Source organism: Lissotriton vulgaris, chromosome 4_1 (genome assembly GCF_964263255.1).
Source record: "Lissotriton vulgaris chromosome 4_1, aLisVul1.2, whole genome shotgun sequence".
Classification (NCBI taxonomy): domain Eukaryota; kingdom Metazoa; phylum Chordata; class Amphibia; order Caudata; family Salamandridae; genus Lissotriton; species Lissotriton vulgaris.
Genome location: NC_141691.1, coordinates 337,673,118 through 337,817,296, shown reverse-complemented (window position 1 = coordinate 337,817,296; position 144,179 = coordinate 337,673,118). Strand labels below are relative to the sequence as shown.

General features: G+C 45.9%; 1 protein-coding gene across 1 annotated transcript; it reads right to left on the bottom strand.

Moving 5' to 3' along the window:
* Nucleotides 1–23,032: 23,032 nt before the first annotated feature.
* On the bottom strand, nt 23,033–91,476 carry RAP2C (RAP2C, member of RAS oncogene family). The gene is made up of 3 exons (XM_086918709.1): nt 90,223–91,476; nt 54,232–54,551; nt 23,033–25,501 (listed from the first exon to the last, which is right to left on the bottom strand). The coding sequence occupies exons 1-2, from the start codon at nt 90,493–90,495 to the stop codon at nt 54,273–54,275; spliced, it is 552 nt and encodes a 183-aa protein (XP_086774835.1). The 5' UTR covers nt 90,496–91,476; the 3' UTR covers nt 23,033–25,501; nt 54,232–54,272.
* Between the last annotated feature and the right edge of the window lie 52,703 nt (nt 91,477–144,179).

The following is a 144,179-nucleotide window of genomic DNA, read 5'->3' as shown; positions in this document are numbered from 1 at the left end:
AGGTTTTTTAAATGCTAATTCCTAACTATAACTGGTGTGAAACCTATGGTTTTTTCAGTGAATTTCATAGGTTTTTTAAATGCTAATTCCTAACTATATAAGGCCTGAAACCTATGTTTTTTTCAGTGAATTTCAAAGGTTTTTTTTAATGCTAATTCCTAACTATATAAGACCTGAAAGCCCACCAGGAATCTCCAGTATGCGCCAGGGGACTGCATTGCAGAGAGGTGTAATGAAGCCACGCCCCTTTTTACACCTCTCTGCAACGCAGCCCCCGTGCATGTTTGAAGAGGGGGAACTAATTCCCCTTGCATACTGGGGGCCAACTAGCCCACCTGGAACCTCCAGTATGCGCCAGGGGGCTGCATTGCAGAGGTGTAATGAGGCTATGCCCCTTGTTACACCTCTCTGCAACGCAGCCCCCTGCCGCATTGGCAGAGGGAAAACTAATTCCCCTTGCATACTGGGGGTCCCTGGGGGCCAACTAGCCCACCAGGAGCCTCCAGTATGCACCAGGGTGCTGCATTGCAGAGAGGTGTATTGAGGCCACACCCTTTTTTACACCTCTCTGCAACGCAGCCCCCGTGCATGTTTGAAGAGGGGGAACTAATTCCCCTTGCATACTAGGGGTCCCTGGGGGCCAACTAGCCCACCTGGAACCTCCAGTATGCGCCAGGGGGCTGCATTGCACAGAGGTGTAATGAGGCTATGCCCCTTTTTACACTTCTCTGCAACGCAGGCCACTGGCGCGTTTGCAGAGGGGGGACTAATTTCCCTTGCATACTGGGGGTCCCTGGGTCATATCTGCCCAAACACCGATATTCCAAACGATTGAAAATGACTTTTCTTGAGAAACATTTGGATTTGGATTATCATGTCCTATACTTTGGAATTTTTGAAAGACTGACTTTGAGGATGCTATAAATTACTCAAGTCTGCCCAAATTGTATGGGTAAAATTGATACCTAGTCACTTTGAATAAGAATGTACTTACGTCTCGTCTAATATTTGAAAGAAATATGTAGTTATATGACAACAGGATACCGACATAACTTGAAGGAAATAAGAACGCCCTGAAGAAGTTCTGTTGTACAGAACGAATTGTTTCGGCTGGCTGTGGTACATAAGCTTAAGGAAAATAAAAGCATTTGAATATACACCAAGATTCAGCGCTTCAATAAGGACTCTAAGTGATATGATTTGATTGGACTTATTGTGCAAGTGGTGCTGTGCCAAACTTTGGAATATTCTCCACTACTCTCTACTACTTACTCTCTCCTACTCCACTACTCTCAAATACTCACTCTATACTACTCATTCTCTACTACTCTCTACTACTCCTCACTCTCTACTACTCTCTACTACTCACTCTACTACTCACTCTCTACTACTCTCTACTACTCTCTCTACTAGTCTCAACTACTCACTCTCTACTACTTTACTATTCTCTCTGCTACTCATTCTCTACTACTCACTCTTTTCTACTCTACTACTCACTCTACTGCTCTCTACTACTCACTCTACTACTTACTCTCTACTAGGCTCTACTACTCACTCTCTACTACTCACTCTACTATTCACTCTACTACTCACTCTCTGCTACTCTCTACTACTCACTCTCTACCTCTCTACCTCTCTCTACTTCTCTCTCTACTAGTCTCTACCTCTCTACTGCTACCTCTCTACCTCTACACCTCTACCTCTCTACCTCTCCCTACACGCACACATAGACACATATATATATATATATGCATATATATGCATATATATATGCATATGAATTTATATATATGTATGTGTATGTATATATATATATATATATATATATAAACACATACATATACAATCTGTATATCTATATAAATACAAATATAAATGCATGCATACATATATGCATACAGATGCATGTTATTTACATGAAAGTTTAAAAAACACTAATAAAAGCAAAGCTAAAAAGCCACCTCATTACAAACAGAATGGCTTTAACTTAAACGAGGGCGAGATCTATTGCATTTTCAATGCTTCTTTACTTTGGTTCCATCAAGAAGGCATTCAGATGTGTCACACATTTGCCATAAATTCTGAATGTTAGCACTCTAGTTGCTCATTAGATCACTGTAGTAAAGCTACTGCTCACCAGGGAAGTCTGCTGCTAGTATTCAAAGTGCATGTTTCAGTCTGCATGTCAGATTTTTTTTAATTAAATAGAAGAGTATTTGAGAAGTCACTCAAAATGATCCCTAATTTTTCTTTCTGAAGCACTAATCATACTTTCTATGGCAAAATGAACCTCCTCATTTTGTTACTTTTTAAATTAAATGTTTTCAGACTTACCACTTCATTCCAATCATTATGGCTTCTGGTGTGCCATACTTTTGTCATAAGTAAGACTGTTAGCGCTCTAGTTGTTCTTTAGAACACTCTGGGACATTCTGTCATTGGGCTATACTTGGGCTACATCTGGGTGATATTTGGGCTACATTTAGGCTCTTGTCTCTGGTGGCCATCTTGGGAGACTGTATAACAATGTTTTAATTAAATTAAAGAGGATTTGAGAAGTCACTCAAAATGTGCCCTAATTTTTCTTTCTACAGCACTAATCATACTTATGGCAAAATATACCCCCTCATTTTGTTCCTTTTTAAATTGAATGTTTTAAGAGTTACCACTTTATTCCAATCAAGATGGCTTCAGGTGTGCCATACCTTTGTAATAAGTAGGACTGTTAGCGCTCTAGTTGTTCTTTAGAACACTCTGGGACATTCTGTCATTGGGCTATACTTGGGCTACATCTGGGTGATATTTGGGCTACATTTGGGCTCTTTTGTCTCTGGTGGCCATCTTGAGAGACTGCATGTCAGAATTTTTTAGTGAAATAGAAGAGGATTTGAAAAGTCACTCAAAATGTGCCCTAATTTTTCTTTCTGCAGCACTAATAATACTTTCTATGGCATAATATACCCCCTCATTTTGTTCCTTTTTAAATTAAATGTTTTAAGAGTTACCACTTTATTCCCATCACGATGGCTTCAGGTGTGCTATACCTTTGTAATATGTAGGACTGTTAGCACTGTAGTTGTTCTTTAGAACACTCTAGGAGGCTGCAGTAGAACACAAAGGAATCTCTCTGTCCTTGTTGGATGTACATGTTTCACTGAGAATGTCAGACTTCATTCTCACATAACTGAGAAAAATAATGTGAATTTACAGAAAATATGCTTTCAGTTTAGCTTATAGATCCCCTTCCAAACCACTGTGGGAAAATCATGAGATATTAGTTTTCTTTCAAACATGATTCATGATATCACAGCAGAAGCCTTTTTCACCTGGTAAAATCATCTTAGAACACACCAGAATTCCTAAAATGAGTATGGTACCAGCAACAAATGATTTATAATGTAACTAAAGTCCTAAAACCCTCTATTAACTACAATGCTTTTTAATGAGGTGCTATCATGTATATTGGTCCCAAGATGGCTGCCAACACTTCTTGGATGAAGTGCTGACAGCCAATCAGATCAGATGTGTGGTTAGGCTCCGCCCAGATATATATATTTTTTTTAACCTAATTACTCGAAAACCACTGGAGCACATATCTTGAGACATAGCAAAGGCACATCGGGCTACCAGTCCCTACAATTTTGCCAAGTTTTGTGGAAATCCATTCAGCCGTTCGGGCTAAAAGGGAGTCCAACCGCCCTATGGAAATTAACATGGGGAAAACACGATTAGGGACCCCCTTTTATCTCGAATCCCGCTTGACGAATCCCCCCCAAACTTTCAGGGAAGGAGCGGAGCGCAGCGAGGCAAATTTAAGGAAAATTACAGGCAGATTCCTCAACCGGCGCCAAAGTTATTCCCAATAGAATGTTGCGGATTTCCTATAGAAAACAATCCTAACTATAACTACCTACTGGCGACCGCCAGTAGGTAATAAATATATATATATAAATATATATATATATATATATATATATATATATATATTTTTTTTTTTTATCCAAATGCTCTGCTTTTCAGTGACGCACTCCGCAACAGGCAAATCAATTATTTATTGCTTTTTAAAAAGGTCGCATTGTCATCCTCATTTATCACCTTTTCGCCAACGCGTTTCAAAGCTGTCCGCTTCTTCCTCTGGGCGTGATGACTGGTGTGGAAAGGTGCTCCCCACGTGTGTTTAATCCCAATTTACGCTCTGTAGCAGTCCCAGTGTCTCTTGGGATTAGTAGTTGCTTTAGTAGCACAAATGCACAACGTGAAGATGTCTTTACCCACAGTGGGTTCCACAGTCAATCATGTAATTAACAGGGGGATACAGTGATTTATCTCGCCTTCACTGTGCCTTGAAGAGCTCTCCAGTGAGCTCCGGATTGCAATGTTACCTTTGATTTCGAAGCTGCCTGCTGCGCCATGAAACAGGAATGTTCCAGTCCATATTGCCCTGGTGTTTAGGTGGTGCGCCAGCTACGACCGAACCGCCGTTTGAAATGTTTTTATCCAAATGCTCTGCTTTTCAGTGACGCACTCCGCAACAGGCAAATCAATTATTTATTGCTTTTTAAAAAGGTCGCATTGTCATCCTCATTTATCACCTTTTCGCCAACGCGTTTCAAAGCTGTCCGCTTCTTCCTCTGGGCGTGATGACTGGTGTGGAAAGGTGCTCCCCACGTGTGTTTAATCCCAAATTAAAGGTAACATTGCAATCCGGAGCTCACTTAAAAAGCAATAAATAAGCAGATCCATTTCCCACTTGGGACTCATTTAGCCCGGTTCTTTTAGTGTCACCCATATGCACCTGATTATTATGTGCCTACCTCGTATATGAATGTACTTTATCTTTTCATGATTGATGATGACAGCATGGAGATTTTCACTATGAGAAATAATTTTCCCCACTTGGGTTTATTGTTTGACTTATTAAGGTGTGGATATTCGACACACTGTTAAAATGGTGATACTCGCGAGAGATGTCAGATAATTGCAAGAATCAGTCAGGCGAATGGATATGTCTGTCTATTGGGCACATTACCATTAGTAATTGACCATGCCAAGATGGCCGCTGTGTTTTATTTTATGCACTGAGTCCTTTGTTTATGTTTATACATGAAGTTTTGAAAACTTTATTTAATGTTTACTTTTCTGAACACTACTCACCCGTGACCAAGGCGAGTTGTAGCTGAAACGCGTTGGGGGTTTAGTTCCATGAACTGTGTTCCATGCTGGAATAAAGAATATACTCACGAACCTTGCTGGATGGTTTAATTTGATGGTGAACATTGAATGGATTTCGAGTGCATTTTCACGCTTGTCAGCGTGTGGTGAAACGTAATACATACAGGGTGCCTTTGACCCTGGTATGCACCGCAGTCCGAGGGTCCCGGTTTTTCAAAGGATGTGAATTGTGTGTATATGTGTATATATATATATATATATATATATATATATATATATTCCACAAGTTCCGGTTTAGAGATTCCAAGCTGTCATGGGCGGTCCAGAGTTAGGATACCGGCAATCCTCAATCTTCTCTCCAACAGAACCTTCAATCCAAGGAAATACTCGGACAGCCAGGATTTCTTGCAAACCATTTATTCGGCAATTGAAAAAGCAACGCGTTTTGCCATTACGGCTTGTTCACGCATGACCACAGGGAGACGAAATGATTTGCCCAGAATCGCAGGATGTTCAGTGTCATTGTCGAAGCTCGAACCCAGTTCCCAAGATTCGAGGTCGATCGCCCTAGCAGTTAGGCCAACTAGTCTTCCCAATTGAATTTAACTTGATGCCAGGTCCACTGCTGACTAATTGTCAACTATTTCCCTGCCCTATCTGACTTGGTGCTTTGCTTTACAAACCTATGTAGTGTCAGTTTAAAGGAATTATGTGACCTCAAAATGTATGAGGATTTGCCACACTGTCTAGGGTCACCGAAATAGCATGTAATGGTTTGTGCTAATCTCCCTTTTTGTGTGCCCAAAAAACTTCGCTCCCCCCACATCATCTTGTGGAATCTGGCCCCTTGATCTTCTTTTAGTCAACTAGGTTGTTTGATCAGTATCGTAATTAATATCATTTGGAAAAATTAACCTCTGAAGATTGACATTTTATTCACTAACTCCACTAACTCAATCTTTGTATTTCAGGGTGGAGATGTTAAAAGCAATATTTTCCGCAGATTCTAGGCGTTTTCACAAGCAATGCTTGAATTAAATGAAGGTTGGTGCTCAAAATGCATTTCAGCACAGGGACTACAGATGAATGGTTGTTAAATAAAGAAAACATGGAATATTGCATCGATTGGGTTAAAAAAAGTTTTCAATTTAAACATTACTTTAATAGACCACTTTTCCAGGGACGTCTGAAATTTGCGAAGCTAAAAGGTATGGAAACAAATAAGTACTGAAGTAATACAAATATAGTGCCCAAGAGGGGGAGCTAACCCAAGTCAGAGGGCAGTACAGGTGATTTATTGAGTTCCTGTACTAGAGCAACTCGCACACTCATGCACCCAGTTATTAATAACTGATAGGAAAAAAATAAACTGAAGCAACAGGAGTGGTTCCCAAGGGATCATTAAAGGGAAAACATTACAGTAGTAGCCTCTGACACCAACCTGAGACAATTCAACCAACAGTTCTCCAAGGAAATTGAATAACTTCAAACAAGGCTCCAATCCCAGTTCGGATGCTGAACACCTTACCTAATCCCATTCTAGGGAGCCTCTTTACACTACCTTTACACCTTCTTTAAATACCACCATCAGCACCTCCATCACTTACCCAAATACATCTGCATTCACCTCACACACAGAACGTCTTTTAGCAAGGGGAGTCAAACATCTTACCATTTGGATACACATTGGGGGGTGGGGAGGAAGTGGCGGAGAGTGACTCTCCTCTCGTCCTAAATTTCCTAGCCCAAGAAACTAACTTTCACCTCTAAAGCACAGAAGACTATCTTTATCCCTATCTCACTCTATTGCTGACCTGCCCTTGAGCTTACATACACCTACAATGATCTGCCTCTTCAAGGCTAAGAGCCTCCAACAGTGATAATAGAATGCTCACCCCAACCAACATCACTCTCATTCATGCCAGAAAACTTTAGAAAAAAATAATATAACCAACAAGATCACATTTCTCCAATACAGGGAGCACCGAGCCCTATCAACATTTCTCTACCACCCCATCAACACTAAGGGTAACAAGTCCTCCACCTCATGACCTGTCAAACATACACTCTTCTCTTTGTAACACTTGGGGCAAACTAGAAAGAAGAAAAAGGTAAAAACTAGCTATGTGTAAACCTAAAATACACAAACCTCACAACTAGATAGAAAAATTCCTTACCTTTTGCACCTCCGCGCTCATCTTGGAGAAAGCATACCCATACATCTATGGTCATCCATCCCCTGTAACGAAGGCCTTCACCTAAAAAGAGCTCACATCCATCTTTCATAGAAGAATATGGATTTGCAACTAGTAATGTACAAATTAACCTGATTCCCCTGTTCCAGAACACACATACAATCTAACTCATGGAAGCTAACAGGAAGTGTGTAAACCACCATTCTGAGGACACACTACATTCAAACCTCACACTAAACACCAAAAACCTAATTTCTTTCCAGATTACACAGCCTCAAAGCAGCATATCTGTTAATACCAACCTGAAGTACATTCTGCATAGCTACAGACTGGCAGCAAAACACTGGTAAAGTAACCATTTTGTTATGTAGTAAAACTCCTCTGGATTCACATAGCGTGCATTTATTTTATAGTGTTATCCGCCTCCTTGGGGAGGTTGGGCTGAAATGTGCTTGCAAACCGGTGCTTTAGTACTCTCTGTCCAACCCAGCTTCTCTGTGTATCTGAATGTCCACATGGTAATACTTTGTAAAGGTGTGTATGGAGGACCATGTAGCTACCAACGTATGTTGCTGATGGATACATTTGCTAACAAGGCATGGTTGGCTCATTTATTCTCATGGAGTGTGCCCCTGTTTTAGTTTCTAGTTATTCTCCCACTTTTTGCAGCAGGTTTGAATTGCCTGCACTGTGTATCATGCAATGGTTCCCTTGGTTACTTGTGTCCCCTCGCTTGTCCGCGCAAAGGACACAAAAAGTTGACACCCCTTTCTTAGCTTTTTTGTTTCTTGGAGAAGGTACATGAAAACCATCTGCATTTCCAGTGTTAAGGATTTCCGACCATGTCTTTGGCTCTTAGAAGACAACTGGTAGCAGTTTAGTTCGATTAACATGAAAATGTGACATCCCCTTTGGGAGAAATTGAGGTTAGTCCTTGATGGACTCCACCTTTTCTGCAGGGTCATCCCCGAACTCATGGCCTCGAACCTCTAGATTTCTTAACGTTTTTGTAGGCTTTTAGGACACTGCAAAGTTTGCCACTGCTAAGTAGTTGCGCTCTCTCCTTAAAACATGGTAGAATTCAGTTACAGTCGACACGGCTCGCAGGCGCATGCGTGGGAGGGGGTGTGCAGGTCGCAATGAAAAAAATTAAAAACAAACACATACCTTGCTGCTGGGTCCTGCGTCTCTGCTCTCCTGCGTCAGACTCCAGGCTCTCCAGCGTTGATTGGTCTGAGCGCCGTGACACGTGTAACAGTGCTCAGCCAGGGGTTGCATGAGTGGGCATGTTCTCCATGCAGGCTGTAATGCAGCCTGCATGGAGGACAGGGAAAGTCTGCATGACTGTTTTGAGCGGCCCGAGAGGACTACCCAAAGAGTCATATTGCACTTAAGAGGAGTGGCGGAGGAACTGCCACTAGTTGAATTGGCTTATCCCCATTAGGCATATTAAATGTACTTGTAAGTCCCTGGTAAAGTGGTATTACATGTATCCAGGGCCTGTAAATTAAATGCTACTAGTGGGCATGCAGAACTGATTTGTCCACTCCCTTGATAAGTCCTTTAAAACTGCACACACAGGCTGCAATGACAGGCCTGACATTGTTTTAAACTGCCATTTTGGCCTTGTAAACAAAGCTTTTTACCAGGTCTAAACCTTCCTTTTTAGGTCTCAGCCTGCGATGGCTGCGCTTGCGCAGTCTTGCTGGCGAGATTTAATGAGATAGAGAGAATATCACTAGCGAGGTTAAGCTCCGCCCCTCTTCTCCATTGGCTGGCCTCCTAAACGGAAGTAAAAGGTTTCTGATCTTCTTTATGGGTCCAGATAGCCCCATATAGAAGATAAGGAACCTTTTACCACAGCAGGAAGTCCGGCGCCCAGTCTGAAAAGGACGGGGCTTAGACACAAAAGGCTGCGTCATGGCGAGCGCTTGTTATCATATTAAAAGCAAAACCAAATTTTCATGGCAGAAATCGTCAAAGCAATACATTTCACCCGACAAGGTTCCACCTGGCATTACCTATTTGAATCCACACTTCTATTGTATCCAGACACAACTGTAGAGCTGCTGATCTCACTGGCAACACCTACTCACTCCTTGCTATTGCGATGGGAGCACAAAACCACACAGAATGCAAAACCCGCTGATCTCACTGAACACCGGCACCAAGCTCGGTTTGCTAACGTGAAGAGTAAACAAATACAATGACAGGAATCTGTCCAGGATCACACTGCCATTCAAATATAAACTGTATCTACTTTTTTAAATTCCATCACTCACCCCTGCCTCACGTCGTTGCCTGTCTTTCGAAGGCATGCATATTAACATGAACGCTACCAAAAACTCATAGTGCTGCAGGCCATTACAGCGGGGGCTCATGGAGGGGCTGCTGCTGAAAGGCAGAGTCCAGTGACGTCGTTGACGCCACGTCCATCCTGCCAGCCTTGGCCTTATTCCCGCTTCTCATTACGTTTCCTATGAACCCTCCCTCCTTGCTTTCTAAACCCTTAAAGCGGGTGTCCTGGTACCACTCCTTTCATTTTACCCTACTCAGCGCTTTGTTATCGTGTCAATGAAGCGCTATACTATATACTAATAGCTATATATTGGTGGCAGGGGCATGTTCAGGAGGAAGGAGAGCAGAAATGTCGCCCCTCCCACCACAGCCAGAGTATTTCCTTTTATCCTTACAGTAAAAAGATATTAACTTTTTTTTTACTAAGTATTTGCTACATTGCCTTAAATTTTATTTCACGTTTGCTGCTATGTTCCCTGGTGAGATTTAATACTTATACCGTTCCCCTTCTGTTGGTTTCTAAATGGCGGGTCCTAAAATTGTGCTATGTGGTGAACATAAGACTGGATTGAATATAGTGCTTCCCAGTAATCCGGTCCCCTCCTGGCGCTGACACGGTTTTCACGGCATCACTTGGGCCATTTTCTTACTGCAGGTCTCGCCTCTCGCCGTCAGACTGGTAGGGAGTAGCGGTGGTGAAGATTGAGGGGCGAGGGAGGAGGGTATTGAGCGAGAAAGGAGAGGAGAGAAACACTCGCAGAACTCGTGCGCCAGAGGCAGCGGTTCAAAGAGAGAGATGAAAGAGAACACGCGGGCAATGGTGGTGCCATGAAAAGAGAGACAGGGTAAAAAGGAGAGAAAGGCACATACCCTTCTCAGAGGGTTGAGCAAATTAAGGAGGGAGGAGAAGAGACTGGAGGCAGCCACTAACAGCAAGCAGAGATTTCCTCTCTCCGTCTTGTTTGCCAGTTGCCTCAAGTACGGTTTTGCATTTCTGAACATTAAAGCAGCAGTTTTCCTTCGGGCTACTTTGTCGTTTGCCTACTGTTTGTTTACTCTGCTTCCTTTGTGGCAGGGTGTTATGGTGGCAGCTTCTTGTATTGCAGGTTTATACAAATAGCTTTTCACTTGCCTGACACCTAAACAGAAGGGTAGCATGCTGTGCCATAGAGTGTTTTGCTAGTTGCTAACAAGCATCTGATGCAATTCAAGAGCTGCCAGACTCTGCCAGGCTGGAAGGACGACGTGCCTTCTTTATGATGCGCTGCAGTGGCAAACCTTCAAGTCTTGGCACCTACCCCAGTGCCCTTGTGTGATGGGCAAGGCGCTATAGGTCACCCTGCTAAACACAGCTCAGTGTGTTGGGACCCTACCGCAAAGAGTACCGTTAAACTCAGGCTGTCACGAATGGGCAGATATACGCCGCAATCCTTACGAGGTCAATATATTTACAGCCATATGTGAAACACTTAAGTTTTCCTCCTTTCATAACACGGCAGTGGTTTCAAACAGGAGGGTTCAAAACATCACCCTCATCACACCGACAGACTGCCTGTGAAGTGCCACCTCATTGCAACTTAGGTGTGCCCTCGCTGTTGGGAACACAGGGGACCCTCACACGCAAAGGGGCGGCCCTTTTGTGATCCTGCATTTTATTACAGGACAGCATTTCCTCAGCAGTGCCAAGCATGCTACAAGGCTTCTGGAAAATCAACTAAGCTTTCACGGAGGGCAATGCAGGCATGCGTGAACGTCAATAGCTCACTACACGTCGTTTCCGGATAGGACATAGCACCCCATCGTTATTTTTGCTAACAAGCGTCTGATGCAATTTAAGAGCTGCCACACTGCCAGGCCGGAAGGACATGCCTTCTTCATGATGGGCTGCAGTGGCGAACCTTCAAGTCTTGGCACCTACCCCAGTGCCCTTGTGTGAAGGGCAAGGCGCTATAGGTCACCCTGCCAAAGACAGCTAAGTGTGCTGGGACCCTACCGCAAAGAGTACCGTTAAACTCAGGCTGTCACGAATGGGCAGATATAGGCCGCAATCCTTACAAGGTCGATATATTTACAGCCATATGTGAAACACCTACGTTTTCCTTCCTTCATTACACGGTAGTGGCTTATAACAGGAGGGTTCAAAACATCGCCCTCATCACACCGACTGACTGCCCGGGAAGCGCCACCTCATTGCAACTTGTGTGCCCACGCTTTTGGGAACAAATGGGACCCTCAAACGCAAAGGGGCGGCACTTTTGTGATCCTGCATTTTATTACAGGACAGCATTCCCTCAACACTGCCAAGCATGCTATGAGGCTTCTGGAAAATCAACTAAGAGCTTTCACGGAGGGCACTGCAGGCATGTGTGAACCTCACTAGCTCACTACACATGTCGCTTCCGGATAGGACATTACATGTAATGGGGTGACCCTGTAACCCTCAGAACCTGGGTGGGTAATAAAGTGAATAATAATGGTTCTGTCGGACAGAAATACACAGTGATATAGTATTCCAATCATATTATTTGTATACTTCGTCCCTCATCAGGATACAAAGACAATGGTACAGATACCAATACAATTAACCACACTGACCACAAAGTAAAAAATGAAAGTACATTTTTACTTATATACTTTCATATTTCGAGTTTGAAACAGAAAAATTCCAGTTGCTGTCCCAAGAACAAACTTAAAACATACACATCACATAGATTTTGTGCAAAACTGATACACAATTAAAACAAGTAAAATTGTCAATTCATATACTTATTGGCAACAACAACAATATATACACAATAATCTAGTAGGTACATCAATTAAATCTTGGGTCTTAAAAGATTTTGGATAGTTGGTTCGTGCAAGAAGGGATTGCGTCGACGTTTCAACCCTGGGGAGCGATGCGGTAATTTGACGCATCAAAGACGGGTCTTCATCAGGACTGTATATATGTAGGACTGCCTATTAGACATAATGGACATGTGTCAGGTATTGGTCAGTGGTATACTGTATGAACAAGTGAGGGCATGGTCATTGCTCACCTTTTGTGGACCTTGCTCCACTCGGAGTCCTGGTCTCTTTCTGAAATGTACTGCTGGTCAGCCGACTCAGACAGTATAGACGTTCCTTAGACCTATAATTAAGGATGTGATAAGTATTGAAATCCTTAAATCAATCATGTCTTTAAAACTAAGTAGACGTGCAAGATTCCTTGCTACAATACATACCTCTGTAATGATTAATTATACAGGAGGTGGGATGAGGCGTTGTTTCTGTGATCTGAAATGAAGGGAGTGATTTATTCCATTAATACCAGATTTACTGTGGACGATGGCTGCATTCTGTTAAACGTGACCCAACATCCCTTATGTGGATAACCATACTGATGGCCTTGATTATGGCGTGGCTGGACTATGGGTACATTAACGCGACTAGTGTCAATCTGTGGGTACATTGGTGTCTGCCCCCACTCTTTTTCGTGAATCATGCCAATTAAATTAACTTAGCAGTGAATGGCGTAATATCCTAAGTGTTTTCCAACACCAGTGTCTCCTATTAGATATCGTGATTGCTTGGTGACAAAGAATCACGCATAAGGTTGAACTATAAACATGAATCTAAATGGTTGGTGGATACCAATGATCGATGTATAGAATTGTTCTTGGTCAATTAGGTAAGAAGTGCATTAATTGATAATATAATCATGTGTCAAGAATAAATTGAGTAGCACCTTATCAAAAAAACATGTATACTGGAAGGATCTTAAAACGTTGCTAGCCTATGTATAAATTTGCGTTTACATTGGGTACTAATGCAGGATTAATATTTTTTAAATATGGATACACTTGTGAAAATGAGGGTAGAATTGATTAAATCATTTGTGAAATATATTGGTGTATTAATTGTCAGAGAAGTAACACAGTTTGCAATTGTGAACTACAGTGACATATTTGGTGAAATAGTTCTTCTGAATACATTATGTACTAATTGCCATAAAGTAAGGTTAATTGTCATGTGTAAAGGATAAATTCCACAAATGAACTATGTAGTACGTGGAAATGAGTATAGAATTCATGAAATTATCTGTGAAGTATATTGATGTACTAATTGCCAGAGAAGTAACACAGTTTGTAATTGTCAACTATAATAACATGTTTGGTGAAATCGTTTTTTTGAATACATTATGAATCAATGCCATACAGTAAGGTTAATCGCTATGTCAAAAATGATTAAATCCACAAAAGAATGATGCAGTACGTGACAAAGATTAGAACAGAGATATTAAGGCCATAATATCAACTTTCGTCCATCCCAAAAAAATAACGGTTTTCGCCACTAGATGGCGATAGGTATCTATCAGTACCAGCAGTAGAGTGCAGACTGTTGGATACGTACTCACGGGATATACATTACATACGTAGGCTGAGCTGTAGACGGAGGAAATCGGTATACCCCATGAGAGCAAGAAGTTTAGGGACACGGATAACGGCTGCGAAAAGTAAGTGGAAACGGAGCTCTAGGTTCTCCTCGTTTTGGGTGTGTTTTAAAACGAACTCCCAGTTTTGGAAATAGTAGTAGGGGATAAGAAAATGCATGAGAACGCGGTAAACCGCTATTCTTCACGTAATTAAGGGGTTTGATCTAAAAGACTCCCGGGAGGGACGAGTGATCACGCCAAACTGAATACATGAATTATAAGTTTGTGATATAGGACCAAGACTATTCCGGTGGGGTTACAAACACACCTCTAGCTGTATGCAACAAGATATAGTGATAAGAAATCTGCGGTTAAACCGCTTTGTCACCAAGCAATCACGATATCTAATAGGAGACACTGGTGTTGGAAAACACTTAGGATATTACGCCATTCACGGCGAAGTTAATTTAATTGGCATGATTCACTAAAAAGGGTGGGGGCAGACACCATCAATGTACCCACAGATTGACGCTAGTAGCGTTAATGTACCCATAGTCCAGCCACGCCATAATCAAGGCCATCAGTATGGTTATCCACATAGGGGATGTTGGGTCACGTTTAACAGAATGCAGCCATCGTCCACAGTAAATCTGGTATTAATGGAATACATCACTCCCTTCATTTCAGATCACAGAAACAACGCCTCATCCCACCTCCTGTATAATTAATCATTACAGAGGTATGTATTGTAGCAAGGAATCTTGCACGTCTACTTAGTTTTAAAGACATGAATGATTTAAGGATTTGAAGACTTATCACATCCTTAATTATAGGTCTAAGGAACGTCTATACTGTCTGAGTCGGCTGACCAGCAGTACATTTCAGAAAGAGACCTGGACTCCGAGTGGAGCAAGGTCTACAAAAGGTGAGCAATGACAATGCCCTCACTTGTTCATACAGTATACCACTGACCAATACCTGACACATGTCCATTATGTCTAATAGGCTGTCCTACATATATACAGTCCTGATGAAGACCCGTCTTTGATGCGTCAAATTACCGCATCGCTCCCCAGGGTTGAAACGTCGACGCAATCCCTTCTTGCACGAACCAACTATCCAAAATCTTTTAGGACCCAAGATTTAATTGATGTACCTACTAGATTATTGTATCTATAGTTGTCGTTGCCAATAAGTATATGAATTGACAATTTTACTTGTTGTTTTCATCGTGTATCAGTTTTGCACAAAATCTATGTGATGTGTATGTTTTAAGTTTGTTCTAGGGACAGCAACTGGAATTTTTGTGTTTCAAACTCGAAATATGAAAGTATATGAGTAAAAATGTACTTTCATTTTTTACTTTGTGGTCAGTGTGGTTAATTGTATTGGTATCTGTACCATTGTCTTTGTATTCGGATGAGGGACGAAGTATACAAATAATATCATTTGAATACAAAGTCACTGTAGTTCCGTCCGACATAACTTATTATTCACTCTCCGGTTAGGACATAGCACCCCTTCGGTATTTTTGCTAACACGCCTAAATAGTCTTCTAATGTTGGGTGTGTGTATGTGGCTCTGTGTGTGTGTGGCTCTGTGCGTGTGTGTGGCTCTGTGCGTGTGTGTGGCTCTGTGCGTGTGTCTGGCTCTGTGTGTGGCTCTGTGCGTGTGTGTGGCTCTGTGCGTGTGTGTGGCTCTGTGCGTGTGTGTGTGGCTCTGTGCGTGTGTGTGTGGCTCTGTGCGTGTGGATCTGTGCGTGTGGGGGCTCTGTGTGTGTGGGGGCTCTGTGTGTGTGGGGGGCTCTGTGTGCGTGCAAATGCAATAGGTCTTGCATTTGCGAAAGATTAAGCTATTGGCATTGTAAATGACAATGCCATTTATTTAGGTTTTCAAAACCAACACAAATAAAAATTGTCATTTACAATGCCAATAGCTCTAACTTTTGCAAAGGCGAGACCTTTGCATTGTAAATGCTTATTAATATATATGTCACCCCAAGGATAGGTCCTAGACAACCCAAAGGGCGGGTGCAGTCTATTCAGTTAAGCATGTACTTTTAAGTTTCACATGTTCTGGTAATGAAAAACTCTTCAATTTGTTTTTCTCTACTGCAAGGCCTACTTCTCCCATAGGCTTAGACTGAAGGTACCATTTTACATTAATAAGCTGTAACTTCCAAATGGAAACAGGTAATGAGTTCATGTTTGGGGTCTTTGAAATTGTTTTGAAAGAGCCTCTCTTATGGTGAACTTGGATTTTCAATTTCAATTTCAAAAGGTCACTTTTAGAAAGTTGGCATTTTCCTGCCTTATCCATTTAGGGCCTGCAGGCTGTATCCGAGTCACAGGACTGAGTGTAGCCACCAGTTGGGCTTTGTGTATTCCTCCTACAATATCAAGCTTAGGTGCACCTGGATGAGTCAACACTGGCAAGATGGTAGGGCAGAGGTAGGCACAGCCCTACTTACACTTGAATAGGCTGTCCTGCCACCACACAAAGTGCTCTTGTTAGTCTGAAGCCATGGTTGGGGAGGCAGGACATCTGTGCACTTCAAAGGGAAACCTCTAGAAGCTCTTCCCAAAGGAGGCATGTGGTATAGATATTGGACGTCAGACACCAACTCTTCAGTACACTTGCAGACCTGTGGAAACTCCGCCAGGAAGGAGGACTGCTGTGCTGCTGAAAGGTATGCCACTCTGCTGGACTGCTACCCTGCTGGACTACTGTCTTGCTGGATTGCTGCCCTGATGCTTGCGTCGGAGGGACTGGACCTGCACCTGGACCCAGGATTCCCAGTCTGCGGGCCTTCGGTTTAGAGTCACAGGACAAGACAGGCTCACACCAATCTGAACCAACAGCCGGCTCAAGCAGGAGCGAGCACCTGCCGCCCAAGTAGTGACCCTCAGGTCCTGGACCCCACCAAGTAGTGACCCTCAGGTCCTGGACCCCCCTTAGTGTGTCCTCAGAGAGGCTGAGTTGACGTTTATGGGCTCTCCGCAAATGGGACCTCTTGGTGCCAAAACCTTGCCGCTCGCAGAGCCCTCCAACACGAAGTTCCATCAACCAGACTCTCCATGCAACAGCACTGACCACTCACTGGGAGCGCCACTGTGAAGCATTGGCCGCCCGCTTATAACAGGATGTTTACCCTACAGTGCTGAAAATTTGCGACACCAAGCCTGCTCTTTGCACTACAACGACGACTGTCTGTGATGCTTCTCTGCTACTCGCAGCCCCCTCCACTGCGAACAAGACTATTTGCCCTGTTACAAACACAATGAGGGTGCGAACACACCACCTCATGTCTTTTCACTCAATCTGCCCCAATGCCTCATGGTAAATGCAGTGAATTATAACACAGTGAGTCTTTAGTGTTTCACTCTTGTTGGTGTAGTCAGTGCTGTGCATCTCTAAGCACGTCTTTCACAGTAGTGGTCCTTTAGTTGAGAGCACCACATTTGTTTGGTGGTGCTGGAAATGCTGCCCAAAGTCTTCTCAGATCTCAGTAACAGTCAATGGGCGCAGGTGCATCAGCGCTGGACTGAGACGGTAACTTCGCAGGGCTCACGTGGTCCCTGTATCCAACCCACGCTGAGCCTGAACTTATGACTTTTTGCCAGTCTCACATGACCAGGTTGCTGCAAATGGAACTTTGTGGTTTTTGGTGACATTTGCACTTCAAATGTTAAGATTGCATATCTACGGTTCTACTGATTGGAGTTTAGACATTTTGATCTTGATTTATTTATTAAATTGTGCTTTATTTTTCTAAATTGATGTTGGATTATTCTTATATTGTTTTAATTTAATTCCTGCTTGAAGTGCTGCCTAAATACTTTACACATTGCCTCAAAGTTGAGCCAAACTGATCCGTGCAAAGCTAAAAGAGGGTTAGGCATAGGTTATTTGGGGTTTGCTTGTGCCTCAGCCTGACAAGGATTTTGGTTGCTGCTTGAGTAAGGTTTCACCCCCCCCCCCCTTTCAACCAATAACCAATTTCTCACTGTCATGACCACTCTGTCCTTGAATATTTGTTTAAGTGCAGTTCTAGAATGGGGAGTGCTTGGCAGTTGCTGACCCTATGTATTGTAAGTGATGGCTTCTAGACATGCTGTCATTAATGTTGGGAATCGGATTCATAAGTGAACTGGCTCAAATGTCTTCATTAGTTGTGAGAGTACTGCATTTAAGTTCCACATGGTTGCGGGTGCTGGCCTTAGAAGGCTACCCATTGTAATCCTTCTGGGAACCTCATTATAACTTATAGGGTACAGAGAATGGTTGGGGTCAGTCCTCTACTAAAGGCCAAAAGGGCATCCAAGTGGACTTTGAGTGATGCGCGCATTAAGCGGTTAACTAGCAGGTGGGATAGGTATGTTAGCCCAGTGGGGCTCTCACTTCTATTACAGATAAGACCTTGTTTTTTACACCAGTAGATACATCTGCAATGTAACATTTAAGTGTACTTGGTATTCTAGCCTACTTGAGGATCTCCATGTTTCTGAGCAAGAAATGTCTCAGGTGACTGAACTATAAGCAGTCGTGCGCTAAGATGAGACTGGCTGCTGCCCCTTACATTCTAAGTAGGTCCTGTGCTGCTGGGAGGCTTATAGTTGGTCCAAACAAAATATGTACTAGGTCTATGAACCAATGTCTATCTGGTACACTGTGAGTCCATCAGTATGAGGGTCATGTCAAGAGTGTCTGAATTTGTCTTATTACCATTGGGATCAGTGGAATAGTCGGAGAAGTGTACGAAGATGTCCCTGACAAGGTTATCAATGGGGCATTCTCCTTGGATCAGAGGTTTGGGTGCCTGGACGCATAGTCTCTGCAAATTGCATTCTCTGGGCTTGCAAACAGAGCTATGTCTGGGTTGTCCTCATCTCTGAAAAGTTTCATCCAGCATTTTGTTGTTTTAGCTCCCACTCATGGAATGAGTTAGCTTGTCTACCTCTACCTTTTGAATGCCTGGTAGGTTTACAACTACCGGTGTTTTATTCCTCTAAAACAGCACTGGTATTCCCTTTTCTTGTGCTTGGAAGGCTTCAGTACAAGGTACACAGCCTTGAGTTCGAACAGATTTGTTTTTGACTGCCTCCTATGGGCTCCATAAGCCCCTGACTTTAGGGTTCCCTACGTACAACCCCCACCCCCCCTAACCTGTGTGAGAGTCACTGTTGGAGTGGGTAGCTTGAAAGGCCTTCCACCGTTACGCAATCTGTGCTACACCACTTTTATCTCCTTCTCGTTTCCTTCTCTGACAACCACTAGATCTTCCCAACTCCCCATGTCCTTTGACCATTTACTAAGCAACCATTCCTGGTTAGGGATAATGTGCAATCTGACATATAGTACGAGTGTAATGCGGTATTCCATCATACCCATTACTTCATAACTGTTCTCACTGTCTGAAATTTGCCCCTTCAGGTAAAGATGAGTTTGCCTGCCTTGTCTTGATCCTTTTGGCCTTTCTTGAATTTAGTGCCACTCCCAAGAACACATTATCTTGTTCTGGAAGAAGATTCCTTTAAGTTTAACGTGAACCATAGTATGTGCAGTGTTTTTACCCGTGTTTGTTCTCCTGACATTGGCGTTTTGAACTCGCTTTATTTTGTTCCATTACTGATGGGCATACCGGTTGAGGGTGTTGTGTCACTGAGTAGCCACAGCTCGTTCCATCTTCATGCCCATCATGTCCCTTCCCTTATTAGAGGGCGTGTTCATGCGAGGGCATCACCTCACTTCCTGGCTGTTACGAGGATGATTGAGTCATCAGTTGCATTTTCCCTGATGTAGATGGTGGTCTTAGGAAGAGGGCTTTTATTTCTTCATAACTCACAGAGTAACATCCTTCAAGGAGGTTGGTTCACGAAAAGCTTCCCTCCTTTGGTTGAGGATTCTTGGAAGCATGGGCAAGAACAGGTTCCTCTTTTGCAAAGAAAGCAGTGTCTCAAGCAAAAGCCTGATTCTGCCATGCTTTCCTGAAGGTGTACTCCATCTTTGTAAGAAATTCATAGACTGCCAGGTCATCCGGTGGTTAACACCTCAAGGGATTTGTGTCGACACCCTCCTAATGGAATCAGTGTCGTGGTCATGCCAGGCCTCCTCCAGAGGCTAAAGCTACAACATAGAGGGAGTATGCAAATTCAAGTTCAAATTTCAGCAATTTCTATTTTTAGTCTTAATAAGCCAACAGTTCACTGAAGTTCACATAAGTACTCTTCCAAACAAGTGAAAGTTGAAGTTGGTTTTCTTTATTCCGAAGCATATATCAGTTTCAGTCAGCTTCCAGAAGAAACCTCAATCTTTTCATGTACACCAATTAACAGATTAACAGCCAACGCGTTTCGTCCCCATCCGAGACATCATCAGGGCTGTGAAGAAGGAAAACAAAAATAACGTCACTAAACAATTAAAACGTAGTCTATTGTACATTAGTTAGCCAACATTCGAAACGTCTTTGGATATGTATGTGCCTCTTTGCAACCATGTTTTTGATTGGCTGGGACAGAGTAGAAAAAAGGAGGGTCGAACGAAGGGCCTGTGCAGTCCAGATTTATCGTGCTGGGAGCCAGGATGAATGCGAGATGACAGGAGTTTTGAGCACTGGTAGGTGGAATAACCGAGGCGATTGGGGGACTATGGAGAAAACTTTGAGGGGTGAACAGAATTACTGGCACTATTCTTCGTATTTATTGACACAGTTTTATTTTTGGTACATTTATCAGGCTACTTTATGGGTGTGGGAACTAAAGAATAGGACGATTTGAGCTTGGGAACTGCACACGCATCGGTTTGTCGCAGACAGTTGGGGATCAGTTATTGCCTTAATCATTAAAGGTTGTGCATCGACTAATTTTTGGGTAAGATGTCTATCGAATTATAACATCAGGGGGATGATGTTTTTGGCGGTTATGTATAGTGGGCAGATGTACAATGTTTTACTTAGCATGTGTATTGTATATTTTCCCATTATAGTTGCGTTTGTTGACCGAATCAAAGAGTATTGAGGTAGATATCTAAAGAAACAGAGCGGAATACGTGGGGATTAATATTGGTAAGACCAACAATAGGATGCGAGGTGGAAATGTGAAATCGGTTTTTCAACATGGATTGAGAGAGGTCTTGCAGTATTGAATGCACCAGGATTGTGAGGAACTCGTGGAGCACAATCTATTGTAACTGGATACGGAGACAATTAATCATGAGGATAGTGACGTCGATATCTAGTAAGGTGTGCTTGGGTACAGAGGGTGGCTAGTATACAGGACAGAGTGTAAGAGTAGAGCTACCTGGGTTGAGTTTCTAATGCTCAGATCTAACAGGATATGCAGGGGGCAGCTTAATGTTGGTACTGGTACACTGATATAGGTTAATGTAACTTATTGCACATTGTGAATTCAGGCAATAAAGTTCTCCATGTCGGAATTAAGGGATTGTGTGTTCGTAATGATATTGTTCCAAGGTTAAATAACCATGGTGGGTGACAAGCAACATGGCGAATAGAATGTTCAATAGGCAGGGTGGTATCACTTCAGAGATCTGATTATGCAATGGTCTGAGAACAGCCCATGTTAATTTGAATAATGACATTGGCTAACTAATGTACAATTGACTATGTTTGAATTGTTTAGTGATGTTATTTTTGTTTTCCTTATTCACAGCCCTGATGATGTCCCGGATGAGGACGAAACGCGTTGGCTGGTAATCCGTTATTTGGTGTACATGAAAAGATTGATCTTTCTTCTGGAAGCTGACAAACTGATATAGGCTTCAGAATAAAGAAAACCAACTTCAACTTTCAATTGTTTGGAAGAGTACTTATGTGAACTTCAGTGAACTGTTGGCTTATTAAGACTAATAATAGAAATTGCTGAAATTTGAACTTCAATTTGCATACTCCCTTTATGTTGTAGCTTTCACCTAGTGTTTCATAGGTTTTGACGGTGTATCTTGAGGAGGTTGAGTGTGTGCATAGATTCTAACTAGTTGAAATTATTACTTTTGAGGGAATAACCCTTTTGTGCACATTAGGAGAAACTACATTGTGTATTGTAGGTAGAACTCCTCCAGAGGCTCCTGTTCCTGGATCACTGTGGTGTCTTTGTACTTGAATAACCCATGCTCTCCCTTGTGAGGCTCTAGCATTGAGGATGACTCAATATATGCCTGCTCCTCAAATGGCTTGGCCTCCAAATGTTTAGCTGAGATCCGATTGAGAGTCATCAAAGTCTTTCCTCCTTTGGAGAAGTGCAGCCACTTTGGCCAAAAGACCACACTTCTTGCACTATCTTGAGCGCCCGTTGCTTGGTCTTGGTTGCCAGCAGGGACTTGTTTTTCCAGAGTCTGTCTCTCCTTGGCCTCAATCTCTCTCCTGCACACTCTCTCAAGCTCTTCCCAGTGTTCAAAGGTGTCCCGAAAGTTTGCCCCCCATCAGAGTCCTTGTGTTTGGATTAGTGCGGCTACTTTTGTTTTTTGCAATTGGTCTAGCGTTTCACCATCAAGGAGGCTTTCCAGAACATAGAGTCTTTCTGCTAATTACTTTCTGCCAATTCTTCTGGTTGGATTCCTTTTATTTAACTTGCGGCTTCCATTCTTTCAATGTTGATCTCCCCTTATTCGTCCTCAGACTCTCCTCCCTGTACCAGCTCAGATTCGATTGTTTCTATGTCGTTGTTGAATAGGCTAACTCCTTGAGGGAGGGCTGCTCCTCTTGTGTGTTTAATATGGCATAGTGCTGCCAAAGTTGTCTCACTCACCTGCAGCGTCTTGGGCTGAAACTCTGTCCAGCGCAGAGGTTGCAAACTTTGTATGGGTCTTTCTGCAAACACTTGTGAAGGCATTTCAGGAAGAATTTAAAGTGAGAGCTCTCCATTTCCCCTACTTGACTCACCTCTGTTACTCTAAAAAAAAAAAAAAAACCCTGACAAAAACAACAAGGCACCACTTCAATAATAGAGATGTTTATTTTATTAAAAACGTTACAAACGAGTGGACTGGAGGTTGTTTTACAAAATGGAAAGAATGAAATCTACTGAAAACCTGATTTACAAAGCCTTACAGGTAATTAATCTGTTTTGCACTGGTATTCCAGATTCCAACAAGCACTGATATGGGTTACAGTACATGATAAAGATGGTAAAATAGGTTGCTGTCAAAGTCCTATCGCAGTGATTTGAACTCCTCCTAATTCAGGTTCATATTATATATATATATATATATATATATATATATATATATATATATACATATACACATATATATACATATATACATATATAATGTTATAGCCACTCAATTCTAAAATGCAACATCACATGCAATCTAATAAGGAAGACTTTGCCTACATTACATTTGGTCCCTCTAGTTTTTAAAATGTGCTGAAGAAACCATTGACCAGCTCATGTACAAAATACTTGCTTTAGGTTACTCTGAGCTGGTTTCTTAGGTGAAATACTCTGTTAATGTCAGTAACAATTAATACTACCTTTAGAAACTACCCCTTCAGAGAGAGACCTTATAAAGTCTCTGGCTTTGCAATAATGATTTAAATAATCCATCAATCCTACTAATGAAGAATGGTGCATCTTCTAAAAGTGATTAATAACATACTCTAACTCCCAATACAGTGTTTGGTTCGTCTGGCTTTAAAGTGCAACCCTTAGTGTTAATTTCTGCCCTTTCATAGTCTGCAGTACCAAGAAATAAATTAGTTTCATTTACCCCTATCCCAAAATGATGTATTCTTTGATATAATGAGCTGACAGAGGTGATTAAAAGATGGGTAAAAAAATTACTGATAATGATTATAATTTGATAGTGACTATAAGCAGTATCACTTTCTACCCTGTTTTAAATCGGAAGGTCCGCAGACAACAGTTTTGCCGTTACAAATGGACTGCAAAGTACTATCATTTATTAATTTTTAAATAACTTTTCTAGGTGTTTGAAAAAGATGAAAGTTTTCAATATCAGTACTTAGGCTTAGCCAATCACATGAGAAGCCATACAGCTAAAACAAGTGTTTATTTTTCAATTTTATAAAATTATGCTCAAAATGAATAAAAATGGGTCCTAAAATTTAGAACGTTTGTGCACTGTGTGAGTTGTACTTTAAGTTCTGCATACATATGAAAAAAGTTATTTCTTTTAATTTTATTCTTGAAAAAAAGGTTTCATGTAGGCCACAATTACGGTAAATGAAGTGAACAGTAAGGTTTTAAACTAGCCTTTATATTTGTATTCAGATTTAATACCAGTGTTACAGTTAAAGGTTTCAAGTATTTAAACAAAATTGAATGATCAGGTACACATGAAAGGCAATGGCCCTGTAAAGCACACCTCAAGTTGATGTCCCTGAAGCCTAGTGTTTGTCCTAAATCCTCCCACTGTTCACCAACTTTGCCTACACTCCTAACTGCTTCACTGAGCGATAACGAAAACACTGAAATTTGCGACAAACACATTAAAATAATTGGAAATAGTCAAAGAAAATCAGACTATAAAAAGATGAATCTATTTGATTTGTATCGCCATGTGCAGAGGTGACTATAAGCACAGAAACTTGTGAGAAATAGTGTCTTGTTCAGTTAACATTAAGAAAAAAAATAAAAAATAAAAAAAACGAACCAGTGATGCATTATCCCATTTCAAGGAGATTATCCAACTATACTGTTATCCACAATAAGAAAAGTTGTAAAAGAAATTAATTGCATGAAAAGCATTAAATAAGCAACTTCGTTAAACAAAAAATTTGCATGGTAACCTTGTAAGGAAATTAGAATCGGTTAGAGATTTTAACTAATTGAATGAACATATTTTCATTTAGTTTAATTTATGTCTGTTCCAAATGGTTGCATAACATACTTCAAGTCATAACAATAGGATACTGCATCACAAAGTTTTGTAGTTAGGGGAAAGGGGGGGGGGGGGCTTTTCCATCTCAATTTAGTAAAGTCCAAGTACGGATCAGCTGGGTTAAAAAGAATCTGCAAATATAACATGTGCCGTGATGAGGTAATGAACAGAAATAACCATGTGTTTAAGGCTAAATTCTTCTTTTGAAAACTTTCTTTTAAAAGGCATAGAGTAGGTAATACTGAGTTTAAGTATTTAATAAATACAAGTTCAAACATTGATTAAAGAAATCAATTAAAATATTACAAATTAACTCTTGCATATTAGCCGCGTTGAACATATAATGCTAGAAAGGGTTGACTTATAAGAGAACATATTTGTAATCTATGGTAAACGTGCAAAGCGTCCCCACTAGGTCTGTGGATATTAAACAATTCTGCACTTAAATTAGATGTATGGCAATGTGCTGTAGTAGAGACAGGTTCACCAAGGCTCATCTGCAACCTAGGCTGTAAAGATCTACAAAGCTGCATCTGTGCAAAATTCCTCTGAGTTTCATCTGTGAGGGAGACAAAAAATAAAATTAGAAAAAGTTGAAAATAACAAATTGAACAACCGAAGAAGAGAATCAAAACACATGACCAGTTTACTCATTTCAAAAGTACTGTGATAGTTAGGTCACAATGATACACAATACATTACATATTTTTTGTTTGAGACCAAATAACCAAATATTACATAACAAATTCTCTTAAGAAATAAAACTGAATCGGCATGAAATCATTGTTTGTATGGTTAAAATCATGCTTTTTTCTGATCCCTTCAATTTGCCAAATTCTAAGTTAATCGAGGCCAAAAATGAAGTGCAGACGAAAGTTTGACAATGTTAAAGAAGGATAAGTTACTTACCTGTAATCCTAGTTCTCTTCCAGGGGTATCCTCATCAAAGTCATAAGCACTGAATATTCCCGCACATGGGCGGGAATATTCAGTGCTTATGACTATTGATGAGGATCCCCTGGAAGAGAACAAACCCTTCCCCTCTGTAAGAAGCGGATGAGATAATCTCACTTCACGAGATTCACCACTTTACAATTCAAAATCAACATGCAGTTTGGAAAAAATAAAATCTTGAACAGTACCCATAAGGTCCCAGAGCATTGAAAGTGTATCTATACCACTATTTCAACTGAAGGGAGGTGTGAGAACAATGATGAAGCTACACATCATTTCTATTCATTAGAAAGACTTGCCAACAGTACTTTATTTTACAAAATAGTACATTCCTAGTGCTGGATCAACATCTATGAAAGTATCCCAAAACAGTTAAAAGTAAACTGGAGGTGGGTCAGAAAAGAGATTAAAAACTTTAAACTAGGCTAGACCATATCACAGCACTACCAGAATAAACCTGTCCTCCTAACCTATCAATGCATTGATACAGTACACCATGACAAAGCTTTGCAAAATAGTCAGAGTGATACTTGGGCAGATGTCTAATAGCGGAACACATCAGCGTAAAGCTGAATTGATCGATTTAACTTTTGAGCAATGGGTCACACCTCACTCAGATCATCTCCTGCGCTTGTTCATAGTAGGTGCTATCCACGTTATGGAAAGAAAAGTGGACTAATTTCCAGGTACAGTTTTAAGAAACTGGAGTACAAATTCTGGCTTCAGTCCACAACTCATACACATTGTGGGAAATCTTCCAAATCCTTTGATAGCCCAATATGCAATTAACTTTCAAGATCTTCTGCCTAAAATAAAGCCATACTGTAAGAAAAATTATTTTGAAGTGGTTTAACCTGCCTGCCCTTCGCTAAGGATTTGTGAAACCATGAAGAGCAAACTGCCTGCCCTAAAGTCATTAGTGCAGGATATATTAACCTCAGAAAAACACTGACTGGTTTTCAGAGCCAGAGAAACAATCTTAACCATAAAAGACAACAACTTTACCCACAGAGTAGTAGCCCTGTTTTCTGAAAATGTGCCTCTTACACTCTTAACATGCCAAGAAAGACAAACTAGGTGAGCAAACACCAAAGACAATGAGGAACTGCTAACAAGACATTTATAATCAATCTGACATCTCAAATAAGTGAAAAACTGAACAACATTTTTCTAATAAAATATTTTTTTTATTGAGTTTCATGTACAGAAAAGGAAAGAAGACCAACAATTATTGTCACATCACCACAGGCATATATCAGAAAAACGTACTTTAGTCCCAAAACACATGGCTCATATGGCAGCATCTGGAAACAAATGCAGATGCTTTTCAACCTGGTCTGTAGTTCGTCCATCCCCAGCAGTGTCTCCATCTCATTCACTCTTCCACTCCCTGTGTCCTCCAAGCGGACCATACCTTGTCCCACATCTTGGGGATCCCCTGCTTTTGTATTTTGTCTCTTCTAGGTGATCATGCACCAGTCCACATCATTTCGCCAATCCTGTGGCCTCGGCGGGTCCGGATCCCCCTCCACGTTTGAGCAATATTTTTCTTTGCCACTCCCAGCCCAAATGAAAGCCATATAGGACTGTATTGAGGAGGCAGAGCGTCCCCCAAACATTTTATATACAACATCTGATTGTGTCCAGCAATTGGTATCCTGTAGCCGTGTGCATCCTGTTCCTAATGGTGGACCAGTAAGGTCAATCATAGGCAGTTCCAAATAATGTGTGAAAGTTCCTTCCTCTCCACAGCCCCGCAAGCAGTTCGCCATTGGGGTCCTACCTATAATGTAAAGTGTAGTGCGGGAATAATATGATCGATGCAATATACCCAGCTAGACCAGTTGGAAACCAGACTTGATCGCAATCTCTCGAGGGGCACCCACTCACCCTCGATTTGTCCGACCTCCGCTTTACATTTCACCTTAAGGGCCAGCACAGGATCAGGAGAGCTGTTAAGTATCTTTTTGATAATCGTTCCATCAAGACACGGTCTTCAAGTGGGGAGAACTCTTCTATGGGCTTGTTGGTGGGTAAATGCACTTCAATTTCATGTTAAGTGTGATCTATTTATAACTTTGTGTCGCCGCTACTTGATATTGAGCAGTTAATTCAGTCAGGGTCAGCAAAACATTTCCCTGCCATATGTCGCCCAGTGTATGAATTACTATTAATTTCCAAAGTATTGTAATTTACCCACCTCAGATAAGTGATCACTGGACCAGAGAGGGGTCATCTCAGTTAGTCGTCCCTTCCATCCCAAGTACATGGTGGCCTCCCTCCAGATTTGGGTGACTGCTCTCCTGTGTGTCGGCAGTGTGCGCATGAATTTGACCCTGTAGAGTGTCCAGTCATAACCCCTCCCTACCCCACGCATAGCTATCCAAAATGTCACTGGGGTTATCCCATGGCAAAAAAAAAAAACACAGTTATTGACTACCATCAATTGTGCCGCCCAATACTACTTACAGATGTACGGTTGTCCAATCCCCCATCGTACACTGCCCTGGTAAGTTTGTAGGGCGAAATACTGGTAAAAAGGCTTTACCGTAACCTTTCATCTACTGCCACTGATCGATCTGTCCACTGCAAAACATTTGTATGACATCTTTGCCACTGTCATCCATACCAAGGATCCAGTATGTAGGCCTTGGAGTCTGAGACCTCTCTGAGAGAGTCCACTGCGTAAAGGGAGCCTCTCGCAATAGAGATAGGGAAGGGATACCACTTCCCCTGGGATCACAGCTGACTGGACTTTGGACATTGCCTTGACTCGTCTACCGGTTTGTGTCCCCGTCACCCTTCCCCTCTTCTCCCCTTGCTGTGACTCTCACTCTCCCCTCTACCACCTTCATTATCTGTCTATTTCCCCTACTCCAACCCCCCTGAATCTCTTACCTTGCCTTCTTTTCCCCTTACGTATTTGTGCTTATTGTTTATCTCGACCTTACAAGTAACTATGTTGCCATGCTCTAAGAACTGTGTAACCTTTGTAACGATGTAACCTGGAACTATGATCTGATGCTCATGTAAAGCGCTCTGATACCTCCGGGTCTAGCCAGCGCCATATAAAACTTTTAAAATAAAATAAATATACTCCATGTGCAGCAAGTGTCCATTATACATTTTCAAGCAACATCCTCAACTCTACTAATGAGTGATGGGCATGTTGCAGACAAGAAGTATGTAATAAGTCTTCAAAACTATCTGGTTTGTTAAAGGCTCATTCTTCATCTGTGTGTCTCCATCGTACTGTTTTATTACAGCATGCTTGGATTAGCATATTACTACCATAAGCCATAGGAACCAGTTCTTACAACCTCTAATGCAAGCAAGATGCAATCTGAGCTTCAAGCACTGGATGTTTAAATGTAATACAAAATGTAGCAATTTGGGTTCACACATTTAATTCCCCTCACTTTGGACTACAAGTTTTTTGGCCTTTTATTGTGAGCTATTCTTACTAACCTAGTGTCACTCATGGTAAATGGTCTGAGTGTGCTAACCGCCAGTGTCCGCCTTTTAAGATAAAGCTGCTGCTGCGCAGCAAAGGTAAGAGGCTCTGGGCTGCTTAAAAATGCATGTGAGCATGTGCCTGGGCTGCGCATGCTAGATTACTGTCTTGTGCAGCCTGGTATCTGCGCACACATAGCCTGCTGTAGAGAGGACTTTTCAGGGATTGCTACTGACCTGGGGTAGGCCTCATGATGTGATTGGGCATTTATAAGTTTAGGTTTGTAGCACTTCAAGACATTTGGTGCTTAAATGGTATAACACAGTTAAAATCTCGAGTACAGCTTCGCTTCAATTAGGCCTACAGTGTCGAGCGATGTACCAATCCTGGGGTAAACCTGCACACTAGGGTAGATTTACATCTCTATCTTCATAATTACACTAATAATGGCACTTTAGATTGGTCATATCCCTGACTCGGCCCAGAAACAGATTACAGGTCTTTTCTACCCCTACTGTGCACACTAGAGGGATCAAAGTCCTATCCACACAACAGAGCAATTAACAGAGTTCGACACCATTCCTGGCAAAGAAGGAGTGTGGAGGAAATCTGCATGTGTTAATTAGTTTGTCACACTGCACCTGGGCTAACAGCCCAAAGCCCCTGGAATAACGGATGACAAAACCACTGCAACTAGCACCGTGTGTGTGTGTGTGTGTTTGGGGGCGGGGGGGGGGGGGTATGGTGGTTGTCACCTTTGACATTTTGGTGGGAAAGGGTCAAGTAGCTGTGCCAGCTGAAGGCACAGCTGAGGCTCTCTGCAGGAGCTCTTTCCACAAACCACTTCAAGTCGCCATATTGGATTGTCTTCGAATGCTGTGCAGTAGGGTTGAAACAGGAGTGGAGTGTTGATGTATAATCCTGGCATTGGCTAAGGGGCATTGGACAACTTCCTACCCCACCTACAAACTACTGCGAGAGAGAGAGAGATAGATGAGAAGGCGCTGAATCTGGGAGCGACAATGCAAAAGAATGCCCAGCAAGATGTAAAAGCAACATGGAGCTCTGCAAGGATGGACTTTGGCTCTAGCTGATCCGCCAGGACTAGGATGCGTCACTCCAGGGCCAGTGGTATTAGGCTTCTTATGCCACCTGAGGTACAGTTGGGGGAAAGCACCTGCGGGAGGAGGGTGAGGGTGGGGGAATTGATGGGAGGCCCTGATACTCCGCTCCTAATACACAGGTGCCCTGCAAGACGGTAAGGTGGCCATGGGACCTGGGAAGCATGGCAGGGAGGGTGTTCAGCTGGCTATTGATGAGCTGTGAAAGACTTCCCAAGTAGAAGAGCGCCTCAGATGACCGGTCTGGCGCAGGGAGACCGAAAATTCAACTCCCCACAAAAAAGCACCCTTAACAAACAGAAACAGCTTCTGGTGGCTACAGTCGGCCAACACGGGAAAATAAGCCCAAGATAATGAAAAACGGTCCTACGGTGCCAGAGAAACATGCCTATGTAGTCTGGAGAAAAATGGGGAAATTAAGCATTGGTGGCACTTCGCTGCAAATTCTTCCAATACCCCTGGGTGGGCCATGACCCATGGGGGACACATATCACATTTTCTTTATATTCATTGGAGAGCGGCTAAGGTAGAGGCTCACTTCTCATTCAGTACGCCCCTGGTCCCCCATTCACCCTGGAGCAGGGGCATCTCATTAAGGTCCTGCGGATCCATCTCCCAGGAACTGCTGGCTAGGTGCATTGCTCACTCCAGTGTCTGGTGGCTGGGCACTGCAGCCTCTTGTCCCCCTGACCGAGTTCACCACAGGCATGGGGAAGTGCACAGCTCCCCTCAGCAAGACTGCTCCAGCTGTGGTCCCATATAAAGAAAGATACTGGTGCCTACTGCAGCATAGAAGGTTGGAGCAGCACAAGAAATGAGAGCATGGGATGCTAGCTGGAGCCATGGCCGCCTTGGGGGTTCTCCCTGCTAGCTTCTGACAGCACACACGACAGTTGGTGCTCCAGGTGGGACCTGGACGCCTAGAAGATGGGGAAAAAAGGCTTTTGCAAGGCCTCCAAATAAAAGCATAGAGCAGAAAAGCCAGTCATATAATATGAATGTAACAGGCAAGTAAACACCTAATGAGAACCCACAGGGTTGAAAATCGCATGGTTCCTTTGTCCTGGCCCCAAGATGGTCAGGGGCACCACCAAGAGTGTGAAAGAGTTCTTTAGGGGAGGAAGAGCTGCAACAACCACAGTCGCCCATCCACAGAAGGGCCCACACCTCTCACAGGAGATAGAGTCCCTGATGTAGAGTAGTACCTTGTTTTTTACTATAATGTTGGTACAATGTTAAATATGGCATGTGGTTACTCTTTTTTTAATGTGGTGACACCCTGACAAAGTCAGTAGGACTCCTTATTTAAGACACCTTCTCTATTGCGATATATAGATTTGGGGGTGGGGGTAATTATGGTTAGCGGTATGAGGATGAGGGGTGTACAGTGACATGATGGTATCACCAAAAGTGCTTCGATCTATCAGACTTTATTCATAATTTGATGCACATTATTTGGTAGTGTCTGTGTGTGTGGTATTCAAGCAGTGTTCCTTTTTAAAAGAAATAGTCTCTTACTGAACAATCATTTATTGAGTTGTGTACCAGTGAGCTGGGGTCAATAGCCCACACTACCACCCTCGAGTAGGCCTAGACTGCTCTGCTTCGCTACCCTGGGAGCCATGTGCAAAAATGGGATACTTGGTTCCTGGAAAAAAGATAATTGCAGACTTATTACTTGTGAAGGATTTGCATCCTTTGCAAATTATGCCCCTATTTCTCATACAATGCACCTGGCCAACCACCAATTTATAAATAGTATTCCACTCCTATGGTTTTGCACTGAATGTACGAGTTATTCACCTTCGTTAACTATGTATCTGGTAGAGATGATTCTAGCCGCAGATTCCTTACCGTAGAATTATCCCCAGGCGTGAGACTGTATCCAGAAAACGTTTTGGCACAGCATCCCTGCGCGCCGGGGGGGACGGCATCACAAGACTCCGCACAGGTATCGCCCGTGTACGTGATGTCAGCAAGGTCACATAAGTCCCACCCCAGCACACCTATGTCAGTTTTCTTCTGAGAACTTTTCCGCACCACATCACGGAGCCAACAGAGAAACTGTGGAAGCACGGGAACAGTGTGCGAAACAGCAGAAAAATGGAAAAGAAAAAGGAAAGGTGACGAAGAACACCATATGGAGCAGTGCCAACACTGCAGTACCTAAAAGCAGGGAAAGAAGAAACAGAGCACAGCCCTGAGCAGCCGCCCTGCCAGTTATGAAAACAGTACAACCTTGAAGACAAGGAACATATGCAAAATGTCATGACAACATGTAGCAGGAGTACAACCCCGACCAAGACACATGAAGGGGAGCCAGTTCCAAGACAAACAGGGAACGACAGACCTCCAAGGCAACCCCAGCACAGAGTGCAACAATACCCATAAGGGAGCCAGAGTAGGGCACGGCCAAATGACCCAACCCCAGAGGGTAGCAGAAGGGCCAGGACCTTCAGAAACAAGAGGGGCCGAAGGAAGGCTAGACTCAAACCAAGAGCACACAGAACAAAGGAGCACAGGAGTACCAATAGATCCAACCTCTACAGTGCCAGGAAGAGGAGGAAACAAAAAGCAAGACGAAGTCTTGTCAAGAGAGCGAAAGAATGCACGCACTCATAGCCATCCACCGGGAGGCGAGTGCAGAAGGGCAAGCCAAAGGGTCCTCACAGAACGGGAAGGAAGGGCAGGCCGTGAAGGAATCTGCAGCTAGTATCTTCTCTACCAGATACATCGTTACCGAAGGTAAGTAACTCGTACATCTGATAGACTACTAGCCGCATATTCCTTAACATAGAATCGATACCCTAGCCATACCCACTGGGAAGGAGGGCCTGCGGAAGGACCCCACCAGCCTGGACCTAACAGGGCACTAGCCCCATGGACAGGGCAAAGAGATCCCTCCCCAGGTAATGGGAACCCCACAAGCAGAACACCCCCGACCCCAAGAGGGATGTGGGAAGAAGTTAGAAGAATTGAGAAGAAGCCTGTTCACTCTCCACAGAGGAATCCAGGTCAAGTTCAGGGAGGCCGAAGCACCCCACGACTCTACAAGGCAACACAGCTTCCATCCAATGCAAGGAAGAGGAAGAAGAAAGCCTAGAGGGCCCAAGAAGGCGAGCCCACCATAGACGGAAGGCAACAGACCAGAGAGAGCGGCGCCTGTAGCAATAGGCCGCCGAAAGAACAGCCCGGGCCCCAGGAAAACCAGGCATGCTACGCCTGACAAAGGGAGAAACACAGAACCATCCCATCCTCCAGGACAGGAGCATGAAGGTGAGGAAATGCCCGGACCCACTACTACGAGGGGTCCGCGCACACGACCTAAAGTAGCATCAGCAACATGCATGGAGAGCAGAGGCCCGAAGGCGACCAGAACTCCTTAGCAGAGCGTAAGCTATATAACGGACATGGGCACCCTCTTTGGAAGGAACTTCCACAGCAGAGGAAAAAACGAAAGCCACGGGAAAAAAAAACCTTGCGAAAGGCTTACCAAGCAGTCCAAGAGAAAAATAGAAGGTCTAATCTCAGGCCCAAGCCTGTGCAGACAACTCCAGCAAAAAAACAGTCAATAAAGGGGCTGTCCAGCAGCCAACAACGCCACAGTCCCAGCTAGGACTCCTCGAATGGCCATAAAACACACCCCACAGTAAGGACGACTGGCCCAAAAGAAGGTCCAGAACCAGCTCAACTCAACAGTCACTGAGGAGGGGGGAGGAGGAGGAGGATAAGGTGAGGAGGATAAGGCGGAGGAGATGGAGCTCTGCCAAGAACCTTTGAATAGCGGAGTCAGTTGGGGCATGAAATAACAGGGTGCCATCAAATGATAGATCAATCAGCCGCTCCCGAACATTTTCAGAGAACAAGCATGGCGACGGAGGGCGACAAAGGAAGCCATGGCCCGGCCCTGCACCTCCGAGATGCCGGAGTGGAGAATAAACGCCGCTAGCTCCCGGCCATCCAACGCATGATGCCGTAAGTTCACCTGACAGACTCAGCAGAGTCATACAAACAAATAGAGGCCGTAGCCAACACATGACGTGTTAAGGGCCCGCAGGTCAGCGCTGGTCGAGGCGAACATGCTGCATCCCCAAGAGTCCAGCCATCAGGCCTCCCGGAACGGCGGAGTTAACAGTGGCGGCAGGGAGGGAAAAGCAGTCCACCAAAGTGGACTTGAGGCAGAAGGATGGAGGGAAAGACACGCCGGGTCAAGCGGTGCCGGAAGTTGCCGGTGCAGAAGGTGTTGAGGCACCGGATCCCCTGAGGCGAGGCGCCTCCAAGCTCCCACCAGGGAAGAAAGGAGCAAATCCTCAAAGAGAAGCATTAGCTCCCTCCCATCAGAGCCCTGGTGGAGAACCTCCAAGAGATGGTCTGCCGGGAAATGAGCAACAGGGTCACCCATGCACAGAATAACCACAGCCGTGGACACTGCTTGAGCGAAGGCCACACCCGCCTCCGTAGGGTCCTGCGGCCGAGAAAGCAGCTCCTCCGTGGGAGATGGCTGTAAAAGAAGGCAGCCGTCCCTGTAGCCAAGCGGGGCAGGCAAAGGCCAGACCTGGACGTCAGAAGGAACCGAAGAGTGGAGTACCTGTTGCTCCTCTGGCGAACACCTTGGCCTCGGGAATGGCGGAGAGCCGCCCTTCGATAGCGCCAGTGAAAAAGCCACCACGCAGCGGCCCGTCTCCAGGGAGGATGACACCAGTAGAAACCCAACCTCCGGAGAAGAGAAAGCGTCCGAAGACGAATCCGCGACTCTACGTCTATTCGGCGCCGTAGAGTCCGCCGTCTGAGGCAGGACGTCATCACCATCTGGCGCTGAAGGAGACGTCGGACAGGGCTCCTCCAAGTCACACAGCGCCGGGCCGGAGCCGAAGTGGCCAAGGGATGGCGCTGGAACTGCGCCGACTTGACCTCCAATTAGGCAGCCGCCTGCGTGGAGGAACGAGGGAGACCAGGAAAGTGACACGAAGCCCTCTGCCAGCCTCGGCCCAGAATGTGAATAAGAAAGAGGTGGCCAGCCAGGGCCGATTCAACCTCCGACTCACCCTCTGACGATGCAGCCGCCTGCTTGGAGGGACGAGCGGGGCCCAGAGGAGGACGAGTGCTTCCAATCAAGGCTCGACCCAGAGCGGGACGAGGAGGGTCCACCAACCCCTGTGGCACTGCCCGGTCCAGCAGGCGCCAGCGCCGTGGCAGCGTCAGCTCAGCCGTGGACAAGGCTGCCGCCTGTCCAGAGGGCTGAGTGGGGCTCGGGGATGCGACCCGAGCCCCGGTGACACCACATGGACTCCTGCGGGAGTTTGCGGCAAGGCAGAGGCGCTGTGGTCTGAAGGAGGGAACCCCGGAGGGCCGCACCACATCCTCCAAGCCTGGAACCGAACCAGTCGGCCAGGGGCCGGAGCCGCCAGTGACGTGTGAAGGCCAGCGCAATGCAAGGGATCCGCCCTAGGAGCGGCAGGAGGAGATGCCAACGAGGCCTGCAAAGCCACTGCATACGTCTCCATCTGGACTCTCGACGCCTCCTCACCGGGAAACGGTGGATAGGAAGACGAAACGCGGGCCGCATCACCCGCCGAGAGCCCACGCTCCCGGCAAGCCGAACACCAGACCCCTGGGACAAGCTGCGACACTTACCCACCTGGGAGCGACGCTCTCGAGAGATCTGAGAGGGATAAGGACGCTGACGACAGCCGTTTCTGAAACAGTCTGCCGAGGCTGATTGAGGGGATGGAGCCAACCTTGAGAGACTCGCCGAGAGTAGTTTCATCCAGCGCTCCCGCCGCGACTTTGGCTTCAACTGTTGGTACACCTCACAATCAGTGGTGCTGTGATCTTCCCCCAAACACCACATGCAAATGAGGTGAGGGTCCGTCGCCGACAGACGCCCACACAACGTGCAAGTCTTGAAGCCCGAAGGCATTTGCACACTGTTCCACCAAAATATATCACAATGAGGGGAAAAAAGGGGGCCAAAACAGGCCCGAACAGACTGGATCCGCGTTGTATGCGGAAAAGGAAAAAACTGACTTAAGCGCGCCGGGGTGGGACTTATTTGACCTTGCTGACGTCACATATGCGGACGATGCCTGGGCAGAGTCTCGTGATGCCGTCCCCCCCGACGCGCAGGGATGCGGTGACAAACGTTTTCCGGATGCAGTCTCACGCTGGGGATAATTCTATGTTAAGGAATCTGCGGCTAGTAGTCTCTATCAGATTCATGTATCATAACAAGTGGTGAAGTGTAATGTGTGCATATTTTCCTTAGAGCACATCTCGTTACTCTTCATTCAAGATTGTCATTAGCACTGGCAGAAAATTCGGGTTATCTAAGCAGTACCATTTCCTTTGCGTCCGCAAGGTAGTGTGTGGCTGGTATTTGGATGTTCTTTGTGAAGGCTCAATGCCAATACTCTCATTTTATACTGCCCCTCTTGGTTTCTATAATAATGCACAGCAGATGTACGGAATGAAGAAATTAGGTTTACTTTGCCTGTCAGGTTCCAGTTAAAAAGCTCAGAGGTTTACCCCAACTGCTTCCAGCTCCTATCTGTTGATGTACAGATGTTTTGGAGTTGCTAGAAATTTCTTCACCTGCATCCTGGGCCCCAAAGACTCTACTGATCTTTAGATTGCATGTGTTCCAAGACAGTAGTCTGTTCTGGAGCTTTGCTGTTAGCACCAATAGATCCTCACAGGACTCATTTGTGATCATGGGGTGCTAGTCATCTCTGTGGTGGTCATGTGTGGTGCATATCATACCGATTAGGAAAATGCAAACAGCATTATACACAAATGGAAATCTGATCACAGTCTGAAACAGACATCTGCTGAAGAGCAATTCTCATGAGAAATACCTAATTTTGCCATGGATATGAGAGACACGATCTATGAATCTAAGAACTCCCACAAGTTGGTTTGTGGATTGTCTGGGCAGAGGTTCAACGTCACTAAACAGATAAAGAAGCCTAATTTAAGCAAAGGTGTGAAATTCCTATTGCCCAACGCTCATGACATTCGGTGTAATATGTGTAACCAAGTTGTTCAAACATTTATACATGGCTCATTACTGTAAATACTTTGAATGAGGTGAGCACTTTAAGGACATGTAGTGAGCTGTGAGCTCAGTTTGCATTACTGATAGTGGTTCTAGTATAAAAACATGTTCAATTTCAAAATGCAACGATCGAAGGCTACTTATAATGCTCTCCAAATGCTCCCTTTGCTTTCAAAACAAAATGTATACAAAATATGTTTTGCTAATCTATTGTATAACTTTTAGTAACATTTCTCTGTTGCGTCATTCAGTGAAAATCATGATGATATTTAAAAAAAAGATGAATGACTGAGAATCAAGGTAAAGCCTATTTAGGCAACACAAAAATAAATCTGGGGCCCAATTCCCAATAATTGGCACATATAGGTCTGAAAACAGTACTTCTAAGACATTTTTATAACTCCATTTTGCATGAGCAAATATACACATGTATATTTGCTCGGAAAAACTTTGCTCATCATTTGAAACTAATTCCCTGCATCCTGATTCTCCCTAAATAATTCGAGAGTAGTTGACAAATACCCTTAAACATGCACGTTTGTAGGCGTGCCCTGGCATAATCAAGAGTTGCAAGCGCCAGAGATCTGATATAATAAGAATGCTCCCACAACTGGTGAGCCGGATCAGCATCGAGGCTACAGCTGGCACTGCCGAAATTGATGGTTTCTTCTGTGCTGAGCTGAGATCACCCAGTGCATCCTACAGGGAGACACTGCCAACAATGGCTCGAAGGCATGTGGTGACGGTCTAGAGTTCGCATGTGGGCGGAGACCGGAACCGGACGGGCGGCCATTTTTGATAGCGGCCGAGCCCGAGAATAGCAAGAGCGTTTCCCCGGCGCTCCGAGAGAATAAAGAGTTAAAATACACATCTGGCTTAAGTGTAATCATTATGATGTGTGGGGCCAACCTCCACAATGGCGACGAGGCGGGATTGAGATGAATCGAAGACTCACAGGAAAAAAAAAAAAAGGAAGAAAGAAGGATCACACATGCTATTACCGGAGGTACAAGCCCACATCGAAGAGAACTCTGAGCGTGGCAGAGGGTGAGCATTGAACAAGGCCGCAATAGCGAGCACGTGCCACGCTAGCAACACGCCAGGTTGGCGCAGACAAGGCTCGGACACGAACGCCAATCAAGGAGGCAAGGTAGCTGCGGAGCACGCCAGAAAGGACAAGCCCAGCTGCGAGCAGAGGCAGGAAGCCTCGGGCAGCGTACTTGGAAGGGGAACACGGCGCTAGGCGACGCTCCACACTCAGTCACGAGGGTGCCAAAGCGCAGCCGCTACCTAAACCACAAGCGAGAGGCAAAGAGCGCCATACGAGCAGACTAGCCTAGGGGAGAGCCAACAACCCTACCAGGGAGGAAAGGAGGGAAGCAAACCTGGACACCCGAGGAGCATCAGACAACGACGACGGCAGCCGGACCCAGGAGGGAGCAAGAGAAGAAGGGCAAGCACCAGGAAGCCCGCCCAGTAACAACGGGCAAGCCAGAGCTCAGCGATGGGGCAACGAAAGGGTGGCTACACCCTCCACATCACTTACCAGCATGGTGCCTTTCCTACCCAAAAGAGGAGAACTCACAATGACGTGGGAGGACTGGAGGAGGTACTTTCTCAACTACTTGTCGGCGCTAGAGGAAGAAGGCGATGCGGAATACTCCAGCCCAAGGAGGAAGAAGGTACTCCTGCACAATTTAGGGCCGGAAGGAATAAGGGTGTACGACAACATAGTAAAGAAAACAAGGCAAGCTAGGGAGACAGATGTCTTCCAACACGCGATAGAAGATCTAGATGCGCACTACAGACCAGTCGTGTGTGTGGCCATAGACAAGTGCAATTTCTTCCAGAGGAAGCAGGAGAGCGGCAAGACTATCTATGAATATGTTGCAGCGCTACTCGAAAAGAAACCAGCAGAATGCAGGAGCGCAGCAGAAGACGAGTGGGGAGAAGAGAACGAGTTGTTACAGGTGTGGTAGCACATCACATGTGGGCAATGACAAAGTGTGCCCAGCATTCAGAGCGAAATGTGCGTACTGCGGAATATTTGGCCACTACGAGAAAGTCTGCAGACGAAAGCCCAGAGGAGCAGCGGTCAGGTACGTCGACCAGGTCAGCACCGACGAAGAAGAGGTGCAAGGAGGCGAAGAGTATCTGGAAGAAGTTCTCTACATAGCGGACCAAGTGTTGGATGTGGACTGCAAGGGGTCCAACAAACCGGTACAAAAAATGAACATAGGAGGAGGGATAATCGACATAGTGGCAGACTCGGGATCTCCTATCACGATCGTGCAAAGAAAGGTATGGGAAGAAGAATTCCTGCAGGTCATAAGGAAGGAGCTACATCCCATGGATTTGAGACCAGTCACCTATACAGGACAAAGGATAGCCATGCTGGGGTATTGTCCTTTATTGTTTGAATTCAGAGGACGTCAAGCCGACTGCAAGCTGTATGTGTCGGAAAAGGGGCCTTCGGTGCTCGGATGGAAAGACCAAGGTGTCCTAGGCATTCAACTCAATCCAGGAGGAGTGCAGAAGGTGATTCTAACAGCCACGGAACAAGGATACGAGGGAGAGGCATGGAAGAGAATATCCGGAAGTGTTCAGTGGGGAAATAGGAAAATTAACAAAATTCATGCACATGATACACTTTAAGGAAGGAGCCAAACCAGTGAGCCACAAGGCCAGAAACATACCGTTACGATGCCGAGAAGCAGTTCAAGAAGAACTAGAAAGGTTGGAGAGAGGCGGCATAATAGCAGCCATTGAAAGCGCTGAATGGCTATCACCCTTGGTGGTAGCACAAAAACCCAATGGGAAAGTGAGGTTGTGCGTGGACCTCAGAGAGCTCAACAGGAACATACTAGTTGACAAATTCCCCCTGCCACGCATAAACGGGATGCTCACGAAAACCAAACGTATAAAGTGGTTTTCCACGGTGGACCTATCCTTGGCATACCATCAAGTAGCATTGCACCCTACATGCAGCCACCTCACATCCTTCATAACACCGTTTGGGTGTTACAAATTCGTGAGGATGCCATTCGGACTAGCGTCAGCAACAGCAGTCTTTCAAAAGCTGATGCATAAGATGTTCAAAAAGGTTAGAAGGAGTACAGTACTTCCAGGACGATATACCTGTAATGAGGAGGTCAAAACTTGAGCACAATGGCAAGCTACATGCAGTACTGGCGATACTAAAGAACAAAGGACTCACAGCTGAGTGGGGAAAATGCAAGTTTGGAGTACCATCCGTGACATACCTAGGACATGAAATCAGCGAAAAAGGGATTGAGCCTAAGAAGGCCAACTTGGTGGCGATAAAGGACGCACCGGCCCCCTCCAGAAAGGAAGATGTCAGGTCATTCCTAGGGATGGCTGAATTTTACAGCAAGTTCATCCCACACTTTGCTACAAAAACCCACCATCTACGACAACTAGTGAAGGAGAGGAACGGGTTCAAATCGGGCAAAGAAGAACAAGAAGAGTTTGAGGCATTAAAAAAGGAAATGAGTGAGTCCATACCACTCAAGGGTTTTGATCAATCAGCAGCATCAATACTAACCACAGACGCCAGCGACAGGGGGCTGGGGGCAGTGCTGATGCAGAAATCAAATACGGGTGAGGTCTCAACTGTTTGCTTCGCGTCTAGATCCTTGGCGTCCAATGAAGAAAAGTTCAGTATAATTGAAAAGGAGATGTTGGTCGTCGTGTGGGCGATGGAACATTTCAGACAATTTCTATTGGGAACCAAGTTCTTGGTGGGCACGGACCACAAACCTCTGATAAAAGTGTTCACCTCAACCTGACACGCACATGCAACACCGCGAATAGCGAAGATGGCGCTAAGGCTGTTGGATTATGTATACGAGGTGGAGTACATACCAGGTCCCAGGAACAGGGTCGCTGACTTCTTAAGCAGGGCGGCAGCAAAGTAAAGAGCAGACAAACAGGAACCCCATGGATGGGAAGGGTACATGGTGGCGACCATGCAGGACATGGAACAAGTCATCAGTGAACAGGAATGGGCGGAAGCATACAGCCAAGATGAAACCCTGGAAGCGATCAAAGGATATGTGACTCATGGATGGCCGGACAAGAGACACCTAGACAGCCAGATGAGGAAATACTGGGAGGTGAGAGAAGAACTGTCTATTGGAGAGAATCCCAGGTTCTTGTTGAGGGGGGACAAAGTCATTCCTCCACAGAAGTTGGTGGAACACTTATTGGCTATTCTGCATGAAGGACATCAAGGAATCACGAAGACCAAGGCGTTGGCTAAGCAGGCATACTGGTGGCCTGCGATTGACGCTTAAACAGAGAAGTATGTGAGGATGTGTGAATCATGCTCCAGAGCGGACAAATCTCAAACCTTGATAAGACCGCCCTTGGGAAAATTTCCAATGCCCAGCAGCCCCTGGGAAAAGGTATCCATCGACATCATAGGACCAATCCTCAACATCGAAGGAGTGCCGAAATACGCCATCGTGATGGTAGACAGGTACTCAAAGTGGCCGGAGATGGAAGTTGCAGAAACGGTGGGCACGGACGCAGTGTTGTCATTCCCGAATGAGATATTCGTGAAGGAAGGGATCCCCAAAGTGATAACCTGTAATAATGGACCGCAGTTTGTGTCAGCCAAATGGGAGGCGTTCATGGCCCGGAATGGGATAGAAGAAAAACATACCCCTATCTACCACCCAGCAGGAAATGGGTTGGTCAAACGGTTCAACAGAGTGATCGTGGGAACCATCCAAGCAGCAATCAGCGCAGGTCAAGATTGGGAGAAGGAATTACCCAAAATGCTATCGGCATACCGCATCACTCCAGGAAGCACTGGATACAGTCCACTCAAAGTGTTGAAAGGAAGAGAACCGTTCACCAAGGACAACTTGGCTTGGAGACACTTAGTCATACAAAGCAAATGGTCCCCAGCAGTGGTGAAAAGAAACCGGGAGAGAGCACAGGAAGTGTACACAGAACATTACAACAAAAGGCGCAACGTGCAAGGAGTGACCTTGGAGAAAGGAGACTGGGTGAGGGTGAAAATAGCGACGTTGAAAAGGAAGGGAGAAAGTAAGTTCACGCCGCCCCTCAAAGTTATTGAACCATACGCCCGATCAGCACTGCTAAGTGATGGCAATGTATGGTCACAAGACAGGATAGCTAAGTGTAACAAGATCCTAAAATGGGAGACGGCAAAGGAAGGAGGACTACACCCTGAAGAAGGTGCACAAGGGAATGGAAGTGAAAGAAGGAAAGAAGAGCAAAGAGAGGAAAGTGTGAACTGCAACACCGGGGAAGAAGAAGACAAAAGTACAGGAGTAGAGACCACTTGGATGGAAAATGGGAAGGAAATGGATAAGAGTAACGAATATGCTGCTTACCAGTATGCATCTGTTCTTGGCATGTAGGGCTGCTGATATTCATATCTGTGCATAGATCGCCGCCTAGTGTTGGGTCCGGATGATCGCACATTGTTGTCCTGGAAGAGTCTTCGAAGTATCACGAGATAGGTGGCTCCTCCCCTGGACTACAGTGCGCATGGGCATCGACTCCATCCTCAGATTGTTTTTAGCCATTGTGGCAAAGATGGAGTGAAACTATGAATGATGACCATGCTAGAAGTATTTCTGAGTGCTGCAGCCGCTACAGGCGCCGGGGAGGAGGGCGGGCGATATGAATGTCAGCAGCCCTACATGCCAAGAACAGATGCATACTGGTAAGTAGCATATTCGGTTCGAGGCATGTGGGCTGCTGAATTCATATCTGTGCATAGAATACAAAGCAGTCCCTCCATTACGGCGGCCGCCTGTGCCAGCTGCAGCAGTTTGGAAAAGTGTTTTTAGAACAGCCTGCCCTACAGCTGCCTGCTGTTTGGAGTGCACATCTACACAGTAGTGTTTTGTAAATGTGTGTGTGGTAGACCATGTGGCTGCTCTACATATGTCTTCTAAAGGAATATTTCCAAGGAAAGTCATGGAGGCCCCCAACTTCCGAGTGGAGTGGGCCCGCGGGGGAATCGTTAGAGTGCGCTTGGCTTTCTGATAGCAGATCTGAATACACTTAACGATCCACCTGGCTATACCAGCCTTGGAAATGGGGTTGCCTTTGTGTTGTGGCGAAAAGGCAACAAATAGTTGTTTCGTCTTCCGAAAATCTTTAGTCCTATCAATGTAGTACATCAAGGCTCTCTTGACGTCAAGCGTGTGGAGCATTCTCTCCGCAACTGACTCAGGATTTTGGAAGAGCACAGGCAGGTCTATAGTCTTGTTGATCTGGAACTGTGAAACCACCTTAGGAAGGAACTTAAGGTTAGTGCGAAGCACCACCCTGTTGGAATGAATGTGTATGAATGGCTCTTGGATAGTTAGTGCCTGGAGTTCACCAACGCGTCGTAGCAACGTAATCGCTACCAGGAAAACCACTTTCCATGTTAAGAACTGAATCTTTCATGAATGCAGTGGCTGAAAAGGTGGACCCATTAGTCTCGTGAGGACTACATTTAGGTTCCATTCAGGAGCTGGTGGGGTCCCTGGAGGAATGACTCGTTTGAGTCCTTCCAGAAATGCTTTGATGGCAGGCACTCTGAAAAGGGAGAGATGCTGCCTGTTTTGGAGATAAGCCGCCATTGCGGATAAATGTATACGAATGGAAGCATAGGCCAGATTACATTTGTATAGATGTAACAGATAACAAATGATGTTTTGAATAGATGCGTCTAGCCGGTTGATGTTGTGGTCTGCACAATAAATGACAAACCGCTTCCTTTTCGCCGCATAGCATGCTCTGGTGGTGGGCTTCTTGCTTCCCTGATGATGTCCATACAGTCAGGAGGCAAGTTGAGGTAGCCAAACTCTAAGACCTCAGGAGCCAGATCGCCAGGTTGAGCTGTTGCGGATCTGGATGCTGAATGTCGCCATGGCTCTGAGTCAAAAGCCTGGGTGTGAGGCGCAGCCTTTGATGCGGTACCACGGATAGTTCTAGAAACGTGGTATACCATGGTTGGCGTGCCCACGTCGGAGCAACCAGGATGAGAGTCATCGAGTGTTGCTTCAGCTTGCGTGTCACCAGCGAGATTAGCGGTGCTGGGGGGAAAGCGTACGCAAATTTGCCTGACCAGTTCATCCATATCGCATTGCCCAGCGACTGTGGGTGTGGAAACCTGGCAGCAAAGCTTCGGCATTTGGCTTTTCCTTTGTGGCGAACAGGTCTATCTCTGGATGACCCCACCTTTGGAAGTACGGGTGGAGTACCGATGGATGTATCTCCCACTCGTGCATTTGGTGGCTGTACCTGCTGAGCAGGTCCGCCATCTGATTGTCCTTGCCCGGGAGGTGTTCCGCCATGAGGAAGATGTTCCTCTGAATGGCCCACTTCCACATGCTCTGAGCCAGATGAGACAACTGTGGAGTGTGTGTACCTCTCTGCTTCTGAATGTAGTACATGGCCGTCATGTTGTCCGTCCGGATCAACACTACCTTGTTGCACAGATGTACTTTGAATGCTTTCATCGCCATGAAGATAGCCATCAGTTCTAGAACGTTGATGTGCATCTTTTTCTGCTGCGTTGTCCATAGTCCCTGCACCGTGTAGTGGAGAGCATGAGCTCCCCAACCTTGGAGAGATGCGTCCATCGTCAGAAAGATCTGTGGCACAGGTTCCTGGAACGGTCGTCCCTTGCAAAGGTTTTGTGGATTCCACCAATGCAGAGAGTTGTATGTACGACCGGTTACCAACACTAGGTCTTTCAATTGTCCGTGAGCCTGATTCCACTGACGTGCTAAGCACTCCTGAAGTGGACGCATATGTAGCCTCGCGTGCAGGACTATGAAGATGCAGGAGGCCATCATGACTATCAACGGCATGAACACTCGTGCCTGAAGTGAGTGTTGAGGTCTGAATTTCTGTATCAGCGATTGAATGCTGCTGATCCTCACTGAATTTGGCTGTGCTTTGGCCGCCAGAGTGTCTATCGTCGCACCCAGATACTGCCGTATGTGGGCGGGTTGCAGGTGGGACTTTGGGTAATTCAGTGAGAATCCCAGATCATGAAGGTGAATGGTGTGGGACATGTGGGTGGCACACTGCTGGGCCGACTTTGCCTGGATAAGCCAGTCGTCCAGATAAGGGTAGACGTGAATGTGTTGTCTCCGTAGGTGTGCCGCCACTGTCGCTAGGCACTTTGTAAACACCCTGGGTGCCGTGGTGACTCCGAAAGGTAGGACCTTGAACTGGTAATGTTGATTTTGGATGGTGAACCGGAGGTATTTTCTGTGACGGGTGCAGTGGGATATGAAAATACGCATCTTTCAGATCTAATGTTGCGAGAAAATCTCCCTGACTGAGGACTTGCTACAGTGTTAGCATGTGAAAGTGCTCTGACATCATGTAGTGATGGAGGGGGTCTGAGGTCCAGTATGGGTCTGAGGGACCCGTCCTTTTTTGGTATCAAGAAGTACAGTGAGTAAACTCCTGTGCCTCTTTCTTCCACAGGCACAAGCTTGATTGCCCCTTTTTGCAGCATGACTAGTACCTCCTGCTGCAATACGTGCAAATGCTCTGTGGACATAGGACAGTTTCTTGGGAGTATGTTGGGTGGCGTGGAAGTTAACTCCAGACAATAACCGTACTGGAAAAGTTTTGTGACCCCACCTGTCTGTGGTGATGGACTTCCAGACTGGCAGGAATTGTTGAAGTCTCCCCCCGACAGGTGTTGTATGGTCAGGGGGCAGTGACAAGGCGTCACGGTTTGTTAGTGGCGGAGGACCTGGAGCTGTTTCCACGACCTCTGCCCTTGGCGCTGTTTCCTCGATAACCACCTCTACTTTGGTGTATGTGGTTTGCGCGCCACCTTTATTGTACTGCGTTTGCTGGGACAGCTGGCCTCTGGAAACACCTCTATTGCTTGAGCGACGAAAAGAACCACCCCTGAACTGCTGCGACTGTAGAGCCCCCATAGACTTTGCAGTCTGTGTCCTTCTTGATTTTCTCCAAGGTGGTGTCCACCTCTGGGCCAAATAGATGATCAGGGTTTACTGGCTGATTTAGGATGGTGGTCTGTATCTCTGGCTTGAACCCGGAGATCCTGAGCCAGGCATGTCGTCTCAACATGACACTAGTGTTAACGGCTCTGGCCGCGGTGTCTGCTGCGTCCAGTGCACATTTTATAGAAGCATTTGATATGAGCTTCCCTACCTGTATGAGCATCTCAGCTGCCTCCTTATATTCATCTGGTAGGTGCTGTAACAGGGTCTCCAGTGTGTCGTAATGGGCCCTGTCATACCTGGCTAAGAGTGCCTGAGTGTTTGAAATGCGCCAGATATTGGCCGCTTGAGCTGCCACCCTTTTCCCTGATGCCTCTAACACCTTAGATTCCTTATCTGGGGGAGAAGCATCACCCGTTGTTTGTGAATTAGCCCTCTTCCGGGCATTAGAAACAACAAGAGAGTCCAACGGCAACTGTCCCTTAATGTAAGTAGGGTCCCCAGGCGCCGGTTTGTACTTCTTTTCAAACCTGGTGTTTATCACCCTGGCTCTTGTAGGCTCTTTAAATAGTTCCCCAGCATGTTTCAAGACACCCTTCAACATAGGCAGAGTCATGACAGTCCTCTCTGAGGTGGAAAAGGTGTCGAAAAGAAAGTCTACTTCAATAGGGTCAGCATGGAGCTGGACGTCATGATTCTTGGCTGCCCTTTCAATGAGTGCATTAAACGCTGCTGAATCCTCAGTAGGCGACGTTTTTACAGCATACACATTAGTATCCGGAGCAGTGTGTGGATCTCCAGGGTCAGCAGCATCTGCCCAAGGCTCATTAGTATCATCTGGATCAGTGTCCACAGGATAGCTGTATTAGTCATTATCACCTTCCCCAGTTTCCACATCTGAATAAGTGGGCGACACATCATGGCCACGTGGAGATACTGGTTCTACAAGAACAGGTGTTGTAGTAGAATCTTTCTTTTTTAGTGGGATTTTATGGGACTCCATTGGCTGTTCCGGGGCGATCTTTCGTTTATAAAGAGAAAGTCTGCCTGTCTCGGCATCGATAAACTGTTCCTTTGCTCTTCCAACGAGGACTGTCGATGCTTTGCGGCTGGGACCACAATTGTCGGCTTCGGCACCGTGGACACCTTCTTGGGCACGTCGACGGCCATTTTAGGAACGAAAGCCTTCGGCACCACTTTCGGTGGCAGCGTGAAGTGGATGGGCGCCGACGTCTTTTGAGGCTTATCGGCAGGCTTCGGCGGTGGAGGATCCTTAGGCCCGACAGCCTTGTCCTTGATGCGCTTTAGGGAGTCGGCCACCTGCTTCGAGAAGGAGGCGGACTGCTGCGTCGGCTCGACTGAATCCTTCGAGGTACCACCAGGCGTGGACTCGGGGGTTGTACCGCTCTTGGCCTTGTCCGGCCGACGCGGAGGCTCGAGAACCTTCTGATCACAGAGTCCTTTGTCGGTGTCGACTGTCTTCGGCGCCGATTTGTTCGGGTCGACTGCTTTGACCTTTGCCTTCAGCGTGCCAGACTTTGTCTCGACGCCCTTTAGCGGTCTCTACGGGTCGATAACGCTCTTCTGCTTCGTAGGTGCCGACAGGTCCGAGGACTTCGAGCCGACCAAAGCAATACGCACGTTCGGTTTCGATGTAGTCTCAAGTGCTTTTGTTTGCGTCGACACCGGAGCTTTCACTTTCGGTTTGGCTATTTGCGGCTCCTTAGACTTGTCCGAAGCCGAGCCCGAAGGCGGGGCCGTAGAACTTATTGGAAGATCTTGGGTAAGGCCTTTGTGGTGATCCCTCGACCTGAGCCTTATGAAGTGTTTTGGCCCCAGTGTCAGTTTGTGGGCATAGCTCCTCGCTCGAGCTATCTTCCATGGCCCTAAAGGCCCCATCGTCGTCTCCTACCTCGTCGGCGAAGTCTTCCGCATCGAGCATCTCAACATCAGCGTCGTAGCTGGAGTCTATCTCCGATGCGGGATCCGACAGGTTTTCTCGAACCTCCCGCTCTGCTCCATCATCCCCGGCATCGAAGATGTCCACTTGCTCGGGTGCAGTCTGCTGGGCTTCCTTGCGCGCAGCGCGCCGATGCAGAAGTGTCTTCTTGAATCGAAAACGGGAACACGCCATACAGCTGGCTTCATCATGATCCGGCGACAGACACTTGTTGCACACCGGGTGGACGTCGATGTGGGGATATTTGGAGTTGCACACAGGACATCTCTTGAACGGGCTCCGTTCCATGATGGGTCGTCGATAAGGCCTCTGGCGTCGACCGGGCCTGCAGCGGCGAAAAGCACGCAGCTCTTCTGGATATCTGGCTCGGGAACTGAGCTGGAACAGAACTGGGCACCGATCGCAAGACAATACCGACGAAAACACTAAAGGCCTTTTGGCCTAAAGAAACTTTTATATCGATTCCGACCTGAGTGAACCAATATGCATCCGAACCCAATGGCGGAAAAAAACAATCTGAGGATGGAGTCGATGCCCATGAGCACTGTAGTCCAGGGGAGGAGCCACCTATCTCGTGATACTTCGAAGACTCTTCCAGGACAACAATGTGCGATCATCCGGACCCAACACTAGGCGGCGATCTATGCACAGATATGAATTCAGCAGCCCACATGCCTCGAACCTGTGTATCGGGGCAAGGAAGCCACAGTGAGAGGAATGGACAAAACACCACACAGAGAGTAAGCGGAGGAGCGAGTGAGAAGGAAGTGGTGAGAACGAGAGCAGGCAGAGTCGTAAGAGTTCCTAAGAAGTTCGAAGACATTACAATGAGCATCAAGTCAGACTGTTCCATTGAACTTTTCACATATTGTTGTGGGTGCTAAAGGGGGGAGATCTGTGGTGACGGTCTAGCGTTCGCATGGGGCAGAGACCGGAACCGGACGGGCGGCCATTTTAAATAGCGGCCGAGCCCGAGAATAGCAAGAGCGTTTCCCCGGCGCTCCGAGAGAATAAAGACTTAAAATACACATCTGGCTTAAGTGTAATCATTATGATGTGTGGGGCCAACCTCCACAAGGCAGTGGTGGCCCAGGAGTGGAGCTCTGTTGGTCCAGAGCAGCTGGACGTACCTTTGTGGAGGGCTGTTCGTCAAGCGGGCAGTGTCAAGGGAGGTGTGGAGAGGGACCGTACTCACAACCACTTATGACAGCAGAATATCCTTATTCTCCTGGTCAGAGCTTGAGTAGGGTGAAAAAAAAAACTCCTCGTCAGCAGCCAACGGCTTACTGTGTTCTTCCCCCTTGAGCTCCTGGGAGCTGATAAGGTCTGAGGTGTCATCCCCGCTTCTATGAGACATTTCAAGGTAATGGGCCCTGTGATCGTGAAGAGTCATCTCGGAGCAGACGTAGCAGCAGCATCCTCATGATTCTCTGGCAATAGGCAGAGGTTACAGACCTGAAGGAGATCAGTCGAGGGGTTACTCCAGCGGCAGCAAGGACAGTATCTTAAGGGTGTCTGTTCCATCATCGTCAAGGCATTCTCGAGAAGACGGAGGAGATGAGAGTAGGGGCCCGAAAGGTGAGACTCAGCGTGGGGCTGAGAACGACTGAAGAGACGCTTGGATTATGGGACGCAGACATCAATCAGGAGAAACACGAGTGAAACTAATACCGATGGAGGTAGAGGAAACCGTTAAGGCGAAGAAGAACACAGAGATGGTGTAGATCCGGAGCACTCGACCGAACTTGAAAACAAAGAAAACAAACCAACAATGGAGTCTGATCATGTGCATTACCAACAAGTGGAGGAGTCACAGTACCTCATGACTCAAAAGACTTAGTTTAAGAAAAACAGCTTGCAGACATCCGGACCCCACACCAGGCAGGAGTAGGCACAGCATGTGCATATACAGTCACACAAGCATCAAACAATACATGCTTACAGTCTGTAGATCGCAATATTCCATTCAATTTTATTCTTTGGTACTTACTTTCTTTGTTTTATTTTATTATATGTTGTTCGTCTAGGTAATTGGAGAAGTGTGGCTCAATGGTTAGAGGAGGCATACCCGGAAGCTGAGGTCAGACCCGGTACCAGGGTTCAATTCCCGACGCGGCAGGGTCTGAGCCCAAGTGTCCACGGACTCGATAATTCTCACTTCGGTGCCTACTTGAATCACGGGTTCACACTCTGCAACTCTGGGCAATAGCTTGCTTAATCTCCACTACGGCCCCCCGCACCGGGATGCCTGGCGTTCACCTTGGGGATGCCCAGTACGGGTTATCTCACAGGGAAAAGCCAGGACGGGTTCCCAATGCAAGCGCCGGGACACCCCGTTGGGGTAGCCGTGCGCTATATAAGATACACTAAAAATAAAAAATAAATTTCTATATACTAGTTTTAATTTTTCATTACCACTAGTGATAAATCAATGGCCACAGCTGGTAATCAAAAGTATTTTTAGAAAGCCTGCATCCCTCTTAAAGCTGTGTGGACTAGTGAGATATTTTTTTTTTTAAGGAGGAGGCATTTAAATAAATGTACTGGTTTTAAAAATGGTATTCCTTGATTAGATCAAAAATGTATCTTGTGTCATCTGTCATAATGTAGCTTTTCTTCTGCCAAAACCAAGTCAGTAGTACATAGTAACCTCCTGGTTAAACAAAACTTCAATCTTGGCCCACTCTCTGACAATTCCTTTTAGAGTTAGCTTCAGGGTCTAAGCTGGATAGTCTGTCATGGTTAATAGGATGACCTAGTCTCTTGACACGCTCATCCCTCAAAAAATCTGTTACACCTTCAGCATCATATCGATTTTGCTTCCTTGGTATGCTGAGGCACTTACAGTAGCCAAATTGATGTGTAAAAACATTTGAAAGAAGGGCTACAATGCATCCCCTCACATGGCCTATAATCAAAATAAAAAAAGATGCACCACTATAACAGCCAGGGCTGCATACTACCAGTGAAGTATTCATTCTTTAAAAAAAAAAAAAAGCATGGCCTCCTCACCAGCTGAAGCCTCTCATATTGAGCCTTTTTTCAAGAACTCTCTCTCACACACACACACACTTTTGTCCATCCAAGGGCGAGTTTATTTATGTCCCTCCACACTATTTCTCACTTGGACACCGTTACGCTCTCCAGGTCAGCTTTTGAGCCTATTACCACTGTTCAAATGTAAAAGAAACTGGCTTCACTTCTGCTTATCCTCTTGATCCCTGCCCATCAACTGAAGAAAGTTATTATTAACACCATTACTCCCACACTGACCATTTTATGAAATTCATCGCTTCTATCCGTAAGCATTCCAGTAGCTTGGAACGCAGCTTTAACCAACCCTCTACTGTAAGAAAATGTATTACTGTACCCACCATCCCGTCAAATTTTTGGTCTATCTCCCTACTTACCAACCCCGCCCCCACCACCACCACTTGTTAAACTAACAGAACATAATCTTTTTGCCCGCACAATCTGGGATTCATAACAATCTTAGCACTGAAATGGTCTTGGCAAAAGCTTCTGATGACTATTTATTTATCGATTCTGTCTGTCTGCCTGGCTCCGCGTGTCTGTGTCCGTCTCCGCGTGTCTGTGTCTGTCTGGCTCAGCCGCGCTCCTCCCTGGCTCAGCCGCCCGCCTCCCTGGCCAGACAGACGCGCACCTCCGGAGCCAGACAGACGCACGGAGCCAGACAGACGCACGGAGCCAGACAGACGCACGGAGCCAGACAGAGAGCCAGACAGACGCACGGAGCCAGACAGACTCGCAGAGTCAGACAGACACTTTTGGCATTTTCACCAACGCAATTATCACCAGCAAAAATCAGGGGCAGTGCTTGTCGAGCCAATTGGCTCACAGTGACAGACAGTGAAGATGTTGATACTTTTCAAAGCCATAAAGTTGTAGCCATTTTCTCTACGTTGGATTCCTCTCCTTCCGTGCCACTCACACCCCTTTGCTTTCATTATTCCTTCCCTCCCCCTCACCTTCCCTCCTGCTTCTACTGATCTTGTCTTTTTTCTTTGTTTACAACCTGAAAATGATACAGGCCTTGTAGTGGCTGGTCAAAAGGGTGCAGAAAGCGGGCAGAGAACTGGATAACCTGATTTTTATATAGTGCTTGAAGGCGCTCTTAGGCTCTAGGCGCTGCAAATAGCAAGATTTTACAGTTTCCAAAGTGTAATACTACTGCACATTTTGACCGCAGAAAGACGGAGGGCTTTGCCCCTATCAGGATCAGAACTTGTGCCATGCATATTTCAGCAGATGTCAGCGGCGAGCTTGTAAATCACTGATACTCCACCTCGCATTATGCTACTTTTTTTAAAATTAATGCTGAGTGAGTGGCTTTTACGTGGAGAAGGTGATCGGAGAGAGGAAAGTAGGCCAGGGCAACTGCAGGACCTCGCATAAGAAGTGGCGGAAACCGGTCTGGGGAGCAGTGGGAAGGGAAGAGGAGAGAGTCTGGAGTGGAAATGAGATCGAGAGACAGGTGGGACAGAAAGGGGTGGGGAAAGGACTAATAACATCTGCTCCCACCAGAGAGAAGAGGAGCGCAGTTTATTTCGGTAAAGTTTCAAGCGCTTCTACAAGGCACTACGTGGGACGAGTGTTTCGAGGGGCCCTGGATGGGATTTTAAGTGTCCAGCATGAGTCATGAGGGGGAAATAGGAGTCTGCTATCCAGGCCGGACATTCATGCAATGTAAAAGGAACACCGTAATTCCCCTCTCCTCCCCGTGCGCCTCTCAGCTCCATGCCTACTTCACGGCTGTACTGAAGACTTTTCTTATCTGCTTGTTAAAATAAACAAGCAGATAAGAAAAGTCTTCACGACAGTCGCAAAGCAGGCTATCGTGTCCGGAGGGGCAGTCCGAAAAACAGACAGGGTGTCAACCAAAAATCCTCTTTTTCAATGGGAAGCCAGCGTTTACCATAAACGCGGATGCTACCCAATGGAAAAGAGGGGCGAGGCTTAGAGTCTCCTTTAGACTTTTTTTTTTTAACTATCTCTGGCAGAGTGAGGAGAAATTTGAGCTCCAACGCCCAGGCAAAACCTAAAAATGTACACATCTATGGAATACTGTGGCATGATACCAAACTAAACAAAGAATCTTATCTCACAATTAGAAAAATGCAGAAAACAAGCCATTGGCTGAAGTGAGATCACACCCAAAGCTCCTTTATCTAGGTTTCTTTCTACATTTATGGCTGTATTTTGTTGGTTTTGTTTTCTATGCAGTATGTATAATGGTGACTAAGTAGTAGACAGCTAAAGCGGTCTATTGCTGGACCTGAAACACACACAAAAAAAGAACACTAAAAAGTAAAACCTAAGATGCCCAAAAAATGTAGAAGAAAATTCCACAGAAAAAGGTCATAGCTAATGGTTGATCTAGGACCAAAAAAGACAAAGGCAACCCCTTGGTAAACTTTCGAAAATATTAACAAAAGTTTCTGCAGATTTGTAAATATTTTCAGGGCTCCCCCTACACCCGACAGAGAAAGGAGACATAGCTTTGCATCAGGCACCAGACACATCACGGCCCTTGTGGTTACAGTGCTATGAACAAATAGTCAAAAAAGTTACACTTCCCACTTTATGCCTTATTACAAATACAGGAAAAATCTCCATGAAGGAAAAAATAATAATATCAGTGCCAACAAAGAAACGCCATTGGGTGAGAGCTACGCACTGCACCCGTTCCATCTATTAACTATACAATAATACGTATTTAGCAGTAATGATAAACCAACCTGCTCTGTATGGCCATGATTGAGGTACTTCCTGAACCTTCTCATTGAATGATGCAAGTTGTACAACACTGATCTTGTTTTTCAGGCAGTGATGCATAGTTCATTTGCCTTACTATTTCAGCAAAAAGTTCATCCACCATGGTTTTACTCTTGGCTGATGTTTCAATGAATGGACATCCCCACTCTTGAGCCAAAGATCGACCTTCTGCAGCTAAAACTTCACGCTCCGATTCCAGATCCACCTTATTGCCCACTAAGATTAAGGGTACTCTTTCATATCGTTTCACCCGGACAATTTGGTCCCTCATTGGCTTGATGTCCTGGAGGGGGAAAAAATTGTACATTTTAACAGATGCAGCTAAGCAAATATGGTTTCCACAATTCAAAGTAAGTCAACAGAAAATATTATCCTGCATAAGTATTCAATGGACATACACACATGAATGTAATACGTTTCTCTTGAAGGACAAGTATTAACTTAATGGAAAGAGTTTTGAGTGATAAAAAACAAAAAACCTAAGTGCTACAATGTTCATTTGCATACAGTGGAGAGGTTATTGGAGACCATCAACAATGGTAGGTTTGACACCTGTGAAGAATGGAGGCCACAACTAAATCTTCTAGGTAAATGTGCACATATAGAAAGTTCACTACTGTATGAACACACACCGCATGTCAAAAAGAAAGGTTTGCACGACTGAAATAAAAACCACCATTACCTGCATGTAACAATGGCTGCATAATATAGGTATCTTTACCAGTTGTTTCAGACTTCGCAAAAACGCATATATCATGCAGAACTCATTAACGTATGATGAGCTAGAGAAAGGGCTCTAAACACTGCATTTGTTTAGTCATGCCTGCAATGCCTCCATGGGTACAAGCAAAAGCACTTCGTTAAACAACTGCCACTATCCGCATTTGGCCCATTTGCCCTACATTATTGGCTGATACATGAGGTCTGCTCTTCAAAATCCAAAGTGACTCTAAAGGGGAGCCACTGAGTTCAGTCTACGAAATGTAGCGTTATAAGTGTATGAAGTAGGTCAAGATGTGTGCGTTGGCCCGTGTGTGTGTTAAAGACCTCCATTCCTCACTAACAAACCTCTCTAGAATACAGTAAAACCATTCTGACAAATGACAGAGAATGAAAATTACTTTAAAAAAGGACATGCAAACACGGATTAGAAACCAAAAAGATATGCAGCCTGGCTTGTCTTACGTGGGGTTTGCATTTTTATGACAGGTTTGACTCTGACATGTTTACAAAGTTTTCAGTCATTTTTGCGTTGAAGGAAATATGAATTTTCCTAATAATAAGTAGTCCTGGGTGGTAAATTCAGTTTGCGGACTTTGGGTAATTTGCGTTACGCGGATAACGCAAATTGCCAAAAGTTCCACGATCCGCTGCTTCGCGTAATTTTTGTTTGTTTGCGCTTTCAAAATGCGTGTTCGCTAGATATTTCACCCCGAGCACGCAAATAGCCTTCGCCAACAGGAACAAAGCATTGCGAACGGGTGGAACAAGCAATTCCGCTTATTCGCAGAACTTTTGCATACTCGCTGAGAATTTTTACTGTTTTGCAGAGCATTGCGTAGAGCGACCAAGCAAATTCCGCCCACCCCTAATAATAAGTTGACCATTCATTTGAAAACTGTACCATCCTCTGTATTATGCAAAAGGCAGGTGATGTAAATGTGTGTATCGCCTTCCTTTATTGCTCATCTCTTCCTCACCGGACGTCTCCAGCTCTCCTTTCACCCAAGAACTTGACTCGTCTCCTGTAGTTTACATGACGAGATGAAAGAAACAGTGTGGATAATATTATTTTTAGCTTTTTCTGTGGATTGTCTGTTTATCCATCCATCCACCCCTCTATCAACCACACCTACCAGTCTATCCACTAACCCACACACCATATCCATTCGCCAAGCTCCATTCCATCTATCCATACCTTTCCATCTGTTCACCAATTCAGTAATGCACTTTTCATTCATCAATTCACCCACCCCTTTATCCATCCAGTACATTAGCGTATTCTTTTTTTCTTACTGAACGTACTATGTTCACATCATTTTCCCTTTTACTTATTTTTATTTAATTTCCAGACAAGCCTTTTAAGATTCTCGTTTCGATTTTATTTCTCCTTACTTTTTCTTCTGGCAGTTTAAAGATGCCTAGTGCCTAAATCTTGCCTATCCCCCATTTCATCTCGATGCACGAGAAGACAGCTCCTCGAGGTAGGTCAGGACTGCTTCTCAATCACAGGTAGTGGGTGCAAGGATGAACCACAAGATCATTAATGTAGCGTGCCCAGACACAAAAAGGATAGCTCACTTTCACTTGCCATGTTTTAAGGATTGTTTTTCCACACAGCTGCAGTAGGCATCTGTTAGTAATGGGGGGTCTTTGGTTGGCAGGTTTGTACCCCGTCCAAGTAGGGACCCTTCCTTCTAGTCAGGTTAAGAGAGATTACACTTCAAAAATAACCCCTGCTCACTCCCTTGGTAGCTTGGCAAGAGCACTCAGGCATATCTCGAGGCAATGTGTAAAGCATTTGAACAGAACACAATAATACAGTGAAAACACTACAAAAGGACACTACACCAGTTCTAGAAAAATTGCCAACATTTATCTGTGTAAATCAAGATCAAAATGATACAAATCCAACATACAGTAATCTCAAAATGAATATTTAAGGAATCTGGGGGTATCTCAGTGTCGTGAACAAAGATATCCAAATGTTCAGGCCGAGTGTGGCATCATGGGCCAGCTATGGTGTCAGGAAGACAGCAAACAGTACCTTAGAAATGCGGGGCATCGTGAACCTTGTGATGAGCTTCGGAGAGGTGGTGTAGGTCCCGGAGGTTAGAACATGAGTCGCTGCACCGTTAAAGTGCCACATGTTGCATATCGAACTCTGTGAGGTTGAAGTCAGGAGCACCGGCCTCAGGGCTGCAGTGCGGCGTGCGGTACCCTCAGGTCACGGTGCATGCTGCAGCTCGTTGAGGGCGCCCAACAGCATTTGTAAGATCAGCGCTGCGGTGCAAAGTGGAGAGGTGTGGTGCTGGCAGGTCACGGTGCAAGCAGTGGCGTTGTCGCTGCTAAAGTGCTGTTGTTGGTAGACTGTTTGGAGTCTATGGCGGGCCAAGGCTGCGGTGTGGGGCGGTGCAGTGCATCGAGTAACTTACAAGCGGTGCCCCCAGGCTACAGTTCAGTCAGCTGCATCAATGTTGGTGTGGAGAGTCATTAGGGATACCAGGGCGGCAATGTGAAGCGAGGTGAAGTGGGGTTCCCTCAGGTCACTGTGCAAGCAAAGGCTCAGTGGCGGCAAGACCAGGGTTGTAGTGAGGTGCTCTCTGTGGTGCGAATAGGTCCAAGAGCAGTCAGCTGCGTGGTTGACAGGGTCAGGTTGCTTTCCCCTATGAGAACAGAAACTCAGTTCCAGATGCGGGTACCCAGATGGTGGTGAAGTCTTTGGTATGGCTGAGGCTTCCAACAGGAGGTAAACTTTAATTCAACCCCTTGGAGAAACTTTCACAGCAAGAGTCAAGAAAGTTCAGTCCAGTCCTTTCACTGCCCAAGACAAAAGCAGCAACTGCAGGCCAACAAAACAAAGCAACAAACAGCAAAGGGGCAGAAATCCTCCTGGCAGCTCTTCTTGGAAGGGTCCTTATTCCAAATGAGTTCTAATGTTTTGCCGTTCTAGGCAACAAGTCCTTCTTGCTCAGTAGAAACCAGTTCTGTCCTCCCTAGCCCATCTTTTCTGCAGGAGGTGGATACAGTATTGTGCAGAGCAGACACAGCCTAATTGGGTGCTAGTGAAAACTCCCTTCACCACTCTAAATGCAGAAAGGTCTATTTAGCCTGGCTATGGGTCACCCAGGAAAGGCAGGAAACACCTCAACCCCCCTTTCTGGCTGTGTAGAGTGAATACACATCCACAACTCCTGTCACTCCAAAACCAGATGGTGAATACACAAAAATAGGCAGAGGCACACAGGATGGGTAAATAAGGCAATGCTCACTTTCAAAAAGTGGCATTTTCAAACACACAATTAAAAAAACACCTTTAATGAAAGATGTTATAAAATTCTGAGCTCAGGGAGCCTAAACTCTATTTCCCGATCTTTTCCCAATTGAAAGTTATACTTGTGAAATGTAACAAGGCAGCTCCAATGATCGCCAATGGGAAAGAGCCTTTCAATAGTGAAAAACTAAATTCGCTGTATTTCACCATCAGGACATGCAAAACACATCAGCACACATCCCACCCTTCACATACACAGCTCCCTGCCGACAGGGGAACTTTGGGCCTTCCATTAGAAGTGCCCTACATTTAGTAAGAGGGAAGATTGGGCCCTGGCAAGTGAGTGCACTTGCCAAGTTGACATGGCAGTTAAAACTCCGCGCAGACACTGCAGTGGCAGGTCTGAGATATCTTTGAAAGGCTAGTTGTGTTGGTGGCACAACCAGTGCTGCATGCCCACTATTAGCATTTGATTTACAGGCCCTGTGCATACACAGTTTACTGTACTAGGGACTTACTAGTAAATAAAATACACCAATCATGGAAAACCAATCATAACACAATTTACAGGGAGACCACATGCACTTTAGCACTGGTTAGCAGTGGTAATGTGCCCAGAGTACTGAAGCCAACAAAAAGAGGTCAAAAACAGGAGGTCAAAAAGCAAAACGTTTGGGGATAAACTTGCCAAAAATGCCAGGTCTAACAGCATCCTAGTGTTCTGGGAGGAAGAATAAGAAATACACATTACCAAAACAGCTCCTGTACTTCTTATTAAAAGATTACTGCTCTTAAATAGTGAATTCTGACCTTGAGTTGTCCGAGGATGAAAGGGAAGCAGAAGGTCTCCTTCACTGTGAAGTGAAAGAAAGGAAAGATCGCTAAAAAAAAACAAAAAAACACATTTTTTTATAGGGATCCTGCAACCTTTAAGAAATGTTAATGTGTCCACTTGGTTAATACATTTTATTAAACTACAACAGTCTCATATAGAGTGTGCAATACGTTTTTAGGTCTCGCTAGAGCCAGCGCATGTGCTGTCCTTGCAAGAAATTTAGTAGGTGGTTTAAAAGTGCTACCCAGGCCGGCCACCAGCTTGCTATTAAGCGCTCGTGACGTGCGCAGCACTTTTTCCCCATCGCGCGCGAATACCACTCGCGTTTTAAAATTGTTTTATTTCATTTTGCGGCCGCGCGGCCAATGCTTGTTGTTTAATAAAGGCTGTACTCGTGCTAGAGTATCCAACAACTTAGGCCCATATGGTAGGCTGGGTTCCTGACCACCTCCGCTGCCGTTAGTCTGCTTTTACTGCTGGCTGGTTCACTTGAGACATTTAGAGGGATTTTAATTTCTGCTCTTTCTGTGCCAGGCTTCTTGTGCTGGGTGTCATGTCAGGCGATTCCTCCAGGTCGCACTCTACTCCAGCGATAGTCGATTGAATCAACAGTCACGCAGCTCCTGTGCTGGTGGGTTCTTCTGATTACCCCCGGGGGCGGGGGACAGCATTATACTGCATATCAACGTTGAAGCTCACTGTTTAACAATCCCTCAAAGCATTTTGTTTTATTGCAATAGAATGATAACCACAGGAACAGGACAGCGGCAATTGTAACGCCAATGAGTTCAAATACAACCCTGTGTCCTTCTCTTTCTCTCCGACAGGCCCGCTCATGCCTCCATGCAGCGCTAGCTTCAAGGAGTGCTTCAAATGATGACATACCCCGCAGAGGATGGTGGGAAAGGGTCCGTGATTCATGCGAGTAATGGCTTTACCTCTCTCCAAGGTATCTATTTGGCTGCCCCCACGTTGGAAGTTTGCCTATACTGTCGCCACGTGCCTCGGCTGGGGGGTGAGTCACGGTGCGCGGCCCGCAGGCAGCCATTGGTTCCTCTTAGGCGGACAAAGCACATTTTTATTTACAAAGACCGGAGTACTGTTACCATTGAATGTCAGTGAAGTGCTCGAAGGGTATCGTGCCCACGAGGCGCAGATCAAGGTTACATTTAACCATCACTAGTTAGCGCCTAATGTCAGCCTGATTCAACAGAATGAGCACATATCTGCAGTGCCTCTCACGGGTTGCCATTTTGTAAAGCAACGGGAAATGAAGGTATTATTGACTGGGGTGCGGTGGAGAGTGACACGTTCAAGATAGATCAATAGTTTTACATGATGAATAAAAACTTTACAAGAGAGAGGCAAATAGGATAAAAGCGAGACAGGTTTGTTCACTCATTCAAGACTCAAATTTGTTATCCAATTTGTTCTAGAAAATGCTAATTTGTTGTTGTGCAAATAAAAAAAAAACTCTGTACAGCCCTGCCAAGTACCACACATCAGGCATTGGACTAACGCATTTCTGTTTTACTGGCCTCCGATAATTCAGACTTCCTTCTTCCTCTGGATAACAGTGGGATGTGACCCCGTGTCGAAGGCCGTGCTAAGTCCTTAGTCCAGGATTGAACAGAGTTCCTCAGTGGCTATAAGCAGTGCGGTCTCTGTGCCACAGTCCGTCCGATCTAAAACCAGTCTGGGTGGGTGAAGAAGGTCATGAGTTTCCAGAAAACTGGATAGATTTTTATTGACATGTTTTTCCAGAAATTTGCTTACTATCAGAGCAGGGAAATGGGTCTTTAGCTTTCTGCCAGAAGAGGATTAGCCGTAGGTTTTTCAGTAATTGTTTTACTATGGCATGTTTCCATGTAGTGGGCCTATTGCCACTTGCCAGGGAATGGTTTGGAATATTCATAAGAATAGGCAATAGATCCTTGCCGCCCGTAACTAAAATATCGGGAGAGGACGGATCCACTGGTTATCCTGATTTTATAGATTTATGGGTGGATTCCACAGTTTTGTGGCTTAATGCAGGAAACGCTGACAACGTGGGTCCTGAACACTGCTTTGCCAGAGAAGTATCATTAGATGTGACGATATAAGCAGGAGGTTTCACATTTTATTAACTTTATTGAGGAAAAAATTAGCAAGCATATTACAACGTTCATCTGAGGGTGGATGACCTGTGGAACAGGAGAGTAAATTATTGAGACTGGTTACCACTTTAATCTGTTCCTTGGAAGGATTACGGGCATTCTCTATTTTTTCTTTAAAGTGGGCAATCCTGGCCTGCCTTATGGTCCATTTAGAGTTTTGTATGGCTATTGTGCAGCTATTTTTATTGTTGTCATTGTATGATTTTTCTCCATACTCTTTCACTTTTTTGCTTCTCTTTTTAACAGGGTCAGCTCTGTAGTGTACCATTGGGCCCTCCCTTTTGTCTGAATTTTTGTACAGGAGACACGGAGCTCAAGTGTATTGTTTAGCCATCTCTCAAATATATTATATCTTTTCGTCGTGTCCCCACTTAAAGCGGGAACTGATTCAATTAGAGCGACCATCCATTACTTAACCTTAATATTGGACGATGATCACCTAGGTTTTTGTTTTGAGAGGGGGGCTGCTTGACTGCTGTTTCAAGGAATTCAAGCCATAGGGGGTACTCTCTAGTGGGCAGACCATAATATAAGCATTTTATTATTTGTTGCTAAATTATTCAGATTCGTAAAGACAGGTTCTACAATATGACAGGGTCTAGAATATGACCTCAATTGTGTGTCGGTGTCTTAATAATTTGCCGTAGTTGTAGTGCATTTAAATTATGGACTAGAGACTTAGCACTTTTACTGCTTCAAAATGCAGGTTATAGTCTCCTAGTAAGGTGAAATGTGCTTTTTGAAGGCTGCATTCAGCAGCTAGGTCAGGTAAAGCTGAATCAATCTAGCAAGCCGTCCCAGGTGAAGGTTACATTAGGATGCCAGAGAAGGTAAAGTTGGGGGCAAACTCCAGTGAGAATTGGAGACTCTCACATCCCAATATGTCAATGGGATGGAGGATGCCACCAAATTCCCCCTTCAAAATTATGGCTACCCTACCACCTCTTCGGTCCGCTCTGTTTCGGCTCGCTTTCAAATAGACCGGTGGAAGCGCCATAGTTATGTCTGGAGAGGACTCATCATTAAGCCCTGTTTCAGTTAGAAACATGGAATCAAGTCTCTCCTCCTATAAAAAGAATAATAGATTGGCCCTATGATTAGGGAGGGATCTGCAATTTAACAGATACATCTGTATCTTATGAGACTGCCATGAGTTTTTTTTAAAGTTTTGTGTCAACAGTCAGTGATATACGATTCCCTACCTTGAGGTTGCACCTCTTGCAAACTGTAGGTACATCTAGCACTGGTTGCATTCTTGCAGTTGTTTACTTTATATTTATTAATTTGGACCAGCTTTTCTGATCTAGAAGTTAGTCTCATGTTGTAAAACTTGTAGGATCTCTCACCCCTGGCTCCGGCCTGACGTTGACGGGCGCATACGGGGTTGGCTTTGGTGTGCCTTTGGCGGGCCCCCTTGTTGCGTCCGGTGCAATTCCATACCGCAATGTGCGTTAAATAGTGGGGCAGACTGAGGCTGAGCAACTAGACCACTGCTCCCAAAATGGCGGCTCTAGTCTAATAATATTGGCAATCAGGAAGTGACTGAATGCGACCAGTGTTCTAATCTAATAAAACGGCCCCTGCCCACCACCCACCATAAAATTATAACACAGCACTTTAAAAGAAACTTTCCCCTGAAGCGATGATTAGCTGAAACTTAGTTTTTTTAGCAGCACTAAAATTCAAATAGGTACCAGCGTGAGTGGCAGGACTCACCTAAAAAATTATCGAATTATTATGTACATGTTTAACTGGTAAATACTAAACTCAGGGCCTCATTTATGAGGCCCCTTGTGCCATCGGAACGTTACATTTTGTGACTTTATGTGGCGCAGAAGCCTGCATGATATTTATCAGGCAGCACTAAGCAACTTTTTTGGGCTTAATGCTGCCTGATAAATATCAGTCCCTTTAACGCAGTGCTCTGCGTTAAAGGAGCGTGCAATGGGTGTTGCTGGGGGCCTTCCCCGCAACATCCATGGCCTTTTGACACGGACCCAGATTTACGAGAAATTATAAATCTGAGGCAGTGCCAAAAGCTTACGCCTCCCGATGGGAGGCGTAAGGGAGGCGCAACAGGGAGAAATATCTTTATTTCTCCTCATTTTTCCTTTTTAGGTCTCGCCTCCGCAACGCGCACGCATTGCAGAGGAAAGAGACCTTCAGCCACTGGTAGAGCATTCCAGTAAAAAACGTGCATGTGTTGCCATTGCTTCCAATGACAACTCACTCGCGGGAGCGAGCAGCTGGCGCCAAATGTTATCAATTATCGGGGCACCAGCCCCTCGCTCCTGCGAGGGAATCGTGCCGGGCCCCTACTCTCTCTCCTCCCCCTGCTGCTATCGAAGGCAGTGTGCGCTTGTTTCGGCCTGTGACAGCAAGTGGAGCACTTACATTATGTTCTTGGCATCTTGTCTCCGAAAGTGTGTACACTTTATTGGTGCTTGGACAAACACTCCATGCACTTTTAGATAGTGGGGCTGAATGAAAATGTGATTTTTTTCCACAAAGTCAAATTGTGAACTGATGTATTAAGAACTTTTATTTTCATCAATTTTTACTTCCGATGTTTTTTTTCTGGCAGACTCTGGCACGGAGTCTGCAAATTGGGATCACTGAACGATTAGTCACTTTGTAATTACACGTTGTTTGCATTTCTCTTGGTCAAATTGTGTGTCTTCATTGCCAAATCCACTTGCTGGTGTGTCCGGACAATGAGGATTAATTCTATTCTGCTTGGATATTTCAAAACATGCATTACAGAAATGACCTTTGAAAATTGCAGCAACAAGGAATTGTGGACAAACAGCAAATATGTCAGTGGCAAACAGTAACTGAATAATTTCATTACTGATTTTCCCACAGAAGTGACCAAAGAAACAAGAAATGGCGCAGTCAACAGATGTTGCACATGGCATAGAATTGTGCTGTGCAGTCACATAGTTCGACTGCGCTAAGGATAACGGTAAACTGATGAAAACCACAAACACAATAACATAAAATAACAGAGCTCACCCGCGAGCCTACTAGCAAGGGAATATTTATGTTACAGAGTGTATCAAGTGGGAGACACCGGAAACAGAGGAAATTATGAACTTCAAAAACGAAATGTTATTAATTTAAGTAATCGTTTGCCTTATATATTGCATTGCAATACCATTAGCATTTATGTAGAGCTTTCTCTCCATGATAAGGCAAGGAAGCACTTTGTTGATGAATAAATAAAGTCTTCATTTGAGTTCCTTTTTAGGTCTCGTCTAGGCAGTGCGCATGCGCTGTGCTAGGAGGGCCTTTAGCCATCGGTCTTCGCTTTTCAAGCACTGCACTCGTGCTTGAGCGGCATTCACCTAGCGGGAGCGAGCAGCGGTGCACCCCAAGCACGAGTGCAGTGCTTGAAAAGTAAAGACTGCTCTCCCAAGTGTGCACACACTCACCACTCTCGGGGTCACCTCCATCTCTTTACGTCATCTCTCTCTCCTCACCCACTAGTCCCGGCCACTCACTCTCTCAGACCTCTCCGTCTCCTTTTTGCTAGGCCACTCACAGAGCAACAGCTTGGTTCTTTGGGTTGGTTGTTGGCCCTGGCCCCAACGCGCCAGCCCTTTCTCTATTTTTTGCTTCCACTGTAACATGCCCATAAAAGCATTGTTATGAAGTTCACATTGCTCTCCTATTAAGAAAGCAACCTAATCAAATCATCATCATGGGCAGCAGTTAAGACTTACATACACTCGACCGGTACAGCCCATTTCCGGTCATTGTCTGCCCCAAGCATCAGTTTGATCAGTGTGCACTAAAAACTTTTCTTTAACTGTCCTCCTGAGGCGGAAGCCGGGAATTGAGCTACGTTTTGTTAACAATCACCTTCACTATTTTAAATCACTCTCGCAGCGCTCAGCACATTTAACGTAAGTCTAGTTTGCCAAATTAGCTTTGATCAGTCGCGCATTTCCTGATCAAAAACTGTTCTAGTGCTCTTATAATTACTGTTACTTAAAGTTGTTCCACATTGCGGTGCCCTGCAATTAAAGGTTATACTTGCTTGGTAAAAATTGCTGTTTCACAGTGCAAGCCTGACTAAAGCCGATTCCATGCCCCCAGGGGACCGACCACGTGACCCGGGAGGGAATCGCACAGGTTAAGCAGCACAATCATCTCGAGCCAGGGTACATACTTAAACACACCATGTGTTGTGCGCGCAACGGACGCGCGCCGCTTGTGCGCCAAAGGTAAGCCCATCTGCGCCCGTCTGTGCACCGACCACACACAGCGCCAGCCCCCCTGCCCCCTTCAAGTCGCCTTCATGGCCTCACCCTATTTCTTATTCCCGTGACCTGCTCCTGAATCTTAATCCAGTAAAACACCACTGACTGCCTCCACCTTACCCCTGGTCAGGACCCCCCACCCTGAAGGAATGTAAGGGTTGCAAATGCTCACTCTCCTTCACAGTCCCCTACAAACTTACCAAAGCCGCCCAACCTGCACAGGGCTGTAAACTCCCACCCAACCAAGACAACCTGAACTGACTTCTGCTGAATGCAAGATCTCTAGTCAAACACTGTCGAATGCTCACTACTGTAGCAGGGTTTCCGTTCTCCCACAGAACTGTGCATAGAGATCTAGAACCTGGGTGAGTTAGGGTGACCCAAAACTCACCTTAGTTTCAGAAATCCCCTTACCAAGCTAGCTACAGTGTCTCATCGGTAGTAATAACTCCCCAATGACTTAGACAATCCAGAACATGAACTTAGGGTACCTCAGGTATCGTGGAACACATGAACACTTTCGGTATATAATCATTACAAACCGAAACTGGGAGGCAAAGAACACATGTGCAAGTTTGAAATTTTTATTTTTCAATGCAAAGTTCTCAAACGCAGTATCTTATATAATATCAACATACATATTATAAAAATCAGAGTTAGCAGCATAGTCACTAATCCATAGTAAGCAAAAGGTGATAGCATGTTATGATGCAAAAATCTATAGAATTCTGTATCACCTATATTTCGCGCACCCTATTTAGCATATTATATTATATCTAAGAAAGTCTCATTTGGGTTCTAGCAGGGCGGGCCCATACCTCTAATGGTCAGTAGGAGCAGATCACATCAACAGCTATCAGCTCTCTGCATGCGAAGCATCAAGTGTGTTGATTCATTCCCTGTAACTATCTTAAACCCGAGTAGAGCCCAAATGTTGGCAACAACATTATTTGTGTTATGTCTAATGTGGTGCGAGGATCAGGCCTTCAGCAACCTTGTGTTAGGTTATTCTTAGAGGGTGCAGTTCTCAGTGTGCAGACATTTGTACCAAGTGTACCAAGCACGACTGATATCAGAGCAATAACATATTATTCTCAAATAAATCACATCTTTCGTCTAGGTTGAAAGCTACAATAACAATTAGGTGTCGTGTGCAAACTGAAGCCGAAGGAAAATATGGTGTTTAAACATTTAATAAACTCATGCTAACTTAACACAATATATAGAAACGCAGTAACCATATGACACTACTTATAGACCAATACAACATCGACATAGCCTTCACAACAGAATCTTCACAAGAGAATCTTGGACGGATGCGGCATCTGGCCCAGACCTTGCTAGAGCGACGCAGACGGGTTACATTTCTTACACCCTGAACCGCCCTCTCAAAAGGGGAGGAGGCCTAGCGGTGATCTATCGAGACTCTTTGAAAATTACTTTCACTGATGCCTCTACGATAGAATATGAAGCACTCGATTTCCCAGTTCTCATTACACACAAATTCTCGTTCAAAGGGCCATTACTTTTCTGACCCCCAGGGCCGAGGACAAAGTTCCTCGCCCACTTAAGTAACATACTTGAACATGACATTATCACTGACATAGTTACCTACCTGGGAGACTAACTTCCATTTAGAGTCTACTACGGACCCGGACACTGCCCATCTCGTAAGCACTCATGGGTTAGGCAGAATTCGCCCAATTAATCAGTGGACCAACGCATATCGCGGGCCACACATTGGATGGCATCTTCTCCAACAATACCAATCTTACTTTCTCACAACTCCTGCCAGTGATATGGTCAGATCACCAGGCGGTCTGCTATAAACTTCTAATCCCCACTTCCTCTTCACCTAAGAATGTCCCGAAACACTCCACCATCAGAAGATAGAATAAAATCAATAAATCAGAAGCCTCTTCACTCCTCTCCTACACAACTCCTCCTATACCCGTGGATCCTAATCTTGCTACTGACACCTATAACTCATGGATCATTAGGACTGGTGAAAAACTTGCCCCTCCAACTAGGGTTCGATGCAACAGAAGGACCCCTTTGGCCCCCTGGTACAATAATGAACTCAAAAACAAAAAACTCAAATGTAAAAACTTTGAACGTACATGGAGGAAACATTACAGAGCAGAGGATAAGACTAGTTACGAACGTACATGGAGGAAACATTACAGAGCAGAGGATAAGACTAGTTACAAACTTATCATTGCTCAATACAAACTGCTGCTGATATCTACTTAACAACAATATTTTGCTAACAAAATCATGCTTGCCAGTAATTCATCCAAGGAACTCTTCAAAATAAGTCACATCACTTTCCGCCCCGTCCCCTGCTCCCATTGCTCACTGTCAGGACCTATATGATAAGATTGCAGATTTCTTTTTTTAAATGGTTGATAATATCTTTGCATACTTTACACACCCCAACAGAATATCTCCTCCCTTAGACACCTTCCTTCCGACCTCGGACTTTAACCCCCCAGTTGCCAAATCTCAGGAGTTCTCGCACTTTGCTTCCCTTACAACTGCAGAAACTATTAAATTAATCTCTACTTTGAGATCTGGCTCTCCCCTAGACCCCTGTCCCATTGCCTTCATTAAACTGGCCCCGGAACCCATTGCCCACGTTCTTACCACCATCTTTAACATCATCCTGCAGACGGGTGTCTTTCCTATGTCCTGGAAGAAGGAGTCTAGCGTCCCTCTTCTTAAGAAACCCTCACTTGATCAGAATGACCCTAACAACTTCCGTCCAATATCGAGACTTGCGCTTCCAGCCAAGATCCTAGAGAAGGTTTTAAACACTCAGCTGAGCTCATTCCTGGTCAATAACAACCTGCTAGATCCCACTCAAAGTGGCTTCCGGAGCTCTCACAGCACAGAAACAGCCCTCATTAAGTCCACGGAAGAAATAAAAATCACCTTGGATCAAGGAGGGCAGGCGGCCTTGATCATGCTTGATCTCTCCGCCGCCTTCAACACCGTCCACCACTCCCTTCTTATCAAAAAATTGCATTAAATGGGTGTCGAAGGCACAGCCCTTAAGCTGTTAGCGTTTTTCCTCTCTGAGAGAGTCAGCTCTCTCGCTCTAGGGAACTTTGATTCAAAGCCTTTTCGCCTTCCCTGTGGAGTTCCTCAGAGCTCCTCTATCAGTCCAACCCTATTCAACGTTTATGTTTCTAGCCTGGCCCCCCCTCATTGAATCCTTTGGGTTTAACCGGACATCTTATGCGGACGACATGCAAATCGTTGTCTTGTTGGCCCCTCAAGACTCAAAAACTGCACCTACCCGTTTCAGGGACTGTATCACGCCCGTTGGCTCCTGGATGGGGCAAAACAGTCTAAAACTTAACACAAACAAGACTGAAGTCATCCTGTATGGCAATAATCCTGTGTTTTGGAACCCCGCATGGTGGCCAGATATCATGGATTCTCTCCAGATTCCTACCACCAAGGTTAAAAACCTGGGAGTACTGATAGACTGCAAACTGACGTTCAAGGACCAGGTGAACACAGTTGTTTCTTCGGTCTCCTACACCTTAAGATCCTGTAAAAAACTGCTTGCATATCTCCCCAAACCTTGCCAGCTAACTGTGATTATCTCCCTTGTCATGGCCAAGTTGGACTATTGCAATGGGTTGTACCTCAATATGTAGGAAGGACCCCTCAGGAAGCTACAGCTGCTTCAGAACGCAGCAGCTAGACTGCTCACGGGCACACCAAAATTCTCTCCCATGTTGGAGAAAATCAGAGAGCTACATTGGCTTCCCATAAGAAAGAGGATCCACTTCAAAGCTTTATGCTTGGTGCATAAATCATTACACAAATCGGGTCCTTTCTTTCTTCAAAACATTAGCTGGTATATTCCATCCAGATTGCTACGATCCTCGGATGTCAAACTGGCTTTCGTCCCCTTTACCAGGAAGGCTACATGGGGTGACAAACGTTTTACTATCTTGGCCACCAGACTCTGGAATAATCTCCCCATTGGGCTCAGATCTACTCCGGACCACCTCAAATTAAGGAAAGCTCTGAAAACCTTGCTTTTCAGTCAATAATCCATCAACCAACATGCTAACTGCTCAACTCAGGTTCCACACATCGATAGCGCCAGGACACCTTCCGGTAACAGTAGCGCTCTATAAATCTATATAACATAACATAACTAATGGCATGTTTTATTTTTCTTTAAGGATACATTCTGATAAAGTAAATGACTGATCACTAGATTACATGTAAGTTTAGCTTAATAAGCTACCCAGAAAATTTGCCGTGAAACCAGCCCTTCTGTACCCTCTTTGCAAAGCTTGGCATAAGAAGCAACAAAGCCAGCAGTGATATGAGAGGGACACAGCTAACCGTTAGAATGTGCTGCACAGTGATCTTATATTGTCCAATGAGATGAGCTCACCAATGCTTCATCTTTGGTTTTATTTTTGTAAATTAAGTCCTGGATTTAGCTTTTTTAAATGTAAACTACCTTTGATATTTTCGCCCCAAAAAACACCTAAGTGATTACATTGGCTATAATTGGGATTGTGTTCTGAATTAAATGAATAATACTGCACGGTTTATTCAATTTAGCAGCTCTCAGGTTCACGGGCAAACGGGAAGAGAGGGCGTTACACTACATTAACTAAACAGGAAGTGGTAGAAAGCCAACACAACAAGCATTGGCATAGCCAATAGGTCCCACCTTTGCGACCTTATAAGTATTTAATTATGCCGCACAACATCATTGGTGCTACATCAACTGTTGAATGGCTAAACACTTATAATGTCCCAAAGGCGAGGCCTATAGGCTATGCCAATGCTTGTTAAGTCGAGCCCTAGCTCGACTTTTAGTAAGGGGGTTTTAAAAGTGCTACCCACAAGCTTTTGCTGGCCTCAAGCTTGCGTGCACAAGCGCAGCCGCCATCTGCCTTTCTTATCCCTTCCTCCACATCGCTGGCCATTACTTTCACGGCCGTGCACGCAGCCGCCACTTGTCTTGTTGCCTCTATGTAATGAATCTTTCGAATGAGCTGGTCACGTAAGCAAATCTGCAATGACGAGCACTGGCTGTCAGTTACAACCAATGAAATAGGCGTTTTTTATTGAGCAAATGTTGTGATACCTCTGATTCACCTAGCTGAGGGACAGTGGCAAGGCCTCATATCATTGGTCCGTTTAAGAGACCCTAAAATTGCTGGTGCCGACGCTGATCAAGCTCATGCAATGCAATTTGATTTGTTGAGCACAAAGCGAAGGTTGAACAATATTTATATTGCCAGATTTTTTTTTTTTAGCACTCTAGTCGCGCAAGTTGCCGTCTCGGTACAAATGTACCTTTCTATTTTCTCCTTCTGCTGCAAACTTACAGCACAAATGAAGCTCCCAAATTGGCCCTTCTCTACTAAGCTGTGTGTGTTCTCCTGGCAGCCGGCAGGCGTGTGTGGACAGATGGCGATATTTACTTTCCTGTCATATTTGGTGACTCCAGACAGAGACAACAGATAGGATAGTTTGCTTTTAGCGAGCCTCTCTCACTGGCCCTTAAAACAAGTGAAATTCTCACTTGAATCATTTCACCCTGCAGTTGTGTTTTCAGTGTGCTTCAAGTTCCAAACCACAAAGCAAAAGCATTTCCCAATACCCAAGAATTATTATAACAGGCTTTTACATTTGTGACCCGTACACGACAATATGTGAATTACCGTGGAAATATTAATATTTCCTTGTATTGTAATTGAATATATGGAATGCGTTACTTACCTGTAACTGCAGTTATCCAGTATTTGTATCTTTCATAGATTCACATGCCTGAATCATTCCCAATCGTCGGGATGGGAGTCCCCGGTACATACATAAAGTAATGTCTCAGACATATATACATGGTAATAGGCCAAGGGTCTCTCATTAGTAACATCCATGTCCTTTTGTAAAAAGGACCAAACTTCGGAGAAGAGCCAATCAGCTATCACCACCCTCTGGAACCTTCCTGGAAGGAGCTCTAGTCCCTCAGATTTTCTTAAGCACAGTGCTAAGTAGTTGTATTACTGAGAGAACTAAAGTGAGCCCTTCCAGGGGAGGTGGGCGGGTTGTATGTGAATCTATGAAAGATACCAATACTGGACAACTGCAGTTACAGGTAAGAAGCGCATTCCTTATCCAGTTTTAGGGTATCTTTTCTAGATTCACATGCCCGAATCAGAGTAGTAAGCAATGATAAGCACATTTCGGATGGTACAGTATGAAAATCACTAGATAATAACATATCAACGTGAACCATAAAAGGTACCAAAATGCAATACAGATAATAGAAATGAATGTCAGAGATAAATGTGCTTGTATACAAGAGGATGGCGGGATGAAGAGAAAAACTCACCTCTAATGAAATAGATGACGGAGCACTGCTTGTCCCACTGATGCATCCTTCATGAGTTCTGTATCCAAGCAGTAATATTTGGTAAAATGTATGGGGCGACTTCCATGTTGCCGCTCTGCAGAGGTCTGTAATGGGCACTCCCGCAAAGAGCGCCATGGAGGTAGAGATCGCCCTAGTGGAATGGGCTCGAACCTTGGAATGCAGGGGTTGTCCTGCTTGCTGGTGACTGAAGGTAATAGCTGCAGAGAACCATCGAGAAATACTCTGTTTAGTTAGTGGAAGACCTTTCCTAGGTCGACTGAAACCCACGAAGAGTTGGTTTGTTTTGCGAAAATGTCTTTGTTTTGTCAATGTAGAATTTAAGGGAGGGTTTAAGATCGAGGGAATGGAGAGTCCTCTGAGCTTCCGTTTGAGGATTTGGAAAGGAGCACAAGACTATGGGCTCCTTGAGGTGAAATTCCGACGGGACCTGGGGTACAAACTTAGGATTTGTCCTCAGTATCACCCTGTCATGTTAGAATTGAAGGAAAGGGTCTTGAATTGAGAATGCCTGAAGCTCACTTACTCGCCGAGGTAAGAGGCAGTAGGAGTGCAGTTTTCCAGGAAAGATACTTAAGATCAGTTCAGTGTATCGGCTCAAAGGGGTGTTTCATAAGCTGAGCAAGAACTGTGTTAAGTTGCCAAGTAGGAGGTAAAGTCTTCACAGGAGGGAACGTCCTGAATAAGTCTTTAAGAAACTGTTTAATTAACCTACTAGACCAAAGAGAAGGGCCTGCAGAGGATCTTCTGAAACGGGATATTGCTGCCAGGTGAACCTTAATGGAAGCATGTGCAAGACCTGAATTCGCCAGATGGAGAAGGTAAAGCAATAAGTGTTCTGAAGAAGATGAAAGAGGGTGTATCTTTTTTGACTTGCACCAGATGCCGAACCTCTTCCATTTTAGGGAATGTGTTTAGTTGGTACGGTCAGCTCGAGCCTGAGATAGAACTTCCCTAAAGTCCGGAGGAATGTCTAGGCCATGGAAGTCTCTGAACTCAGGAGCCAAGCCGATAATTTGAGTGATGCTGGATCCGGATGTTGGACTTGTTGCTAGTTCATTATGAAAAGAGAGGGAAACTGCTTCAATGGGATTGGCGGTTCCAGTGACAGGAGATGAAGCTCTGTGAACCAGTGCTGGTGCGGCCATGCTGGAGCTATCAAGATGAGAGTGCAATGTTCTGCTTTCAACTTCCTGAGAATCCTGGGAATCACGGGAAATGGAGGAAAGGCGTACGCAAAGACATTGAACCATGCGAACGAAAAGGCATTCCCTAGAGATCTCTTTTGGGGACACCAGCTTGCGTAGTGTTGGTATTTGGCGTTCTGCTTGGTAGCTAATAGGTCCAGGTGAGGGGTTCCCCATTGGGAGAAAATGCGGCTGAGATTCAGATGATTCAACTCGGACTCGTTACACATTGTCAGTTGTCTGCTTAGTAAGTTTGTGAGGACTTTGTCTGTTCCTGGAACGTACTCTGCCTGAAGGGAAATGTTGTGAAGAAGCAACCAATTCCATATTTTCTGCGATTCGGTTGGTTTAGACAGTGCATTGTCGTGGTATTGTCTGTCCGCACAAGCACTAGAGAAATTTTGATCTGTGGAAGTAATGCCAGAAGAGCTAGGTAGACCGCTCACAGCTTGAGGAGTTTTATGTGAAGCTTCCGCTCGGAAGGGGACCACCGTCCGCTTATCCGGAGCTCCTGGAGGAAAGCTCCCCAACCTTCCAGGGACGCATCTGTTGTGATGATATGCGGAGAAGCTGCCTTGCGAAAAGGTTTTGAGGGCGAATCCACCACTGTAGAGCCTTGACCATGTGAGAGGTAATTCGGATAACATTGTCGAATGACCCTGTACATTGGACCCATTGAGCCGACAGCGTTTGTTGGAGAGGGCGCATGTGAAGGCGACAGTGCGGAACCAGTAGGATGCAGGAAGACATCATCTCGAGCAGAGATTTGAAGAGGCGCACTGTGAGACTTTTGGGATTTTATGTGATTTGCCAAGGAAACAAGCCTGTCTCGCCGCTCATGTGAGGGAAAAGCTTTCTTCTGGGTTGTCTTGAGAATAGCACCCAGTAAAGTTATACACTGGGAAGGTTGGAGGGTGGACTTGTCCTGATTGAGAGTGAGTCCCAAGCGGTCGAAAAGCAGAAGACAGGCGTTGGAAGACCTGGTCACACCTTCTAGAGAGGGTGCATTGACGAGCCAGTCGTCCAGATATGGAAAGACTTGATGGTGTTGCTGTCTGAGGTATGCAGCCACTGGAGAAGGGCATTTCGTAAAAATGCGTGGCGCTGATTTGAGTCCGAAGGGCAGGACCCGAAATTGGGAGTGTCTGCCCGCCACAGCGAACCTGAGGAACTTTGTGATTCCGGTGGATTGGGATGTGAAAATAGGCGTCCTGAAGGTCTAAGGACACCATGTAGTCGTTTGCGTTGAGAAGTTGTAGCACCTATTGAATAGAAACAATGCGAAAAAACTTTTTCCTTAGAGATTTGTTGAGACTTCTCAAGTTTCGTATAGGTCTCCATTTCTTCTCCTTTTTCCGCACCAGGAAAAAGCGGGAGTAGAACCCCTTCCCCCGTTGACCAGGAGAAACTTTTTCTATAGCTCCCTTCCGGAGCATCAGTGAAAGCTCCAAGAGTAGAAGACGTAGGTTCTAGTGGAGCATAGGACGCGGAGGGGCTGGAGGAGGAATTTTTATGAACTCCAGCAAGAGTCCAAACTGAACCAGTTGGGAGGACCCAGCGATCGGTTATCTTTTTCCAATTGTGCATGAAATGAGAAATTCTTCCTCCAACTCTGGAGGGTGGAAAGGAAGTGGAGACCTGTGGCAGTGAAAAGTCATTGTCGCCGAGCAGCGTCTTTCTGTCGACCCCCTTTTCCTCGAAAGGAGGACTTAGTGTAAGACGACTGTTGTTGCTGTTCAAGCTGCAGGTACCGTGGCCGATATTGTTGATTTGAAGAGTAGGAAGAACGGTAGTGCTAGTAGTCTCCTCTCGTGGAATACTGTCCCCTTCCTCTTGAGCCACGAAAAGGAGGGTTTTTGAACTGAAGGGCACCCAAAGCCCTAGCCGTATCGGTATCCTTTTTTATGCCCTGAAGAGCGTCATCGATGTGTGTGCCGAAGAGAAGCTGGCAGTCTTAGGGCAGGTCAAGGACTTTAGTCTGCATCTCCGGACGGAATGCCGTTACCTTTAGCCAACCTTGGCGTCGTAGTACCGCAGCGCCCGCCAGTTGGCGAAAACCAGTAGATGCGATATCCATCGCGCAATTGATTATCTCGGACGCTGAGCGTTCGCCCTCTAGCAAGATCTTTGCTTCTTCTTTTGACTCTTCCAGCAAGGCCCCGAGATATGGGGCAATGTCTGCTCACATTTGTCGATTATAGCGCCCCAACAGTGCCAAAGAGTTGGAAGCGCGCACTGTTAATGCTGACATGGACGAAAAACGTTTCCCGATGTTATCCAGCTGCCTCCCATCCTTATCTGGAGGGGCGGTTAGTGGTGCAGAAGGATTTTTAGATTTCCGCTGAGCGGCCTGTGTGATAATGGAGTCAGGTTTGGGGTGTCCGGTCAGGCAAGCTGGAGCGGTGTCCGGAGTCCTGTATTTTTTGTCCAGTCTAGGTAGCACCGGGGGTAGAGAAAAAGGGTTTTGCATAATCTTTACACCCTGGTCCCATATGTAGTCGATAATAGGTATAGACCCGACAGACTTTTTGAAAGGTTCCTTAAAGTCATAAAGGAAGCAATCCTGTTGGTGGGAAGGCATTGGTATTTGGAAACGCTGTGCCGCTCTCTCAAGGATGTTATGGAAACCCCAGATATCCTCAGGAGGAGAGTCAGCCTGAGTAGGCACCGGGGGTCTTGGACAGGGAATTACATAGTCATCCCACTCATCATGTGTCGATTGAGAATCTCTAAGTTCCCCTTCCTCATGTTGCTCCTCTTCATCATCCGAGGAAGGTGGGGGTTGTGAAGTGGAAGGGCCAGGTTGTAAAATCAGAGGCAAAGGCTGAGGTCTTGGTGGCAGAGAGGCCACTGGAGGAGGTGGAGGAGTAGACGAAGTTGGAAACCTCTGTTTATAATCAGCTATTTGGAATTGGAGGTCGGAAACTGGGGAAGCTGGTAGGCAAACCATAGGAGGTTGAGGGGGATGGCACTCCTCATGGTAATCCACCTAGCCCTCCTGCTCCTGATTATCATAGTCCGAGCTATCGTGATATTTGACGTGAAGTTCAGATGGGCTTGTAGCAGTTCTGAACATACTGCCTTCATCAGTCTTCCTCCTCCAGGAGGTGGGCAGGTGGCAAAGGCGGGACCCTGCTTGGAGAAGTCGAGGCCGGTGTCAGCGTGCGTTTCGTAATCTCAAGGTGTACATACGCACTTTGCAATTAAGGTTCAGTTGTCGACGAGCCCGTGGAGGGGGTGGTAGTCGACGAGCCCGTCGACGTGGTGGTAGTCGACAGCGAGACGTCGACTGGCACCACCAGTGGTAACGTCGACGGTGCTCTAGTCGACAGAGTTGGAATCTATGGAGTTGGCGTCGACGGTGTCTTAGTCGTCGTCAACGGAGCCCTAGTCGACGACGGGGTAGATGTCGACGTTGTAGCCTTCGTCGACGTAGGCACGCTCGACGGCGATTGTAAAGTCATCGATGGCTTTAGCGTCGACGACGACTTCTTTATTTTTATCGTCGACGAGATAGACCTACCAGCCGTCGACGATGAAGTGGTCGACGCCGAGAAGGTCGAAGAGGTCACAGAAGTTGATACGGTCGTCGTCGACGAGGTGACTGTCAAAGTTGTAGCTGGAGATTTCCTCATCGATGAAGCCATCATCGACGAGGTCGTCGTCGACGAGGTGTAAACAGGCTTCTTGAAGGTGTGAACAGTTTCCTGAGGAGAAACCATTGCCGGCAAAGCCTTAGAATGTGCCTCTGAAGACTGTTTGTGCGTATTCTTTTGAGGTAGCTGCGATCTTTAGTGGGCTACCAAACACATAGTCAGTTGGAGCCCTTTTGTTGCTTACAATTTGTAGGCTTTATATTAACTCATTTCCTTGCTTTTTATTTGATGTGATTTCCAGATCTCTCCAGAGAATGCTTCTCCTCCCGTGTGGCTTTCCATCTCTTGTGCTTCTCACCCCCTCAAGCTCCACCCTACTCTGCACTCAGTGTTTCTCTATCCCCCTGTCATGTGCTTCTCCATCTGCCCCCTTGTTCATCTCTTCCTAATGTGCTGTTTTTATCTCTCCTACACCGACCAAATCCCTGGTGCCCCCTCCCCACTCGCACCTCCATTGATGCTCCTTTTTCTATTTCAATTTTTGGAAGGACTGTGCAAAAATTAGCTATTGGCCTCTCACTCTTAAAGCGCTTTGCCATTAGAGCTATTTAATTTTTGGTTTTATCCATCTGGAAATGGTAAATAAAAAGAATGGCACCAGCGTCATTTCTTAGACCCACTCATGCATTTTTTCTCATTTTGGCCATTGCTCCATAGCATCAGCAAACAGCATTCGCCAAGCTAACAGGTTCAAAATGCAGGATCTACTGACTCATTCAATGCTCGTTTCAGATCCAGGCAGTACTACAAAGCCTTCCAGAAATCAAGGCTACAGAATTCATAGCGGTACTTTATTTTGGCACAGTATCACTTGTTACAAGTAAGCATATTTTTCTTCACCACAAACCGACCACCACCATACTCTAACCTTTATCTAAAATATCAATCAGTATTATCATCTGGGAAGGAAAATCAAGGACATTGTTAACTAATTTCTGAGACATGGTCATACCAACCGTGAAGCAGCATGGGGTCCTGTAGGCACAAATGTCTACAGTGGTTGGTGCCAGCTGGCCCATGCAACTTTTTAATTGTTCTCCAAACATTTACACAACATTTTCTGCTAACCACTAATTAAGTGAACCACCAGAAGACTAAGGATAAGTTGTCACAGAGGTTCAAAGGTGTACTTAAGAACACAGACCTTAATAATTGTATCAACATGGATATAGAATAATTTGAGCTGGGGTCTCCAACATTTTGTGTAATAAGAGCTACTTCTAATCGGTGAAATTCATCACAAGCTACTAATATTAATAGTATTGTATAAGTGACCACCTCGGAGATTACATTATTGGTCACCAAATAAAAGATTACTAGCAGTGACCACCTCAGTGCATCTGACAAGGTTTCCAGCAGTAATGTAAAAAGGCTTAGTCAATTTAGATTGCCTCTACATGGATTATACCTACCAGCCACAGCTGAAATGCTTCCTGGGCTGAAAGTAATAATATTAAAATAAGTTTTCCCACATGATTTTTCACTCACAAATCAGTTTTAAAAATATTATTTTAAAAATGCAGCCATTTTTCTCCAAACGTCTACTTAGGAGTTCTGAAAATTCACACATTGTTGTCTTGAATACATTATTTTGGCATACATTCATTAATTCAGCCAAGCAAAAGGTTCTAATTTAGTAGGCTGTGATGTACACAAAAGACAACATCTTACAGGTAGGAGGAGCTACGAGCAGTTCACAAGCTGCTCGCTGGAGAAGCCTGAATCAGAGAAACTGGATTAAATTGCAAGGGCTGACAAAATAAATGGGGTTCCGTTCACAAAGCTTTTAGTAGCGGTGCCTTACGGTGACTTATCTTTGTATTTATCCAAATACAAAACTATTATTAACTGAAGAAAGCTTTGTGCATGGTGTCCAAGATCAAGGAAAATTGGAGCAAAGTAAAAGTTGCATAATGCCTGGCTCCCAGTGACGTAATGCCAGGGATATGGGGGGCATATGCAAATAGGTTGCACAAGGCAGCACTGCAGAAGGGTGTCGTGAACGACAGTGAAATGGAGATAATCATTCGGTCATTGCCAACCAAAAATCTCCAGTACTGATCTCAGTACAGAGTTTAGCATGGATTATCTTAAATGCAGTGGGACTAAGCAAAAGTTGCAATGTTCTTAGTCTGTGGCTGATTGCTTATTCTTGTATTTTGTTAAGCTGCAGAATCTTTGCAAATCTCATGATGAATACTATTCACAAAAATAAACAGCAAAAGAAAACTACAACAAAAAACTGAAAGAATTCTTGCACTAAAATTAGGTATCATAAAAAAATGAAAACAAATTGCACAAAAGACAAAGCTTCTGCAAGAAAATGTTCTTGTTAGAACTGTGTGGGATTTTTTTCTTCTAACAAAGTAGAGATATGCTGGTAAACTACAAACTACCAGGACTGTGCGGAATGTAACAGTCACACCAAATTTCAAAGCGGTAAAGTGATGATCTTAAAGAGACAAAACATTAATAAAATTGATACAACATTTTCACCAATGCATTGTTTTACCCCACCAAAATATACATTTGAACTAGAAACATTTAGTCCACATTATAAAAGGGATATGTTAAGGATCACAAAGAGAGCCCAATGCTGCTACCAGAGATGCAGTTAAAGCATTAGTGTCACAGTGGGAGGGAGGAGGAAGGAGGAGGAGGGGGGAAAGGGGGGGGGGGCTGGGCTGGGAATATTTGTTTATAGGTCTCGCCTAGTGTTAGCAGCGCGCATGCGCTGCTTCGCCATGCGAGGGCTTCTTGGAAACAATCAGATTCCAGAAGTCATGTCTGAGCTCCGCCCTTTCTTTGGTGTGTGTCTCTTTTGGCGCCATTGAATATGCTGAACAGAGTGTAATGATTGTACTGGATGCTTTGTAGTCCCTCCTGGTTGCCACCCTGTCCACTTTTAACCCTGCCCCGGGACTGGATCTTTTACTAGCGGCAGAACACGGTGGGTTTTATAAGGACTGTTGGCACTTTTTTTTAACCTTTGTTTGCATGTGGGCTGTGCGTTTACTCGTGATTGACATTTAATATTGTGCTTTACATGAGTACCAGTTATCGTACATTGCAGCGCTTTACATAAGACCCAGTTACGTTACACAAGGCCATATTCAATTTTGGTAGGCACGGGGTACAAAAATAGTCACGCAGCGCTGTTGGTGTAGTTTGGCACATTACCCGTACCTTTACTACGAACGTCACATGGTTCTTGACCAATTGGAGCAATCCGCCTGAAAGAGGCACAAAAGCACCAGTGAACACAGTTGGTATATACAGCGTGACATACATCCAGGAAACGAAAGCACTCACAGCGGTCATACGGGCTCGCGGGCAGCCATACAATTGGCACTCAGTGATACCAGCAACATAACAATCCATAATGAATCGCACGCGGCCTCTGATGGTTTGTCTGGGCTCCAATACCGCACTCAGAAACGGAACCATTAAAAAAAATTCTAACCCCCTGTTCTTTCGCCCCATTACATCCTCTTCTCCCTCCCCTTACTTTTGAGTACATGTGCCAATTCAATAAAAAGTGTCAAATGGTTCCAAAGCCGTCTATATCCAGCATATAGAAACAAGCATTTGCAATACGATAGGTATCGCTTTTACGTGAGTTTTAGCTCTTGAAGTTAGTATGCACTTTTTTTATTTTTTTCGGGCTGGGACGTTAACTTTGATGAGTATCGTGACTCAAAAATCTAGTTTTCTTTTTTGAAACGAGTTAAAATTGAATTTGCGGCGATGGAGCGTAAAGGTGGGGGCTGGAGCCCGGAGTTGGATGGGTAAACTAAACTGGCATGGTTGTGAGCTGCTGCATCGAGTGGGCTTAGAGCCAGACGTGGAGTGGGGTTGGGGGAGCGTGGGGACACAAGATGGGGCTGAGATGTCGAGATAAGGAAGAGCAGTGAGTGAAACAACTAAAGTGAGGGAGGAGGAGGGAGAGAACACAAAGGACAGATAGAGAGCAAACCACAGAGAAGTGGAAACGACAGGTGCACAGCAACATTGACACCAGGACATGAAGTGACAATGGCATCACGACATAAATGATCAGGGCATGAAATGATAATGTCATCGCGCCACAGTGGCGGCGACTCTTGACAGGGGCACTGTGATGGGTTAAAAACAGCACTGCAGTATGGGGAGACAAGTCACGACCGTGAAACCACAAAACTGGTGACAGCGCATGATGGTGACAGCCTTTGGCGATAGCAGTATCTCAGTGTGGGATGACACAGCATGGCAATGACATCTCAATATGAAGGGACAATAGAGGCACCATGACATGGGGGAGGGGTGCGGGCTGAGACATCACAGTGACCGCGGGACAAGGGGCCACAGATTCCACACAGCAGAGGGACCAGGACCCGGGGTGGCAGAGGCATCATAGTGACACTGCGACAAGGGGCCACAGACAAGACACAGTAGACACACCGTGGCATGCAGGGACGAGGCAGGACAGTAACTCAGTCACATGGGCGTCAGGCCGCGCCGTGATATGATGGGGACACAAGGACGTAAGGCCGAAGCATCACCACAGTGTGGGACGACAAGACATGGCATCAGGACATGAACGACACGGCCCACAAGGATAATGCACATGGGCCAACACGTCGCGACAGGGACTCCCAAATGTGCAGTGACGGGCTGAGACAGGGATACTGCGCAGTGGAGCAACGAGCTGCACTAGAGACACCACAGTGTGGGGTGACATGGCAGAGACCGCACAAGAGGAGGTGACAGCGGCACCACGTCACGAGGCATGTCAGCGAGTGATGCCGCAAAACGGTGGTGTAGGGCAGTGCAGCACCACAGGTGACAACAGGACACAGAGGGGGGCGACACTGACAGGATGCTGCGTGTGAAAGATCCCATCAATGACACCACACATAGGACGGCAAGGTACCACGGTGACACCCCCGCCTGTGGCCACGACTGTGTGGCACAGAGATGACACCACAGTGCTACAAGGAGCCATGGTGACACTGTGGTAGGGAGAGTTCCTGAGCCACATGTCCAAGTAGACACGACGAAATTTGACATTACTGTTTGAACAAGGTGACAGTGTGGGGTGAGATGGTAGAGACAGCACAACATGAGGTGACAGCGGCACCACGTCACATTACTGTTTGAACAAGGTGACACAGCGCGACAGGGCTGTTGAGTCAGTGTGGCAGATACCACAGCGTGGGGCAACAATGCCGCACAGTGACAAGGGAAGACAGTTTGAGTGCAACAGCACATCAGAGATACCTCTGTACGGGGCAAAAGGCAGGGCATTACAGTGACACTTTGTAATGGGGCAGCGGCACCCGGGCAGTGCCTTGTGACACGGTCACACTGGCACTGTGATTTAGGGTCTCCTTGAAACAACCGCCGTGAATTGGCAAGTGTTCCCGAAACCACACAATGGGAGGCAGCGATAGGCACGTGACCCAGAGGAACCGCGACACCATGACCTGCGAATAAGAGTGTGGCAGCGACGTCACGACATGCGGCGATATGGGCAGCGTGACACACGTGTATGCAATGGGCAACAAGAGCAGTGCAGAAGGGGTCTGCAACACAAGGGGACAGTGACACAAGGGGCCCGTGACAAGGCGACAGTGACACCGTGGGGGCGCCATGTGTGATGGACAGCACCTAGGGAGTCTCCAAAGGTTTATTCAGTGGCCTGGGGAAACTTTGGAACTGGGCGATAATTGAGCAAAGAGGGGAGTCGTGGGGCGATACTGGGACACGGGGGACACGCCTTAGCACTGGGGGAGTGGTAGGTGTAACAGGAAGGGTGAACGGCGGGTGGGGTATTTCTTGCAGCGCGTTCACTCTAGCTGCCGTATGGTTAAGCGACCATGTATAGCGCACACTGTACAGAACATGCCTTCTAAGAGCTGGGAGGTGGTCGGTGGTGACAGGATGGTGGGCTTCTCTGCGGTGGAAGGTAAAGGTTGTGACCGCTGCTCATTCTCACACCCATTACCCACTGCTGAATGTCAGGCACTAGGGTGGCCTCCAAGCGCTAGCTTTCAGTGCTTCGCCCATGTCTTTCAAACTGAAGGCGTTAACTTACTAGGATTAGGCATAGAGCTTCGTGCACAGCCTCACTTCTCCTGGGCAGTGTTTGCTAAAAATGAGTATGGTGGAAGAGAGGTAGGGTGGGGGCGGAGGGGTTTACCCTGAAATCATTGAATGAAGTAGCGGGACGTCGTAATTAGCGGATCGCGACGAACTTCCTGCCCCATAAAGGATTCTTCACTTGGTTACTATCGAGTTCAGGTCTGGCACTGCCTCTGCTTGCGCCTTCCATGCACGAGGCATTTGACCTTTGATCTCGCTCATTAAAACCTATAACATCAGGACTGTAAACTATGCTGACGACAAGCAGATGATCCTCTCCTTTGAGGGAGAGGAGTCAACATCTGTGGAGGTTTTCCACAACCGTCTGCGTGATACGTCACGATGGCTAAAGGATAACTCCCTTCAGTTTATTGCTGGGAAGCCGGGAATAAGATCTCCAGTCCGTTTCCAGATAACTTTTGGCCTCCTGAAACAGGGACCAAAGTACGGCCTGTGGACTCAGTCCGTAATTTAGGGGTCATGCTAGATCAAAGGCTCAGTATGGAGTCTCATGTAAAAAAAACGACTGCCTGTTGCTTTGCCAGCTTACGCTCCCCGAGGAAAGTCTAGCCACTTTTACCATCTCAGGCCCGTGCTCAAGTGGTAAGGTGTACAATCCTCAGCAGGCTGGACTATTGCAATGCCCTTTTGCTGGGGTCCCCTGAGTTATTGTTGGACAGGCTCCAAAGGATCCAATCAGCGGCCGCCAGGTTGGCTCTGGGGCTTCCTAGAAAAGCACTGTAAGAATGGCACGGTGCACACCTTTTTATGACTTTTAATCTGTTTTGTTGTCTCGTATTTTTCATTTCATGCGTGCAATCCTGAAAGCGTGGACAACCCTGAGCCACGCGAGTTACACAATACAGCACTGAATCGGAGCAACGTGTCGCCCATGATGGATGCACAGCTTAATATACAAACAAATGCCAATCCTCTTCATTTTTTCTTCCAAATGTTTTTATTTAATCTTCGTAATCCACATTCCTTTGTCTTTATAATCCACATTTAATCCAAAATGTCATCATTGTGATGCAAGTCACACGAGAGACTTACGTTTTCACCATTTTCTAAAAGATACAAAAGTGCTTATCCAAGCTTCATCCTGCACCCCGAGGGTGTACGTAAATCTTAATCCACTAGCATGATTCTTAATTACCCAATGCATTTCGGGCCTTCCATTCGGCCCTTCGTCACGGGTTAAATTTATCTAAAATGCAAAAACACATGGTTTAGCCTGTGTATGCCCCGCTTTCCCTAGATATTAAAATGCACATTTCCGCCCCCAAAAATCAGCGTCTACCCGCAATAAATATCGTTGCTGCTTCACCCCTAGTCGGATATCTATGTTCTTATCTGTGCCTGTCTCCCCTTGTGCCTCCCTGCAAGTGCAAACATCATTCTTCTTCCACCCGGTTTGCCGCCTGCGTGACGTTTAATGCCTTACCCGTAATCCCTCTCTTTTAGCTATACTCCTATCCACACATGTCTGTCCCTCCACCTAACTGCCAAGTTATTTAGACTATACAAGACTCTGCACCTTCCTTCCATGCTCCGTACCTTTCACCATGTCAATACTCAGTTTTCCATTGTCTCTTGCGAAAGTTTCCAACTCCTTGGCTTTCTACTTCTTGTACCTCCTTGTTGTCTCCGCCTCTCTAACACACCTGTTTCCCATCAAACCTTATCCACTCGATTGTCCTACTTCACTTTCTATGTCTCGCCTCTGCTGTTTCCTACCATACTCACAATGCACTGAACCAGTTTTTTTTGCCTCCAAGCACCTATACCCCTTTTGTCAATTACATTATTAACATATCCAACATTTATTGCCCCGTCCTCCCTCAGATGATAAAACAGACGTTGATTAATATGTATGACTTCCCACAAGCCGGACATTATGTGCTACAAACAGATTTATATACATTGCTTGCTGACGAAGGGCCGAATGGAAGGCCCGAAATGCATTGGGTAATTAAGAATCATGCTAGTGGATTAAGACTTGCGTACACCCTCGGGGTGCAGGATGAAGCTTGGATAAGCCCTTTTGTATCTTTTAGAAAATGGTGAAAACGTAAGAGTCTCTCGTGTGACTTGCATCACAATGATGACATTTTGGATTAAATGTGGATTATAAAGACAAACAAAGGAATGTGGATTACGAAGATTAAATAAAAACATTTGGAAGAAAAAATGAAAAGAGGATTGGCATTTGTTAATGCAATGTATATTAAGCTGTGCATCCATCATGGGCGACACGTTGCTCCGATTCAGTGCTTCCTAGAAGAGCACATGGGCCGACCACCCATGCAAACTGCATTGGCTACCTATGAGGCAGAGGATACAATTTAAGGCCCTCTGCCTAGTCTTTAGGGCTCTCCATGGAACCGGCCCTGCCTCCCTGCAATCGAAATTTGTCTGGTACACTCCAACTAGTCTGCTTCGATCATCTGCGGCCAAGTTGGTGAAGGTACCTAGATTCAGGAAGGTTAGAGCAGGGGGCAGATCCTTTGAGGTGGCTGCTGCCAAACTCTGGAATCTGCTCCTGATCGAGATTAGGCAAATCACTGAACTTCTTCCGTTTAGGAGAAAGATTAAAACATGGCTGTTTCCCAAAGCATCTCCTTGAAAGGTCACGCTCCACCTGTTACTCTTCCGCCATTTTGAACCAGTCAGCACCAGGATGCCTGCAAGGTGACAGCGCGCTTAATAAGTGTTTTAAATAAATAAATAAATAATTCCACTCTGCCCAACTGGCCCTCCCGTGTGTTATTCCGCAACGTTCATCGTTAAGTCCGACCCCTTTTTAACATCTATGTGTCGGACTTAGCCAGAATTATGAAAGAACACAGGATAAGCCTAACTTCCTATTCCGGCGATACCCAATTGGTGCCGTCAATAAACAACAACGGAGAACAGGTTGCTGCCAATTTCCAAGAGGGCATGCTGGCCATTAGTAGTTGGATGGCCAGCAACTGCCTCAAGCTGAACTCCGATAAAACGGAGTTGACGACATTTGGCAATCTATCCCCTAGCTGGTCTCAGTCCTGGTGACCCTCTTCACTCCCCCCCCCCCCTCCACCCCCCTCATCACTAAGGTCAGGAATCTGGGCATCACATTTGACGACAGACTGACTTTCGTACTGCACCTTAACTCAGTGGTCTCAGCTTCTTTCACAAACTACGAATGATAAAAAGAAGAAGATTTCACCATTCCTTCCGTTGACCGCCGGAAAAACTCTGGTCAGTACTTTAGTGATGTCCTCCATAGACTACTGTAATGGGCTATTTCTGAATGCTCAAACCAAGGTCACTCACAAGCTACAATCTGTTCGGAATGCAGCGGCCAGAAAGCTATCAGGCACTCCCAAGTCCAAGCTCATTTCCCATTTTATCAGGAAGTATCACATGCTCCTGGTGAAGAACTGTATAAAATTCAAGGCACTGTGCATCGCCTTCAAGGCCACCCGCAATACTTGACCACAATTCCTGATAAAAGAGCTAGCTACGTATAGTCCCAACAGGGCACTGCGTTCGGCTACTGTATGTCTGCTGAAGGTACCATGCACTAAAACTGCTTCCTGGGGCGATAAACGTTTTATCGTCGCCACCGCCAAACTCTGGAATTCTCTCCCACTAGAGATCAGATCATGCCAATCCTTGTTAACTTTCAGGAAAATGTTTAAAACCTGGCTGTTTAACCAATAACTTCTGCTGCACAGTCCGCGCCGCTGTCCATAGCGCTGAGACACCTACGGGTATTTGAGCGCTCTACAAATCTCAAAAATAAATAAAATAAATATATATATATATATATATATAAATAAATATTCAAATTCATTTCATGCATAAAACAATGTCAATACAACTAAGTTAATAATATGTGGAAATCGCTGCGGGTAAATGAGGTAGAGCTAAGAAACAAGCATTTGCAATGCAATAGGTCTCGCGTTAACACGAGTTTAAGCTATTGGCATTGTAAATGACAATGCCTTTTATTTATGTTTTAAAAACGAAAACAAAAATAAAAGGCACTGTTATTTGCAATGTCAATATAGCAGACTCACAACTTGAAATACTTGTTTTTAAAGCCACACGACCTTCAGTCACACAGCACCAGGGGCGTTGCCTGGTCAGTAACATTGGGGCAGGGGCGGGGGTAGGGGTGGGAGCTTTAGGTTTTCCAGCAATCACACAGGCATATAATGTTCAAATATATTATAGATTACTCAGGGAAAATATGATATGTTATAAAGTAGCCCAATAAAATGAAGACTTTCAAAACAGAGAGAGGGGCCCTGAACAGTACTGCCACAATGCAAGAGCCCACGGGACCTCCAGGGAGAAGCATGCTACCCTTCTGCAATTTGTGGGTGCAGTGGTGTCTTTTGAAGCAGCGCAGCGCTTCGACATGTGATGGCAAGCGCTTTGCAAATATGCAGACCATGTTTTAGTATTTATAGAAGGACTGGAGAGGGAGAACAGGCGGGCCACCTCGAGCTCCCATGTGACAGTGCCATGAGACATTCCAGCCTGGCTTCTGTGGGCGCAGCAGACTCACGGCACGCAGGAGGCCGTGGGGAGGCCGCAGCGGGCACCGGGCTTGGCATGAAAAGATAAGATCTCACGCTGCTGTCTGTGCCGGGTGCCGGCAGTGCCCCCGTAGGCAGGGGCCTCAGCTGGAGCCAGAAGGTGCCTCTCCACCAAGATGTTTACCAGCCCAGGAATGAAAACATGTGATGGTGCGTGTGACTGCACGTGAAGTGTGAAGAGCCTGAGACAGCTCTGAGCCACAGGTCACCCGAGGGCGTGGAGGAGGTCCCTCGCCAGCATCCCAGCATGCACAAGCAGGCACGCACCGCATAGACACACGAGAAAATGAGACAAGCACGTACAGACACACTTACACAAGCAGGCACTAACCACCACGAGGCGCGCACATGCAGACACATGTACAGCCATGCACTGCACAGACAGATGAGGACACAAGACAAGCATGTGCAGACATCAACCATCACAAGGGCACAAGGCACTCACAAGTAGGGATGAAGATACATGGCACAGAACGGCAGGGCACACCTGCCACAGAATGGTGCTCCTTTCCCATTCTAGCGCTGTGTGTAGTCCACAGTACCAATTTTAGCACTGTGTGCAGTGCATTGTACCCATCGCAGCACTGTGCACAGTACTCATCCTAGCATTGAACGCAGCGCACAGCAAACATTCTAGCACTGTGTGCACTGCACAGTGAACATCTTAGCTTTGCTGTGCTCTGTAACCATCCTAGCACTGTGCACAGTGCAGTGTACACATCTTAGCACTGTGTGCAGTGCATAGTATGTATCCATCGAGGTCTGTGTAAATTGCACAATGCTTATGCTGGCTACGTGTGCACTGTACAGTACCCATCCTCGCACTGTGTGCGGTGCATACTACTCATTCTAGCACTGTGTGGTGTACAAATTAACAATCCTAGAACTGTGCGTGGTGCACTGTACCTATCCTAGCAGTGTGCACAGTGCACTGTAGCCATGCTAGTTCTGTGTGCAGTCAGTGCACAGTACAGTAGCCATGCTAACAGCATGCGGATTGGACCGTAGCTATTGTGGCAGGGTGCGTAGAGCACGAGGCCAGTCCTGGCAGTGTGTGAAGTGGACAACCCCCCCATTAAAACTTGAATACTAACGTTTTACATCTGTTAGGCTGCAAGCGTTTTCAACCCTTTAATGAGCAACAACTTTCCAACAATGGCTGTATGTTTAACATACTGACCAGAGCAGGGTTACGGCTGACCGGTTAATTAGCTGTGACATCAGAGAAGTTTTGGCATGTTTTTAGAAACTAGGCGTGTGCTTATAACCGGCTGAGAGATACTGCCTCAAAGAGATATCCCACAAGGAAAGTTACACAGCGCAACACACACAGCGAGCTGATCATATTAAATGCCTCGCAGGGCTTCACGCACAGAGTGTGGTATAAACATATGTACTTAAGAGGCTAGCTTGTATGGATAACGTACCTGCGCCAGAAAGGTGCTATGATGTCTGCCTTGGCTCCATGCGCCAAATAACAAATAGCGTGCATGGTCGCTCCTGTTTAACACAGAACTCGGGACAGGAGGGGTCTAGACAAAGTAGGGAGCAGGGTTGGGGGGGATGGGAGGGGTGCAGAGAAAACAGTGTGACTCACTGCGCCCCAGCCCTACAAGCGCTACTCTGCTGACTCCATCTGTAACAAGCCGTGAGCGTGCACTCTCCCGAACTTCCGGTCTCGGGATGTGCACGCTCACGGCAGTCGTGGGGCGGGACTTCCGTCTTTTGGGGAAGCCCGCGCCCACTCTCACAGAGTGGATGGCAGCAGAAGTCAGGACAGGCGGCTGAGGCGGTAAGTGGGGCTTGGGGGCTTGGCACCTGTGTGTGAGCGTGTGTGTATGCAGTGTGTGTGTGTGCGCGTGCGTGTATGCAGTGTGTGTGCACGTGTGACTGGAGAGGCATGGCTGACCCTGGCAATCGGCTTCTGGAGATGTGCATGGCTCCGGGAGGCTGGGCATGCGCGTCCACGAGGAGCAATCCGCACTCGTGCACCAATCGACTTCCCTTCAGAGCTAACTCAGTAACAATAGGTCGAGAGCTCGACCTAAAAAGCGCTCTCACCCTAGGATAGCTAACCTTTGCTTGTATGTATCTCAACAGATAACTATGACCGTCTTTAAAAAAAAAAAAAAAAAAAAAATGTCACACAAACCGATTTCAACAAAAAGAAGAAAGTCTGTCTTAAGGGGGCAGCATAAATTCATGTAAACTACAAATGTAAAAATGAAAAAAACACCTTATGAGGCACATTAATGCAAGAGATGGGTATAGAAGCTTCTCACTGTGAAAAACAATATTAAATCTTAAACTGGGTGGTTCATATGATTAGATAAGATTGGAGAAAGACTTTTTATTCAACTAAGGCAAATGGTGCCAAGAGGTCAATGCTGTGCGCACCCTAAAATATTCTTGGATTGCTTGAGTCACAGGACGGAGACATCAACACAGGAAGAACGCCATTCAAATGTTTTTTACAGGAAAAGGCATTATACTGTTAGGGTTGAATGCATGCTTTTCGCCACCTTCTTACGCACATTTTGAGAACCATTTGTCCAACTCCACACTCCCATTAGCGGGAAAGGTAAGTATGGGAGAAATAAAATATGGTAATCCGGTATGTGAGTTCTTTAGGCCCAAGTGACTTTTCCAGGATACCACAAAGATAGCGCTGCGCCAACAAACACATAACCAACGGTAAAGTTTTTTCAGCTGTAAAAACAGCCTTTCTTACCTGAAAGGATTGCTGATTTACCAGACTGTAAACTAGGATGAAACCTTGCCCGTTTTTAATGTAGAGATCGCGCATGGAAGCAAATTGCTCGGTCCCAGCAGTATCAAGAATTTCAAGTACTGAAGGTGAAGAGTCCACTTCGATTTCCTTACGGTAAAAATCTTCAATCGTGGGATCATACTTTTCAATAAAAGTCCCTGTAACAAACTGTACAGTCAAGGCGGATTTGCCAACCCCTCCACTCCCTAAAACCACAACTTTGTACTCCCTCATTAGTTTGGATGTTACCTGCACACAACATAAAAAGAAACTACTGCGAAAAAGAGGGCTGTTGCTGCACTTTTCTTGTGACGTTAGCAAACGGGACCAGTGTCATGTCAATTTAGGATTTCCAGCGGATTACTAATGTGGTTCATGTACACCATTTCATTTAAAAGAGATAACGCGTGGGTGCTTCCACATTCAGGAAGAGTAGCCGTAACTGTCAGGCTGATTTTCGTTCACAATGCAGAATTAGTGGCAGAAGAAAAGCAAACATCTCTACTCCTTGACTTAATTCAATATGAAGGAGCACAGTAACACTGTAAATCCATGCAGCCCTAAACAGATACAGATTCTGTACCTCCACTACAGGGCTCCTTTTAAGAACTTGATCCGTGCATGCAATGAAGTCGATGGGTGGGAGAAGGGCAGGCTGGGGACGACCCTGGAAAAAACGTGGTTATGTGGAAAGATCCTTGAAAATTGGTAATGAAGATGCATGCGGCAAGCAACATCCCTAGAAGAGGAGCCAAGAGGGATCCTTGGTAAGGAAGTGGGATGCAAATAATGCACCTCGTACTGGGGATGCAAGGAGGCCTTTGCATAAGAGGGTGTTTAATGTGTACAGGGAGGGTCTCTCTGGGTGAATCAGTGGCTGCGACAAGAGCAAGTTCCTCTTTCTGCTAGCTAGGCCAGAGGCGCGGTCCGTCTTCTGCCAGTCTGGTAGGGGCGCGGCACCTCTTCGTAGCAAGTGCCTGCTCCTTCCGTCGAACCTTGTAGGAAGACAGGCGGAAGGAGGTGGTGAAGGTGCCTCTTCACAGGCCGCCGCCGCCCCAGCCCGGGGCTTTAAAGCCCGCACACTGTCCGCTTCAGCACTTCACTCCATCACCCCTGCTCACTCAGGCTCCTCTTCCGCAGTCTAGGGGCAGCCGGGCCCGCCCAGCTACATAGAAAGGAGAAGGAGCAGCGCGCCGGAAGAGGAAACGCAGACGTGAAAGACCAGCTGGAGGCTGCGTCGCGGCGGCAGCGCGCGCCTCGCTGCGAAACTAGAGCCCAAGGGAGCCCAGTCCTCGTCGTCTAACGGAGCGGCCACCTTGGAGTGGTGTTTTTGGGTGTGTGCCCCCGTATACAATGCAAATATACTTCATCAATCTTATAAATCTGGGCAGCTAGTAGATTAGGCCTTCACAATGGGTAAACTCTGCCTTTCTGTTCAACAATTTTACAAAATCGTGTTTTAATAGACAGGATGTCTCCTGCAGCTAACGCCAATATGATGTTTTCTTATTAGTGAGCTGGTTACATTTAATACGAACGCTATCAATGCGAGTACGTATCTCAAATGAAACTTTCACCAATTACTCCTCTGTATACGGAGTGTAAAATATCAGTGCTTTAGGATGGGCGAAGAACGTCGAAAGGAGCTTAATCATGAATGCAAATATACAAATAACTAATACATCTTGATAAATGTATAATAAAAAGGTAATAAAATGAATTTTGGAATAGAAGGGGAGACATCTACAGAAGAATAAAATGGAAAATAAACATGATATCAGTTACTTTTAAATAAGCTTTATTTCGGCAAGCATAAAAGCAGATTAAAAGACAGGTAAAATATATAAAACGATAATCGTGAGAAGAGAACAATCTATTTAGATAGAAGTAAAAAAAAAGTATATCACCATAATTATCCCACTAAGCCCTGGCGTGGGCATGCTCTACAGTCTCTCAAGTAAATCGGGATGTATTTGATAAAAACATTGTTAAAAAAATAAAAATTACAATAAAAAAAACAGCACATTATAAATTATCATGCTCATGTTCAACATTTTCCTGGCTATTCCATCCAAGGAAGCCCCATACAAAATGTTACGTCGTTATATTATAATTAAGGCTCCCGGTTTTATGGTATTTATTTTTTTGCATTTTCGTCGGTATTTATCCATATTTATTTTTTGCCCACTTTATCTGTATTTATCCATATTTATTTTGTGTTTTGCAGATAAATGAAGTTGTAAAACTGTACATATCCATATTTATTTAACTGATAGATGCGCACTCATACTTTGATGTCTGTCTGTTTTAGCTATTTAAGCTGCCAAATATTATCCAACAAAACATCCACTGGTAAATATTAGCATTATACCACAAATGTATGCTGACACTGCATTTTTTTAATGAAATTGCGTCCTGTTTTTTTAATTTCCCATGCTGTCCATCTGCTCAGCTGTTGGCCGATAATTCAAGACAGCAAACACAAGGAGATGATGGGCAGAGCGCTGAAACTTTTCAGACACTCACACCCAAACAAGCATCCTGGGACCGGTTTCGGTGTAACACCCCTCATCAGTCAGGCTAGCTTGACTACAGTAGCAAAGTGAGCAAGGGACCCATGTCTAGGTATACCCTGCCAATTTAGGGCGAACAAAGCAAACACAAGGAGATGATGGACGGAGCACTGAAACTTTTCAGACACTCACCCCCAGTCGGTTGAATCTATCATCGTTCTTTAGCTTACTTCGCCATCCCAGTTCAGACACAGCCATATGCAAATCAGTCTTGACCCTGTGCCTCATGGGAACAGTCCAGCCCGAACTGACAAGCCACGTCTTCCCTGGACTGGAAACAAGCATCCTGGACCGGTTTCGGGGTAACACCTCTCATCAGCCAGCCTGGCAAAGTAAGCAAGGGACCCACGTCTGGGTATACCCTGTCACCTTACGGCAAACAAAGCAAACACAAGGAGATGATGGATGGAGCGCTGAAACGTTTCAGACACTCACCCCCAGTCATAATTTAAGAAAACAGCACAGAGTAACTTAAAAGAACCCAATTTTCAGTATTTATCAATGTTTAAAAATAAATGCAGACAGAAAACACATCGTTTTCTGTTGTATTTATCTGTCAAAATCCGTAAAAACTGAAAACCTGGAGCCTTACTTATAATACATTGTAACAACAGGAGTCTCCTAGGTTCTTGCAGCACTATCTCCGTTAATTGCAGAGTAGAAGCATGGGGTTAGTATGATATCTTAGGTAACCCCTGCTATTAGACCCACACATGCCGATTGGCTTATTCTCCACTTTCGAAGCGGCAGGTCCAAATGGCCTTCCAAATGCCATCTTCAAGAAAGACCCAGAGAGAGGGAGGAGCTTTGCGCGGATCCAAGATGGACGCGTGAGCACAGGGCTCCCGAGACCCTTTCCGCATCCCGCATTTAGCCTGCCACACATCCTGTCTCTGACGACGGGTTCTACTAGCTGGCACCCTGCTGACACGATATCTTCTTTTAAAAATCAATTTGGCCGCCGGGAACCAGACTCTCTGCATCTTGAAACTTAGAGGCCTACATCGAGGATTATCCGCGGACTCGAGTCTTCGAAGTACCCAGGTGGCAATTGAACAATAATGGTCACTAAGATCCGACCGTCGCCCCTGTTGTACTTTCAGTTTCGTTTTTGGTCACCATCTGCTGCGACTTGCTGTCTGTTGACACTGCTGGCCCGTGCCTTGCTGCCGGCCCCAGGCCTATCTCCTGCCTCTCGCCCTCATCCCTGATTTCACAAGTTGGTTCTCCGGAGAGCCATTCTCACCAGATCTCAAACGGCCCAGCTGGACTCGCTACCCAACATGGCGGGCAGGTCGGAGAGTGAGAAGCGGGCCACCAGGGGCACATTCCGAGGGGGTGTCACCCAAACCAATACTATTGATCGCTTCGCCCGCCCGAAGGGATCCCCTGGTGGAGTGGGTAAAGTCTCGGACGAGACTGGAGATGCCTCTCCTGCAATGGAAGACTTGACATTGCGGGATGTCATGGGCGCCATTGCCAGTGTGAATTTGAATTTGAATTTACAACAATTTATATAGCGCACTTATACCATGCGGTTTCATGGCGCTAGGAGGACACTTAGCCAGGGGTGGGTGGTAGGTGAAGCAAGATGCTAGGATGGAAAAGCACGGGAGAAAAGAAAAGTCTTAAGTGCTCTACGGAAATCAGAATAGGAGGGGATAGGTCTAATGTGGAAGGGAAGAGAGTTCCAAAAAGTAGGGACAAGGACCCTGAATTTCAGGCCCCCGGATTTCATTTTCGTAAACCTGGGGACAGAGAGCAGAAATTTAGTAGAGGAGCAGAGTTCTCTGTTGGGGCAATAAGTACCGATGGCGGAGGAGATGAAGTCAGGGGCAGTCCCCGCCAAGGCCTGAAAAGTAGTGCATCCCAATTTAAAGAGAGCCCACTCTTTAATAGGGAGCCAGTGTAGGGATTGGAGAAGGGGAGTGACGTAATGGAATCTGGGTAGGCCATGGATCAGGCGGGCGGCCTGATTCTGGACTAGCTGGAGACGGTGGAAAGCATAGGCGGGAGCTCCATTATATACAATGTTCCCATAGTCCAGCCGGGACAGAACCATCGCTATCAGGATTAGTTTAAGGGCAGGAACAGAGAAGAACCGGGAGATTTTACGTATAGTGCGAAGGGCAAAGAAACAGGAGGAGACAACAGAATTGATCTGAGTGTGGGGGGTGAGGTGCTTGTTGAGTGAGATCCCTAGAGTTTTTATGGAAAGAGAGGGAGTGTGGAAGTACCCAGGGAAGGGGGCCAAAAACTAGGGGACCAGGGACTGGGAGTGCTACCAGTAACAACAAGTTCCGTCTTATCCGGATTTAATTTCAGATGGTTGCCGTTCATCCAATCGCTGATGAAGAGCATGACCGACTGGAAGTTGAGTATACTGGTAGGGGAATGTGACAGCTGAAAGATGAGTTTCAGGTCATCAGCGTAATTGTATACGGTGACCTCCATGTTTTGAAGTGCAGAAATAAGAGGATAGATATATAGGTTAAATAGTAACGGAGAAAGGGAAGAACCCTGGGGGACACCACACCGGACTGAGTGAGGGGGGCGATGAATTCGGCCAGGTGAACGGCCTGTGAGCGATCTCTCAGAAAGGAGCTGATCCAGGCCAAGGCAGGACCCTCGATACCCGCCGCCCTGACACGGGTGAGAAGGATGGAATGATCAACCGTGTTAAAGGCGGCGGAAAGATCTAAAAGGACCAGGGCCTGGGGGGTATTGGTATCAAGCCCCTCTCTGAGGTCGTCCATCACAGAATTAACCACCTTCTCGGTGGAGTGCCGAGGGCGAAAGCCGGCCTACCGGGAAGCAAATCCCCCACTTTCCTCAATGAAGGCACCTAGGACCTGAGTAACATGGGCCTCCAGGGCCTTAGCCAGAAAGGGGAGGAGGGAAATGGGACGGTAGTTAGAAGGAGAGGTAGGGTCAGCCCCTGGTTTTTTTAAAAGAGGAATGACAATGGCAGTTTTGTGAAGGGCTGGGACGATCCCCTGGTCGAGGGAATCGTTAAGGAAGGTGGGGGGGGGGGGAGATAGCAGCTCGTAAAGAGCCTGCGAAGAACCTGCGAAGAAGTGTGAAGACCTCGATGGGTCAGCAGTATGAGACCCTGGCTTCAAAGATAGACACTGTGGCGATTGAAGTCAACCTCATCAGGACGGATCTCGCAAAGACCAACGAGCGGGTCAAGTCGCTGGACATTAAGACTGCAAGTCTCACTACCGATGTCTCCGACCTTCAGGGGGAAGTCCGTAATCTCCGGACATCAAATGACTTGTTTGCCCGTCGGCTGGATGACTTCAAGAGCAGGGCCAGGCGCAACAACGTTCGCATTATTGGTGTTCCGGCAAGCTCCTCAGAATTATCTACTGATCTTTTGGTGGAGGACCTTGTGCTGCATCATCTAGCGCCTAAGGGCCTCAGCAACTTTTTCACAGTGGAGCACGCCCACAGAGTTCCAGGCGATAGGCCTAAACTGGGCGCCGCACCAAGACCTATCATAGCCAGGATTTTTAATTTCCGGGACAGAGACGGTATCCTGCAAACATCACGCACCAATGGACCCACAAAATTTGACAATGCGTCGACCAGTTTTTATCCAGACATTACGCAAGCGGTGCAAAAACAACGCATGGGCTTTACCGGGGTGAAACGGCGTCTTAGAGACATGGGACTAAAGTACGCCATGTTTTTCCCGGCTCGATTGAGGATCGAATACGAGGAGTGTGCACTCTTTTTTGACCGCCCGGAGGTTGTCAGTGACTGGCTTGATACTCTACCGACACACTGTAACCGACCAGAACAATCAAAAGGTGCTGAAGGTGGCCTGGAGGAACGAGTCGAGTGAGTCCCTACCGGTGTGCCAACTATGCGGACTTATGGCGGGGGTTTGATTATTCTATGTACATAAATCGTTGATTACCCGGGGGTGGGAGGGCTCGGGATTCTTCCTCCTCTAGGGGGTTCTTTTTCTCTTTTCGTAGATTAGTTTAATGGGGCGACAGGCACACTGCAAGTTGGGGTGGCTCTCGGGTCTAACGTGGGGGTGCAGGGTGGGGGGGTGTTCTAGGGACTTTCATGGGGGTGGGGGGGGCTCTTTGTTTTTTTGTTTCCTCCGAGGCTCTATTTCGCTGCATACTTTGTCCATTGTGCCTGTTTCTTTGTGGGGGGAGCACTGTTCATGTTTCTGGAATGGGGGGTAGGGGGCTCAGGGTGCTGAGTTGGAATGTTAAAGGTCTGGGTGATAGGATCAAACGGGGGATAGTTTTGCAATATCTGAAGCGTCTTTCACCGAATATAGTGTTGCTGCAGGAGACACATCTGATAGGGAATGCTTCCCATGCATTGAATAGAAGGGGATATCGTCTGGTGGCACATTCAGAATTTACTACTGGGTCGAGGGGGGCGGGCGTCCTGGTCAGGAGTTCCCTCCCCCTGGAGATAGATGATACTGTGCTGGATGATAGAGGCCAATATGCGGCCATTACGGGCCGCTGGGAGGGGAAGACGGTCTCCATACTCTCTGTATATGTCCCGCCGGGTTTACAGTCCACCACGTTCTCTGATTTGGGTAGAGTGGTCTTGAGCTTCCCTGTGGGTATGTTGGTTGTTGGTGGGGACTTTAACTCGGTTGTTTGTGGCAGCGAAGATCGTAGCCCCCCCAGGACTCTTTTGAGGTCACAGTTATGGTTGGGCAACTTCCTTGATACGCTGGGTTTAGTGGATTGCTGGAGGCAACTGCACCCTGGACAGGCACAATATAGCTTTTATTTGGGTGCGCATGGGAGTCTCTCGAGGCTTGATTATATTCTAGTGCCAGCGGTGCAGATGGTCTCTGTGAGGGAAATTCGACATCTAGCTAGAGGGATCCCGGATCATTCCCCTCTTTGGCTTACAATTGATGTGCAGCTGGGTACTGAGGGCGGATTGCTCCAATTAATCCCTGGCATCTACGTAATCCGAAAACCAGGGCAGAGGTGGTTAAATGTATGGATCATTACTTTGCTGAGAACGTGGGGTCTGTGTCCTCCTCCATCTCCTTGTGGGAGGCCTATAAGACAGTTATCCAGGGTCAAACCCTGACACTGATTGCTAGCGTGAAGAAAAGCAAGAACGAGGAAGTGGTGTGTTTGGAGAATGAAATCACAGCTTTGGAAGAAGAGTTGGAATCTGGGGTTACATCTGAGGGGTTGCATGTTTTGGCCCTTAAACAGGCCGAATACAGAGCTCTGGTGACGGATGCGGCCATGATGATGAGTCGTGAGCAGCAGGGGCGATTGTATGATGTTGGTGACAAGGCGGGGAAGTTGATTGCGTGGTTGGATAAGAGAGAAAGGCTGAATCAGGTGGTGCCTGTTGTGGAGAGAGAGGACGGTACGCGGGCTGTGGACCCGGTTGACATAGTCGAGGTCTTTGCTCAGCACTTTCAGAAGGTTTACGCGCCGGTCTCGGACAGGCCGGAGGAGGATTCACATTTGCTACTTAGGGATATCACGTTGTCTAGCCTTTCGGAGTCAGACAGGGATCTTATGGAGGTGGATTTTTCCACTGATGAAATAGCGCTCGCTATCCGCTCCCTTCGCTCGGGGAAGGCATCCGGCCCGAATGGTATCCCGATAGAGCTGTACAAATTGTGTCCAGACAAGATGGCGCCGCGCCTTCGCCAAATGTTTCTGGAATCGCGAGATCTTGGAACCCTTCCCCGGGATCAGAGACTGGCGTCCATTGTTGTCATCCACAAAGACGGAAAGCCCCGTGACCAATAATCGTCATACAGGCCGATCTCGCTTTTGAACGTCGAGCCAAAAATTTTGGCAAAACTTTTGGCAAATCGTTTGATTACAGTGATCAGTGATTTGATATACCCAGATCAGTCTGGGTTCAGTCCTTATCGCAATACTGCTCTCAATCTTCGCCGCCTTCGTGGCGTACTGGCAAGGGCGGGGTCACTTCGTGAGCCGTCCATCTTGGTTTCCTTGGATGCCTCGATGGCCTTCGACACGATAGAATGGCCGTATTTGTGGGCGGCCCTCGCAAAATTTGGTTTTGGCCCCAATTTTATCGGGTGGGTTAGACTTCTATATGAACAACCACTGGCCCAAGTGGTGGTCAATGGTAGGGCCTCAGAGCCTTTCGTTCTTGGAAGAGGCACACGACAGGGCTGCCCGTTGTCACCGCTCCTCTTCGCACTTGCTCTTGAACCCCTTGCCGCGTGGCTTCGGTGGGAGCCATCGCTTAAAGGCATTAGTTGGTCCTCTGATTTTGAGGACCGTATATCGTTGTACGCTGATGACATTTTGTTATACCTCACTTCCCCTCGTAAGTCATTAGGAGTATTGTTTGACATGTTAAGCTCCTTCGGGAGGAACTCTGGCTTGACTATCAATTAGGCCAAGTCCTGCATCTACCCGCTTACTGAAGAACTGCCCCTGTTGCCCCGCGTCTGTCCAATACCGGTATCGCGCGACGGATTGGATAAATGGCAGCTACCGGGAGGTGATTACAATAGGGCGCTCTATTCTAGATCGGCTCGGAAAAATCTTACCGGACCCACCAGGGTCGCGGTACGTGTGTGGGGTAGTGCGACTGCTGCCACGGGATGGACGGACAAGCTGACCAGAGCCACCCCGCTTTACGCGGCGGAGAGACTGGGCAGTCTTTGGACGACAAAGGGATTTGACAAATGGGATCTTAATGGCATCAGCAGGGTGGGAGACCTCTGGGTCAAGGATAGGATCAAAACATTCGCGGAACTCCAACGAGAATATACACTGTCCGATAGGGAGCACTTCCGTTGTATGCAGATTCGTCACGCACTTGACTCGGTCTTCCCGGCCGGTACTGCTATCCCAGAGTCCTCTCCCCTGGAAGACAGAGTGCTTGACGGGTATGTCCCTGATAGTACCATTTCTCTCATCTATAAAAAGCTTATCAATGACCGCTCGGATCTTCTTGTACAGCTTCGTGGGGCCTGGACTGGCGAAGGGCTGGAGTTGGATGATGAAGATTGGCAGGCCGCGATATCATCCCCTAAGGAAGTCGCGATTCCGGCGTGTCTCCGGCTGGTGCAATTGAAGATTTTACACGGCGTGTATGTCACAGGTCCGCGCCTGATGAGTATGGGTTACTCTGTGGATGGGTTGTGTAGACGCGGCTGCGGTATGCTTGCTACTTTTCTCCATATTTTGTGGCAATGTCCGGACGTTGTGGTGTACTGAGACGTGTGCATGCTGTTATGGAAGAGGTTACGGGTGTTTCATTATTGCCTGAGGCCAGAAGGTGCCTGTTGAACGTTTGGGAGCCGATTGATTACAGCGTTGCACAGACTCAATGGGCCACCCTCGGCAACATGATAGCGAAAAGAGACATAGCCCAGCTGTGGGGGTCTCATAGGGCACCTCTGGTTTCAACATGGAAGGAAACATGGACTGGTGCATGTTTAGAGAAAAAACTGTATACATCGCCCGTGGTAGGCCCAAAAAATGGGGGAGGATATGGGGTCAATGGAATTCATATCGGGGAGAGATCTGCACACCCCCTTTGTTAGAAACCACTGATATTCCTCTGTACCCGTGACCGCGCATTCCACACATCCATATCCTATTGTATAGGGCTTGCTTGCCTACTCTCGACCCCCCTTTCCCCCCTGGAGACTCCTTATCCTTTCTCACATCAGTTTTTAGCTGGGTTGCTCCCCCTGCTATCTGAGACAGCCACTTATATTATAGATATCACCTCGGATTTTTGTTGGTATGTTTGTTTATCTTTAAAAAATATCAAATGTGAAACCTTTCATTTATTCTCTTACCATCACTGGATCATCGCATTGGCATATAATATCGCTGCCGGACCCACGGGTTGTTGGCTGATGAGCTGTGTACCCCTTTTTTGATTTCGATATTTACTGCTACTGACCGGCCCCAGTGGTTGTAGGTCTGTAATTGTATTACTTTTGTTGTAATAAAGGTTTTCAAAAAAAAAAGAAAGACCCAGAGTTTTGGTCCTCCCTTTTTTTTTTTTATCCTTTTTATTAATGGATATCACAGGCAGAATTAAACAGAGCAATCAAAATTTTGTTGTACATAATTTCCAATGTCTTTAAAGATTATTACAAAAAGCAGTTTACCATAACTAGTAAGTAATAGTCAATTCTCAATCAGACAAATGAAAAATAATTATAAAAAAAAAAAAGGGTTTACACAAATAAGTACAATCTTATCTGAATTTAAGTTAAGCACGACTTCAAATCAGGTTAGTTAGTGTCGGGTATATAAAACATGTCTCCCCATATTCTCTTTACTTTAATCATTGCTTTCACTCCTCTTTTCCTAGCTAAAGATAGCTCCATATGATGTATCTCTTTAACCAAGCACCACCATTCGTTCACATTAGGTGCTTGATCAGCTATCCAAGCTCTGGCCAAAACTAACCTTGCACATGCCAGCACAATAAAAATTAAATCTTGAAAAGGTGTAGGGTTAGTCTGTATACCTAGCAATATCATTTCAGATGTTAAAGGTGCATCAATTAGCAATTTCAATCTCAATATCTTCCCTATACTATCCCAAAATAAAGCTAGCGCAGGGCAAAGAACCAACATATGTTCTAAATCTGCCGCTTGTAGATGACATTTGGGGCATTTGGTTCGATCATTAGAGCCATTATTCAAGGACCATTTGCTTATTTGCAGAGGAGTGTAGTAAAGTTGGCAAATAGTTTTATATGCTTGCAGTTTTAAGCTTGAAGAGTGAACCAGCGTATCAATTTTCTTTAAGGAGTAAGATATTTCATTCGAGGAGATACCTGTTGGAAAGCAAAGGGCCCATTTCTCTGCTATTTTTGGACACTCGTCTGGTTTATTTTCAGTAAGACATTTGTATCCCTCACTAACGGTTACTCTTTGATTTTCCTCTCCCTTGTACAAACATTGCCAAAAATCCGAATCCAGAATCTCTTTCATTTTTAATTTTCTTACAAAAAAATCACGAATTTGTGTATATTTAAAGTAAGTATGCTCTGGTAGTTTGTACAATAACCTTAATGTTTCAAACTCCAAAAAACCTGAGGAGCCGTAAAGATCCCCAAGTTTCAATATACCTTGACTCGCCCATATTTTACACCCAGAATCAGAAAAAATGCTAGGTAAGCCTGGGTTGTTCCAAAGACTTAAGAGTGGGTGATAAAATGATAGCTTGTTCTGATTCATAAGTATCCTCCAGATGTTAATTATGTCCTTTGCAGTCTTAAACCTCACTCCTTTGAAGTAATTTGGATCATTACTTCTAGCCAGAAACTGCAAGCATTCTGGCCCCAGCATAAATTGATGAAAAAAGTATGGAATATTGGAATTAAATAAGCTCTGTATCCGCCCCAAAAATGATGCGAAATAATACGATCGGAAATCTGGGAAATTAAGCCCTCCTTTTATAAACGGGAGTTTCAGAGAGGAAAGTGCTCTTCGGTTCTTTTTATAGCCCCAAATGAAGCTGCCCAATATACCATCTAGTTTTCTGAAAAAGACTGTGTTTATTTTCAACTGTATACATCTGAATAAGTATAAAAATTTTGGCAGGATATTCATTTTAATAAGGTTGATTCTCCCGATAAGATTTAAAGGTACCTTATGCCATTTTTTAAGGAGGGCCTCAGTTTCTTTTAATAAAGCATCATAGCTCAGTATATTAATTTCCCTTATATTGGATGTTAGCTTAATGCCTAGGTAAGTAGCAGAATAACTTACTCCTACCACAGGTATTGTCGGTTTGTAATTAGCTATTATTTGTGTTTTATCTAGGTTTAGCTTATAACCTGAAACTTTTCCAAAGGCTTCTGCCTCTTTAACTATACCTAGCATGGATTCAGTCACATCGCTTGTATAAATTGCCAAATCATCGGCGTATGCTGTTATTTTAAGAGAGTTTGCCCCGAATATAAATGGTTTTATCATAATTTGAAGCTGAATGGCATTGATAAAGGGTTCCATGGAGAGGGCAAATAAAAGGGGTGATAAAGGGCAACCCTGCCGAGTTCCTCTTCTAATGGGAAATTTAGTAGAAAGTAGGCAGTCGTATCCAATTAATGCATTAGGTAAATAATAAAGTGCTTTTATCTTGGTAATGAACTTACTTTTAAACCCCATTGCTTTCAAAACTGACCACAGGTAGTCCCACCCCACTCGGTCAAATGCTTTTTCAGCATCAAGTAGTATAATACCGAGTGGGGTGGAGTTAGCTGCGGCCACGTCAAGCACTGTGATGGCCGTATTTGCATGCTGCGTCGTATCTCTGCCCAATACGAAACCATGCTGATGTTTGCTAACCATTCTCGGCATAATGGGGGACAGTCTCAACGCTAATAATTTGGCAAAGAGCTTGGCATCCGCATTGATCAAAGAAATTGGGCGATAAGATCCACATTCCATTGGATTTTTATTCTTTTTAAAAAAAAATATAATTTTGGCTGTGTTCCAAGATGGCGGGGCCCCTTCTTCTGGAGCAATCTGATTAATAACTAAACAAAGTATAGGCACGAGCTCTTCCCAGCATAATTTATAAATTTCAATTGGAAGGGTGTCATCTCCGGCAGCCTTTCCAGATGGAATGGAAAAAATAGCTAATTTTAATTCTTCTTCAGTAAAATCTTTTTCTAACTCTTCCATACAATTCGAGTCAGTCTCCGATTGCCAGTTATTTCTTATATAGTTCTCCACCAAGTCAGTTGAAGGCACATTCTCGGGGGTATACAGCTTAGTATAGTAATCAGCAAATTGTTGCAGTATCTTATCGGGTTGAGTATAGATAGTACCATCTGTTCCTTTTATACTCTTAATTAGGGAAGTGGCTCGTTCGTCGGCTATTTTATAAGCAAGTATTTTTGCTATTCTGTCGCCACTTTCATACTGTGTAATTTTATATTTGTGTAATTTAGCGGTGACTTTATCTCTTAAAAATGTTTTGGTCTCACAGCGCAGCGTACTTATTTTAAGTTCAAGTCTGTCTTTATTTAAATTATTAGGGCCTCCTGCGCTTTCCTTTCTAGCAATCCCAGCCAGGTGTTCTTCTAACCCTCTAATTCCTGAGATTAAACACTGAGTCTCTGCTTTCTGATTAAAATTCTGCTGTATAATATATTGCTGTGCAAATCCTCTGATACTGGCCTTACAACAATCCCAAACTGTAGTTATCTTAGTCGAATCAATGTTAAACTCTAAAAATTCCTTAATGTGAACTTTCAATAAAGAAATGAACTTGTTATCAGATAAGAGATGTCTGGGTAAAGAAAAAAGCCTGGGTACTTTCTTGGAAGAGAGTACCTTAAAGATTACCATTATAGGGTTATGGTCCGAGGTTACCTTTGGGCAGATCTCCATTTTACAGCCATTAGTAATTTGACTCGTTGCCCAGGCCATATCTATACGGGAATACATTTTATGAGGTATAGAGTGGTAAGTATATCCCGACATTGTAGGGTGTAGCTGTCTCCAGATATCTTTTAATTTATGTATACGGGCCAGCTCTAAGATGGATGCCCTAGTCTTACACATTCACTGCGAAGGGGTTCTCTTAGTTGTGTCTATTGCATAGTTTATAACACAGTTGAAATCCCCCATGATTAGTATCTCTCCCTCCCACCCTAGTAGTTCTATATTTAAACGATCAAAGACTGCAGCATCATCATGATTGGACCCATATACTGCACATATAGTGTACTTAACAGCTGACAACGTGATTTGAGCGATGACCCATCTACCCGCTTTATCAGATGCCACCTTATTAACCTCAACCTTAAATGTTTTTTTCTTTAGTATAGCTACCCCACGTATCGAGGTATTTAAAGATGTACTAACTATCAACTCATACCCCCCTTGCACCACCATTTTCCTATCTCGATATCTTAAATGTGTTTCGTTTAGCAGTGCTAGGTGAGGGTTATACATCCTTAACTCTTCAAATACAAGCTGTCTTTTACTCCTATTATTTAACCCTGATACGTTCCATGCAAGGCAATTAACTTGGCACATTTCTTAAGTCATAAATGTTCGGAATAACCGCTTCTAGTAACATATATACCCCCTCAGAAATTATAAATTTGTAGCATGAATCGTTCCTGCCTGTGATATTCTTTTTAGTTGACCCCCCACCCCTCCCGCCACCACCCCTAGGTCTAAGCCTGTGTCCCTCCCCCCACCCTGTACCTACCCGGAAGCCTAACCCTATCTTCTGCTGCCGCTGGTTGGGCAGCGAGACAGTGTGGACTCTCCCTGGATCCTCCCCCTCCGCATTCATTCATGCATACTTAAGTATCGTAGTACCGGAGTAGAGAGCAAAAAAAAAAATGATAACAAATTATTTCATAATATAGAGTTTTGGTCCTCCCATCTCACTCCCCTCTTCAACGAGATCTACACTCAGACCAACATCAGACCAACATCTCGGCTTCCTGGAAGGGTACATCATCCACCCCATTTTTAAAAAGGGAGACCACCGCAAGCCAGGAAACTATAGACTGATCTCATTGATTGACGTAGAAGCTAAGCTTTACGCTTCTTGACTGTTAGCCCAGCTGCAAGACTGGATGGAGGAGAAAAACATAATCCCCAAGTTCCAGACGGGTTTCAGGCAAGGGATGGGCACCACAACCAACCTTGCCATTCTAGCACTCCTAATCAAAAAAACGCAAAAAAGGAAATCTCGGCTATTTGCTTTTTTTGTGGACATCAAATCTGCCTTTGACAGAGTAAGCAGGAGTCAACTCTGGAAGAAACTTAACGTATGGGGCTTTCCAAATTCAATGCTCAACTCCATAATTTCCCTGCACACGGATACCTTGGCAAGAGTCAAGCTGGGCGACGGGTTCAGCACAACTCCAAGCATCCATACGCAACGAGGCTTGAAACAAGGCTGCGTCTTAGCTTCCAGCCTATTTAACTTGTTCCTATCAGACATTGCACCGTACATTGAAAAACCCGATTCCCACCCGCCAAACTTGGCCAACGAGTTGGTTGCCATCCTACAATATGCAGACGATATTGTTTTGCTGAGCCAAACTCCTATTGGCTTACAGAGATCGATAAACAATCTATCAGCTTATTTGGATCAGGAACAACTGGAGCTCAACAAAGAAAAAAACAAAATTGTTTGCTTAGTGGATCCCAAAAAAACCAAGTTTAAATGGTCGACCAAAGGGGCAACTGTGGAGGAGCAGCGCTCATATAAATATCTGGGCGTAGCAATTGGGCAGGGCGCATTGCATAAAGAACATAAATCAGCTCTAAAAGCAAAAGCTCAATCACTAATCTATGCATATAGATTACTACGCAAAAAAGTGGACAGCCCGAATTACACACACCTGTAAAAAGTCATGGCTGCCCAAATCCAGCCCTGCCTGTCCTATGGTTTGGCTCCCTGGTGCGGCAAGGAAGCGCACTTACTGAACGAGCTTCAGACAAAGAGCTTTAAGAAGGCCGTTTTTGAAATGCCAATGTCTGCCTCCCCTTCCCAGGTCAGACTGGAATTCGGCCTTCAACACCAGAAATTCCGGGGAATGAGAGGCTTTATTAAACTTTGTTATAAATTCCACTCTTCAAACCAGAGTAACTTGAACAGATTATGCTGGGATGAAATTAAGCACCAGATGAATTTCGAAATACTGAACTCCTGGGGAAGCTTTCTGAGAACATCTTTGGCCGAGTTGGAACTAGAAACAGTATGGGAAAACGGGGAAGACAGAGTAAGCTTTGGCAAAGCAGCAAACATCGCAGCTAAAAAGAAATCCTTGCTGGCTGACAAAAAGGCAATCACCAAGTGCCGGCACGGGTGGACAGTCATTAACTCCTACAGATCTTTAAGGCCACAAGCATACTTATCTGCCCATTTCAGCTCACAGCTAAAAAAGAGCTAGTGACTTCTAGGTGCTCTCTAACTCCCAGGCTCTGGCACAGTGGGGCAATCCGTCTTTTCCTACAATTAGCATAGAGGGGGCAAAAGAAAATGACATGTTCAAAGTTTCTTTGGGGGCTCCACACACAGGGCACTGTGCTTCGTGGTGTCTTCTTAGGTGAACCCACTTAGCTGTAAAAGAGCCAAGGGACAGGGTTACATGCCAGAGCTGCATATACAGAATCAACAGAATATGCCCCTGAGACCACAAATACAGCTTAACTTGTGTCACAGTCGTCCTTTTTATTAACTCTGGGCTTCAATCTCTTTGAATTCTTCTTTCTATTTTTGAGAAATGAGGGTTTCTTTCACCCAACACATTTAGAACGTAACACCTCTGTCTTTTGTGTATATACATGCAGTCTTTTTCAACACTAATCACAATACACTTGATAAAGACAATATTTACATCACATACAGATGTCTTTGTTACTAACAACGTGTACTTTTTTCACATAAAAAGACCTTAAACCATACTTCAAACTTTCGTTTTTCACAGGAAAATAACTTCCTATCAAACCTATACAGTCCTGCTGTCTTATATCCACTCTTGGGACTTGTTTTTATTTTGTACTCAAACTAATCTGCTTCTTAGGTCCTAAAGAGGTCCGAGTTTCTTTTCAAACTCCGAGAACAGCTTGAGACACCTAATCCTAGGTGTACTTTTTCTCTCAATTGTTCTGAACCTCTTTGTGTTACAAGCCAATGGGTTTCGACCTTCAGTTGGTGGGACCTGGGTAATGGATTTCTACAAAGGTCTTCATCAGGGCAGGGTAATATTCATGTAGGACAGATGTTACCTGTAGGGGGGAAAGTGATGGTACTCTGAGTCTGTTATCTATGCTTACTGTTACACTTTGAATAGTAATGATACTGGGCTCCTTACATACCAGCTCAGATTCTCATGATGTGCAAGAGCTAACTCCTTATTTCGTACATTGAAACGTTTCTTTGGGCATTCTGAAAGGAAGGCAATAAAAAAGAGGAAAACAAAGTTTCTTTAATTAGGAGTTTTGTATGTGTCCTCAAAACAATTGGCTTGCGATTTACGCTTTTGGACAAAAACGATCTTGATTAGAAGTGGGTAGGCTTACAGGGGAACCAGTGTTTAAGGAGAAGGTAGGAGTGAGTTGTGGTGCTCCCCGCATTACCAGTCTGGTAATGGGCGTTGGTTTAGTCTGCATTCCTGAAACCTGACTGTCCCGTGATCCGCTAGTTTTCCCGCATCCCAATGTGTGACTCCTATGATTTCCTTGGTGCTCATTGATCTTTAAAAGCCTGATTATGAGTAACATTTATAACGGTGCTGTCAGGATTTTTCTGCTGTTTCTGTCCACATACCTTCAGATGTATCCAATGTGGTGCAGTAAATTTCCGTTCACCGCTCTCGTCTGTTCTCCTTTTCTTGCGTTCTCCCGTCTCACACCGCAGCCAGCATATGTTTAGCAGCCTAGGTGAGATCCATCTCGCTATTTTGTTCCATAGGATTAGAAACAAACAACCCATATTTGTATTGAAGCAGAAGGGCTATTTTTTGTCTTTTTAACCAAATATCAAGGGATCCTCATCTTTTATTTCCTCATTGTCTGGATACTTTTACACAACCAAATTATATGTGTTGGAAGTGTCTGTCCGGCTGACTTTTTCCTATCGCTATGTGTGGACAAAATATTTTTGCCCTGCTCGCATATATTGCTCACATATATTGCTGCATATACAGTCACCTAGCTAATGATGTTTGCATATTATCTAGGAAATTCTCCTTTTTGTTTTTTTTTGCCGATTTATTTAGCTTGAACTCTACCAGAAGTTATTGGAGCGCTTTACATGAGCACCAGTACGTTACCATTTACGTTACACAAGGACACATTTATTATTTGGTAGGCGTCAGGAAATTAAGTGATTTGCCCAGAATCACAGGATGCTGAGCTGAAGCGTCCCCCAGTTCCAAAGTCGGCAGCTCTAGCCGTAAGCCTACATCCTCTTTTTAACAGATAAAAAAAAGCTTCTGTCAGGGGGCCAAAACTTTACTGAGAGAGTAGTGCAGAGATTTAAAATTGCAAATACACAGATTTTAGCAATGTCTTGGTAGTTGCCCTTGCTGTACTCCACAAGTTGACTTATACTATTTCCAGTAGGGTGATCCTAATATACTTTATTCACTGGATGTCTTTTGAACCAGCTAGGACCAGGATTACCTACAGGCCCTTGCGATATGAGGGGAAAGTCGGATTCTCCTCCAAAAAGTAAAGGGCGCAATCCTACTTTCTCAGAAATTGGGCTGAGACCAAGATCCAGCCTGAGCGGGAGCAGTAAATGAGACTTATGGGCCTGCAGTTGAGTACTGTTGGAAATGGGGTTCTCTAGTTGGCATAGATATGTAGCTTTGTCCAAGTAGGGACCATTACTGCTTGTCAGGGCATACACACTTAAGATAATCCCTGCTCAACCTCTTGGTAGCTTGGCATGAGTGGGCAATGCATAAAGCCTTGTACTCAAAACACAAAGTAACACAGTGAAAAAAAACACAAATGGGTACCACACCCGTTTAGAAAAATAAAGTATATTTATCTAAACCAAACAAGACAAAAACGTCAAAAATCCACCATATATATATCAAAATAACATTTTGTAGGAAATAATTAGCTCCACATGGGGCTATTACAATGTTATGTTATGTTATGTTATGTTATGTTATGTTATGTTATGTTATGTTATGTTATGTTATGTTATGTTATGTGAGCTTGGCCTGGTCAATACGTGAAGTAAAGTATCTGCTTTTTGCGACAGCTTTAGCGGCATAATAGCTTTTTTGTTTGGATCTGAGTGAGCGTTTCGCCATAGGACAATAACCTCTGGAGCGCCATGCTCTCTCCAATATTTTACATTCATGTTTCAGGGCTTTCAACTCTGGATAAAACCAGGGTTTGGAGGGGGAATCTCTTGCAAGCTTAGGCCGGCACGGTGCAGATAGAGCGGACACCGATTCAGAGATCCAGTCAGTAAACCTGGTGAGTTGATTTGTAACCACCTTCTCACAGACCTTTGCCAGGCTTGGCAAAAACGAGATTGGGCTGTAATTTCCAGGTATCAACAGGTTAAGGGATGGCTTCTTGAGGAGAGGTCTGTGAGAAGGTGGTTACAAATCAACCCACCAATTTCGTTGAGGCTTCGGGTTTGTTACACCCGTAATGATCTGGATTCCGGGCCTCATATAGCACAGAATCGGCATAGCTAGAGGTGTCAGAGGCAATCCGTGAGTGTCTGGATGCCGGCGGGAGAGACGCATTGGTCATGCTAGAGCTCTTGGCAGCATATGATACAGTGCCCTACTCCCTGCTTCTTGATCGCCTCTCGGAGATTGGCATATCCGGGTCTGCCCGGGGCTCAGGTCCTTCTTGGTAGGCCGCACACAGCAGGTCTGGCTTCCACTGTGTGCCTCTGTCCCCCAGCGGGTGGCCGCAGGTGTCCCGCAGGGGTCAACCCTTAGTCCCCTTCTTTTTAACATCTATGTTACCCTGCTGGTTTATTTAGCAGAGACATTAGGGGCTATGGTGATTGCCTACACTGATGACACCCAGCTTTTGTTCTCTTGGGGAAGGGACAATGACTCAGTACTCTCTGCTCAACACTGTCTGTCCTCTGTTTTTCACTGGCTCGCTCAGGCGCATCTGAAGTGTAATGAAGAGAAGTCAGAGGTTCTCTTGTATGGCGTATTTCCCGCCAATATCAGAGAGAGGCTACGGCCCCCAGGCCTCCCCTTGCCTAGTGCAATGGGAACTGCTGCAACAAATCTGGGGGTTTGGTTCAATGAGAACCTGACCTTTTAAACCCGGAACAAGAAGCTGGCCGGGACTTGCTTTGACACTCTGAAAGCTCTGAGGAAGTTTCTTCCTCTCCCCCTAAGACCTGCTAAATAAACTGTTGTCCGTGCCTTGATCTTGTCCCACCTGGACTATGCCAATGCGCTTCATGTGGGCATGCCTAGCTACCTCTTGAATAAATTACAAGTAGTTCAAAACTCAGCTGCCAGACTCCTGCTGGGTTTGTCTAGTAGGTTTAGTGTGCGCGTTCATTTGCGCTCTTTGCACTGGCTCCCAATGGAGTCCCGAATTAAATTTAAATCTTTGGCCATCGATTTGCTTTTTACAAACCAAAGAGACAGTTGCGTTCTTCTTCTCAACTTGTGGTCCAGACCCCTAGGTTCGACCGTCAAAGGCTTGGCGGGAGCTCCTTTGTGCAGAAAGCTGCTTTGGCTTGGAATGCACTGCCCCTGGTGCTGCACGGCCTCCAGGACCCGGTGATCTTTAAGAAAAAGTTAAAAACCCTTCTTTTCTAGCCGCTGCTCTAGCCTATCTTTCATTTTCTCATGTACGTGCCGGGACACTCCGCCGAATATCTGTGCGTGTTATAAATATATATAACATAAGATAATAACGAACTTGCATCACCGTTGTTAAATTAATCCGATATGACCTTCCCCTCAACCCCGAGTCAGAAGTACGTGGTCAGACCGGTGCTACGCCCTAGGCCTGAGGTAACTGATGGGCAGATCACAGGTGGGGTGACACATTACCCTTAGACAAATGCGTAAACAGGAAAACCAAGATCGATCCCACAGATAGGCTACAACACCAAAATGATCTAAGGAGCGTGGTCCCAATAAAACACATTTGGCCAAAGAGGAACGTGTTCCCAAAACACCATAAAGTCAGATGCCACACTATGTTAGGAACACTCAGCCAATCAGAACACAGCATGCACACTACACAAAGGGATCATGCCCTCCCCATTCCAGAAATCCGGACACGTAGCCACTGGCCCCACATTGTGTCCATGCAAATTCGAGACCCACCTTATCAAATGACCAGATTTATGGCCCTGAACTACGCCCAGATTTCTGCCTCCAAAGGATTGTACAAATTACTGTATGACGCTTCATGTAATGTATAAAATGACAACCAAAACTAATGTCCTTTGAGACAACCTTTAGACCCTACTCTGTTGCATGTTCTCTCGGCCGCTGCGTTTAATTAAATCAACTATTCCTGGTTTTTTTGGCAAATGCCTCTTGTCTTTTATTTTTTCAAGGTAAATTCCCGTTCGAGCAACATTCATCTCAATGATGACCCAACATTAGCACCAAAGTATTCCAATACAATCATGGTATACCCCAGAACTACCCCTGCTTAATAGAAAATGTAAAATAACATATTCCAATTAGGCTAAATAAAAATATAGTGCTTCTATCAGTAACTACAAAAACGTTATCACGTATAGGCTAATATGCTAATTCAGATTGCCAAGTCGACTAATCGCACAAAACAACCTTTTCCATTATTAAAAATGTAGGCTCCCCGGATGCTAATGCATCTTAACCAGAGTCATCTCAAGTGTTCTGTGACAGTCTTACACATTATTTTTCCATCATCAAATTCATAAGTTTAGATCTACTGTGCATATGAAGCGGAAATATTTGGATAACCATATGGGCCGGGATGCCCGCCACCCCTCCCAACACCAATTCCCCATGGGAGGAGACAGACACAGGTTTGAACTTTTGGAAGGTGGGGGGGCCTTACCCCCCGGCCGTATTTATTCAAATATGAAACAAAATTTAAAACTTTAAATTAAAACGTTTCATGAATCATGTACAATTTTAACTTCTTTTACATTTTGATGAAGACAAGTTTTTGGCTAACCTTAACAAATCTCTAATACAAAGGTTTCCTAGCCGAGTCTAGCATCCTGCAAATGCATAACATTCTAAGATAAAATTGTACAACCTAGCATTAAGGGCCAACGGCAAGGTCTTAACCGGTGTCAGATCCCTACTACCAAATTCCCGCCCTCACGGTGTGAGTGGCGCATGCGCAGAGGACTTTACCCTCGCAGCCAACTGTAACTTCTCTTGTCGTGGGGGCCCCCTTTCACTCGACGCCATCTTAAGGTCGTCCGAGTCCTCGTGCGAGGTATCCCTAAGAAGGACAGCGTGGACTCCCCCCCTTCCCTACACTCTCTTCCGCCGGAGCGGATCTCCGGCCCCCGGGAAATTCGTAGGAGGGGCACATAGCTGTCTCCCCCTGGGGGGGGCCTATGGCCGTCTCCCCCTGGGTGACCCATCCGTAGTGGGTGCCGCCCCCCCGTGGGAGGGGCCAATGGCCGCCTCCCCCCTGGCGCTCCCATCCATACTGGGTGGCGCCCCCCTAGGGACCTTGAAATCACTGCTCACCGATCATGACCTTACCGCCACAGGCAGGATAGTTGACCGACTATCCGGCCCCCCCACACCTCCTAAAAGGTCATGTCTCCTCAATGCCCTCAGCCATGCTACGAAGTCTCCTATGAGTAAGTCATTCCCAGCCCTGGACAGGTGCACCCCATTGTCGTGCCCCCCCAAACAGGACCAGAGCCAGGAGTAGTCTTCAATACATCTTTATTCGTAGCCATCCTACTCTTAACTGGACTTCCCTTTCCCCTGTTCCTGCTCCTCCCTTTCCTGCTCCTCCCACCGGTCCATCCTCAAACACTAGGCTACACCACACGACATGACACCTCCCCCTTTCTTAACAAAATAGTCATCTTCAACTTGTTCATAGTTTCTTGACTGTCCCCATACAGATCTGCGGGAGTCCGCAGGGGTCGTGGACACATTGCCGTTCAGGCTTGGACTCAGTCAGCTTCTCAGGCGCTAGCAAGGTATAGTCTAGTGAGGCACTGTTTTTGTTCGAGCTGCTGTCAGCTGCCTCGATAAGGGTGTCCTTGACTGCGGGAGTGTGTTTTTGAGAGTACAGAGTATTGTGTGAGGTCTTCTGGTTCTCTGACTCGTTGCGGGCTTCAGTAGTCTTCCGGGTTATCCACCCATTTACAGATTCTGACGCGAACGTGGCTGTTTTGTGTGAGATGACAGTTGGTGACTCAGCTCGATATCGGCAATCTGTCTTTCTTGGTAGTTCTCGTTCGACTGACGCTCGATCTCCTTCAGGAGTGGATGATGTTCTGGTTTCCTTCCGAGCATCAGTGCGAGATCTTGCTAACTTCTGTCTCTTTGAGTCGTGGGCAGTGCTGTCCTCTTGTTTCGAGTCTTGCATACCAGTCAGCAGGGCACTGGCTGACATGGGTGACCCGGTTTGGTCTCGGGACTCATTTGTTGGCCCGGTGTCCTCTTGTTCCGAGTCGTGCATATCAATCAGCAGGGCGCAGTCTGCTGGAGATACTTCGTTGTGTCTTTCCGGCATTCTTGACAGGAGTATCGCTTCTTGTGATATGGCTGTCGATGGTTCCGCTAGAAGTCGGCCGTCCGTGTTCTTTTGTAATTGTAGCTTGAGTGACAAGTGGTCTCTTACATGCGTGTCCGTTATTTTGGTTTTCTTCCGAGCGTCTGCATGCACTTCTATTTCTCGTTGTCTTCTCCGGTCAAGGGCAACACTGTCCTCCTGTCCATGGACAGGCATATCTGACAACATAGGTGCATGTTTCCCTTCTGACTGATGTGGATGACTGACTGGGTGATCTTTCCCCCCCCAGCGGGTACAATCGCCTGCATCCGTGTTTCTTCTGTGTCCCTTTTGCGTAAGCCTTGCTGACCCTTTCAGTGGTGACGGTATATTCTTCACGTCATGATGTTCCTGGGGTTGACATGGTATGTTGTTTTGTGGGGAGTTCAGGCATTGCGGGTTGTTGGCCTGAGGTGCGTTGCTTTCTGGATCGCTCGATGACACACTCCTGGAGTCGCTGTTATCAGAGAGACACGTTTCTGGGTGTATCTCTTGAAGTAACGATGACACGCTCTTGGAGTCGATGCTGTCGAGGAGACACTCCTTTGGGTGTATCTCTTGAAATGTCTTTTGTGTTGTTGTCGTTACGGGGTTGTTTGCTAGCCACGTATTTGCTTCCTTAGTTTGGTCTTGAGTTGTTCGAGTGTGTGTGTATCTCGGTTTCTGGAGGCGGCGTGGTTTGTCCCCACGCCTGTGTTTGGTCCTTTCCTCATAGCTGTGGAGTTGACTACCGTCGGTCTCCTCTGTGTGGTCTGTGTTTCTGCATGATGGTCCTCCAAAGTGGTATGTTGGTTTCTGGACGTACCGTGATTTGTCTCCTCGCCGGTGTTTGATATGTTCGTCACGACCATTGAGTAGATTGTCTTCGGCCTCCTCTGTGTGGTCTGTGTCACTGCTTGGTATGTCTCCGGAGTCATAGTTCCTGGTTGTCCTAGTCTTTCGTGCATCCTTATTCATTGTCCTTTGTGTTGGTGGCTCAGGGAGTTCCTTGACACTTTGTCTCTCATGGTATGTGGTTGTCCTAGTCTTTCGTGCATCCTTATTCATTGTCCTTTGTGTTGGTGGCTCAGGGAGTTCCTTGACACTTTGTCTCTCATGGTATTTTGCTTCTTGTCTGCTTTCGCCCTCCCTCTCTCGGTTTTTGTTTGTCTCCTGGATGTCCCTCACGGACATGGGGAATGTCTCCTTTCTTCTCTTGTTGTTTCCTGCGTCCTGGTGGACTTCCTTGGATGCTTTGCTTTCGCCCTCCCTCTCTCGGGTTTTGTTTGTCTCCTGGATGTTCCTCACGGGCATGGGTAATGTCTCCTTTCTTCTCTTGTTGTTTCCTGCGTCCTGGTGGAATTCCTTGGATGCTTCTCTCGCTGTGACCCGCTCTCCAACTTCGGCTCTCCTGATGATCTCTTTTAGCGAGAACCGTCCTTGAATGATCTTGCGCTTGGTGTTGGGCTTTGAACAGCCTTCAATCACTCGCAGTCGGATTGCCTCTTCATTTGTGAAAGTGTCGAAGTGGCAGCCTTCCACTAGACGTTGCAGCCGGGTAATGAAACTTGGTAAGGATTCTGATGGTTCCTGCCGCGCTGCGTTGAAAGCAATGCGTTCATGATCCACGTCTTCCTTTGTGTAGAAGTGAGCGAGCAGCGTCTCTCTGAGTCCTGTATATTTCTCCGTGTCCTTTGTTGAAAATGTTTTGATTAGGCGTCGGCCTTCGTGACCCACCAGCTGAAGCAATAGTAGTCGACGCCTGCTATCCCTCCGCTCACCGGTTATTGCGAGGAATTCGTCCAACGACTCCAGCCACCTTGACCATTTGTGACCTAAACAGTGGTCGCTGGTTTGTGTCACTGGAGGAGGTATTCCGATGCAGGGGTTGTGTTTGTGCGTGTCTTTCCTCAGTGGCATGATGGTGGGATGCGCAAGCTTCAGTTGAAAGGATTTGGTTTCTTGAGATCAGCTTGGTCGGCACTCGCCCGTTGGCGGTATGCTTCTTGGTTCGTGCTTGTTGTGCTTGTTATGGACTTGCATCAGCTCGTATTCGTTGCGTTTACGGTTTGCATTTGCTTGTGTTTGTTGTGGTCGCGGTTTGTGTTGGCTTGTGCTTGCCGTCAAACTCGCTTCGATACCTTGTGCTTTGCATGTGTTCGTTCGCTTGTTCAGCCTCTTGTATTGGCTTGTGCTTGTTGTTTGTTCACCTTATTTATTGGTGCTTGTTTATCCTGTGTACCAATGCTTGTTTCCAAAGTTATTTTCTCTGCAGTGTTCAGCCTCTTGTATTGGCTTGTGCTTGTTGTTTGTTCACCTTATTTATTGCATTTATTGGTGCTTGTTTATCCTGTGTACCAATGCTTGTTTCCAAAGTTATATTCTCTTCAGTGTTCCTGTCCCAAACTCTGCTCGCCTGACTTAAAGATGGCCGACTCCATAACTCTGATGGAGTCTTATGGGTGGCGCCTGACTCTAATATGGCCGCCGTTTGGGACACAAATAGTTCCTGTCTTAATCACAAGCTCCGTTCTCAAACGTCGTTTATTTTGCTCCCTTTTAATTTAGACAGGCATCAGTGTATTTTTGCACGGACATTCAGGCATTCGAGGACTCACCCTCTCGTTGCTGCTCATGCCTGGCTGTCCTCACGCGTTCTCCTCGCCTGTGGCGCTGATGCGCGCCGGTTTTCAGGGCGGGCACACCGTTTCTTCGAAGTAGCGCTGATATTGGCGCCTTGGGCAGCATACGCGCGCGCTGCAAAGGGTGATCCTGGTTTCGGACCCCCGCACGCTACGCCGACACAGGCTGCAGGTGAGCACAGTTTCTTTGAAGTAGCGCTGATCCTCGCGCTTTGGGCAGCACACGCACGCGCTGCAAGGGTGATTCTGGTTTCGAGCCCCCCCCGTGCGCTACGCTGACACAGGCTGCAGGCTCACCGTGTTTGCTGGCCGTTTCTCCCGACTTAGAGGCACTCCGGCGGCCCTCCGACAGTGCAGGCAGCTCCTTTCCTTTTATTTATCGTTTGTTGAATTCTGGGGCAGCATTCAGGCTCGACATGTAGCGCGCTTCATTTTCGCGCTTCTCTCACTCGGCACTGACTCAGGCTGCAGGCTCTCAGGTCGCGGGCCGTTCACGGACGGCAGGGGTTCTGGGCAGATGTGGGTTTCAGCGTTATCCCACCCTCGTCGCCATTGTCGTGCCCCCCCAAACAGGACCAGAGCCAGGAGTAGTCTTCAATACATCTTTATTCGTAGCCATCCTACTCTTAACTGGACTTCCCTTTCCCCTGTTCCTGCTCCTCCCTTTCCTGCTCCTCCCACCGGTCAATCCTCAAACACTAGGCTACACCACACGACATGACACCCATCATTCAAATAATAGTGATCGCCCCGAATACACCCATGGGGAATGCTTTGTAAATGAGTAGAGCGAAACAGTTTCCCAATCTTGTTGTTGACCCTCTTTACCGAGTGGTTCAACGCCGACACAGACAAACCCCCCCGCCAAATTCTTCTGGGAATCATGTGGGACCAGGCAATCGTACACCCCGGGAGCCTCTTGGCCAACCAACTGACTGCTGACAATATGTGCTCCACTAACACCCGTCTTCCCAGTTTTACCAAGTTATTGCCTCCCAGATGCACTATGATTACAGATGGCGGTGACCTGTTCCGCCCTAAGAGTTCCTCCACAAAGCTCTGAAACTGGTCAAAACAGAGGCCTCCTTTCCCATGAACCCATATTCCTCAGATGCGTGAGTCGCGTCACCTGCATTGAATATGTCCCCGGCACGCCTCACGTATGAGTGGCCCACGACCCATACCACTTGATCTCCAGTCGGTGATCCTTTCTCACTGGTCCTCTGGTGTTGGGCCGATCCCAATTTTCGCCCCGCGTTACAGGCTTGCGAAACTGTAATCCAAACAAAAGACAACAAGCGTGAGTGCATTTCATCAGTTTTTTACAACATGTGCAGTCGCACATACCTCTTGAAACAGTTCGAGGACCAATGGCCTAACTGTTTCACTTCCTCTGTACACAGACCCCGAGCCATCGCCTCAGTAGCGGCCCCTATTCTGAATGAGTGGGTCCCAAAATCACACAGGTTCAAGCCCGCCGCCGCAATTGTAATTGCCAGCACCCTCCGAAATTGAAATCTTGTCAACGGGGTGCCGTCCTCATGTCTAAGCAGGGTCCCCGCCCATGTTGTCAACCTCTGTGCCATGTAGTCCTCCAAATACCTTACTGGACAACTGGGGTTCCCCCGGGCGCGCTGCAGCACCACACTACTCCCCAAAGCCTCCTGGTCTGTCTTTGACCTGGCTATCGAGATCAGCAGAGAATCGCTGCTTATTTGGACGTGATCCCTGCATAGACCTCCCCCCACGTCCTTCTTATTCCTCGCCACGAGTTCACTTACCCGCATGGCCCCATGGAATGCCAGTGCGAAAGCCGCTCGGAACAGAATTACCTCACTGTGCGAGGAGCACGTCTCATCCAGTTTCGCTAGTAGCAAGGACAATCTGTCTAACCCAATCAGGTGCCTTGTATCCTGTCTGCGACCCTCCAGGCGCTGCCAGCCGTGGAGTGCCTTCCTGACTAAGAAGGAACCCGTCGGGTCCCGAATCCCGTGGAGCTGTGCCATAAATGATATGGCTGCCCTATACCTGTTGGCGGTTGCCGCCAATCGGCCTTCCTTATGAAGTGCCACCAGAAACTGGAGCAAGGACTCTTCCCGCCCCCAGCTATGCCCCCCTACCGGCCCTAAAAAGGCGCAGTATGAACGGAACTCTCCTTCATAAGCTTTCCTCGTCCTGGGCGCTAAACTGGCTGCCACGAGGTCTTGTAGTCCGGGGCACCGATCTGCCATAGTGCTTCGGGGAAAGGTGACGCCACTAGTTCCCCTGAGACCACAAATACAGCTTAACTTGTGTCACAGTCGTCCTTTTTATTAACTCTGGGCTTCAATCTCTTTGAATTCTTCTTTCTATTTTTGAGAAATGAGGGTTTCTTTCACCCAACACATTTAGAACGTAACACCTCTGTCTTTTGTGTATATACATGCAGTCTTTTTCAACACTAATCACAATACACTTGATAAAGACAATATTTACATCACATACAGATGTCTTTGTTACTAACAACGTGTACTTTTTTCACATAAAAAGACCTTAAACCATACTTCAAACTTTCGTTTTTCACAGGAAAATAACTTCCTATCAAACCTATACAGTCCTGCTGTCTTATATCCACTCTTGGGACTTGTTTTTATTTTGTACTCAAACTAATCTGCTTCTTAGGTCCTAAAGAGGTCCGAGTTTCTTTTCAAACTCCGAGAACAGCTTGAGACACCTAATCCTAGGTGTACTTTTTCTCTCAATTGTTCTGAACCTCTTTGTGTTACAAGCCAACGGGTTTCGACCTTCAGTTGGTGGGACCTGGGTAATGGATTTCTACAAAGGTCTTCATCAGGGCAGGGTAATATTCATGTAGGACAGATGTTACCTGTAGGGGGGAAAGTGATGGTACTCTGAGTCTGTTATCTATGCTTACTGTTACACTTTGAATAGTAATGATACTGGGCTCCTTACATACCAGCTCAGATTCTCATGATGTGCAAGAGCTAACTCCTTATTTCGTACATTGAAACGTTTCTTTGGTCATTCTGAAAGGAAGGCAATAAAAAAGAGGAAAACAAAGTTTCTTTAATTAGGAGTTTTGTATGTGTCCTCAAAACAATTGGCTTGCGATTTACGCTTTTGGACAAAAACGATCTTGATTAGAAGTGGGTAGGCTTACAGGGGAACCAGTGTTTAAGGAGAAGGTAGGAGTGAGTTGTGGTGCTCCCCGCATTACCAGTCTGGTAATGGGCGTTGGTTTAGTCTGCATTCCTGAAACCTGACTGTCCCGTGATCCGCTAGTTTTCCCGCATCCCAATGTGTGACTCCTATGATTTCCTTGGTGCTCATTGATCTTTAAAAGCCTGATTATGAGTAACATTTATAACTGTGCTGTCAGGATTTTTCTGCTGTTTCTGTCCACATACCTTCAGATGTATCCAATGTGGTGCAGTAAATTTCCGTTCACCGCTCTCGTCTGTTCTCCTTTTCTTGCGTTCTCCCGTCTCACACCGCAGCCAGCATATGTTTAGCAGCCTAGGTGAGATCCATCTCGCTATTTTGTTCCATAGGATTAGAAACAAACAACCCATATTTGTATTGAAGCAGAAGGGCTATTTTTTGTCTTTTTAACCAAATATCAAGGGATCCTCATCTTTTATTTCCTCATTGTCTGGATACTTTTACACAACCAAATTATATGTGTTGGAAGTGTCTGTCCGGCTGACTTTTTCCTATCGCTATGTGTGGACAAAATATTTTTGCCCTGCTCGCATATATTGCTCACATATATTGCTGCATATACAGTCACCTAGCTAATGATGTTTGCATATTATCTAGGAAATTCTCCTTTTTGTTTTTTTTTGCCGATTTATTTAGCTTGAACTCTACCAGTAGTTATTGGAGCGCTTTACATGAGCACCAGTACGTTACCATTTACGTTACACAAGGACACATTTATTATTTGGTAGGCGTCAGGAAATTAAGTGATTTGCCCAGAATCACAGGATGCTGAGCTGAAGCGTCCCCCAGTTCCAAAGTCGGCAGCTCTAGCCGTAAGCCTACATCCTCTTTTTAACAGATAAAAAAAAGCTTCTGTCAGGGGGCCAAAACTTTACTGAGAGAGTAGTGCAGAGATTTAAAATTGCAAATACACAGATTTTAGCAATGTCTTGGTAGTTGCCCTTGCTGTACTCCACAAGTTGACTTATACTATTTCCAGTAGGGTGATCCTAATATACTTTATTCACTGGATGTCTTTTGAACCAGCTAGGACCAGGATTACCTACAGGCCCTTGCGATATGAGGGGAAAGTCGGATTCTCCTCCAAAAAGTAAAGGGCGCAATCCTACTTTCTCAGAAATTGGGCTGAGACCAAGATCCAGCCTGAGCGGGAGCAGTAAATGAGACTTATGGGCCTGCAGTTGAGTACTGTTGGAAATGGGGTTCTCTAGTTGGCATAGATATGTAGCTTTGTCCAAGTAGGGACCATTACTGCTTGTCAGGGCATACACACTTAAGATAATCCCTGCTCAACCTCTTGGTAGCTTGGCATGAGTGGGCAATGCATAAAGCCTTGTACTCAAAACACAAAGTAACACAGTGAAAAAAAAACACAAATGGGTACCACACCCGTTTAGAAAAATAAAGTATATTTATCTAAACCAAACAAGACCAAAACGTCAAAAATCCACCATATATATATATCAAAATAACATTTTGTAGGAAATAATTAGCTCCACATGGGGCTATTACAATGTTATGTTATGTTATGTTATGTTATGTTATGTTATGTTATGTTATGTTATGTTATGTGAGCTTGGCCTGGTCAATACGTGAAGTAAAGTATCTGCTTTTTAAGACAGCTTTAGCGGCATAATAGCTTTTTTGTTTGGATCTGAGTGAGCGTTTTGCCATAGGACAATAACCTCTGGAGCGCCATGCTCTCTCCAATATTTTACATTCATGTTTCAGGGCTTTCAACTCTGGATAAAACCAGGGTTTGGAGGGGGAATCTCTTGCAAGCTTAGGCCGGCACGGTGCAGATAGAGCGGACACCGATTCAGAGATCCAGTCAGTAAACCTGGTGAGTTGATTTGTAACCACCTTCTCACAGACCTTTGCCAGGCTTGGCAAAAACGAGATTGGGCTGTAATTTCCAGGTATCAACAGGTTAAGGGATGGCTTCTTGAGGAGAGGTCTGTGAGAAGGTGGTTACAAATCAACCCACCAATTTCGTTGAGGCTTCGGGTTTGTTACACCCGTAATGATCTGGATTCCGGGCCTCATATAGCACGGAATCGGCATAGCTAGAGGTGTCAGAGGCAATCCGTGAGTGTCTGGATGCCGGCGGGAGAGACGCATTGGTCATGCTAGAGCTCTTGGCGGCATATGATACAGTGCCCTACTCCCTGCTTCTTGATCGCCTCTCGGAGATTGGCATATCTGCCTTTGGTCTGCATTGGTCTGCCCGGGGCTCAGGTCCTTCTTGGTAGGCCGCACACAGCAGGTCTGGCTTCCACTGTGTGCCTCTGTCCCCCAGCGGGTGGCCGCAGGTGTCCCGCAGGGGTCAACCCTTAGTCCCCTTCTTTTTAACATCTATGTTACCCTGCTGGTTTATTTAGCAGAGACATTAGGGGCTATGGTGATTGCCTACACTGATGACACCCAGCTTTTGTTCTCTTGGGGAAGGGACAATGACTCAGTACTCTCTGCTCAACACTGTCTGTCCTCTGTTTTTCACTGGCTCGCTCAGGCGCATCTGAAGTGTAATGAAGAGAAGTCAGAGGTTCTCTTGTATGGCGTATTTCCCGCCAATATCAGAGCGAGGCTACGGCCCCCAGGCCTCCCCTTGCCTAGTGCAATGGGAACTGCTGCAAAAAATCTGGGGGTTTGGTTCAATGAGAACCTGACCTTTTAAACCCGGAACAAGAAGCTGGCCGGGACTTGCTTTGACACTCTGAAAGCTCTGAGGAAGTTTCTTCCTCTCCCCCCAAGACCTGCTAAATAAACTGTTGTCCGTGCCTTGATCTTGTCCCACCTGGACTATGCCAATGCGCTTCATGTGGGCATGCCTAGCTACCTCTTGAATAAATTACAAGTAGTTCAAAACTCAGCTGCCAGACTCCTGCTGGGTTTGTCTAGTAGGTTTAGTGTGCGCGTTCATTTGCGCTCTTTGCACTGGCTCCCAATGGAGTCCCGAATTAAATTTAAATCTTTGGCCATCGATTTGCTTTTTACAAACCAAAGAGACAGTTGCGTTCTTCTTCTCAACTTCTGGTCCAGACCCCTAGGTTCGATCGTCAAAGGCTTGGCGGGAGCACCTTTGTGCAGAAAGCTGCTTTGGCTTGGAATGCACTGCCCCTGGTGCTGCACGGCCTCCAGGACCCGGTGATCTTTAAGAAAAAGTTAAAAACCCTTCTTTTCTAGCCGCTGCTCTAGCCTATCTTTCATTTTCTCATGTACGTGCCGGGACACTCCGCCGAATATCTGTGCGTGTTATAAATATATATAACATAACATAATAACTAACTTGCATCACCGTTGTTAAATTAATCCGATATGACCTTCCCCTCAACCCCGAGTCAGAAGTACGTGGTCAGACCGGTGCTACGCCCTAGGCCTGAAGTAACTGATGGGCAGATCACAGGTGGGGTGACACATTACCCTTAGACAAATGCGTAAACAGGAAAACCAAGATCGATCCCACAGATAGGCTACAACACCAAAATGATCTAAGGAGCGTGGTCCCAATAAAACACATTTGGCCAAAGAGGAACGTGTTCCCAAAACACCATAAAGTCAGATGCCACACTATGTTAGGAACACTCAGCCAATCAGAACACAGCATGCACACTACACAAAGGGATCATGCCCTCCCCATTCCAGAAATCCGGACACATAGCCACTGGCCCCACATTGTGTCCATGCAAATTCGAGACCCACCTTATCAAATGACCAGATTTATGGCCCTGAACTACGCCCAGATTTCTGCCTCCAAAGGATTGTACAAATTACTGTATGACGCTTCATGTAATGTATAAAATGACAACCAAAACTAATGTCCTTTGAGACAACCTTTAGACCCTACTCTGTTGCATGTTCTCGCGGCCGCTGCGTTTAATTAAATCAACTATTCCTGGTTTTTTTGGCAAATGCCTCTTATCTTTTATTTTTTCAAGGTAAATTCCCGTTCGAGCAACATTCATCTCAATGATGACCCAACGTTAGCACCAAAGTATTCCAATACAATCATGGTATACCCCAGAACTACCCCTGCTTAATAGAAAATGTAAAATAACATATTCCAATTAGGCTAAATAAAAATATAGTGCTTCTATCAGTAACTACAAAAACGTTATCACGTATAGGCTAATATGCTAATTCAGATTGCCAAGTCGACTAATCGCACAAAACAACCTTTTCCATTATTAAAAATGTAGGCTCCCCGGATGCTAATGCATCTTAACCAGAGTCATCTCGAGTGTCTGTGACAGTCTTACACATTATTTTTCCATCATCAAATTCATAAGTTTAGATCTACTGTGCATATGAAGCGGAAATATTTGGATAACCATATGGGCCGGGATGCCCGCCACCCCTCCCAACACCAATTCCCCATGGGAGGAGACAGACACAGGTTTGAACTTTTGGAAGGCGGGGGGGCCTTACCCCCCCGGCCGTATTTATTAAAATATGAAACAAAATTTAAAACTTTAAATTAAAACGTTTCATGAATCATGTACAATTTTAACTTCTTTTACATTTTGATGAAGACAAGTTTTTGGCTAACCTTAACAAATCTCTAATACAAAGGTTTCCTAGCCGAGTCTAGCATCCTGCAAATGCATAACATTCTAAGATAAAATTGTACAACCTAGCATTAAGGGCCAACGGCAAGGTCTTAACCGGTGTCAGATCCCTACTACCAAATTCCCGCCCTCACGGTGTGAGTGGCGCATGCGCAGAGGACTTTACCCTCGCAGCCAACTGTAACTTCCCTTGTCGTGGGGGCCCCCTTTCACTCGACGCCATCTTAAGGTCGTCCCCCCCTTCCCTACACTCTCTTCCGCCGGAGCGGATCTCCGGCCCCCGGGAAATTCGTAGGAGGGGCACATAGCCGTCTCCCCCTGGGGGGGGCCTATGGCCGTCTCCCCCTGGGCGACCCATCCGTAGTGGGTGCCGCCCCCCCTCCGTGGGAGGGGCCAATGGCCGCCTCCCCCCGGGCGCTCCCATCCATACTGGGTGGCGCCCCCCTAGGGACCTTGAAATCACTGCTCACCGATCATGACCTTACCGCCACAGGCAGGATAGTTGACCGACTATCCGGCCCCCCCACACCTCCTAAAAGGTCATGTCTCCTCAATGCCCTCAGCCATGCTACGAAGTCTCCTATGAGTAAGTCATTCCCAGCCCTGGACAGGTGCACCCCATCATTCAAATAATAGTGATCGCCCCGAATACACCCATGGGGAATGCTTTGTAAATGAGTAGAGCGAAACAGTTTCCCAATCTTGTTGTTGACCCTCTTTACCGAGTGGTTCAACGCCGACACAGACAAACCCCCCCGCCAAATTCTTCTGGGAATCATGTGGGACCAGGCAATCGTACACCCCGGGAGCCTCTTGGCCAACCAACTGACTGCTGACAATATGTGCTCCACTAACACCCGTCTTCCCAGTTTTACCAAGTTATTGCCTCCCAGATGCACTATGATTACAGATGGCGGTGACCTGTTCCGCCCTAAGAGTTCCTCCACAAAGCTCTGAAACTGGTCAAAACAGAGGCCTCCTTTCCCATGAACCCCTATTCCTCAGATGCGTGAGTCGCGTCACCTGCATTGAATATGTCCCCGGCACACCTCACGTATGAGTGGCCCACGACCCATACCACTTGATCTCCAGTCGGTGATCCTTTCTCACTGGTCCTCTGGTGTTGGGCCGATCCCAATTTTCGCCCCGCGTTACAGGCTTGCGAAACTGTAATCCAAACAAAAGACAACAAGCGTGAGTGCATTTCATCAGTCTTTTACAACATGTGCAGTCGCACATACCTCTTGAAACAGTTCGAGGACCAATGGCCTAACTGTTTCACTTCCTCTGTACACAGACCCCGAGCCATCGCCTCAGTAGCGGCCCCTATTCTGAATGAGTGGGTCCCAAAATCACACAGGTTCAAGCCCGCCGCCGCAATTGTAATTGCCAGCACCCTCCGAAATTGAAATCTTGTCAACGGGGTGCCGTCCTCATGTCTAAGCAGGGTCCCCGCCCATGTTGTCAACCTCTGTGCCATGTAGTCCTCCAAATACCTTACTGGACAACTGGGGTTCCCCCGGGCGCGCTGCAGCACCACACTACTCCCCAAAGCCTCCTGGTCTGTCTTTGACCTGGCTATCGAGATCAGCAGAGAATCGCTGCTTATTTGGACGTGATCCCTGCATAGACCTCCCCCCACGTCCTTCTTATTCCTCGCCACAAGTTCACTTACCCGCATGGCCCCATGGAATGCCAGTGCGAAAGCCGCTCGGAACAGAATTACCTCACTGTGCGAGGAGCACGTCTCATCCAGTTTCGCTAGTAGCAAGGACAATCTGTCTAACCCAATCAGGTGCCTTGTATCCTGTCTGCGACCCTCCAGGCGCTGCCAGCCGTGGAGTGCCTTCCTGACTAAGAAGGAACCCGTCGGGTCCCGAATCCCGTGGAGCTGTGCCATAAATGATATGGCTGCCCTATACCTGTTGGCGGTTGCCGCCAATCGGCCTTCCTTATGAAGTGCCACCAGAAACTGGAGCAAGGACTCTTCCCGCCCCCAGCTATGCCCCCCTACCGGCCCTAAAAAGGCGCAGTATGAACGGAACTCTCCTTCATAAGCTTTCCTCGTCCTGGGCGCTAAACTGGCTGCCACGAGGTCTTGTAGTCCGGGGCACCGATCTGCCATAGTGCTTCGGGGAAAGGTGACGCCACTAGTTCCGCTGTGGGTAGATAACCCCTGAAAGCCTGCATGTGTGAACGAGAGAGTGCATCAGCTGCATTATTCAGTACACCTGGCACATGCCTTGCCCTGAATTGTACATTCAATCTCATGCATCGCAATACAAATTCTTTCAACAGTCTTAAGATCCACTTGCAGCGTGCAGCCTGGTGATTAATGCACTCGACCACCGTCATGTTGTCTGACCAAAACACCACTGAGCGGTCCCTAAAGTCTTCCGGCCATGCCATCAGAGCCACCCAAATGGGGAATAGCTCCAAGAATCCAATGTTACCTGTCAGGCCGCTTGTGTGCCACTACGCCGGCCATGTTTGTGCCGACCAACGGTTTCCAAAGATTGCGCCAAACCCCACACTCCCCGCCGAGTCGGTCCACAATCCCAGTTCGTCCGACGAGGCTGGGGGTTTGTTCCACACCACCCGACCGTTGAAATCCGCCAGAAATGCCAACCAAATGCGCATGTCCTGGCGAACCTCTGCCGACTGTCTAGTGCGGTGGTGTCCTTCTTTAAGGCCCACCATAGCCTGTGCTATGGAACGTGAGAAAGGGTGAGCCATCGGCATCACTCTTAAGGCAAAATTAAGCTGACACACTGTCTGTTGCAAATGGTGTAGGGTCACCTTTTCTTTCTGGAGACATCGTGCCAAGGAAGCCCTGAACTTGGCCACCTTCTCAACCGGCAGACAGAAACACCCCTCCACCGAGTCTAGTTCAATCCCCAGAAACTCTAGTGAGGTAGATGGCCCCACCGTCTTACCTGGCGCCAATGGGACCCCAAAATCCTGCATGAGTGTGCAAAAGTCCTGCAGCGCTTGTGCACAGTCCCAAGTGCCCGCCGGGCCCAGGAAAAGGAAATCATCCAAATAGTGCATCACCTGTCTATGCCCTGTGGCCTCGGTGAATGCCCATTCCAAAAAGGAGCTAAACATTTCAAAATAAGCACATGAAATTGAACAACCCATGGGCATACACTTATCCATGTAATACTTCCCTTGAAACGTGAATCCCAGCAGGCGCTGGTCCTGAGGGTGTACCGGGAGTAACCTGAATGCAGATTCAATGTCTGATTTCGCTAACAATGCACCGGGGCCCAGGCGATTCAACAGCACGACTGCGTCATCAAACGATGCATATCTCACTGAGCATACCTCGGGGTCAATAGCCTCATTTACCGAGGCCCCCCTAGGGGCCGATAGATTGTGGATGAGTCTATACTCCCCCGGGTCTTTCTTCGGAACCACTCCTAACGGAGAACACACAAATTCCGCAACTGGCGGGCAGACAAATGGACCTGCTACACGCCCCAAGCTAACTTCTTTCGCTATCTTTCTGGCGGCCACCGCCGGGTTGTGCTGAATAGACAGCTGGTTCTCACAGGAGGGGTTCCCCCGAAAATTGCCCGCCGGGATCCTGAAGCCATATAGAAAGCCATTCCTCAAAATCCCGGCGGACGCATGATCTGGGTATTGGTTCAGCCAGGGGGTCAAAGCCAAGATATCAACGGGCGAAGATGTTTGCTTCCAAGGCACCACATCAATCCTGCTTGGATCCCCCCTTTCCACCCGCACCATTGGTCTTGGATCGGCAACTGGTTTCCGGGTGTGAGGAATTCCCACAGCCCGAACAAGCATGCCGGAACCTACACGTTCCTTGAGGCCTGGTACAGGTTCCTTTGTTGAATCCCCAACAAACCCCTCGCTTGCCTCCATTCCCGCCAGACCTGGGATGGGGATCCTCCCCGGCGCTCGCCCGAAAGGGCTGCGACAGCTTCTGATGGAATGCCCCAGAGCCACTCGTGCTTGGTACCGACGTACTCGCCGGTCCCGGCAAGAGCTGAGCATGCCATGACACTGTATCCAAACAATCCCATGTCAAGGCCTCGTTAAACTCCTTTGCTTTTCTAAAGGCAACATCGTAACCTTTCCATTCATTTCCCCCGTACATTGCATGGAAATTCATGACCCTGTTCTGATAGCATGCTAAGTCAGTCAACACTTCTGGTTTACGCTCCCCCATAATTGCCGAAAAAATAGAAAAGGCCCTGACCCAGTTCACCATGGTCTCATCGACCCTGAATTCCGCCATCTTGGCCCGCCATATGCTGGGGTGCCACAAATCTTTCTGGGTCTTTGCCTATTCTAACTCACGATGGTCAGTCAAAAGTGAAAACATGTTGATGTACTTATCTCCCCACACCATCTCTTTCGTAGCCATGGGAATGTGTTGCGATAAACTTTAACGCCTTGAAGGTACAGGACCCTCCCCCACCAATGGCAACGCTCTCTTACCGGCTTCAGCCTTCTTCCCAGCCGTGTTCATTGTCTTCGCCCGACCGTCAGTCGTGACCCCCATCTCCACCTGCGGGGGAATAGAAGGTACACTCGCCGTCCCGGCATCCCTTAACTGCCGCAACTGCTCAATAATTAATCTAACTTCTTCAGCCGGGTCTCCCGCAGCCACTGATCCCCCTGCTCCCTTCTTTAGCCATGGTAATACTGCCGCTAACTGCAGTGCTAGTTCAGGGGGCATTTGGTCGTCCCCAATTGGCGTGATCACCACAGGAATTGGCAAACCCCCATCCGGTCCTGGTACCGGGCTATCTACCGGTGCGACGGGGATGTCTGCGCCTGGGCTCGATGGAGTTACCCCTGGGACTGGGACCTCACCGGAACCTGCCCTCCCCTTCTTCTTCTTACCCTTATCCCCCGGGGCGACGTTCGGCAAGGCCGGTCCTATGACTCTTTTAGGCCAGCCCGAGGGGGCATTCTGGGCCGCCACCTGTTTCCTGATGGCCGCTAAGCCACGACCGAGCTGATCCACTTTACCCAACTTTCGGTCCATCACCGCCGCTTGGTTCACCAAGGTGCGTAGCATCCTCTCCATCTCGGAGCTCTTTCCCGCTTTCTTGCCAGGCATGACTTCGATCACTCCGTCCGATTTGACCCGCAAGGGTGACTCGATCTCCCACAAGCCTGATACTGAAAGAGAAAAACAAAGATTACAAGTTCTCAAAAATTGCAGCTTGTTCCCTAGAGGGCTCACGAGCGACGAGTGGTGCAGCCTTCAGAGCACTGGAACAAGAGGAAGCTACGTTGAATTCCCGCGCTATTTATCCATCTGCGGGAGGGCGGGAGCCTGCCTCAGATACGCCCATCCGTGCACGGACTTCCGGGCGGGTGTCTGGGCCAACCTCTTCTGGGCGGGAGGGGCGTGCTCCGGCTACGCCGCTTCGGGCATACCAGCAGGGACACGCCCCCCGCCCACAATAGTTTCCCGGGGGATCGGGGCACCCATCCATACGTTCGGGGGGACCGAGTGGTCTTCCCTTTCCACAAATTCTCTTTTCCTAAAGGCAGAAAAAACAGAACTAGTGCTTGTTGGCAATTCCTCTTAGTGGATGCTATGTTGGTGACCTATAGAACGGGGCCCACCGCAGTCCCTGTGAATATTGAGAATATTTTGGAGTGATTTTTAATCAAATCTCTTATTCAACATTCAGAGAAATAAATTATCATATATATATATATATATATATATATATATATATATATATATATATATATATATATTCACTGAAAAAACCATAGGTTATAGTCGATATATAGTTAGGAATTTGCATTTACAAAACCTTGAAAATTCAATGAAAAAACCATAGGTTTTAGGCCATATATAGTTAGGGATTTGCATTTACAAAACCTTATTTTACTCGCATAAAACCATTGAAATTCCATATATAGTTAGATGCGCTAACTATATATCGCGCACCCGCAATCCACTGCTGATGATGTCACATATTACATCATTCATGACATGGTCAGTGACATCACTGATGACATCACTGATGACAACTCAAATGACATCACTGATGACAACATCCAGTGACTGTATGTTTCTGTAAAGTTAAAATATGTCTTACATATTGAAGAATGAGTGGATGTATAAATGTCTGGATGAAGGATTTAGTAGGTGCATGACTGATTGTATGAGGGAGTGATTAAATGTGTCTCACTGAGTGCATGGATTAGTGATTAAACTGTATTAATTTGTGCATCATTATATCTGTTGTTCTGTAAACTGCTGCATGTGTTGATCAGTAGCTATATGAATAACTATGGGTTATTGATTGGTTGTTCAAGTATTTGTATGGGAGACTGAGTATGTGTGTGGGTGGCTGGGAGGTGTGTGACTCTGTGCATAGATGTGTAAGCAGTTGATTCACTAGGTGTATGAGTTCAAGAGTGCATGTGGAAACAGCTATATGGGCGGTTGACTGTGTGCATGAGTGTATTGGTGAGTGAATGGATATCTCAGTGCTACATGTCAAAGTAAGTACATATGTAAAACACAGTACATGTGAGAGTTAACATATATAAATAACTGTGCATAAGAGCCAGTGAATGTGTGAGTGGCTGTATGGATCATTGTGAACATGTATCAAGGATTGTATAAGAGAGTAAATATGTGTTAGAATATGTTTCAATAAGTAAGGTGTGTATAACTGTATAGTAGAGGAATTGGAGGTGTGTTTGATTCTTTGCATGACTGTCTAGGTGTATGAGTAACTCCATGGATGAGTGACAGTCTGTGAGTGTCTGTTTTCACTGAGTGTATCTAAGGATATATCAGAGTCTGTAGAGGTTCATCATATTAACACATGAATGATGTCATCTGTGATGTTGTCAGTGATGTCATTTGAGTTGTCATCAGTGATGTCATCAGTGATGTCATTTGAGATGTCATCAGTGATGTCATTTGAGTTGTCATCAGTGATGTCATCAGTGATGTCACTGACCATGTCATGAATGATGTAATATGTGACATCATCAGCAGTGGATTGCGGGTGCGCGATATATAGTTAGCACATCTAACTATATATGGAATTTCAATGGTTTTATGCGAGTAAAATAAGGTTTTGTAAATGCAAATCCCTAACTATATATGGCCTAAAACCTATGGTTTTTTCATTGAATTTTCAAGGTTTTGTAAATGCAAATTCCTAAATATATATCGACTATAACCTATGGTTTTTTCAGTGAATTTCAATGGTTTTTTAATAGCAAATATGAAAAGCTTTAAAATGTCAAGTACGTGATAGATAAAAACATTTTCGTATTTATGCACGCTGATGTGCTTTGAACGCTGCCCCCCTCCCCTCTTTTCTCTTAGTAGTACTCTCTCTTTGCAGATAGTGAAGAGTAGTTAACGCAGGCCTTTACCCCCGTTGTAATCCGTCCTGCCTGCTTGTCTCTCCATTTGATTGATTATTATCCAAGCATTTACTGTTTTACAATTGATTCTCTTTGGTTCATTCTCTATTTACAAACAAGCACAAAGTCGCAATACTCTGTTTAGTCTTTGCAGATCGTGAAAAATCGTGTAAAAAAATAAAAGTAATCGAGCAAAATCAGTAGGCCACTAATTGGATCTCTTTTTGACCTCGCTAAAATAGAAATATTATAAACAACCCTTCATGAGAAATACGAAAATAGTGAGATGAACTGAGCTCCACACCATGAGGGCTGCAAGACAGCTCGGCTCCGTCACCCATCCCGCCCAAAATAACGACAAACCCTATGCAAATATTAAAAATATAGACAACACACCAGCAAAGAAACAGGGTAAAACATTTTATTAAATAACTATTTACATAACGTTGGTTTATAAGATGATGTCAGTAGTGGACCGATGTGTGAATAGGTCAGAAGCAGCACAAGGCGCCAAGATCCGGATGGAAAGTCCTGGATGTTGGGTGCCAAAGTTCAGAGTTCTGAGTTTGAGCCTTTTTCAATGCCTGTGCTTTGTTGTTTCCCCTCCATCAAAAACAAAAAAAAATATAAAACTGTGCAAAAATACAAAAAAATCAAAAAATGTTTACAAAAGCAGTGCTTGTTAGACTGTCTGAAGCTTATTTCCACCTACTGCAGCTTCACTATTCTCAAAGTAAGTGAGGGTCGTTTGTGGACCTGACTGCATTTGAAAACAATGTTATATGGTACCTCCCTAAACCGCTTGACGGAGGCCCCCGAGGGGCGGTGTGATGGCACGGACTCGGAGAAGACGCTTGGCTCCGACCCCCTCCCCAAGTCTTATAGCACTGGTGTAGCCTGAGATCGCCCCCGACATAGGCGGCCGGCTCCCGGGGTCCGGCGGAACTTTTTGCCTTTTGATGACTCTTCTATTCTGGACTTTGTCCCACAATCCGTTTGACCTGAAGACACGCTGTAGTGGGGCGCCCCTTTACCGTTTCAGTTGCCATTCCGCCCGCTTTTGCTACACTGTGCCTCTTCCGCCACTCAGCTGTTTACCGCCCGCTCTTGCGACTACAGCGTCTCGCTCACCATGTAGTTGAGTTGCTCCCGCTCTTGCGATGCAACAATAAGCGGCTGCCACAGGACTCTCAAAATGGCGGCCGGCTCTTCAGATTTGGGCGTGGTCCACTAAAATGGCCCTGGGACACCTTGGAACTCGGACGCTTCCCTGATAGGGCTTGGGTCCCATTCTCGAAAGCGTCCCCTCAGCCGTGAAGATTCTACAAAAGTCTTGGGGGCCCCCGACTCCCGCACGCTTCTGGTGGGGAGCGGCTGCCATGTCTGCTCGTGGAATGGCCACGACGGAGCTACGAGATGGTAGTGCTCTCATGCTGACGCCAGCTTTAGTCTGAAACATCCAGAAACACTGTAGACTACCAATTCGATCAGTTCCGGTAGCGCCCCAACATGACCCGGAAGAGAAGAACTTGCCCTCCCCTCTTTGACTGATGGTTCTTGTTGCCTGTCCCCTCTGTTGTCATTTAACAGAACTTTTTGGACTGCTGAAAGGGGTTGTGTTCCGAACGCTGGTTGGTGGAGACATTTTGACTATATTCTTGACCTACGTTGTCGCGTAATGCGTTATATGACACGCCGCGTTAGCGCACCCGGAAGTGATCCAGGGCGCGGCGCGCAGCGCGTAACGTAAGCATAACAGGTCATGTGACTTGTTAATAAAACTTTTCATTGGTTCATTTTACTTTTGTTATTTTAATGATGAAAAGCTTGGTCATATGACCTAAAAATTAGGCTTTTTATTGGTATCGATCATTATTTTTTCTTAAACATATATGTTATAATGTTCCAGGCTAATGTACTTTCCCGGAAAATTTACAACTGTCCTGCAAGTAAAATATATTCCTTTTTCGAGAAAAAGGGCGTTTCTTCGTTCCATGACGGAGCCGTTGAGTAAAAGAGACTCGGCCTGCTGTCTTAGTCGCCGATACGCCTGATTTTCAGATTCTTATCGATCACTTTATGTTGCAGGAGTGGAAAACACAACTGCCCTTGACCATTTATCTTTACTACGTTCCTACATATTATACCTTTTATCCGTCATGTAATTGGACTGCTTTATTTCACTTGCCTTTTACTGATTCGAAAACAGTGACTAAAAGTAAAAACTTTACCAATGTAAATACTACTACCGTGTTTTGTTTTAAAAAACCTTTATTGTGAAAATGTCAGTATACAAATACGGGCCTATAACCACGTGGGCCGGCCACGGAGCAAACTGAAATCGTATATGATGAGGAGACATTTACACTGTAGAGGAACGTAACGAGCGGGCCATTAGGTTGCAAGAACTAAGGTGTCTAACAGTTGCGGAATCGGTGGACGTACATTTTGTAATTAAAATAAGACAGGGCCACTTACAATAAAATTTTCTAGATATACATTTGCGGGCAAGGAGTTACGAGTCCCATTTATACCGGCGCCATTTTGGGCGAGGCCGGGCAGGTCCAAGATATAGTCAAAATGTCTCCACCAACAATCGGCCAGACCAGAACCCCTTTCGGCCCTTTATGCTACAAGATGGTGTCTTCCATTCAGAAAATATTATTGGCAGCATTTTGAAAGGAAAGATAAACAGCCGTTCTCCTAGTGAGTCTCACATTGTTACATTTAGGAAGAATGTTGAAGAGTAATATGTGGAAAATCTGAAGCCATTTTTCTACAAACTCTCAATCAGCCTAAGTCATGGGCGATCTTTGTCCACACCAGGGCAATAGTGAAGCTGCAGCAGGTGCAAAAGAGCTTCAGACAGTCTTACAAGCACTGCTTTTCTAAACATTTTTTTGTATTTTTGCACAGTTTTATATATTTTTTTTGTTTTTGATGGAGGGGAAACAACAAAAAACAGGCATTGAAAAAAGCTCAACAGTGCAGGGCGCCTTGTGCTGGTTCCGACCTATTCACACATCGGTCCACTACTGACATCACCTCATAAGCCAACGGGGCACCCCACACTGACTTTCGGCGCAGCATTGTAGGATGGCCACACCAGTGCGGCAACTTGCTGGACACCACCTCGGTGCCATCCGGATCTCGGAGCGTTCGAGTCACTGTACCGCAAGAGTGACCGGAACTCAGCTGGTCACGCCGTCTTTCGGCGCAGCATTGTAGGATGGCCATACCAGTGCGCCAACTTGCTGGACACCACCTCGGTGCCATCCGGATCTCGGCGCGTTCGAGTCACTGTACCGCAAGATTGACCGGAACTCAGCTGAACACGCCGTCTTTCGGCGCAGCATTGTAGGATGGCCACACCAGTGCAGCAATTTGCTGGACACCACCTTGGGCAACAGTGAAGCTGCAGCAGGTGCAAATAAGCTTCAGATAGTCTTACAAGCACTGCTCAGAACTCTCAACTATGGCACTCAACATCCAGGACTTGCCATTCGGATCTTGGCGCCTTGTGCTGGTTCCGACCTATTCACACATCGGTCCACTACTGACATCACCTCATAAGCCAACGGGGCACCCCACGCCGACTTTCGGCACAGCATTGTAGGATGGCCACACCAGTGCGGCAACTTGCTGGACACAACCTCGGTGCCATCCGGATCTCGGCACGTTCGACTCACTGTACCGCAAGAGTGACCGGAACTCAGCTGGACACGCCGTCTTTCGGCGCAGCATTGTAGGATGGCCACACCAGTGCGGCAATTTGCTGGACACCACCTCGGTGCCATCCGGATCTCAGCGCATTGTGCTGCCTTCGGCCTATTCGCACATCGGTCCGCTACTGACGCCGCCTCACGTGCCAACGGATTTTCTACGCTTTTTGTAGCCCTATGCCGCATAACAGGTCATGTGACTTGTTTATAAAACTTTTCATTGGTTCATTTTACTTTTGGTTTCCTAAAGATGGAAGGCTTGGTCATATGACCTAAAAATAACACTTTTCATTGGTTTAGAACATTTTTTTTTCCCAAACGATGAAAGCCCCACCTTGTTTCTGGATGTTTCAGACTAAAGCTGGCGTCAGCATGAGAGCACAACCATCTCGTAGCTCCGTCGTGGTCATTCCGCGAGCAATCATGGCAGCCGCTCCCCACCGGAAGCCTGCGGGAGTCGGGGGCCCCCAAGACTTTTGTAGAATCTTCACGGCTGAGGGGACGCTTTTCGAGAATGGAGCCCAAGCCCTAGCAGGCAAGCGTCCGAGTTCCAAGGTGTCCCAGGGCCATTTTAGTGGACCAGGCCCAAAACCGAAGAGCCGTCCGCCATTTTAAGAGTCATGTGGCAGCCGCCTATCGCTGCACTGTGGGAGCAACTCAACAACATGGTGAGCGAGACGCTGTAGCCGCAAGAGCGGGCGCAACTCAGCTGGATGGCTGCCACCTGGGGAGGCCCGTTCACGCCGCCTCCCCCACGCCCCCCCCCCCGGGCCGCCCCACGCCAATTTTCGGAGCAGCATTGTAGGATACCAAAACCAGTGCGGCAGTTTACTGGACATCACCTGGGTGCCATCAACATCTCAGCGCGTTCTACTGGCCTTGGGACTATTCGCACAACAGACCGCTACTGACGAGGCCTCCCCCCGCACCACCCGGGACGACCCACGCCAATTTTCGGAGCAGCATTGTAGGATACCAAAACCAGTGCGGCACCCAGGCGATATCACCTGGGTGCTGTCCAGAACTCAGCACGTTGTGCTGCCTTGGGACTATTCGCACAAAAGACAGCTTCTGACAATTGTTGCTTTTTTTGGTGAAAAATGTTTAAAAGTTTTTACAGTTTTTGTTCCGTTCATTATATTTAAAAGTTAATAAAGTTTTATAATCTTACTTTGTTGGAGTGTTATACATTTTTTTTAAAACGGGTGAATGGGGCCTTGAATCGGGTTATTGTCATGTGTGGGCTTTGCAAGTGTACTGCTACAGGATCGGACATTTCAAACTCAAATGCACGTTCTTTTTCTTACCTTTCCGAAGCATGGAGCGCAGTAGCAGGCAGAGAAAGGGTGATGCAAGTGTTGAACACTGCCTAGCCTGGAAGTTGCTGGCAGTGCCCCCCCCCCCGCCCGCTCCTGAAAGAGGACACACACACACCGCCGCCCCGAGTACTTCACAGAACTTTAAAAGACCATGCGCTTGTTTATGAGGCTTAAATGGTTTATCACCCCTTCTAGAACCCCTGCATCGACCCTCTAACGTTTCCTGGAAGAATTACCACGTAACACAATACCAAGCCCTGTCAGCTGAAACCCCCGAGGAATCATGGGGCATATTATCAAGGGGGTTTATCTCCGCTTTTTTGGCTTTAAAAGCCAAGAAAGCGGAGATAAAATTATCTCCCTATTACCAAGCTGTCGCTAACACCAGTTAGTGACAGCTAAAAGGAGATAGCGACCATCGTGGGCCCCGCTTTGCATGTCAGTGATAGTGCCCTGAGCAGTTCTTAGCCATGTTATCCAATGGGAGGTGGATAACATGGCTAAGAGCATTTGCCCAATAATACAAGAATATCGCTGACTTTTCTGCGATATTCATGCATTGCGGCCGTTTGGGACCAGCCTGGCATCTAAAATGGCTGCCGTGCACGACAAAATTGTGGCATTGGAAAAAAGGCAAGATGGCGCAGACAATGTTTATCAATAAGGATTCATTTATAACAAAATATTTTATCGCAGTGACAAATTGGCGGTCAACACTTCCTGATTTCCATCGAATCGAACGTTAACAGACGTCACGCAGCAAAAAAAATAAAAAGCTCACGCACAGCCGCTGGAAGAGATGTATCAACATATATGAGCCTCCTCAGCCACCCTCATGAAACATAGGGGATTAGGATACGTCTCCCGCACCCCCTTATACCTAGTAATTTAATTAAAACGAAGCACAAAATGGCGAATTCCCGTTTCGCTACCAGTTTGCGGCCCAGTTCGCGGCCCGTGAAGCGCTTCTACCGTGAAAAATCATTTTTTTTTTATTTTCCCCACGGGACCCTTTAATAACCCCAACAACATTCCTAGGGGGTCAAGAGGGGTATACCTTGCCCCCTTTCATTAAATTCCCCCTTCGTTTTTCACCTCTTCTTTTCTCTCGATCCTACCGAGAGATAAGATGGCGGCCGCTCCGGACTGTTTAGAATGTTGACAGACACGGGGGAGCCAATCAGCTTCGCATCGCAAAGTTCCGTTTCGCGAAAAGTAAGCGAACCGGAGCGCAGCCTGGAGCGCTGTTACAGATATATATCTTGATTTAAACGTTAATTTCTCAAAAACTACTGGAGCACATACATTGAGACCTAGCAAAGGCACATCGGGCTAACAGTCCCTACAATTTTGCCAAGTTTCGTGCAAATCCATTCAGCCGTTCGAGCTAAAAGTGAGTCCAACCGCCCTATGGAAATTAACATGGGAAAAACGCGTTTTGGGACCCCCTTTTTTCTCAGCCCCCCCTCGACAAAACCCCCCCAAATTTTCAAGGGCTGCTCAGAAACAAAATGTGCCATTTTCCTGAAAATTTCCGCCGATTCCGTCCACAAACGCCAAAGTTATTAGACATAGAATTTTCAAAAATCCCATAGGGAATAAATCCTAACTATATATACCTACTGGCGATAGCCAGTAGGTAATATATATATATATATATATATATATATATATATATATATATATATATATATATATATATATATATATATATATATATATATATATATATATATATATATATATCCAATACAACCTCCAGAATTGCCAAAGGAAGGAGCCACAAACGGGGATTTGTGTCGAGGTTCTTTAATATTTAGCAGATACAGCGTGATGCATTTCGGCATGAGCCTTCCTCAGACGCCTCTGCCCAACTGAAAGTTTTTGCGCCCAGCTGAATATGAGTCTCTGCAGCACTCCTGATTGGTGAGTGTGCGCCTCCCCAAACCATGTGATCATCTTTTGCAGCGTAGAACTACTCACACTACAACTCCCAGCATACTCCAAACCTGGGTTGGTGTGACGAGGGGAAACCGAGGTGAAGTCCTGGTGTTTGTGGCGTGTGCAGGGCTGGGCGAACTAAAAACAGTCCATACAAAATTAAGAGCCTCTCAAGTCCCCGCAAACCGCTTCAACCTGCAGCTGACAGGTCCGCCTGGTCGTGGGCTAGTAACAGTGTACCAACACCATCCATGAGATCACAGACTGCCTTGAAGCAACGTCCCATGCTTTTCCTGCTTCGCTGTCGGTTGGCTGCCTGATGCCAATATCTTGACGAGAGACAAACTGCTTGCGCAGACACCAGATGACAGGCAGCCAACTTACGAAATGTGAGCTCCTTAGCGTGTCCCTGGTCGACACGAAAGCATCCAATACAACCTCCAGAATTGCCAAAGGAAGGAGCCACAAACGGGGACTTGTGTCGAGGTTCTTTAATATTTAGCAGATACAGCGTGATGCATTTCGGTGTGAGCCTTCCTCAGACGCCTCTGCCCAACTGAAAGTTTGTGCGCCCAGCTGAATATCAGTTTCTGCAGCACTCCTGATTGGTGAGTGCGCACCTCCCCAAACCATGTGATCATCTGTTGCAGCGTAGAACTACTCACACTACAAATCCCAGCATACTCCAAACCTGGGTTGGTGTGACGAGGGGAAACCGAGGTAAAGTCCTGGTGTTTGTGGCGTGTGCAGGGCTGGGGGAACTAAAAACAGTCCATACAAAATTAAGAGCCCCTCAAGTCCCCGCAAACCGCTTCAACCTGCAGCTGACAGGTCCGCCAGGTCATGGGCTGGTAACAGTGTACCAACACCATCCGTGAGATCACAGACTGCCGTGAAGCAACGTCCCATGCTTTTCCTACTTCGCTGTCGGTGGGCTGCCTGATGCCAATATATTGACGAGAAACAAACTGCTTGCGCAGACACCAGATGACAGGCAGCCAACTTACGAAACGTGAGCTCCTCAGCGTGTCCCTGGTCGACACGAAAACATCCTATACAACCTCCTTGATCACATGATATATATATATTTATTTATTTTTGTCTATCTTGCTCACATTATATATATATATATATATATATATATATATATATATAATATATATATATATATATTTATTTATATATATATATATATATATATTTATTTATTTTTGCCTATCTTGCTCGCAATGAGAAAGATTTTTCGAGAATCCAATAGGAAGGCTATAGTCCACGTGGGCATTATCTCTCGCATTGACTATTGCAACTCACTTTATTTTGGTCTGCCTACCAACTTGCTTGCAAGATTACAACACAATCAAAATTCAGCTGCTTGCTGCATCTCAGAAAGCATTCACATATCTGAAGTCAATTAAAATCCTTACATTGGCGCAAATCAAGAGCCGATATCTGTTAAAGGCCGCAAAAGCATTTACTGTTCTCCAGCTCACTGATGTTGTTAGTAAATTGATACTTGTATAGAGCACTACTCACCCGCAAGGGTCTCAAGGCGCTTGTATGAATACCGCTGTGGAACCCATCCTGGCTTTCCCTGTGAGGCGTCCACTTCTGGGCACCCCCAAGGTGGAGGCCAGGCATCCTTAGCGTTGTGGGGACTGTTGTGGAGATTAAGCAAGCTATTGCCCAGAGTTGCAGAGTGGGACTCCATGATTGGAATAGGCACCGAGGCGAGAATTATCAGGTATGTGGCATTTTTGAGCCCAAGACCCGCCGAGGCAGGGAATTGAACCCTGGTCCCAGGCTAGACCTCTGCATCAGGGTCTGCCGCTCTAATCATTGAGCCACACTTCTCCACTTCTCTTAGTAAAGCCTGCTCAAGCACTAGCTTGGAATGCGCTACTGCCTGATCTCAGAACCCTCACTGGTTCAGCCTTTTTTAGGAAATGTTTGAAAACTCAGTCATTCATACTTATTTCATTTTCTGTGGAAACTCCTCTATTGTGTTCTCATTTTGGATTTGTTATTTTAGCCCGGGATGCCCTGTGGGTACTTGCCAGCTTTTTATAAATTATGTAAATAAACAAATATTAGTCCTACTTGAAATTATCATTCCACTGACATGCAACTAAGATTTGACAATCAGTGCCTGCACCCGTCACGGTATGATGGAAGGAATAAGAGGTGGGATATGACTGTAAGACAATGCAACTGTTATTCACTGGACGGTATTGACACAAGTGGCTACATAACATTCTGAAAGAGCTATTCTCATTAGAAACCACACCTTGCTCTTTTTAGTCTCCTCATGATTTTGGGGATATGTCCTTACTTCAAGGACTATGGATGTTTATTATTAGAATTATGACAGGAGGTCCTTTGACAGTTTTTTTTAGGTCAAACATCCTTATTCAACTCCATTTCTCTGATAGCCTTTCTCCAAGCGCGAAACAGAAACTGCTGAACAAAGTTCAGTGTGAAACCCAGCAAATTGTTCAGTCATGATACTAAATTATTTTCCTTCCTCTGCTTTACAGTATTCCCATTCTTACAGAACTTGAGGAAGAATAGGGTAACACAAGTCTGTATTCACAACATACTACACATTTAGTTCCACATCTCTCTGCACATAAGGCATGTAACATCTGCTGTAATTGCTACTGACTTAACTCTTGACCACCAACTCCACAGTTAGCAGATAGATTGTTTACCGTTAAGGCCATTTGCTTGAGAATGCGACACAATGCCTTGATTTGCACTTTCCTTGGCAAATAAATGCATAGACTAGCGATTATATGTGGGCAGTATCCCTATTATACTTGGAGTCCAGACATGATGGCAGCGAAATTTCGTGAGCTTTGCGATGTCCCATGTGACCCAAGATGACTGCCAGATCTCACAGAGACACCGAGACGTTGCGGGTGCAAACCCCCTTAGGCACCACAACCAGGACATGGCATAGCCAAGCCCTTCTTCTCGTGGGCCACATAATAGAGACCAAAAGGAACATTCTAAGTGGTAACTGGGAGCTCCAAAAACCATCCCCCAACTTCTGGTAAAAAAAGTATTCGAAGTAAGGGGTATAAAAATGAGCAGCTCGATAACTTTCATGAAAGCATGCAAAGAACTGCAGCTTGGCTTAAAGACAATACACTACAGTTTAATGGTGACAAGACAGAGATTCTATGCTGGCCTGCAATGAAAATTAAATTCTCCTTTCCGTCTAACTTCTGGCCCATATGATCAGACAAGCCTCCGATACCCTTGGAGACATTTCGAAATTTGGGCGTAATCTTTGATAACAAGATCCGCCTAGAAACTCAAGTGAATGAAACAGCTGGAATCTGTTTCTCCCTCATTAGAGCTTTACGTAAATTATTCCCAAAGCTCCAAATCTCGTCCAGAGCTTTAGTGGTTAGAAGTGTAATCTTGAGCTTGACTATTGTAACGCCCTACTACTTGGACTTATGAACTTCCTAATCAAGAGATTACAGAGAGTACAAAAGGTGGCAGCCAGGCTAGCCCTAAATAGATCATGTAGGTCATCTGCATCCCTGTGGTACAGAACATACAATTTAAATCGCTCTGTATTGTATTTAAGACACTTCATGGCCTCGGGCCAACCCCCTTACAAAATAGATCTAGCGGGCAAGCCCCGAAAAGAAATCTATGTTGCTCATCAGCTAATCTAGCAAGCAGATCCAGGTTTAACAAAAACAGATTTGGAAGAAGGGCATTCTTGACCGAGGCCGCTTGGCTCTAGAATGAACATCCTAAGAGGCAGGGGATCTACTACACTTTAGAAAGAGACTTAAAACACGGATCTTCCCAAAAGAATAGAACACGTTGAACATCACAAGCTGAAATTCACTAATTCACCTTCTCCTTCCTGAACCATGTGTTCGCAGTTGCGTAATATAGCGCCAGGATAACCGTGGGGTGACAGTGCACTTTATAAATGATGATCCAATACATACACATATGAAAGTGCGAGCAGGGCGCGGGTGTTAGTCAGTATGATTTTTGTATGTTTCTTGAACAGCATGTAGGTTAATCTGTGTACTGCACAAATTCTGCCAGATAAGAAAGACTCCTTTGCTCATGTACCTCTGGGCAAGGAAGGTAATAAGGAAGAATGACTGGAATAATGCAAGGGTAAAAGCAGAGTGGAAAAAAGCAGAGAAGACCAGAAAAAGTTATGTTTAGCATTACAGCCATTCAGACTGTCAATCTGTTTGTAGGTGCCAGCTTATTGATGGCATACTCTTATGCTTCGGAGGTCCCAAAACATCCTTCAGAACTGGGTTGTAGAGGCAAGATGGCGTCCACGCTGGACGCGTGAGCAAGCTGCTCCTGACGGACCCCACGGACATCGTGCTGCCGAGATAGTTGCGGGCGGCAGAAGGCTCGCTGGATTCAGGAAACGCTTAAAGATATATGCGGCTTACGTTCTAGCGGAAACAAGCATTGGAAATGCAATAGATCTCGCATTAGAAAAGTTGGAGCTATTGGTCTTGTAAATGACAAATATTTTATTTATTTGTTGGTTTTTAAAATAGCTAAATTGATAGCTTTGTCATTTACAACGCCAATAGTTATAACTTTCGCGAATGTGACACCTATAGCATTTGGAATGCAACATGTTTTGTATTTACGTGACATAGATGGCAGCTCTGGTCGTTAGGCCACATCTCTAGAGAGCAGGAGAGTGCAGCAGGGGAGAGAAGCACAGCAATGCAATAGGTCTCGCATTAGGAAAGTTTGAGCTATTGGTATTGTAAAGGACACATTTTTCATTTATGTGCTTGTTTTGAAAATTGCGAAATTAATAGCTTTGTTATTTACAATGCCAATAGTTTTATCTTTCGCAAATGTGACACCTATTGCAACACAATATGTGTTGTAGCACTGAGTGGTGTAAGGGTGAGTGGGTGTGTGAGGGTGTGAGGGTGAGTGAGGGTGAGGGTGTGTGAGGGTGAGGGTGTGGGTGTGTGAGGGTGAGGGTGTGGGTGTGTGAGGGTGAGTGAGGGTGTTTGAGGGTGTGTGAGGGTGAGTGAGGGTGTGTGAGGTGGTGAGGGTGAGGGTTAGGGGGTGTGAGGGTGAGGGTGAGAGGGTGACAGAGTGTGTGTGAGGGTGAGGGGATGAGGGTAAGGGTGTGTGAGGGAGAGGGGGTGATGGTGAGAGGGTGCGAGGGTGAGGGTGGGTGAGGGTGTGTGAGGGTGTGTGAGGGTGAGGGGGTGTGAGGCTGAGTGAGGGTGAGAGGGTTGTGAGGGGTGTGAGGGTGAGTGAGGGTGTGTGAGGATGAGGGGGTGAGGATGTGAAGGCGCGTTTGGCAGTGTATGTTTTAACGCT

Coding starts and splice junctions, on each gene's coding strand:
- RAP2C (XM_086918709.1), bottom strand. CDS start 90,495: ATGAGGGAGTACAAAGTTGTGGTTTTAGGGAGTGGAGGGGTTGGCAAA. Junction 54,552..90,222: donor TAAATCAGCAATCCTTTCAG/GTAAGAAAGGCT, acceptor TTCCCCCTCCAG/GACATCAAGCCAATGAGGGA.